The sequence below is a fragment of the Oryctolagus cuniculus genome, chromosome 14 (assembly GCF_964237555.1).
Source record: "Oryctolagus cuniculus chromosome 14, mOryCun1.1, whole genome shotgun sequence".
NCBI classification, from domain to species: Eukaryota; Metazoa; Chordata; class Mammalia; order Lagomorpha; family Leporidae; genus Oryctolagus; species Oryctolagus cuniculus.
The window spans coordinates 64,755,351-64,899,529 of record NC_091445.1 but is presented as its reverse complement, the minus strand read 5'-3'; the positions used below and the strand labels follow the sequence as shown (position 1 = coordinate 64,899,529).

Below are 144,179 nucleotides of genomic sequence, written 5' to 3'. Positions count from 1 at the left end.
TCACTCCTAAAAATTACATTATAGGTACTCTATTAGTTACCTCAGATCAGGGAAAACATATGGTATCCTTTTGGGACTGGCTTATTTCACTAAGTCTAATGGTTTCCAGTTGCATCAATTTGGTTGTGAAAGACAGATTATTTTTTTTTTATAGCTGAGTAGTATACAATAGTGTATATATCCACCATAATTACTTTATCCATTCAATGGTTGATGGACATCTGGGTTGATTTTACCTCTTGTGAATTGTGCTACAATGAACATGGGGGTACAGATAACTCTTTCATATGCTGATTTCTTCTGGTTTAGGTAAATTCCCAGGAGTAGGATGACTGGGTCATACAGTAGCTCCATATTCCGATTTCTGAGGTATCTCCAAATTGTCTTCCACAGTGACTATACCAGCTTACATTCCCACCAACAGTAGACTAAGGTACCTTTTCTCCCACATCCTCACCAGCATGTCTTGATTGTTGATTTCTGTATGGAAGCCACTCTAACAGGGGTGAGGTGAAACCTCATTATGGCTTTGATTTGCATTTCCCCGATGGCTGGTGATCATGAGAGTTTTTTCAAGTGTCTGTTGGCCATTAAAACTTCCTCTCTTGGAAAAATCCCTGTTTAAGTCCTTTGCCTATTTCTTACCTGGATTATTTTGTTGTTGTTATTGTTGAATTTCTTGAGCTCTTCATGGACTTTGTATGTTAGCCCTTTATCAGTTGTGTAGTTGGCAAACATTTTCTCCCATTCTGTCAGTTGCCTCTTCATTTTCCTGAGAGTTTCTGTTGCAGTGCAGAAGCTTCTCAGCTTGATGTAATCCCATTTGTCAATTCTGGCTTTGATTGCCTGTGCTTCTGGGGCCTTTTCCAAGAAGTATATGCTAAGGTCTTACAGAGTTTCCCCAGTAATACAAAGTTTCTCTAGTAATTTGATGATATCAGGTTGTAGATTTAGGACTCCACTCCATTTTGAGTGGATTTTTGTGTAAGGTTTAAGGTAGAGGTCTTGCTTCATACTTCCAAGTGCAGAGATATAGTTTTCCCAGCACCATTTGTTGAAGAGACTGTCCTTGCTCGAGGGATTGATTTTAGATCCTTTGTCAAAGATAATTTGGTTGTAGATGCATGAGTTGATTTCTAAAGTTTCTGTTCTGTTCCATTGGTCTACCCATCTGTTTTTGTGCCAATACAAGGCTGCTTTGCTTATAACTACCCTCTAGTATGTCTTAATATTTCATATTGTGATGCCTCTAGCTTTGTTTTTATTGTATAAGATTGCTTTAACTATTCAGGTCTCTTTTGTTTCCATATGGATTTTAAAATCATTTTTTCTAGATCTTTAAAGAATGTCATTGGTGCTTTTAATATAGATTGCATTGAATCTGTACATTGCTATTGGTACTATGGACAATTTGATGATGTTGATTCTTCCAATCCATGAACCTGAAATATTTTTAAATTTTTTAATGTCATCTTCTATTTCTTGCTTCAATGTTTTGTAATTCTCATCATAGAGATCTTTGACATCCTTGGTTAAATTTATTCCAAGTTATTTAATTCTTTTTGGAGGTATTGTGAATGGTACTGATCTTAAAAGCTCTTTCTCAGCCATGGCATTATCTGTGTATACAAAAGCTATTCATTTTTCTGTGTTGATTTTATATATTGCAAATATACCAAGTCTTTTATGCATTCCAATAATCTCTCAGTGGAGTCTTTGACAGCCTCTATATATAGAAAAATGTTATCTGCAAATAGGGATAGTTTGACTTCCTCCTTTCCAACTTGTATACCTTTGATTTCCTTTTTTGTCTAATGGCTCTGGCTAAAACTTCCAGGACTATATTGAATAGCCATGGTGAGAGTAGGCATCCTTGCTTAGTTCTGGATCTTAGAGGGAATGCTTTGAGCTTCTCCCCATTCTGTAGAATGCTGGTGGTGGATTTATCATAAATTGCCCTGATTGTGTTGAGCAATGTTCCTTCTATACTCAATTTGCTTAAGGTTTTTATCATGGAAGAATGCTCTATTTTATCAAATGTTTTCTCTGCAGCTATTGAGATAACTTTATGGGTTTTGTTCTTCAGTTCATTAATGGGATGTATCACATTTATTGATTTGAGAATATTGAACCATCTCTGCATACCAGGGATAAATCCCACTTGGTCCAGGAGAGTGACCTTTCAGATGTGTTGTTGCATTCGATTAGCTAATGTTTTGTTGAGGATTTTTGCATCTATGTTCTTCAGGAATATTGGTCTATAGTTCTCTGTCGTATATTTTTCTGGTTTAGGAATTAAGGTGATGTAGGCTTTATAGAAGGAGTTTGGGAGGATTCCCTCCTTTTCAGTTGTTTTGAATAGCTTGAGAAGAATTGGAATTAGTTATTTAAATATCTGGTAGAATTCAGCAGTGAAACTGTCTGGTCCTGGGCTTTTTGTTGTTGTTGTTGGGATGTCTTTATTACTGATTCAGGTTCCATCTTGGTTGTTGGTCTGTTTAGGTTTTCTATGTTTTCATGACTCAATTTTGGTATATTGTATGTGTCTAGGGATCTATCCATTTCTTCTAGTTTTCCCAGTATGTTGGCATTCAGCTCCTTGTAGTAGTTCCTTATGATTCCTTTTATTTCTGTGATAGCTGTTGTTACATTTCCTTTTTCATCTCTGATTTTATTGATTCATGTCTTCTCCCTCTTTCTTTTTTTTTTGTTAGTAGTGCCAATGGTGTATCAAACTTCTTTATTTTTTCAAAAAGTTCACTCTTCATTTCACAGATTTTTTTTTTTTTGACAGACAGAGTGGACAGTGAGAGAGAGAGACAGAGAGAAAGGTCTTCCTTTGCCATTGGTTCACCCTCCAATGGCCACCACAGCTGGCGCGCTGCAACCAACACATTGCGCTGACCCAAAGGCAGGAGCCAGGTGCTTATCCTGGTCTCCCATGGGGTGCAGGACCCAAGGACTTGGGCCATCCTCCACTGCACTCCCTGGCCACAGCAGAGAGCTGGCCTGGAAGAGGGGCAACCAGGACAGAATCCGGCACCCCAACTGGGACTAGAACCCTGTGTGCCGGCGCCGCAAGGTGGAGGATTAGCCTAGTGAGCCGCGGCGCTGGCTTCACTGATCTTTTGTTTTTTATTTGTTTGTTTTTTTTTTTTTTTTGCTTTCATTGTTTATTCTCTAGTTTTAATTATTTCTTTCCTCCTACAATTTTGGGATTTGGTTTGTTGTTTAGCTAGGTCCTTGAGATGCATTGATAGCTCATTTATTTGATACCTTTCCAATTTCTACATGTAGGCACATATTGCTATGAACTTCCCTCTTAACACTGCTTTTGCTGCATCCAATAAGTTTTGATATGATGTATTGTCATCTTCATTCATTTCCAGAATTTTTTGATTTCTTTTTTTAATAGTTGTTTATTTATTTGAAAGTAGAGTTACAGAGAGGCATAGAGAGAGAGAGAAAGAAAGAGAGAGAGAGAAAGAGGCCTTCCATCTGCTGGTTCACTCCCCAAATGGCCTCAATGGCAGAGCTGGGCCAATCCAAAACCAGGAGCTTCCTCCAGGTCTCCCACATGGATACAGGGGCCCAAGGACTTGGGCCATCCTCCACTGCTTTTCCAGGACATATCAGAGAACTGGATTGGAAGTGGAGCAGCTGGGACTTGAACCAGTGCTCATATGGGATGCTAACACTGCAAGCAGTGGCTTTACACCACAACGCCAGCCACATTTTCCCTTTTGACTTCTTCTATGACCCACTGTTCATTCAGGAACATGTTGTTCAGTCTCCATGTGTTTGCATATGATCTAGAGATTCTTGAGTTGTTGATTTTCAGCTACATTCCACTGTGCCACTGTGGTCAAAGAAGATACATGGTATGATTTCAATTTTTTTGAATTTGCTGAAACTTGCTTTATAGCCTAGCCTATCCTAGAGAAGGTTCCATGCACTGATAGTAATGTGGATTCTGGGACGTTGGGGTGAAAAACTTTGTAACTATCAATTAGGTTCATTTGGTCCATAGTATCGATTAGCTGTTTTTTTCTTTGTTGATTTTCTGTCTATTGATAAAAGTGGGGTGTTGAAGTCCCCCGTTACTATTGTATGGAAATCTATGTCTCCCTTTTGATCTATTAATATTTCTTTTAAATAGCCAGGCACTCTGTAATTGGGTACTTATACATTACTTATAGTCACATGTCCCTGTTGAATTGATCCCTTAATCATTACATAGTACCCTTCTTCATCTCTTTCCACAGTTTTTCTGTTAAAGTCTATTTTGTCTGATATTAACTTGGCTACATCTGCCCTTTTTGCTTTCTGTTGCCATGGAATATCTTTTTCTATCCTTTCACTTTCATTCTGCATGTATCTTTGTTGGTGAGATATGCTTCTTGTAGGCAGCAAATAGTTGATTCTTATTCTTTAATCCATTCAGCCAGTCTGTATCTTTTAACTAGAGAGTTGAGGCCATTTACATTCAAGGTAACTATTTATAAGTAATGACTTAGCTCTGCCATTTTTCCATAAATTCCTATTGTTTACTTTGGATTTCTTGTGTACTTTTACTGGGGGATTTTCTGCCTTTACATTCTTTCATAATGATGGCTATCTTTCTATGTTTCTTTGTATAGTACATCCTTAAGCATCTTTTTTAAGGCTGGATGAGTGGCAAAAAATTCTTTCAATTTCTGTTTGTTATGAAAGATCTTTATTTCACCTTCATTCCTAAATGAGAGCTTTAGAGAGTACAGAATTATCAGTTGACAGTTTTTTTCCCTTAATACTTGCACTGTATCTCACCATTGTCTTCTAGACTGTGGAATTTCTGATGAGAAGTCCACTGTGAGTCTAATTGGAGATTCTCTGAAAGTAATGTGGCATTTCCCTCGTGCACAGTTTAGAATCTTTTCTTTATGTTTTACTGTGCAAAATCTGACTACAATGTGTCACGGTGAAGATCTTTTCTGGTCTATTAGGAGTTGTATGTGCTTCCTCTACTTGTATGTCCCTTTCTTTCTCCGAATTGGGGAAGTTTTCTCTAATTATTTCACTAAATAGGCCTTCTAATACATTCTCTCTTTCTACTCCTTCAGGAACTCCTAAGACCCATACATTGGGCCGTTTGGTAGTATTCCATAACTCTCCAACACTGATTTTAACTTTTCTAATTTCATTTCTTCTTCTTCTTCTTCTTCTTCTTTTTTTTTTTTTTTTTTTTTTTGGTCTAACTGAATGATTTCCAAAGATTTTTCTTTTAGTTCAGATATTCTTTCTTCTGCCTTGCCAAGTCTGCTGTTAAGGCTTTCCTCCATATTTTTTATTTGATCTATTGAATTTTTCATTTCTAATATTTCATTTTGATTTCTCTTTGAAGTCTCAACTTCATGGGAAAATTTTTCATTCATGTCATATATGGTTTTCTTTAATTTGTGGACTTGCTTCTGATTGCTTTTGAGTAATCCTATGATTAATTTTTGAATTCTGTTTCTGGCATTTCCTCAGTCTCTTTATCTTCACATTCTAGTACTGAAGTGTTGTTGTATTCCTTTTGGAGTGGGGAGGACCATGATGTCTTCCTTATTCTTTTTCTTGAATTTCTGCATTTATTTTCAGGCTTTTGTGGAATTTATTTTCTTTCCTCTGGTGGCTTTTATCTTTGAGCTAAACCTCTGTGGCTTAGTGGAATGTCTGTACTTTCAGTGACTATCAAGAGGTGTGTGGTGGGTGTGGCCAGGGAGTTCTGCTCAGTGTTCCAGGGTGGAACAAGTATCCAGGGTAATACCCACATTGTGAGTGGTACATCTCTTATTAACAGATTGCAGGGAATGGTCATCTCTGTTGGTGTGATCATCCCCTCACCTCCTCTTCTCCAAGCTGAGGAATGCTCAGGTGTTAGCCCCCAGTGTGTTCAACACTCATCTGTGCCACCCTAGGAGCCACACAGATGATTTGCGCAGTCCTCTCTGTGAGCACAATTCCTACTGCAATGACCTGCCCTAGATAACCAAGGAGCATGTGGAGCTGCACCCAGGGATTGCCCAGAGCTCCAGCTACACCCTGCACCTTCTCATGCAACCATGAGTCCCCGTCGTCTCAGCACACAAGGCTCCCACAGTTGCTGGTTGCAGAGGTTTCACTCTGCCCTGCCAGTCTGTCCACTCAACAGAGAGGCAGATGGTCCCGGAGCCAGCTCCACCTAGGTGTCTAGATCCTGGGACACTGGGTACATCTTACTATCCTACATGGGTTCCCAGCCACCTCCCATGCAGGTTCAAAGTCAGTGGGGACTGAGGATTTTTCCCTCTACTAGAATCTCTGGATCACACACATACACAAGAGCCACTGGCTGAATGTTGCTCTCTACCCGCCACTGCCACCAGTATTTCTGAGAAGATGGTGGCCTGACTCAGCCAGTTGCTGCATGTACTGTACACACACTCTACACAGGTCCAGAGTGTTCCTCTTCCTCTTGTAGAATTTCCAGCTCAGTTTTCTCTCCTAATCTCCCCTGAGAGTCCACTTCCTACACTTTTTTTTTTTTTTACACCATATCCCTAGCCTATTGAAGTATGTCGTTCCCTAATTTGCCATCTTGGAATCTCCTACCCGACTCAATTTTGAGGGGATCAGGAGAAAGCAAAAGTAGATGGAGCCAATAAGTCTCTCTCTAGGACTGGCTGGTGTGATGCCTGGCACATCACGTGTGTGTAATACACGTTAACTTCTTACTTAAAGTGTCTAAACATGTGATTCTAGGGTTTCATAAATATTCCTGGCTCACAGATCATTTCCATACGGCACAGAGTATCATAGACCACATATTCTGCACAAAACTATTGAGACTTGCTGTTTTTAAAGAGACATTAATGAGAGCTATAAACTGATTTATTTGAAACTACAAATAAAGTATAAATGTGGTCATGTTTAAATGCTAAAATTACAGGAGACCAGCCCATAGGCCACCTGGAGGATCTCAAAAACCTACCAGGGGTCATCAAACCACACTTTGGGGACTGCCGTTTTAAGTCTATTTATGTGTCCCAATAGAAAGCTTGCTTTTTGTAAATGACTCAGCTTTACCATTTTGTCATGATAAATTTTGACTTCACTTATTCTTGCCAGATCTTTTTCACACTCCAGAGAGATATAGCAACTTTAAAATTCATTTTATAATCCCATTTCACTCAACAGCAAACAAAAAAGTGTTTATAAAGACCCACATGCATAAGACACCAAGCATTATATCCAGGCCAGCATGAGAACAGAGTAACTACTGAAAGAATAAAATGAAATGGAAAAGGAAAAATTACAGTTTCTCCAAGCCTTCTCTCCCAAGTTCTGTTTTTTTTCCCTACTGATCTCCTCTGAGGCCCCGCTTTGAAATTGGCACTGAGCAGTTGGAATGGCCATTAAAGATTCCATTTCACTAAATATGCCGAGCAAACATAAATGCCAAAACCCTGAATAAATATACCACCCGGAGTGCTGGGATTGAGGAAGGAAAGATGCTTGCATGGATCGGGAGCACTTAGGTTCCCAGCAGCCATCAACCACAGATGGATTCTGGATCAGAGTGGCAATGTAGACTTCTGGATTTGAGACTCTCAGGCCTCTGGGCAGGAAGCGTGATCAGGAAAACTTGAAAAAAATAAAAACACTGTTCTGTCAGAAATAACTAAGGGACATTCTCTCCTTAAGTATTTCCTGTTTGAAGAAGTAGCACAACAGCTAAATGTGCTGCCATCTCCTTGAACCTCTGATTACTAACATTAAACACAGTTTCCAGGGGGATGGGCATTTGGCACAGTGGTTAAGCCACCACCTGGGACACCTGCATCTCATATTGGAGAGCCTGAGTTTGAGTCCTGGCTCCACTCCCGATTTCAGCTTCCTGCTAATGCACATGCTGGGTGGCAACAGGAGATGGCTCCAGTTATTTAGGAAACCAGCTTTGGCCATGCCTAACCCTAGCTGTTGCAGGCATTTGGGGAGCGAACCAGCAGATGGAAAATTAATCAATCAATCTCTCTCTCTCTCTCTTTCAAATAAATAAATAATTTTTAAAAAACCTTTCTGTGGAGCTGGACCCCAAGGAGAAACATGCACTACCTGGAACTGCGGGAGGAAATGTGTAGAGGGGAGGGGAAGACCTATGGTTCCCGGGAGTCCTTGGGCACCTGATGATCCACAGCTGAGTCACATTTATGATCTGTAAGATGGACTTTTGGATGGGCTGTATTTACTGTTTAGGATCCTTACTGGGTTTTCAATCTTCTTTTGTTCTGCTGAGGCTCAATATTCTTTTGCTAATGATTTCATATTACCTGAATTGGACAGTATGACAGTAAAAAAAAAAAAAAAGATGACACAATGTTAACAGCAAGCAGTTGTAAATCTTGACATTGTCTTGTCCTAGGCATTGTTTTATCCTATAAATTATATCAGTCATTATGCACTGTCCCTTTCCTAATCCTCACTGAAGAAAGGATTGATACACACATAAAAGACTTATAGGCTGGCACCACAGCTCACTAGGCTAATCCTCTGCCTGTGGCACTGGTACCCCGGGGTTCTAGTTCTGGTTGAGTTGCCAGATTCTGTCTTGGTTGCTCTTCTTCCAGTCCAGCTCTCTGCTGTGGCCCAGGAAGGCAGTGGAGGATGGCCCAGCTCCTTGGGTCCTGCACCCACATGGGAGACCAGGAGGAAGCACCTGGCTCCTGGCTTCGGATTGGCACAGCACGCTGACTGCAGCACATTGGCCATGGTGGCCATTTGAGGGGTGGACCAACGGAAGGAAGACCTTTCTCTCTGTCTCTCTCTCTCACTGTCTAACTCTGCCTGTCAAAAAAAAAAAAAAGACAATAGACTTCGGAACATGTAAAGTACATCTACATATCATCAAAGAAAAGAAGACAACCTTATAGAAAAATGGTGGAGAGACTTGAGGAGTCATATCACACATCAAAAAAGCACAACTGAATGGCCAATATAAAAAGATGCCCAACATCTTTGGTAATCTGGGAAATATAAATTGAAACCACAATGAAGCAATATGTAGATTAGCATAGCTGAAGGAAGAGTGTCACATTGTCAACCAATGGTAAGGAGACAGAGAAACATGGAAACATTCACACCCAATATGTAGGAAGCCAAATTTGTATAACAACTCTGAAAAATGGAGTAACATCAAATAGTAAAATTGAGGGGCGCAATGGGTTGGCCTGCACCCAATAAGAGCACTGCTGTGAGACCCAGCTGCTCCACTTCCAATCCAACTCCCTGCTAATGCACCTGGGAGACCACTGAAAATGATCTAACTGCTTGGGTCCCTGCACTCACAGGGGAGATCTGGATGGCATTTATGGTCCAGGTTTTGGCCTGGCCCAGCCCCGGTCATTGCAACATGATTCACTTACACTACAGGGGGTAAACCCCAGAGAAATGCATGACATGTATTCCAGAGCATATGAACAGGAATGCTCATAGCATGTTCTCGAGAGCCACCATGGAGAAACAACGCAAATGTCAATGGACTCCAGCATGAGTGTCTTTATACAATGGGATGCTATAAAACAAAGCAATTAAAAAGATACAGCTAACCAACAACGTGGATGAAATACAATATTGAAGCAAAGAAGACAGACACAAATGAATATTTGTAGTAGAATTCCCTTGATACATTTTGAAAATAGGAATACCATAAAAGTCATTACACTGGGAGAAAGATGTTGTGACAAGGGAAGAACACACGGGGGGCTCTGAGCTGGTTAGTATGTCATATTTCTTATCCTAAAAGTGACATGGACATTCTCCTTATAGCTGCTTGGTTAAGCACTAACTTTAGGTTGTCTTTGCTTTTCTGATTGTATATTCTATGTCATAATTGTTACGTGTCTAAAAGATTAACATGCTGATTTATGAAAATTAGAATCTATGTTGTGGAAGCAAAACCTTGCTTCCTAAAAAGAAAAAAGACATTTGGAAGTCAAGGATCTAATGTAAGAAAATTTCAAAATTAGGAAACCAACTACTAAGATTAGGAGAGTATTTATTTCCCAGAATAAGGCAAACTCTGAGCCAAAAATATTCATTTTGTTATACTTTTACTTTCTTTGGAAAGGAATTCAGAGGTTAAAAGTTGGAGCTGTTCACAACTACATTGACAATAACCCATTCACCCTGCTTAAGATGGTTTAAAAAAGTTATACAGTTTGATATTTAAAAAATTTCTCTGAAAATGTCTGTGAAGCCAGTAACAATGCAGGGAAACAGAACGGATCTTAGAAAAGTGAAAATCTCTTCCATTCCAATGTATGAATCACTGAAATGAATACTTATCTAAAACTCTCCTTTATGATTTATTTTTCTTATTTTATCAGCAGTTATTTTGCATAGTTTACAGTATCTTTTATGCTTCTATTTAATCTGATCTGTCTTCACAGAAGATGGAAATGGACAAGACTTAGATAACGTAGGATTATCTAAATAATGTAGTATCAAAATAATGCAGTAACCTCAGCCTAGGTTACTTGAGATTAAGTAGTTCCAGTTTTTGGCAGGTACTTAGTGAATCTCAATAGTCATAAGACATCTTGTATTTCTCCAATTGTTTTTTGTTCATTTTCTTCCAATTTTTATGTCTATAAATTAGTACAGATATTTCTTTTAGCCTAAAAAGGGTTGCATGTTAAATTTGTTAACTACTAAAAAAAAATAAATCCAGAGTTAGTTCTTTACTGAAACTAAGTTAAAAAAAAAAAAAAAAAAAGAGAGAGAGAGAGACAGTGATGCTCCCGTTGCATGGCCTGCTAGAATGTAACGTACATGTAGACACAAACACCTTTTCTTTTTCTTTTTTTTTAACTTTTATTTAATGAATATAAATTTCCAAAGTACAGCTTATGGATTACAATGGCTTCCCCCCCATAACGTCCCTCCCACCCGCAACCCTCCCCTTTCCCACTCCCTCTCCCCTTCCATTCACATTCACATTCGATTCACATTCGATTCTCTTTATATACAGAAGATCAGTTTAGCATACATTAAGTAAAGATTTCAACAGTTTGCACCCACACAGAAACATAAAGTGAAAAATACTGTTTGAGTACTAGTTATTGCATTAAATCTCAATGTACAGCACACTAAGGACAAAGATCCTACATGAGGAGTAAGTGCACAGTGACTCCTGTTGTTGACTTAACAAATTGACACTCTTGTTTATGGCCTCAGTAATCACCCTAGGCTCTTGTCATGAGCTGCCAAGGCTATGGAAGCCCCCTGAGTTCACCGACTCTGATCATATTTAGACAAGGCCATGATCAAAGTGGAAGTTCTCTCCTCCCTTCAGAGAAAGGTACCTCCTTCTTTGATGACCCATTCTTTCCACTGGGATCTCACTCGCGGAGATCTTTCATTTAGGTTTGTTTTTTTTTCCCCAGAGTGTCTTGGCTTTCCATGCCTGAAATACTCTCATGGGCTTTTCAGCCGGATCCGCATGCCTTAAGGGCTGATTCTGAGGCCAGAGTGCTGTTTAGGACATCTGCCATTCTATGGGTCTGCTGAAACACCTTTTCTTTAGGGGGATAAAGGGCAGAGGAATAGGAGGAAGAAACAAATAGTAGAACTTTGCTTCAGATGTTTGCCATTTAAAATGTTTATGTTTCCTAATAATTCATTGCAAAGTTATAGGGGTACTATTCTTCCTAATCCTAAATCTCACTTGTAAGTAATGTTTTTCGCTATCTGGTTTAAACTCTTCCATTCCTCTTTCTCAGTTGCATCCTGATATTTCAGTTTGACACTTCACAATCCAGCACCTGTTTGTTCAAACAGTTTTTAAAATGACATCATCATGAGTATTTTCTATACTTGGGGACAGACTGCCAGAAAAATTTATTTTGCTTAGACTCACAAAGAGAAGGAAATACACCAGACTTGTTATTCTTTTTTTTTTTTTTTTTTTTTTTTTTTTTTTTTTGACAGGCAGAGTGAACAGTGAGAGAGAGAGACAGATAGAAAGGTCTTCCTTTGCCGTTGGTTCACCCTCCAATGGCCGCCGCGGCCGGCGCGCTGCGGCCGGCGCACTGCGCTGATCCGATGGCAGGAGCCAGGAGCCAGGTGCTTTTCCTGGTCTCCCATGGGGTGCAGGGCCCAAGCACCTGGGCCATCCTCCACTGCACTCCCTAGCCGCAGCAGAGAGCTGGCCTGGAAGAGGGGCAACCGGGACAGAATCCGGCGCCCCGACCGGGACTAGAACCCGGTGTGCCGGCGCCGCTAGGCGGAGGATTAGCCTAGTGAGCCGCGGCGCCGGCCTCAGACTTGTTATTCTTAACCTGAAATCAGAACCCTGAGATCTGAAAATGCTTAGTGTTAAAGTAACCAAGATTCTAAAGCTTTGGTATCTCTAGCTGCTTCGCTGCAACTTGTCTTCCGCAGTTGGATGGGAGTTTCTGGGCCAGATGGATGAGATGCCAGGAGCCGAGAGGTGTGGGGTGGTAAGGAGGCCTGAAAGGGATATGTTCCGTTCCTGTCATTCTTTCAGTCCTTATGTGGTAACTTTGGTGGGCGCACACTGTTGCCATAACCTGGCAGGTAAAATAGAGCACAGAAATTATTCTCTTTTTCTTCTTTTTTTTTAACAAAATGTAAATATTTATTTGAGAACCAGAGAGATGGATATATAGACAGAACTCTTGCATCTTCTGGTTCATTGTCCAAAAACCTACAACAGCAGGGGCTGATCTGGGGCAAAGCCAAGAGCTAAGAACTCCATCCAGGCCTCCCTTGTAGGTGGCAGGAATTCAACTGCCTTAAGTCATCCCTGCCATCTCCCAATGTCTGCATGAACAGGAAGCTGGAGTCAGGAGCCGGAGCGAGGCATTGAGGTAGAATGCAGCATCATGACCAGCATCTTAACTGTTGGTCTAAACACCTGGCCTTCCTCTTTCTTCTATACACAAAGCCAACCCTTACCTGGCCTATTTCCTATATATAGGACACCTGAGTGTGTGGCACTCAGAGAAATGTATATATTCCATCCCGATTACTTATTCTTTTTAATACATAGAAGAAAAAAGATTGTAAGCATCTTTCCTAATGTCTCTGCATATCCTGGTCTGGTTTATTTGAGCAATTGCAATATAAAGTGATTTTTTTGCTCTGTGGCAATGACAGAAAGATAAATTGGCAACAAAACCCAGGTGAGTCCACAATTGCTGACATTCCCTGATCTCTCTGATGTGATTTGTGGCCACTGTGTAATCAAGAGCCCATTGTGATGTTTTTGAACAGGACTGGAAGGCCATCAGTTCCTATCCTGGTTGGGATCTCCAGCTCTTAACATTCACAGTCACTCACAGCGTTTTCTCTCAGAACATAAGCAGTGCTCACTCACTATGCATATTTTAGTTGCAGTTTCTGTCATGGGTTTCCCTATTAGGCTAAAGAGTTAACTTGCTTCAGAAAAACCTTTCTCTGAATCAGCTACAGCTCAGGAATCCCCAGTGCAATAATGGCACAGTACATGGGGCAGCATTTCGCAGCTGGCTCACTTGTGTTGGACTGGACTATGCTTTCTGAGCCTAAAGGAAAATTTCCTCTTGCATGTGCAGAATGGGGTTGCGGTTCTCCAGCGGCCAGCAATTGCATTTATGAGTTGTGATGTGCTAAAAGTAAAGGAATCAGAAATACATTCTGGAAGATGGACTGAAAGTCAGGTAAGGAGAGAGGGGAGTCAGGAAGAAGAAGGGTGAACCTTGGAGATCAAGATGTTGGAAGACAGAATCCCTGTAAGATTTTGGGCCGGACACCTTGCCAAGGAGACACAGGTTATGGGACTGACCCAATGGCCATGCATTTCTTCAGAGGGACACAAGCTGGGGCTTCGGAAGGGAGCTCTGCATTTGTGGCATTGCTCAAGACCACTGAAGATGCTTAGTAATTGTTCACAGCTGCTGCTCAGCCAGTTCCTTTGCATTCCATGACCCTGGAGACACAAAGAATAAATTCCTTTTGACAGTTTTTGTGGATCATAGTGTTAGCTGTAGATCTCCTCCATCATAGTTTATAAATTACAGTTTTTATATCATAGTTTCTACTTCATGCCAAACCATAAAATTAAATAAAGAGAAACAAACAAAAATAACAAAAAGGCTTTTTTTAAGCTCCAGAGTCTTTCCCTTCCTCTATAATAAAAACTCGGATCTGTCTATATTAGTGACAGGCCATGGAAGGTCAACATTGAAGTTTTCATCATATTTAGGAATCTGAGTGCAAGTCTGCATGAGAATTTTGTTTGCTTATTTGTTTGTTCAGTGGTTTTTTTTTTTTTTTTTTTTTTTTTTTTTTTTGAGGGTTGCACAGTGTGCTGGAAGAGCCCTGGATTTGAGACAGGGACTCCGGGGCCAGCTGACAGTCCACGGTGCCTAGGGCAATGTTCCTTGTATCAAGAGGCCAGGACTAGCATGGAATGTCAGGTCTGTTGTGTCCTCAGAGTCACTTTCTGTCCCATTCCACAGCTGATTTTGCTCATGTGTGCAGTGAGACCCAGAAGCAGCCTCAGAAGGCTTCTTAACACAGAGTTTCAAGAAACATCCATCAATCTGGCAACCTTGGCACACAATACTAAGCCTATTTATAGGACTACATGATTTCAACATTTCTTCTAGCGCTATAATTTCGATTTACTAATAAAGATCCTTAGGAAACCCCTTTACGGAATGCAAAAGTATAACCTTTGTATGTTTGGTTTTTTTTTTTTTAATTTTTTGACAGGCAGAGTGGACAGTGAGAGAGAGAGACAGAGAGAAAGGTCTTCCGTTGCCGTTGGTTCACCCTCCAATGGCCGCTGCGGCTGGTGCGCTACGGCCGGTGCACGGTGCTGATCCGAAGGCAGGAGCCAGGTACTTCTCCTGGTCTCCCATGGGGTACAGGGGCCATCCTCCACTGCACTCCCTGGCCACAGCAGAGAGCTGGCCTGGAAGAGGGGCAACCGGGACAGAATCCAGCGCCCCGACCGGGACTAGAACCTGGTGTGCCGGCGCCGCAAGGCGGATTAGCCTAGTGAGCCGCGGCGCCTGCCCTGTATGTTTTATAATATAGAAACCATTTGCAAGTTGCTTTGCAAGTACTTAAAACATCAGTTAGCTTCATCATATGGTAGTTCTCAGCAAACTGAGGGGAGAGAGAGCACAAGGAAGATGAGGCTAAGGGCTGAAGGCTTACACATTGGAATAAAAAAAGGGAGATTTTTTTTTTCCACACACAAACCTAGGAATCACATTTTCAATAATCTTTCTTTAAGTCTGTGATGGATCCAAGAGAATGCATTTGCTTAAAAATCTGGCAAATTCTAATCTAAAGATCCTCTGTATCCTAGTTTCTGTGATTTATTTCTTTAGATAGTCTGTTTTGACACATTCCAAATGAGCAGGGTGCAAATAAAATGATTTTACCACTGATTGAATTTGCAGCTTTATTTCTGGAACCTAGATATTGCATTATGGAGCCAACTGTATAGTGGTGGCCACTCAACTCTTCCCAGTTTCTCAGGCCAAAAACCCTGCAGTCATTCTGGGCTCTTTGCTTTCTCTCACAAACCTCATCCACTAGGTTCAGCCAATTCTGTTGGCGTTTGTGTCAACTCTTATACTTCTCACCACCAACTCTGCTGAAGCCGATTATTCCAAACACTCTCTAGCTGGCTTCCTGCTTCACTCCCATACCCCCACCTTTTCTCCAAACAGCGTGCAGTGGTCCCAATAACACTGAAGGCAGATCATCTCATTCCTCATTCCAGAAGCCTCCCACTACCCTCCTGATGTGCTCCCAGTCAATGCCAGAGTCATCACAAGGCCCATCTCCCGCAAGCTACATCTCCCACTCCTCAGTTATTCAACAAACCACAGACCCTCCTGCCAAGAGTCTTTGCAGGTGCTGTTCCCTCTGCCTCGGTAGTAAATCTCTCAGATTCCCACATAGCTGTCTCACCTTCTGGACTCAAAAGACACCTTATCAGTGAACACGTTCCCAACCTCCACCCTGCTAAAACTGTGACCCTACCTGCTCCCCATCTGCTTCTCTGCTCTAGTTGGTGCTATAGTACTTGTCAGCACAGAATATGACACATGGTTAGTTTGTTTTATTTATTGTTTATCTTTACCCACAGCACATTAGCTCCGCGGACAGGGTTGTATGTCTGCTTTGTTAACTGCTGAATCTCCAGCAGCTAGAACAGTGCTCAGCACATGGCAGGTGCTCAGACAGTATCTGTTGATGAACAAATGGTTGAAGTGGACAATAGACAGTGTGTCTCACTGACTGGACGAAGCAGCCCATGAGTGAGCAAGGAACAACTGGGCCAAGGTCCTGGGAATTTCCTACCCAAACTTCTGGAACTCAGTTTCCATTTCTCTGAAATGGACTGATCATTCTCCATTTTAATGGGTCACAGGCTTACAATTAAAGCAAGTGGGAATTCATTCCAATACTTTAAGTGCTCTGCTTTATCTGAATTAGTTGGGAAACCATTACACAATTTGCTATGGATGCCATTTGCTTCATCTTTCCTGTTCCTGCCCTGTTTCACTTAGAAATTTCACAAAACACTAACAACAAAAGTAGAAATAAAAGTGAATTTTAAATAAGTTTTGTGACCTATACATTTCTTTGTCAGTGAGAGGAAGAGAATTCAAAATACTAACTTATAACAGGCAAAGAGGCAGATATTTGCCATAACATTTAAGAAGCTACTTAGGATGCTCATTTGGGAAGCTAGCATGCTCCCGTATCAGAGTGCCTGGGTCTGAGTCCCAGCTCTGCTTCTAATTCCCACTTCCTGCTCAGGTACTCTCTGGGAGGCGACAGATGGTGAGTCAAGTGTTGGGGTCCTTGCTACCCTCATGGGAGGTGTGGATGATGTTTCAGACGTGGTTTCTGCCTGGCCCAGTTTGTGTGTGTGTGTGTCTCTCTCTCTTTCTCTCTCTCTCTCTCTCCCCCCTCCCTTTCTAACATAAGTAAAATAAATAAATGCAAACACTAATATATATATATATATAAGCATCATATTTTACTAATAAAACTATTGGATTTCATAAATAATTTCTAAGGAATTTCTCTGTATGAAAGGTAGTTTGGAATAAGCCACATGTCACAAAAATATCTGAATTAAATAGAATTACTGGCTACATTTTATGGATATTCTTTATATACAAGGCATCATGCTACAGATTAGCATGGATAATCTTATTTTCTCCTTTAAAGAGGAAGAATATATTTTTTAAAAATTGAGACTTCAAAATACAAACCATCTTGCCTAAAGCCACTCAACCTAGTAGGTGGCAGAGCTGTGATTCAAGTCTCAATCCAGCCAAATCCAAACATAGCATTTTTTGTCAGCGCCACTTTTCTAAGACAGTGGTTTATGGAGATGAGAGAGGGAAATATTTCAAATCACGATAGTTCCAGAAAAATTGGGTCATAAGTTGAGAGTGTTTCACATTATCCTGAATTTCTAAATGTTGACTATAAAAACAAAAGTTGTTATCATAACAAGTCAGAAGGAGAAAAACTGCTTATAGTACCACGGGGTGCCTTTCCCCCAGGAACCCACAAAGCACTTTCACAATGCATACTAACAAAAAAGGCATTCACAGTCTCAAATAAAATGGGGACTTGGCACTTGTCCAGTTAATTCGATCAATGAGAGATAAAAACGGGATGACTCAGCTCTCAGAGTGACTTTTTCTTCAATTTGAATTATTCAACTTATCTTCTCTAGAAATCAGTGAGCCAAAGCTGAGACCAGGAAGGCACCTCATGGCTTGCTACCTGGATAAGAGCTGCCTACCCAGGGAAGGCAATTTGCTCATATCCAAATCATGTAGAAGATTTCTTCAGTATGTCTGTCATTTAAAATTAAATGCCTGTTCTTCTACCCATTGCAGAGAGGAGAGGAGGTGGCTGGCTTCGTTAAAAAGCCAGGAGAGGGCAACTGAGACACATGTGTGTCTGAGGAGATGGGATTCCTGTCCCTCATGGTCTCTCAGCATTGGATGTGCATAGTGAGGGCTTCTTGGGCAGGATCCTCATTCCTCCCTCTCACTTCCCAGTGAGGTCTCAAGAGTTCTTGTGAGTTCCTTCTTTTCCTAGATTGTTTCTGTGACCATTTTCTGGATATTGTGGAACTGCTTGTTGTTATACAATGTGGGAAAGGAGTTCCTTCACTTTTAATCAATTTCTCTATAAGGACCTTTCCATCATTTGTTCAGCTCCCAGTGGGTCTCTAAGTCAAAAGCTAGAAATAGTCAATCACTATAATTTGATGGGGGTGGGGGGCATGATGAATCTTGGTGAATCCTAGAGAAATTCAATGGAAAATCAGGAAAGTGTCAAAAAGGAAATAAGAGGTAATGACGAATGACTCATGTGTCACTGGATGCTGGCCATCCACCATCTTTGGGTTATGAACTGAACAACATGACTCCTGCCAAAAGGGGAGCTATCTACCCTAACTGCACTGTGTCCCTGAAGGCTTCTACCTTTAATTAAAACTTTGCCCCTTTTCATCTGCAAATAATTATGCTAAGCATTAGCCAAGAAAAATCAAGTCCACAGAAAGACCTCATTTTAAAAAACACTTGACACTAGAGAAACAAACAATCTTAGAATTAACTAGGATGAGAATATATGATATCTCTACACTGAAGAAGACATAGTCTCTATTTGAGGAAAAGCAAGTGCTCTAACACTATTAAGAAAAAAAAATTAGCAATGTAAAAAAATCAATAAAAATTTTCCTGTAAGAACTGTCTTTAAAACTAAGGCTAAAATTTTGCTATAGACAAGTCTTGAAATCTGAATGTTTTTTCTGAGTCCTTTCTGAGAGTATGGAATGAACCAGATGGGAGCACTTCTGAGAAGTGCTAGGTCAAAGCAAAGATCAGAGACCTGCCCTCTAGTGGGAAGTTTATAGACATAACCAGAGATACCATGCTAATTAGTAATATGACCTCTGGTGCCAGAGTTCCTAGGTTCAAATTCAAATTCCACCACTCACTAGCTGTGTTATACTCAGAGAAACTATTGGGTATTTATCTGCTACACTGGACCTCAGATCACTCCTCTAGAAGATAGGGATAAAAATGAGACCTTCTTCATGGGGTTCTCTTAAGGATCAAAAATTCATATATCTATGTAAAACACTTGGAACAGTGTCTTGCCCAAGGTAAATACCATTGAGTATATTTTAGCTATTATTTGTATGGTGCTAGGCAAACAGAAGCAAAATGGAAGCTGGAGACAGCACTATTGTATAGGTCTGAGTCATCCCTATGCATGAAGTGACATCAAGCCAAAACAATAGAACAGCCAGTGGTGGCTTAAGATAAAGGATTAATGTATGTTGAGTGAATACATTAATAAGTGACCATCTGAGTTGAAGATTATAAGGATCAATCGGAAGTAGATGTGTGTAGGCAAAGAATATTGAAGCATGATAAGAAGCCCAAGATTTGGTTTTATTGTCAGCCATCCACCCTTGGAGTAAACCAAATAGCTTAGAGGAACAGTGCTGGACTTCCTGCCAACGACAAAAGCAACAAAACAACTAAATACAAATTATTGGCCCCAGTCCCTCACTGCTAGGAAGTCTTGTGCTTTGGTTTTGATTGTATTTGTTGTTCTACTCCATTTGCAGACACAGTTTGAATTTAAGAAGTCTCAATAGCAACACAAATAAAATTGCATTTCACTGGATAATTTTGGTATAATAATAGCTAAGGAAATGTGACTAATATGCCCCATCTTATCTTCTTCCTGTAGCCATAAACCAGCTATTCTGGGATAGTTTAATACTGTCTTCCCTTCCCATACCCTCCCTTTCCTAAAACACTTTTGAAGGTTGTGCTTGCCAAAAGGTGTGCATCTGAGCTGTTCCATTCACAGCATGCTTTCCACAAGCTTCTGATGAGGAACACCCTCACGCACTATAAAACGCTATGTCCACTGGCCAGTGCTACAAGCAGGTTATGCTCTTCAGGTCATCAACATCAGTTCTGTAGAGATAAATGGTGAGGGATTCGGTACTCATGAAAGTGGCAACATCTGGCAACCCAAGGACTCAGATGTGATACAGAAAATGCAAACACTTTATGTACAGAGGCTGAGATAGTGTCTGGACGGTAACAGAGTAGCACAGAGGGCTTCCATCAAATGAGTCAGCCAACACACAATGGTTAGGACGGTAGGACATGTTTTGCTCCAGTCATTATTGTGCTACAATTTCTAGAAGTCTTCTGTTGCTTTTGTCTTAGGATAATTGCATAATCTTCTAACTCCTAGAATAGCCTTTTGGTTGTAGAGGATTTCCCATCCATCTGTGGTCTTCTCATTGTATCTACCATTTGACTGGTGCATTCTCTTAAAGAACATGTAAGAAAATGTTAAACATTTGGGGAAATGGGGCTTGTGTGTCAAAGATTCTCCCACTGTTGTTGCTACTGCAGCTAAACGATTATTACCCAAGGAAGAACAACAGTCATAAAAACAAAATCAATTTTAATGTTAAAATATAAGTGCATACTTTGTGGAAGTTTGGGATTTTTTTATCAAATCAAGAATAACAATATATGAACATTTTAAAAGCGATATGTTACTATTTCAAAAGTCAAATGTTCCAGGTCAGAAAAACTCAGAAAGGACATTTTGGGCCTGATTTGGCTTAAGTTAGTAGTTCTTCATCTTGGTTCCATGTTAGAACTGAGTAGAGAACTTTTTAGAAATTCATACAACAAATGAATTAAATGAGATTCTCTGGGAGGAGACCCTCCAACACTAGTCCTCAGCAAGTGATCCATCAAGCCATCAACGTGGAGACCCACCAGCTGAATTATCCTGATTGGTTCCCTTCACCAAGGTTCCCAAAATGCTGCTGACAACATAGATTCTTAAGCAAAGAGGGACTGAATGGAGGAGGGTGTTGATGGTAGTGATATGGAGCAGAAATCTGTATTTTTTAAGAGCACCTGTGTAAAAGCATTTCTTATGACCATCTGTTTCCAAAGAACAGTCCGGACCCTTCGTGTTCTGATTTGCTAAAGTGAGTCATCAACCAGCTCAGATACTGGATTCCAGAGTGCTGTCATCCCTGTTGACCATATTACCTACTTGATGTGAAACAACTCAAGTTTTTTTTTTTAAATATCTATTTATTTATTTGAAAGGTAGAGTTAGAGAGAGAGAGAAAGAGAGAGACAGAGAGATCTTCCATCGCTGGTTCACTCTCCAAGTGGCCATAACGGCCTGAGCTAGGCTCATCTGAAGCCAGGAATTTTTTCCAGGTCTCCCACATGGTTGCAGGGGCATGAGTTCTTGGGCCATCTTCTGCTGCTTTCCCAGGCACATTAGCAGGGCACTGGATCAGAAGTGGGGGCGCACCCCATACCACCACCACATCTTGCCCATATGGGATGCCCATGCAAGCAGCCCTTTACCTGCTCCACAGCTCTGCCTCCTCAAGTTAGTTTTACAAATGGCTTTTTGCTGTTAAATTTACAAGACAATGAGACTGCTTTGATAAAGATTCGACTTTGTTGGGATGTTGGAATTCTTCCCTAGACATGCCTGATGAATGCTCACACATGGGTCTTCGCCAACCAGGAAGACTGCCAAGGGCACTCAATATTTAAACTGAGCTCCGTGATAGATGGAATCGTCAAGCCTTACCATTATTTACCACCCCCCTTTCCATGGACCAACTCTAAAGAACATCCCATTGGCAGGTATTGGAGACTACCTTTCTCTCCAAACAGACGTCCACAGTTGGGGCACCACTCACTGACACCACTGCTGGAATAGTGGGTTGATTTCCTGATTTCCAGATGTACTGGTTGTAGATGTCTTGATGCATGCTTCTTACACAGTGATAAAAGACACTGCCCCTGCATTTTTCTCTAGAACATTCCAAGACAGAGCTCGCTTCCTGGTGAGTGGGAGTTTCTCCCCCAACAACAAAAAACTCCCATTTCCACCCACCACTGACTCCTCTGCCTGGAGCTGAGAGATTTTAAACTCTAGGATTTGGTACTGATTCATACTGCCTTGTTTTGTTTTGGGACTCTTCCAAAATGGAATTGCATCCATCAGCCAATCTACCAGTACTGAAAGTAGTTGAAGTATAAGACTTTATAAAGCACTTTTGGTGGTACACAGTTCAATACTCCGAGATCTGCCTCTCTCTGGGCTGGTAGAAAGTAGGTATTCTAAAAATACACTTCAATCAATATCTTTAATTTGATCTCAGTTTTATCAGATAGCAACAAGATAATTTGGTATCAGGAGTTCTTAGGGCTGTGGTGCAGTGGTGCAGTGGTGCAGTGGGTTAACGCCCTGGCCTGAAGCGCTGGCATCCCATATGGGCACTGATTCTAGGCCTGGCTGCTCCACTTCCGATCCAGCTCTCTGCTATGGCCTGGGAAAGCAGTAGAAGATGTCCCAAGTCCTTGGGCCCCTGCGCCCACTTAGGAGACCGGAAAGAAGCTCCCGGCTCCTGGCTTTGGATCGTTGCAGCTCCAGCCGTTGCAGCCAATTGGGGAGTGAACCATGAGATGGAAGATCTCTCTCTCTGCCTCTCCTCTCTCTGTGTACCTCTGACTTTCAAATAGATAAATAAATAAATATTTTTAAAAAAAAAGAAACAAAGTAGCTCGTGAACAAACCTGAGCTTTAGTGTCAGATTCCCTATATTTGAACCCTGGATCTGCCACCAGTGAGATGTGCTGCTTTGGATAATTTGCTTAGATACTCCATCTGTGTGAGCCTCAGACACTCCATCTGGCAACAGGGATAATGTGTAATATACAAGTGTATTATAAAGGCTATATTATCTAGTAGAGTCTCAATAAAAAGTTATAATTTCGACATTATCCCTAATGTTTACTTGTATTATTATTTCCAATGGGATTCTTGATGAATGATTCATTAACTCTTTCCAAGCTTCAGCCGCCCTGACCATGCCTACATGGGAACTTATGAAATCTCAACACTTCCTTCCAGGTCCGAGATATTTGTGACGGAAATCGCATCTGCCACCAATATAAACCACAAGCACCAGTTATGAATTTCTGCTGAACAGTAGTTCTACTTCTGCATTAGTGGAAATTTCGTAACTCACCTCGAGAAGCCAGGGTGGTGGAGGCAGACGGTTTTCCATCTGTGTATTCTCCAAAACAGTCTGCAACTGGGTTCTGGGTGGAAACCCAGTTTGGGGAAGGAAAAGAATACCATCTGTGTGAAACAGCAAACAACCCTGATGATTGCTGCAGGATTTTTACTCCTATTTATTTATGTAATATTCACATTGCTTTTAATGAATTTCTCACCCAAGATGGTATGTGAGTCATGGATCGCACACTTTAGCTCTCCCACCTGCTGTGTGATCTCTGAGCATGACCTTGAACATCCTTGTCTTCTCACCACGTGGAGGTGCTGTGTGGAGCGTTGGGCCAGGCCAGGAACATTATAGGGACTAAGGATCAAGCATCTTCTCTTCCCCACTTCTCAGAACTGGGGACTACGTTATAGTACTCCTTGACAAGAAAACTGCCGCACTAGAGGGTTATAGAATCCTCTTGGATAACCATTTGCTGAGTTGGGTTTGACACATGCTGTCTCTGAGTTCTAGAGAAAACCTTAACAGTTTGTCTTTAAAAATAACTAGAATAGAGAACGATGGTTACTTTATCCCACACCTAGAATCAGGCTGATATAAAAGTAACACTTCCCAAAGTATCTGGACAAGTGACCTTGGAAAATAGTGTTCCACTATCAAATGTGTTTGAAACCCTGTGATTATGTAATTTCCCTCCACACTTGGACAGTCACAGTGTGAAATAAGAGTTAGAAGACTAAGAATACTGCAACAAGAAACCTCTTTTGCTGTGTCTGAGCCAGTGTTTCCCAGTAGGATTTGACTACAGATCCTTTGAACACAAATTGAGAAATACATTTTTTTCCCAAGGAAATGGGGGAAGGGAATAACAAGCATGAGTAATATATTTAGAATTTTAAAGCTATTATCAAATCTGTTTTAGAACTTTAATCACTGAGAGATTAAGAGCAGTATTTAGATGTGAATAAGAAATTCTGAATGAGGTTTAAAAATAGAAAACTCAATGTGATTAATAAGTGGGTCAGGCCCTCCAAACAGTTCTCATTTAATAGCTAGAGAAATTATAGAAAGGAGTGAGAGAGCATTGATCAATGAGCAATACATAAATATTGTGGAATAAATTTTAAAAATCTAAATTTGTGACTATGATGTATGAAGTGACTAGACTAGAAGAAAATAAGCATTTTAATATCTAATGAGTTTATATGTGGCAGATAAATTTTAATAAGGATATTTAGGTTGAAATATGTAAAATCCTTTCAGCTAATATATATTTATTATTTATTACATTGCCAGTTATGGTTTTGGCTTCTAGAAACAAAAGAGTAGAAAAAAGCCATTATCTTCATGGAACTTGATGTCTATATGGAAGATAGATATTAATATAATAATAATAAAAATGAGTGTCAAATTGTGCATAGAATAAATCCTGGGAAAGGGGAGAGACTTGTGATTTGACAGTGAGGTCAGGAACCATGCATACTTTGTTCACTGTTGTAGCCCAAGTGTTTGGCATGGAGCCTGGCACAAAGTTACTCAATGAATATTTGTTGAACTAGTTCAATGATTGCATAAATAAATGAATGAATGGATGAGAGTGTAGGGTAGGAGGATCTGACATAGAGATATAAGTGGAGAAGATCCCTAAATAAAGCTGACTTCTGAAGGATCCTTATCATTTGAAGAAGGAAAGAAAGATTATGCCAAGGGATGCGTTACCAGGGGAATCGTGGCGTATCTAGGGAAAAGCAAGAAGGCTGGAGGTGGCAGGGTTGTCATAGGGAGGCAATGGAGTCATCAGTGCAGCATCAGGTGGGGAGCCAAGCAGAGGCAAGACTGGTCCTGTGAGACCTGACCAGGGGTCTTATTTTCATCTTAAAGGGAAGCCACTGAGTACTTTAAGCCGAACAGAAGAATAACATAATCCAATTTGTGTTTAAAGTTAGAGCTGAGGTAGAGGAGAAGCAAAAGGAAATACAAAGGCACTCCTGGGAAGCTGCTGCCACAGTGTAAGTCAGAGCTGGTGAAGCTGACCTGCACCGTTGTGGTCGAGGTAAAGTGGAGACAAGGTAGTGAACAGAAAAAGAGAATCAAGGCCAGATCCTAGATTTCCATTGCATAACTGGACAGATGGTATGCTACCACTTTATAAGCAGTGACCCCTTGGGGTCTGGATAGAACAGCAATTTGGAATTCAGTTTTATATATATATGTATATAATATACATATACTATATGTATATACATGTATATATTATATATACTATATGTGTATATTATATATTCTAAAATATAATTTATATATATTACATATATATGTAAATGATGGTTAAGGACAAATTAGGGCTTGGGAAAAAGCATCAGAAACTATTCATTTGGGGCCAGCACTGTGGCGTAGTAGGTTAAGCCTCTACCTGCAGCACCAGCATCCCACATGGGTGGTGGTTCATGTCCCAACTGCTCCACTTCCAATCCAGCTCCCTGCTATGGCCTGGGAAAAGTAGCTGAAGATGATCCAAGTCCTTGGGGCCCTGCACCCAGGTGGGAGACCCAGAAGGAGTTCCTGACTTCGAGTCAGCGCAGCTCCAGCTGTTGCAGCCCTTTGGGGAGTGAACCAGCAGATGGAAGCTCTCTCTCTGTTCTCTCCTTCTCTGTAACTCTGCCTTTCAAATATAAATAAATATTTTTAAAAAGAGTTTTAAAAACACTATTCATTTGCATTCATTCTTTCTAACTTCAGATATGACTAGTAAGCATGATGTGATATGATTAGCCAAGAACATGGTAGCCATTGCTCCATAACCACTCTATAAATTGTTCCTGCAGGAGAGGGGTAGAGGATAGAAAGCCAACACAGTGCTAGGCATATGAGAAACAATTTAATTATATCTCTATCTAGAAGATACAAAGGATCTACAAAAAGCTTGTGGAAATGGAATTATAGACCTACACTGTGGCATAACAGGGAAAACTGCCACCTGCAATGCCAGCAACCCATATGGGTGCTGGTTTGGGTCCCAGCTGCTCCACTGTGATCTGGTTCCCACTAATGGCCTGGGGAAAGCAGTGGACAATGGCCCAAATGCTCAGGCCCCTACCACACACATGAGAGACCTGGAAGAAGTCCCTGGCTCCTGCCTCATGCCTGGCCCAGCCCTGACCATTGCAGCCATCTGGGGAGTGAATCAGCAGATTGAAGATCTCTGTGTGTGTGTCTTTATCTCTTTCTCTGTAGCTCAGACTTGCAAATAAATCTTTAAAAAATAGTTCATAGAAAACACGTTTTTAAGAAAAGTAAAATGGAATTAAAAGATAAGTTTATTACAATGCGAAAAATTTTGAAACCCATGCATAGCATTTCATAAAACACATTTGTTTTTTGTGAACTTTTTGAAGACCCTTCATAATGTGGTTTGGTACCATTCCTTTTAAAAAGAAGCCCATAAGGCCCTGTAGAATAACCAAGCCATGCACTATTGAGTATTAAAAGAGAGCCTCTACAATTACACTAAGAAAACTGAAAGCCAAGGAAAGAAAAAATCAGTCCAAAGAATCACCAAAAGTATATTTACAAGTTGGTCTGTGACACCTATCTGAAGGTTGAAGAGGTAAATTCATAACAAATAATAAAGGAAATAGAATCTGGATGGAAAGAGTGAAGAAAAGAGGCAGAATTATCTGCTGGTTCAACGTGGTGTTTCTCAAACTTTAATGTGGGTATGAATCACCTGAAGAAATTATGGAAATGCAGATTATAGTTCAGTAGTTCTGGGGTGGACCCTGAAATTCTGTATCTTTAATAAGCTGCTAGTGATGCTGGCCATGGTGAAGGCTTAGATTAGCCTGCCTGTGGGGTCAGAAGAGCACTGACCTCTAGTTCCCCCACTTACGATCTGTGTCCACTTGACCAAGCAACTTAACCTCAGTGAGCCTCAATTTCCTCATTTCCGTAATTACGGTACCATCTCCACAGGTTGTCGTGAGGATTCATTGCGATAATTATGGACACGTCAGAAGTATTTGCTAAATACTAGTAGCTAATCTTATTAGAGTTATTGAAGTCAGCATTCCAGGTGGTAGCCAAAACTGAAAGAATAAGCCGCCTAAGATTTTAAGTAATTCCATAGCTGGCGAATCCAAAAGTATTGAAGTTATCAAGATAGATTACAGTGATTGAAGCTGCCTATCTTAATGTTTAACATATATTGGTGAAGTTGACATCTGTTCAATTGGTTGTTTATGGTACCTGCCTGTATTCCTGTTGAACCATGGTCTTTTTGCTTTTTGGTTGTTGAACTCTTTATGTATTGGAGCATTAAGCCTTTTGCTATACTGTGAAATGAAAATATGTCATCTTTTAAAGAATGATTGAAGTTTAGGCCTGTCACCATGTTGTATGATTGCTGGGTTTAGCTCATTATTTAGATTTTGTATTTTATGAACATAATTTCTCCTTAGTCCCTTTAATAGCTGCCTACCCAAATGGCAATGGCAATAGAGCTGAATTGTACCATTTTCTGGACACAGAGTGCTTAAATTGATATAGAAAATCAACTCCATTGAAAAACTTCAGTTGCTAGACTATCATAAATTCTGTTTAAACAACTTGAATTATTGTATGCTCCCATAAAAGGATTCTTCTCTTCTATTTCCCTCCCAAAGAGATGTTTTTTTGTCAAACATTAGCGATGCATACATTAGCCAAATTAAAATACACAATTATTCTTAAGTGCTGAAACTTAACTGAAAAGTGATCACTGTTAAATATAAGAGTGGGAATAAGAGAGGGAAGAGATGTGTAATTTGGGACATGCTCAAGCTGACTTACCTCAAACGGTAGAGTTAGAAACATACCAGGGGATTCTAATTCAATCCCATCAAGGTGGCATGTACCAATGCCATCTCACTAGTCCCAGTGATCAATTTCTGTTCACAATTGATCATAATGATAGGACTAAGAAGCAAAGGGATCACATAAACAAGACTAGTGTCTGCAAATACTAGCTGATAGAATAAAAAAGGGAGTGAACAATCCAACATGGGAAGTGAGATACACAGGAGACCCATAGAATGGCAGATGTCCTAAACAGCACTCTGGCCTCAGAATCAGCCCTTAAGGCATGCGGATCCGGCTGAAAAGCCCATGAGAGTATTTCAGGCATGGAAAGCCAAGACACTCTGAGGGGAAAAAAAAAACACCTAAATGAAAGATCTCTACGATTGAGATCCCAGTGGAAAGAACAGGTCATCAAAGAAGGAGGTACCTTTCTCTGAAGGGAGGAGAGAACTTCCACTTTGACCATGGCCTTGTCTAAATATGATCAGAGTCGGTGAACTCAGAGGGCTTCCATAGCCTTGGCAGCTCATGACAAGAGCCTAGGGTGATTACTGATGCCATAAACAAGAGTGTCAATTTGTTAAGTCAACAATAGGAGTCACTGTGCACTTACTCCTCATGTAGGATCTTTGTCCTTAGTGTGCTGTACATTGAGATTTAATGCTATAACTAGTACTCAAACAGTATTTTTCACTTTATGTTTCTGTGTGGGAGCAAACTGTTGAAATCTTTACTTAATATATGCTAAACTGATCTTCTGTATATAAAGAGAATCGAAAATGAATCTTGATGTGAATGGAAGGGGAGAGGGAGTGGGAAAGGGGAGGGTTGCGGGTGGGAGGGACTTTATTGGGGGGAAGCCATTGTAATCCATAAGCTGTACTTTGGAAATTTATATTCATTAAATAAAAGTTTAAAAAAAAAAGAAAACTGTAACCTAAAAAAAAAAAAAAAAGCACATGAAGGCAAGAGGATATACTCAGTTGCCCTCACTGAACATTCAGGGGAGCCCTGACTCTGATATGCAGTGTACCAATGGATGCTTCTGGAACCCAAGGGAAAAGAATCCTTCAAAAATAATGCAGTGATTGACATCAAAGTCTGAAGTAAAACAATTAAGTGCTTTTAACTCATGTTATTCCAAATGATTGTTCATTAAAAGCCAACTATGTGTTTCTACATTATCCTGGGCATTGTACAAGTTGTACAAGAAGTTTAAGAGTCAGTTCCTAGCCCTGAGAAGTCTATAACTGACTTTTCAGACAAGCCGTATACACATGAAACACAGCAATGTGCAGGGCAGCACGTGACTGACTGCCAAAGTGGCGTGAGCAGGAAGTGTCAAGGGCGGATAAAGATGGGAGTGATCGGGGCATGGTGGAGCAAGCACATCAGCTGAGGAAGCTGCACTTGCTGTGGGCCTCGAAGAGTAACCCACTAGATTTGGATAAATCAAGAAATGCAGGAATTTAATTCCTTGCAGAAGCAACAAAGGCAACAGGCTTGGAGGGGAGAAAGGACTTGGAATTATTTTTTTTTTTTTGTCTACAGAAAGTAATAGAGAATTGGAAAATAATACCCATCATTATGATAGGGCAGGATTATTGGGAGATTTTGAAAATCAACTAGAAATACTGAAAGAGGAAAGGGCAATATTTTCAAGGAATAAGTATGCAAATGTATCTATGGCTAGATGTGTAACTATACGTGCATTTATTTGTTAGCTGAGAAAATTATTAGCATTTCCATTTTTAATGATACGAGGTGACATGTAAGTATTTGCAGCACGTAGCTCCCAAATCTTTTAAAAACTAAAAGAATTCTGGAATCAGGATACATGTTCACCCACTCTTCCACCCATGAATTCATAGTGAGCAAACTATAGAAGGATTTCTTTGACTTCAGAAATGTTCAGAAGATGATGAAAGGGTTTATTAACAATAACTACATCCACACTCTTGAAAGAGAAGTTTAGGCACTTGATTTTGCTAGGTGTAAGCCATGATCTAGAAAAGATCCTTAACTAAGCAGTCATAATGTCTTATCTAGATGACCATGGGCTGTGGGAAAAGGTCTAACCTGTATGATGCTCTTCCACATGGCCACAGTGATGTGCACACCATGAGGCCTGACTTGGGCTACAGCATCCATTTCTTGTTTCAGAGTCTGGATCTCTGTTCCTGTCATTGCTGGCTCAGAGATTTTTCTTTATAGATTGAATTCTTCACCAACTTCTACTTTCCTCCCATAGGTCACTCAACTGCTGACCATGACTTTGCCATGTCTGTCCTTTTCCTTGGCAGCTGCATTTCCTCTGGGAGAGCAGTGGTCTTCTGTCTGCTGTAGCAAGCAACAGTCACTTCTTCTTGTAGTGAGAACTGAAACCAGAACCACATATGCCGCTTCCTGGACACTTCCTATTCAATATTAAAGTTCCCTTCCTCTCACCACAGAAGCTGCAATTTAGTGGTTAGGAGCACAGGTTCCGGGACTTGAACATCAGCATTGCAACTTACCAATTGCAGGCTCTTGGACAAATTACCTTGTCTGATTCAGCTTTCCTTTGTGTAGAATGGGATAATAATAGTACCAAACCCACAGCGTCTTCTTTTCACAGTTAATAGGTGTAAAGAGACTTAGAAGAGAGTGGCACATAGCATTGACTCATTAAAGTTTGGCCTATCGTTTTTAATTGTCTGTATGATGCAGATTTCGTGTGTATATCACTCACTGGTTAACTGAGTTTCTTTACTCTAAATGGATTCCAGGATTGTAAACTTTATCATCATCATTTGACTAGGTGCTTGAGTATTTCTACACATATGTATTTCTGTGTGTCATGTTAATGCAATCTGAAGCATGAAAAAATAGTGCATTACCACTTAGTCTTTCTAATTATCTGAAAATCGAGAAATTATAGATGTCTTCAGTCTTTGCTATTGGCAAATGTGAAGTTTCAAAGTGAAATAAAATCTGATGTTCTTTTGCAAAAGTTTTGCTTTTGCAAAACTTTGGAAATTTGTAAACTGCATTCTTCAGCTAGTTGAAGAATCCCTGAACCTGAAACAATGTAAAAGCAATGTAATTCTCCTAGATTATCTTGTAGAGACAGGATATTTTATATATGAAGAAATTAAAGGGCAATAGAAGATTGAGGGGATTATGGGAGGTCAGGAAGGAGTGAGATCAAATAGGCTTAAGTTGTAGTGTGAAAGATGTGGCATAAATATCAGGAAACATTTATGAACAGTAAATGCTACTGAAATGAGGCCATGACCGTCTCCTTTCCCAAGAGCATTCAACAAATACAGACTTAGTTATAATCCTTTTTACCTCAACAATTCAGTGAATACCTTGGAGGCAAAGGGAGTGGATTTTATTACCCTTCTAGGGTTCCTTGGGTCCTCTGATGCTGTAACTCCGAGAGACAGTTCTTGATATTCCTAAATCTCGTGTTTCTTCACTGAAATAGGAGAGAGACAACAATAAATCATACCTGCAGTGTTTTGAGATCTTTGTGCTGAAGGTAATATCAACAGCATTTGTCACTAGGTAGGGAAATTGATGACTTGAAAGTAAAGGAGGAACTCTGAAATATAATAAAATTAATTTTAAAATGGTTAATTTAAATCTTTAGATATTTAAATTATTCCTAACAGTTCTTGATTTGTAAAAGCTATATTTATCTATTTATTTGAAAATCAGAGTTACAGCAAGAGACAGAAAGAGAGAGAGATCTTCCATCTGCTGTTTCACTACCCAAATAGCTGCAACCGTGAGAGCTGGGCCAGGCCAAAGCCAGGAATCACAGGTTTCTTCCAGGTCTCCCATGTGGGTGCGGGGGCCCAAGCACTTGACCCTTCTGCTTTCCCAGGCACATTAACAGGGAGCTGGATTGGAAATGCAGTAGCCAGGACTTGAACCTGTGCCCATATGGGATGCTGGTGTCCCAGATGGTAGCTTAACTCACTATACCACAATACTGGGCCTGCTAACACTTCTTGACTTTAGAAATATTTACCTGTGACCAAAACCATTTTGTATCCTTAAGCATGGTACACTGTTTCAGTTAAGTTGTCATTACAGTGTAGTGTTGGCCAAAGAATTGAAAAGCAAATGTAAAACCAAATCAGCAAGTATTTATTTTGTTTTTTTTTAATATTTATTTATTTAAAAGACAGAGTTACAGAGAGAGGTAGAGACAAAGAGAGAGGTCTTCCATCTGTTGGTTCACTCCCTAGATGGCCGCAACAGCAGGAGCTGTGCCCATCCAAAGCCAGGAGCCAGGAGCTTCCTCCGGGTCTCCCATGTGGGTGCAGGGACCCAAGCACTTGGGCCATCTTCTACTGCTTTCCCAGGCCATAGCAGAGAGCTGGATCAGAAGAGGAGCAGCCGGGACTAAAACTGGAGCCCATATGGGATGCCGGTGCTTCAGGCCAGGGCTTTAACCTGCTGTGCCACAATGCTGGCCCCAACAGTATTTATTTTGAAAGTGTTATAGTCATCTCTTCAGAAAAAACAATATAATATACATGTCCTCCCACCCCTACCCTCTTGAGCCAGGCTAACTTTTATAAGGTAGAGGATCTATAAGAAATGTTTGTCTAGTACCGATTTAATGACTAACATAGGTTTTACTTCTAGTTATAATGTGCACAAACTTGGGAAATTATTAAAGGAATGCTTTATGTTTCTCCTCTACTGTGACATTAACAGAGAAAATTTCTTACTTCTCTACTCATTTGATAATCATTTATTGAGCAGCTGCTGTGTAGGTTGTGACCTTGAGAGAGACAAACAACAAAAAATAAGCAAACAAGAAGCCATGCAACGATGATACATGGTTTGGTAAAGGTCAAATTATGGGCTAGGATGTGTCTGGCCCATCCTTGGCCGGATTCCATGCAGGTTAGTTTCTCTCGCATGCCCTGTTCTCCTCTGCACCATAGTGGGGTTAACCTTTGCAGGTTCTCTCTCACAATCTGCTGTGTTCACTAAGTTAGGACTAACCTGAGGCTGGGGTGCACCAGTGGAATCACTGATGTGAGACTGGAGTTAGGGGCTGAGCTGGAGGGAGGGAGAAGCCATCTCTGTGCCTCAGATGGTGTCTCGAGCAGAGGTTGCAGTTCCTCCCTGGCTCACAACGGATAAGCCTGATGTGCTTCTAGCTTCTGCTCTGGTCTCTGAGCTCCAATAAACTTATCTTCATTTTTTGTCCCTCCAGCCTAAGGTTAGTGGTTTTCTGCTGTTGCAAAACTCTGGGTTATTTTATCGTCCTGTTTGGCTCCTTATTTTGAAAACCACATGCATAGCCAATACAATATATGACATTTCCTCTGCTTTAAATGCTTACGAGTGATTCCATTTTCCTGGTTGGACCCTGACTGAAACAGTAAGGCTTAACTATAAAAGTGAGATTTAAGATAAGAGCTGGAAAATAAATGGGTACAGTCATGAGATACCCTGAAAGGAAGACAGTCCAGGAAAATCAAGGTCAAAGTCCAGAATATAGGAATAACCTTGGGCTCTTCCAGGAGCATAAAGCAGGGCAGTGTGGCTACAGCATGGTGCAAGAAGGGGAGTGGTCAGAGTTAAAACCAGAGCCATAGATGCATATAGGGTCACATCTAGCTATGAGGGAAAGGGGCATGCTTTGCTTTAAGTTTTTCAATTACTATTCTGGTTGCTTTGTGAACAATGGATTTGATAACAGGCAAGAAGGTAGCCCAGGGTAGTAGTTCAGGAGATGAAAAGAACTGGGCAGATTCACAAAGAGTTTTATAGAGTTGACCCAACTTGCTTAGTAGTGTCAATGTCAGGGATGAGAAAAAGAAAACAATCAAGGATGACTCTTGAATTTTTGTCAAGCTAATAAGTGAATTCTGACATCATCAAGTGAAAGAAGAGGGAAGAATGAGGGGATAAGTTGATGGGAAACAGAGAAAATAACAAGTTCTGCTTGGGGCCTGTTAGCTGAAAGCCTCTTAGGTATCTCAGTAGGGATGTCTAAGACACATTGCGTATGAGTTTCAAGTTCAGGGGAGAGCTTAGGGCTAGCAATATAAATTAAGGAATTGTTGGCATATAAATGGTTTCTTAAACCATGGATTTTGCTAACATTACCTAAGAAAAGAGTGAAATTGAAAGTGGTTCATTATAAGCCATCAGTGATTGTTCTAAACACACAATCTTTAAAGCAGAAAAATCATTAGATAATAACCACAATTTTTAAGAAAGTCTTTTAAAAGAACAAGTAGAAACATTTTGCATGCCTGTATGTTAAAAAAAGAAAAATAGCCTGTGAACCCAAAGGCTAGCTCTATATAATTAATTTGATTAATGTAGACAGCTTTTCAAATAATGTAGGGTATGTGACAGATTGCCTGAATGGTCTTTACCATTTACATAGTCTAAGTGAAACAGATGCTAATTAGAAACTCTTTTCCTTGGGAGACAAATTTTCCCAGGAACTCAATCGTATTTGATGCACTATCTGAAATAAATGAACACATATCAATTTACCCTGAATATCACTAAGATTTACTGATTTATCTTCCATTTCCTATATCCCTACCTGAGCAAATCATGATAATTACTCTCAGAATAATCTCGCAGATATCCTGAGCATAGACATTGAGAAATCTTCAATCTCTTACTGTCTTTGATATCCCCTGCTCAGTGACATGGCCAACAGCACATGGGCTTCATGTGGCATGCATGCACTCTCTCTTTATTCCTACCATGGTGGTTCCAGCTCTGTGATACTCAGCTTCTCTCATCCAGACTCCCTCCCCCTGTGGCAACCCTTTTCCCAACACCATCCCCATCAAGTGTGCCCTCACCACTACTCACAAAGTAGCATCTTGTCCCATTACCTGGAAACACTACAGCGGCTTTCTGACTCATTCTAATACATTTCAAATGACATGTTTAGTCCTCCAGAAGAGCATCCCACACTGCCTTGTTTGGAATCCCATCTCTTCACCATCTCCAAACCTTCAACTAACTACTCCATCTAGGATACCACAGGTTCAGCTTAAAATAGATTCCCAGTGATTTTTCTAAATATGTTTTTAGAAATTCAGAGTTTTAGTTCTTTAAACACTAAAGTTAATTTTCAACATTTAGAATTACATAGGAGGCTTTATCACAAACTGAGTTTTGCAAAGAAAATGATAGGAAGTGGGAAGTAAACTGAATGAGAGAGTCTGTTTATCAGCTCCTGCCTCCTAACGGGAAAGAAAGCATCTCAGGATTGGAGGATGACTCTTGCTAAAACTGAGAAGGGGATTATTTTAATTAATTTATTTTTATTTATTTCAAAGGCAGCAAGACACAGAGACAGAGACAGACACACACAGACATATCTTCCATCCACCAGTTAACTCCCCAAATGTCCACAACAACCAGGTCTGGGCCAGCCCAAAGCCAGTAACTATTTTGCACATGAGTGGCAGGGACCCAAGTACTTGAGCCATCAATGGCTGCCTCCTTGGTGTGCATTAGCAGGAAACTGGAATCAGAAGCAGAGCTGAGACTTGTACCTTTGTACTCCAATATGAGATGAAGGCATCCTAAGTAGTGTCTTAACACTGAGCCAATCCCCTTACCTGAATCTGGAATTTGTTGCCTCTACTCTTCTGATCATGAAATGAAAGAGAAAATACTAAGGCTTAGTAAGTGTGGAGAAGAGATAAATACAAGACTTCAGAGCTGATGCTGTGGCGTAGTGGGTTAAGCATATGCCTGTGGTGCCAGCATCCCATATGCACACTGGTTGAGTCCCGGCTGCTCCACTTCCTATCTGCTATGGCTTGAAAGCTGAGTGCTTGGAACCCTGCACCCACGTGGGAGACCTGGAAGAAGCTCCCAGCTCCTGGCTTCAGATTGGCCGAGCTCCAGCCATTTTGGCTATTTGGGAAGTGAACCAGTGTTGCTGTTGATTTCTCAACAATGTTGCAGTGGATTCCTTTCTGAGAGGAGCAGCGTGGTGGGGGCAAGAGGCACAGAGTCACCACACAGACCCTGGGAGTCGGGTGAAAGCAGGCTTGAGGCGAGCAGCCCGCAGACTCCTTTATTAGAGTTGGAACAACATCTTATATAGCCAAGACCAGCCAATCTGGTCAAGGGGCGGTCTATGCCCCAACCAATCACAGCCTGTTGCCAGGCAGGCTCTGTTGCCAGGTGGGTTTCAAAGCCATTCCTGAGTAACTGACACTCGCTTGCCAGTAGCCACCTTGGCATGGCCTTCTCATTCCACCACAAACCAGCAGATGGAAGATGCCTCTCTGTATCTCGATCTCCTCTCTCTCTCTCTCTCTCTCTCTCTCTCAGAAACTCTGACTCTCAAGTCAATAAATAATAAATCTTAAAAAAAAAAATACAAGCTTCCCAAAGACCATAAAGCAACTCTACTTCTGAATGGGAAATATCAATTTTGAGAACTGGAAAATAACAGGGAAAAATCACAAAGAGATCGCAAAACAAACATCAGATAAAACCAAGGGTGGAGTACAACATGGGTGCATTGCAGCTGAATACTCACCACCGGGTGAGACTAAGTGTCTCCAGCCCTGCAGAGGAGAGTTAAGTGTAGCATGATGGAAAAAAAAAAAAGATACATTATTTTAATGTTCCGCAGGCACCAGTGTTTCTCTTAAAGATACAAACCCCCTTTGTTTAGGAAAATAACTTGAAAGACTGCTTTCAGCAGAAAAAAAAAAAAAGATGCCCTTCCAAAGCAGTGTGTATAAAATGAATTTTTTAAAGGATTAGGTAAGCTGTTCTCACACAAAACTAAGAATTATTCGGTGTTTAGGATAAGGACAGAGAGAAAGGAAAGAAAGAAGTGGGAGCGGTAAGAAGGAAAGAGGGAGCCGTGGCAAGCAGCAGAGCTCCCAGCAGCAGGGCGCAGCAGAGTCCAGCGGCGGGTGGCCAGGGTCATCTGGGAGCAGCAGCGTGCACCCTCAGTGCGTCGTAGTTTGTGTAGTGCTGCGATAGAAATCACCAGTGCAAAGCTGTCTGCTTGTGTAGTGCTGCCATAGGAACTCCTCGCATTGCCCAGCTTTGGCCAAGGTTGGCCATGCAACGATGTCTTTATTCAAGCTTAGAACAGCCTAGAGCAGATAAAAAGGAGGAACTTCAAGAGATGAGACAGGAGGAAAAACAAAGAGTCTCCCAGCCACACTGAATTCCTGGATGTATTTGGAAGAACAATGAGTATGGGATGACTGAGGGAGAGATTCACTGTTTATTCAAATCTTAGAGATGACCTCACTGCCATTCAGATTACATAGACACTGATTCATAATAAATTCATTGGGAGAAATTAGTTTCCAATGCAAGTATTCTCATGTCTGGTATTTCACGTGTGTTTTTAGCTTGCAAAGTTTATAATTATCCTTATTGAAATATTTATTTTTGACAACATGCTACAATCATTGTAGGGGAAAGAACAAAGCATCGAGTGGCTCATGGATACCTATTCGAGGCCCAGTGACCAACCTGACAGTAGTGGCTTCCTATTGTTGGCCTACTCCAGCAAGCAGAGAATGCTAGCCCTAGTGCCCAGGAGGAATAATTAATGATTCCTAACTGCTCCTAGTTTCATGAAATTTTGAGACTCTTATTAAAATTGTAGATCTTCTGTCTAATACAAAGACACACGCATGCACTTAAATGAAGATCTTCACATAGGGTTTCAAGGGTTTCATTTATCTCCTGTGCCAAGAATTCCAGTTGTATTGTACGTGCTTTGGGAAACGTGCTGTATTTTGGGAAACAGAGCACCCTGGAATTCAGTCCTTAAAACTATGCCTCCAATGCATGTTGTTCTTACCAATTAATTCTTAAAGTGCTACCTCATTTATATTGTGATTTTTAGAAAAAAATACTGCATTTTTAATCCTTTTGCTACAGGTTCCAGATTTTAATTTAAACATGTGTATTATTTAACAGCAATAATGGTTGAATTCTGACCTGTGATTCAGAAAAATGTGGAATTTATCCTTTCCCTCAACCTGAGGCTGGTACCACAGTGGATAGCCTATTCTTAAGTTCAAGATTCTTAGGACCTACCACTCACAGTTCTACTACTAATATGGAATCTGAAGCACATCGTTCATCCTCCCCAATCCTATCTTATTTATGTCAGGAGGAAACTCAACAATTAACTTCAGGAGTTCTTCCAGATCTAACATTTCATGTCATATATCACAAAATGGTGCTAGAATAGGTAGATTTTCCTTTTTGTGACCAGAAGATGCTAATAGCAGAAGCTGTGCCTGGAATCTCAGTGGCTCCAACGTTTGAAGTATGTAGTGAAATATGCTCTAGTGACTTACTCATTATGGCAAATGGACATTCAAATCTACCCCTTCCCCAATACAGTATAATCTTTGATCACATCACACTTTGGAAAAGGAGATCAGGTGAACACACTAAAAGACGAGCAGTGAATTATTAGGATGACTCTGCTCCCACCTAAATATATTTTGTACCTTGCTGGTGCCACAAAAGGAGTTCAGGTTATTTCTCTGCAAATCAATGATTGCGAGGTGTAATGAGGAATGATACTGAAACTAACGGCTCAGATCCCCAACATATGTCATTTTCAGTCCCATAAAATATGAAATAAAATCCCTAGGGCTTTTTAAAAGGTAATGTAACCTATTTTCTACTGATGGACATTTAGATTTTTTCCAGTCTTTTAAATACAAGCCATGTTGCAATGGGCATTCTTTTTTTTTTTTTTTAAGATTTATTTATTTTGCTTGAAAGAGTTACACAGAGAAGTAGAGACAGAGGGAGAGGTCTTCCATCCCGAGATGGCCTCAATGGCCAGAGCTGTGCTGATCCAAAGCCAGGAGCCAGGGATGTGAGGGCGATGTGGCTGTGACATCTGTCACCCCATGGATCGCCAGGGTTGATTCGGCTGATCTGGCTGGCTAGGTGGGTGTCCCCCTCCTTCCTCACCGCTCCATGTGCATCCCTCCCGAAGCTGGGCGCTCAGTCGAAGAGGATGAACTTCCCTGCTAGAGAAGGACTAGTCTTCCGTCAAGGGTATACAAGTAGCTGCGCTTCCCGGCTAGAACTTCCAAACACTCCCTCAAGGTCCAAAGCCAGGAGCCAGGAGCTTCTTCCAGGTCTCCCATGTGTGTGCAGGGGCCCAAGGACTTGAGCCATCTTCTGCTATCCCAGGCCATAGCAGAGAGCTGGATTGGAAGAGGAGCAGCCAGGACTAGAACCGGTGCCCATAAAGGATGCCAGTGCATCAGGTCAGGGCTTTAACCGGCTGTGCCACAGCGCCGGCCCCCACAATGGGCATTCTTAAAAATAACGTGTTCATGCATACATTTGAGTATGTGTCTATGAGATGGCCTTCAGTTGTTGGACATATCCTCAAGGTATATGAGGCCTTTCATTCCAATCATAAGTGATTAGCCAGAGGTTCTCAGGATATATAGGGACTAAGACCAATGTGAGCCATTCTTGTTGACAGAGTGTCCTTTGAAGTTACAACTAAATACTAATGGAAAGCTGGGAGAAAATATGCACATTTGACTGATTTGATATCTAACAGCATTAAGTTTGAAAGTACCATCTATTTAAAGTTTGAAGGATGTCATCAAGTTTGACCTTTGAAGTTAGATGGAAAAAAATTTTTCCATCCTAAAGGAAAAGCTCAACTTGGCAGGTGATTGAACTGGATGGGGGACACAAAATATGGCAGCAGGTCTTGGACTTTGGTTACTTGGGATAAGAGAACTAACAGACCAGCCTTCAAATTCTGATGTCCCTGTTACAAACCCATAAACAGGGCTCACTACATTCTATCAGAATCCAGTGAATTCCTTGACCTAAATTTTTAGTTATTATAGAACCTCAAGAAAGCCGAGAAAGCAACTCCAAAAACGAAGTTAGATGACATAATTTCTTTAGTAGCTAATCACCATTCAATCCTAGAAAAGAAATTGAATTTAGTGTAAAAATGCTTAAGAGAATCAAAATAACTTTATTAATGGTTCTGGGCAAGTGATATATCCATGTTTTTTCATTGTAAACATTAGTGGTGTTTGGGAATTAGGAAAAATAAAATGAGGGATGAGCAAAGTCATTCCAATGCAAAATGCTTAATGGAAATAACCGACATGGGTTTGTGATTTTAACTCATAGGCAATGTTTACAAAATCTCTGGAATTTGAAAGAAGATTATGCTACACTATGCTTATGGGCTTATTCCTTTAAAGTTATAAAAAACATTTAGTACTTGGAAAAGCTTTGTAGTTAGACAGTTGGTTGCTCAAATTATTTAAGATAACAAATAGAATAAGATTGGTAAGCTGAGTTTTACAATCTTAAGTAACAATAGGTTTTCTACTTTTTCTATTTGATTGATTTGTTGTGAGAGAGAGAGAGAGGGAGAGAGAGAGAGAGAGAAATCCCTTTTGCTGATTCACTCTCCAAATGCCTGTAAAGGCTGGAGCTGAGTGAGGCCAAAGCCCAGAGCCAGGAACTCAGCCTACCTCCACCTTCACACAGCGTTCTCTGTCTCTGTGTCTTCACAGAGCTGTCTTTTTATAAGTACAGCAATCATAAAGAATTAGGAGCCCACCGTGCTCCGTATGACTTCATCTTAATTAATTATGTCTACAACAACCCGATTCCAAATGCTGTCACATTCCTAGGTACTTAGGGATACAACAACATCTCTTTGGGGAGGTGGGGTAAGATCCACAGTCCACCTTTTAACAAAAGGATACAGCTATTCTGGTTTTGGAAAAAAAAAAAACTAAAAATTAGTTAATAAACTATGAATTAAGTAATCCAGGCATGACTAAATGTTATTTATGGTCCTTATCCCTTGGAATATAAACATTTGGAGAACAAATCCATGCTGTATAAACTGATTTCCAAATCTCAACATTTGGCGTTCAATTAATTTTAACGATGTTTCTCTCCCCAACTCAGAAGACTTCCTTTTGGTTCAAAATAGCATGGAGTTAAAACCCAATTTCTCTTAAATGGTATTTTTATTCCATGGAGCCCTTTATTTGATAGGGCCCTTAGAGACCATTTTTAGTCTATGCCTTCAACATTGTAAGAGTACCTCCAACAAGAGGCTAGTTACTACTTAAAAACCTCTAAGAATGAAAAGGCCACAGCTCCCTGAATCAATGCTTTCCACAGCAGGGCTATGCTGATGCTTGGAAAGCAGACCCTGAACCAAATTTGGTCTCCCTGAAAGTTCTACCAATATGTCTTTGGTCAACTGCCTGAGCCCCATAGATATAAGTAAATGTATATACATGCATGTGTATTTACACACACGCACACACACACACATAAACAAACATGATGGTATTTCAAACCATACATGGACAAATGGAATAAAGGCTAAATTTATTTTGGTGCAAAAAAATTGAAATCCCATATACAAATATGTACTTTCCATGAACATCTTGAAGATCATTTATATATATATATATATTTATATTATTTATATATATTTTTATATATATTTAACTTTCCAATGGCTGAAACATTTGGGGACACCTTTCAGATTCTATATCTTACATGAGCAGCAGGAGAATCTGACCTATGATAGATGTAAGTACCAAAAATTCAAATTGATGGGATAATAACTAAATAAGGGGAAAGTAGTGAAGCCAGCAGAAGCCAAAATGAAAGCACTATTTGATGCATTTGTTCTGCAAGAGTAGTCAACTGTCTGACAAAAGGCACAAGCGGCCACATTCTCATCAATATTGATTTTTTAATATACATTTGTCACCAGAAAATGCTCATCATGTAATTAATTAACATTCTTAGGGAGCCAGCTTGTGGCACAGCTGGTTCGGCTGCTACCTGCAACAATGGCATCCCCTATGGGAACTGGTTTTGAGTCCCAGCTGCTCCATTTCCAACCCAGCTCCCTGCTAAAGCTCCTGGAAAATCAGCAGAAGATGCCTTGAGTGCTTGGGCCCCTGCCACCCATGTGGGAGACCCAGATGGATTTCCAGGCTCCTGGCCTCCATTTGGCCCAACCCCAGACATCACATCCTTTTGGAGTGAACCAGGGGATAGAAGACATTTTCTCTGTCTCTCTCTCTTTCTCTCCCTCTCTCTTTCTCCTTTTCCTTCTCCTTTCATAACTACACCTTTCAAATAAATAAATCAATCTTAACATTTTTCTATAAGAAAATATTCAATATAAATTTAAGTTCTACAATTTTTATTTGAAAACTCAAGCCTTCTTTCCAGAAAGTTCCAAAAGATATATTCTCCTGGGGAAAATGTTTTAGCAGGGAAAGATGTTTCATTTCTGTAAAGAAGAACTCAAAGCCTTGAAAATAACAGGGGAAATTTTGTGGGAATTTTGCCCAAAAAATCTTTCAGAAAACTTAAGTGCTCTGAGGAGCTTGAATAAGGACATGGATTCTGTATGTGAAAGGGTTCCATAAAATTGTGACAAATTGTTCCATTCACAGTTACTCTGCAAGATTTTACACACAGTATGAGAGGCATTCATTAATATGTGTCAGCCTGTCATTCCCTCACAAAACACTCCCTTCACCCAAACAAACAGGCTTGCACTGGGCTACAATGGCCATCTTTGTCTAAGAAACATTCAATTTGTAGATATGTGTTGCTTGCTTGCAGCACCAATTCACAAAAACTCTTTATACCTGGGCAAAAACAACAACAATGCCTCTTTGGAAATATGAGCATCTCTAGGTCTCTCAGAATTGTAGCTTTCAGTGTGCTCATGAGTCTCTTGGACTGTTAGCAGCTGTCAGAGAAACCAAGCCAAATGTATTGCAAGGATGAAGTTCTAATAGACAGACTGAGGGCAGCATCAAAGTACTTTGCCACCCAACTGTGTAGTGAGGGGGATCAGAAAAGAGAAGGTCCAAATTTCTCTTATTTCCTTCTTTCAGGTTGTAAAGGAGAATATTCCTTTATTATCTCTATGATTTGAATAAAATCTCCCATGATATTTAAGTCCTAGAAATAGTTCACAGAAAGGGCAAAAATAATTACTTGAAATTTAAAAATACGACTTTTATAACAATATCCATGACTGATGTGATAAAAATGAGTGATAGACAATCCGAGCGCACCTTAATGATGTGTTGCTCTGGACAAACCATACTCAGTCATGGACTTCTTCTGGTATACTTAAACGGGATTTTCTTACCAGGAAACACTTGAATCAGTTCCTGGAGATGAGCAGTTTATTGCTAAAGATCAGTTTACTCAACATTGGTAGGAGATATTATTACTTAGTCCTTTCTAGAATTCACATTTTAAAATGGTTTGTTGATTACTTCTCTGATTTTATGATGATTTTACAAAGTTTCCTCATGGCTGTTCATGTTAACGAAACCTAGAGAAAATGAAGACTAGAAATTTTAATGAAAGAAAGATGAAAGTGGGCGCATGAAAGTACTTCAAAAAGTTTGTGGCAAAAATATAATTTAAAAAAATTTGTTGCAAAAAGATTTTTTAAATCATATATAAGAGTTGCCTTCAAAAAGTTTGTTGAAAATGTACATTATGAAAATACTATACATGGATTTTAATCTTTTGTACCACCTTATAAATAATCGGTAAACTTGTAGCTCCATTTTCAGCGAACTCTATGAAGTCCCTGCAATAAGCAATCAGGCTATCAATTAAATTCCACTGTGGGTTGAGCCTTCTGTTTATCCATGTGTCCCATTTAGTGCAATGCAAGAGGTCACTGACAGAAATGCACTTACCTGGAAATATTTCCTATCAATTTGCTCATAAGTTGCCAAAACAATATTGTTTAGCATAATCAGGTCTCTAATCTTATGACAACCTGCTCTCCCTAATGTTCACTAGTGATTTCAAGAGTAAGGTTTTCTTCTCTTTGGATTGAATACTCTGCTATTCTTCTAAAAACTACTTTCTAAATATTGTCCCTTGCTTGATTGTACCCAACTAGAGTTGGTTTCAAGACTGGGTTTTGCAAAATCAGGGGTTTTGCCCAACAATGGTTCATTTGGGTTTGGGTTTTGGCGCCATGGCCTATAAGAACATCGAAAGGCTCCACTTTCCAAGTTTTCTTAACTGACTGGTGACGCATCCTGAAACAAGAGTCCATGTTTTTCTTTTCAATAATTTTTTCCTCTTTCTGGCAGGGTGGCCTGTGAGATCTAGCTAAAACATGTTATTTTAACACTACCAATGAGTCAAACTAACCTTTGCCTTTACAACTAACTTTGCCATAAACTTTGGTAAATGTATTGCGGTGAGGAGCTTTATCAATCTGAAGCCTCTCTTATTAATTTGGAAAAGAAACCATGATATCCATGCACTGCTGCTATTTGTCTTGGTGCTGTTCCCTCCTTTCCCTTCCAACCAAGAAACTCATTCCCCAAATATTCACAATGGCCAGGACCAGAAGCTGGACACCCAATCCAGATCTCCCACAGAGACAATAGGGACCCAACTACTTGAACCATCACTACTGCCTACTGAAGCCCTCATTAACAGGAAGCTGGGTCAGGAACCAAGGACTTCAACTCAGGTACTCTTATATGGGACAGAGGCCTCCTGACCAGCAGCTTAACTGCTTAGCCAGTGCTTGCCCTGTTTCCCATTTTGATTTATAGTTTATCTACAGTCCTGCCTATCTCTTCCTTCACTTAATATCTTCATTCAAACAAAATGATGCCTACAGTGTATTAGGTCCCACATATGCTAGGGATACACACCAAGCAAGGGACTGTCTTTGTGCTGGAGGAACTTTTTTTAAAAAAAAATTTGATAGAGTTAGCAGTGAGAGAGAGACAGAGAGAAAGGTCTTCCTTCTGTTGGTTCACCCCCCAAATGGCCACTGTGGCTGGAACTACGCCAATCCAAAGCCAGGAGCCAGGTGCTTCCTCCTGGTCTCCCATGCAGGTGCAGGGCCCAAGCACTTGGGCCATCTTCCACTGCCTTCCTGGGTCACAGCAGAAAGCTGGACTAGAAGAGGAGCAACCAGGACTAGAACCTGGCGCTCACATGGGATATCAGCGCCACAGGTGGAGGATTAACCAAGTGAGCCATGGCACCGGCCCCTAGAGGAAGTTTCATTTGGGGTGTGTTGAATATAATAATTGACTAGAAAATTACAATAGCATGACTATCCATGGATGAGGCAGAAGAGAACTCCATAGAAGCACAATGAACCGTGACCTAGCTCAGTCCGCAGGGTTTGTGGAGAGCTGCCCAGAAGGCAGTGTCTAAATCAAGATCTCAAAGACTAGTGGGAAGGATTAACCACTCACAGGGACAAGGCAGATCACTCTTGTTCTTGAGTGATAAATACACGAGGTAAAGGAAATAGGAGGTAGCAGGAGAAATGTTAGCACTATTTTCTGGCAAATGCAAAGACATGCGCCCTACTGCAGAACAGGAGGACGTGAAGTCAACTTGCACTGGTTCATGAGTGGTCTTGTACACTGTGCAGAGGAATCCAAAATTGAGTCTGTGGACACTGGTGGATGAGTTAAAAGTCTTCAACACAAAGTGACAAGATCAATTCAGCCCTTAATTATAAGTTGGTTTACCTTGGTTTTGTAAGAATCAAATTAATCACATATATTAAAAATTTGAATAGTAAGAAAAAGCTTATCATGAAAAACATTAATTTCCTGCTCAGACCACTTCACTTTCCATCTCTGATCCTGATAGGAAACTGTCATTAAAACTTTCAGTTGTTTTTTCTTGGAGTCTTCTCATTAATCTTTAAGCAATGCTGCTGATTCTTTTTGACCCAATAAAGTCTTGGAACTTCTTCTTTGAGCATTTTAGTACTAATTAGGGCAATGGAGCCAATAGTAACAAAAAATGCATTCAAAAAGAAAGCAAAAAATTGAAGAGAACTTGGAACTTTAGCAGTATGTTTTTCATCCTGTTTACTACTTTTACTATTATTGTAATTCCAAGTGATAGAATCGAGTCATGCTGCTGCTTTCTAATGCACGGTTTTAGGTATTATCCAGTGATTTAGGCTTTCTTCCTTTGTACCACCTTTACACCACCTTCACTTCTCCCCATTGATGCTCTTAGGATTGTGAAAGTACCGTCTCTGGCTAGATCACCATCTCCAGCTACATCACCATCTCTGGCTACATCACCATCTCTGGCCACATCAGTAGTGTTCTTTATTGTACAGAAATGCTCCATTGGATGCACCATCTTCTTTTCACTTCCTCCCTTGGCCAGTTATCTCACCAGGAATACTTTGTGGGAGTGAGTATCCCGCCTAGTAGATAACACAACTCATGTCTCACTTTAGAGTCCCTAGGTCCCATTTCTGGGTCCAGCTCCTGACACCAACTTCCTACCATTTAATAAAGACTCTGGGAGGTAGCAGTGATGGCTCAAGGTATTGGGTTTTTGCCTCCCATGTGGGATCTCTGGCTCAGTCTCAGACACAGAGGCCATTTGGGGAGCGAACCAGCAGATGGGAGCTCTCTCCACCTGCATGTCTCTCCCTGTCTCTCTGCCTCTCAAATATATACCCCTATAATATGTATTTTTGTAAAATAAGTAAATGAATGACTATTTTGCTGCAATCCCCTCTCCATGTGTTTCCTGACTGTCCTCCTCAGAGACCCCTTCTTCCTTGTTCTCAATCATGTGAGAGCTGATCTCAAGACCTTACACAGGCCTCCGTCCTGGGATTTCCCTTTGTCCCTCTCCTACACTGAAAACACTCCTTCTTGAATCCTGGGTACCTTTTTCTTTTTTCTTTTCTTTTCTCTTCTTTTTTTTCCTCCTGAAGTATATTTTCTAATACCTTCCTAAATTAACAGACATAAATTTTCTGAAAATTTCTTTATTCTAGTCATTTCAATTAGTCTCCATGTGTCTGAGTTTGGCCAACTAGTTCCAATTTGGCTTGGTTACAAAACTCTAGGTTGCAATAATTTTCTTTCACAATATTGAGAGTATCTCCTCATTTTCTAACATCTGGTTTTAATGTTTGGGAGTGTGATTTCATTTCTAAATTTTATTCTTTGAGTGTTAATCTCTCTCTCTCTGGAAGTGTATCGGATCTTTCCCACGGTCACAGTTTTTGATGAATTTTAGTGCGAGTCTTTTTCATTCATTGTACTGAATACTCTGTTTCATCTTTTCCATCTAGAAGCCTATCCATCAATTTGGGTAAATTTTCTTGAGCACTCTATGATTTTCTCCCTCTACTTCTGTTCCTGAAACTCTCCTTAATAAGGCATTGGGTTTCCTAGACTGATCCTTTAAGATTTGTAACATTCAAATTTTCCATCTCCACTTCTAGGGGCATTCCTAGAATTTATAGTCCATCCCTACTTTCTGTTTTTTATGGGAGAAGTAGATCTATATTATTTGTAACTTCTAAGAAACCTATTTTTTGTCACAGCAATTTATCACTAGTGATGGGTTTATGTGCTTTTCAAATCTCCCCAGGAATATTAGTATTCATTATCCTTGCATCATCTCCAATTTCTTCTCATTCCTTGCTTTTACCTTGTCTACTCTGGCCCCTCTCTTCCATGGCAAGAATGTCCCTTTTCTGATGATCCAAAGTTGTTCCTTTATATTCAAGCATGACACTTGAGAAACTGGTTGAAAGCTCAGTGCCCATGGCCAGGGTTAGCTGACTCCCTGTCCTGGAGATCCTGCAGGAACCTGGCCACTCCATCCAAAGCCCCCCAGTTACAGGTAAGTAGGAGTCTTCCTTCTGAGTGATTCAGTTTTTTTCTAGATAAATAGCCTTCTTTCCTTGTTACCAGCTTCCTTGTTACAGTGTTCTGTGCCTGGGATGGCAAGAGGAACCATGAGCATTAAACTCTTCTAACAGTATCTTTTTTTTTTTTTTTTTTTTTTTTGACAGGCAGAGTGGACAGTGAGAGAGAGAGACAGAGAGAAAGGTCTTCCTTTGCCGTTGGTTCACCCTCCAATGGCCGCCGCGGCTGGCGCGCTGCGGCCGGCACACCGCGCTGATCCGATGGCAGGAGCCAGGAGCCAGGTGCTTTTCCTGGTCTCCCATGGGGTGCAGGGCCCAAGCACCTGGGCCATCCTCCACTGTACTCCCTGGCCACAGCAGAGAGCTGGCCTGGAAGAGGGGCAACCGGGACAGAATCCGGTGCCCCAACCGGGACTAGAACCCGGTGTGCCGGCGCCGCTAGGTGGAGGATTAGCCTAGTGAGCCGCGGCGCCGGCCTCTTCTAACAGTATCTAATAAAAGCAGACTTGTATTGGTTTCCTCGAATTGAGCTGAGTCTCACCTTCACCCTGCACTACAATGAGTGTTTTTTAATCCCCAGCTACTCTCATTCAATTTCTTCAGTGAATAAACTGAAGCTCTGGCCTCCTGTAATAGCAATGGGGAAAGAAGAGTGTGTTAGAGACATTGATGTTCTGTTCGCAGTGGGCTTTAGGGAGTTGGAAGGGCCTGGTTAACAGTGCTCCACTCCTTGGAGAGAGGGTAAGCTTTTATAACTTTGCCATTCACTCTCTGTTATAGCCACTTTCCTCACCTGTTTCATCTACTCAACCAGCTACTTCTGTGGCTCAGCAGAACAAACTGCCTGGCTACAGTTGGTACACTCCCTGCGTGGGCATGAGCTTGGATCCTCTGCACACTCACAACCCAGAGTCTGCACTTGCATCCACATTCCATCATTCAGTATTTATACAAAGAGACTCAAATAATTTGCCCACTGAAGCCTCTCCTGTGTTCTCTCTGTCCTTCTGCGTTTAGTCTTTTACTTACTTACTAACACTTTTGGGGTTCAGAAGAGAGAGAAAGAAGGTAAACATGTGAGCTCAGTCTGTATTCTTGAACTGAGCACTATATATTTGCAATTTAGATTTGCAGTTTTAGCTCAAGTAATTCCTTAGGCTCATGAATGGGATAAAGATATTGTCTGAACCATAAATTAATACACATGATATGAACAGTATGAGAGACATAAAAACAGAACATTTGAAGTTGGAATTATCCTGAAAAAAAAAAAACTGGACTATATGGCCATAATTCCTACCCAACGTCTATTGTCTGCTTTCCATTATTTTATATTTGTGACCTTAAATTTTCCAAAGTCATAAGCTGACATGGAATGCTAATGTCAGAAATGTTGAACCCATGAAACTCTCACTCCTGATTCCAGCTTCCTCATTTGGTCTCTCCAAAGTACTTCCATCAATACTTCAAGGGGTTTCTTTGTAAAATTTCCAATTCAATCAAAAGTTTTAGTCTACATAAAGGTGAAATTTTCACTCTTACCTCAGAAGGACATTTCTTTTTACTTTTTGCATATTTACCACTGCACAAAGTTTTCACTTGTGTTTGTCTCAGTTCTTTAAACCCAGTGCCCACTATTTCTTTCCTCAGTTATTGGTATTCTTCCTTTTCCCTGTAAATTTTCACAAGTGTTCTACCAATGGGGTAAGCGGAAAAGATTGTCAAACACCAAAAGTGTTTATATATATATATATATATATATATATATATATACACACCATATATCCTCCCCAAAGAAGAAACAGGTTTTATTTTAAATCTCTTGGTCAGCCACTGGGGTGGATGGTAAGAACCTGAGGGCATGAAGAGGCCTCAGGTGAAAGTGAGAGGAGATATAAGCAGGTCACCACAAGGATGTGACATCTGGCAAATACAGGGAGAGGAGAGAAAACAGACTTTTAGATTACTTTATATAGGAAGAGAATAGGAATCTGAGAATAGGAAAAGAGTATGGCCAGGCAAGGAAGCAAAGAAGAAGATGTTTACAACCATATGTTGCTTAATGACAACAGTATGTTCTGATAAATGCACCCTTAGGGGATTTCGAGGTTGTTGGATTATCAGCAAGTGCACACACACACACAAATCTCAATGGTAGAGGCTGGTGTGCACGAAGGCTAGATGGTGCAGCCTGGAGCTCTTAGAGCCAAACTGAACAAAACAAGACAAGATTCAATCAAGTACAGGAGAGATGATGCAATCAAAAGCGATGTGTAGAGCACAAGATGTATGTGTATGAGGCCACTGCTGGGATAGCATTGCGCAAGTTTTATGCTAACCGTATTTCTCTTATAAGTAGAAGAAATACTCTCTAAAATAAGGATTAAAGTAGAATACATCCACAAACCAGAAAAACAGCCATTTACTAACAATAGGCGGTGTTATGTGTTGTGCGTAGTTCTGGGTGCTACACTTTCACATAGCTGGCAGTGCAGTAGATTGCTTTACACCAGCATCACCATAAGCACATGAGCTATGCATTGCACCAGGATGTACAGCAGCTCCCACGTCTCTGAACAAATAGAAAATGTTCAGTTCCATTGTAATTTTATGGGACCCCTGTCACAAAGCACATGACTGTGATTATAGGAATGTCTGATATTTAAACTAACATCAAAATAAACATATGTGTTTTGGTGCTAATGTTGTGGCTCAGCAGGTTAAGCTTCAGCTCACAAGGCCAATAATGCATATTGGAACACTGGTTCAAGTCCCACCACTTCTGATCCAGCTTCCTGCTAATCCTCCTGGGAAAGCAGCAAAATGTGGTCCAAGTACTTGGGTCCCTGCCATCAATGTGGGAGACCAGGATGGAGTTCCTGGCTCTTGGCTTCAGCCTGGTCCAGACTGTCTGTTGTGGTCTTTTGGGGAATAAAATAAATATATGCATTTTTAATATAAAATATACAATATAAATATAATAAATACATATGAATGTCTAGAGCAAGGTCAAAATAAATCCTGTTCATTTCCACACACACAAGACTGCTTCAGTCATAAAGGTCTTGGGTTCAGTGGGTTTCATGTGGGTGTGGAGTGAACTGATTAAGGAAGGATGTAGAGCTCAACACAGTACAAAACAGAGATGACAAAGGAGCAAACCATAAGCTGGAAAAAAAAAAATAATCAGCAGAAACGAAAGCCCCAAGCAAGCATTGCCCAGGAAAACTGTAAATCTTCTCTTCTTGAGAATCCTCAGAGGCAGGAAGGAACTCCGGGTTCCCACTCTGAGTTCCGAGTACATCGGCTGACATCTGGGTTAGTTTTATGCAATGTCTCTGAGCCTTCAAAAAATGCAAGCAAAACCTGTAGCTGGCTGAAGGAGGCGGAATTTTATGGCGTAGAGGCTTTTGAAGAGGACCCAACAGAAAAGGCGCTCAACCAAGTGAGGACGCAGTCTATGCCTCGGACAGCCCCCTTTGCTGAGTGTCTTCTGGGGTAAGTTGAACAGCCCTTGGGGACAGGGAAAAATATGGATAAAGCAGTGTAAGGCCTGGAGGGGAGGCTGGACAAGTTGCCCCCTGAGTTCTAGGAAATCCCAAGAGGCCTTGCTTCTAGGAGCACAGCCAACCCAGAACATTTCAGTTTTGCACAAATGTGACTGAAACAAAGCTGATTGAGAATAGAATGCCTCAAAGCTCTGGTCAACACCACATGGTGGTTCCCTATGCCAGTTCAAGCCAGTGACCAGGGAATGGAAGTCTTGCAAAATCTATTCCAGTATTTCCTGTTGGATCAACGCTGTCACTCTCTAAAATACCAGAAAGAGACGTGAACAGAATCCAACGTGGAGAAGCTTCGCACACCAGGACAGAGAGGCCAAGCTGGGAGAGTGGGGTCTGTCAGTAGGGCCTGACTTTTTTCTTTTCTGTGGAGACGGTCTCCTTGCTAAGTTATTCTTTGCACTTAGGATGCTTTTTCATATACAACCTCTAGGGACTTGCATTTCAATTCAAGATGCAGACTTTATTTTAGGAATAAATCAGTAAAAAGGGTCCATACTAACCTGTCATTTTCTTCTATTTTGAAGCTCTCCGTATGGGAGTTAACTTCTCCCAAAAAAAGCGCTTGGAAAAGAATTCCTGGTTAGGCCACGTGCTTTGTCAATGACGTCTGTGGTCAGATATAACATATATAGCCAGCTTTCTTCTTATTGCTTCCTTTTTCACGCATGTTTTTGCTATTTTGGCATCTTTATGGAAGTAATTAAATACTATTTAGTTTCAAGCTGGTGTAGAAACTATGGAGATGGAGAAAATAGGCTCTCACTGAAATCTAACATACACGCACACCCATGCAAACATCAACACAAACACATACGCGGTCAACATTTCTCAGAATAAGTCCAGATAGGTTTTGCTCGAAGGGAGGGAAATGAAAGTCAATATGATTTCTCTTTCATCTGAGCCTTGCTTTCTAATAGAGGCAGCATTCTTGGGAAGCCCAAGTTTCCAGCTTTTACACAGAGTTAAATATTGCAGGGACGTTGTTTCGAGTGTTTTTCAGAATGACTGAAATATTTTCACAGAGTGTCACCTTCCAAGCCATAATTAATGTTTAGAGCTTTAATAGCATGTTGTATTGCTTTAGTAACTTTTATAGGGATCATTTTTCCCCACCCTACCCTCCTCCCAAAATTATAAAGCTGAAAGTAAATCCTGGTATTTAGAACAAAAATTCCTGAAACACTTGATAGTATTTAATTAGTTCCCAAAAGTATTCCCAAGAAGCAGAATGTTTTTTTTTTTTCATAGTAAGTCAGGATTTTAAAAATATTTATTTATTCATTTATTTAATTTGAAAGGCAGAAAGGAAAGAGATATGAGAGTGAGAGAAAGCGAGAGACAGAGACAGAGAGGTCCCCAATCCACTGGTTCACTCCCACAAATGCCCACAACAGCTGGGACTGGACCAGCCTGAAGGCAGGAACTCAATCCTGGTCTCCTATGTGGGAGGAAGGGATCCAAATCCTTGAGCCAGCACTGCTGCCTCCCAGGGTACACATTATTAGGAAGCTAGAATTGGGAGCAGAGTCAGAACTTGAACCTAGACACTCTAATATGGGATGCAGGCATCCCAATGGCATCTTAACATACATTATTATAATTATTATTTAGTAAAGTCATATTTAGAACACTCTCTTACCTACCCATTTTATTTGTTTCAAGACCTAAATGAATCTTCTAACATGCTTGCTAAACAGGTGATACTCTATTTTCAATGGTAGTTGCTTTAAGGGGAGGCATTTGTTCCACCTCTACAGACATACTGTATCACTGATGCAATGATGACATCTTACTCTACCTGGTCTTGCATTTGTGATTTTCAGTAGGATTAAGAAACATGAACTGTTCTAAGCAACCTGAAAATTAAGATCTGTAACCCAGTACATTATCAAAGCATGTCTAGCTTAAAATGATTTATGATTTATGTAATCAATTGGGAGCAAACATGTATTCCATAACAAAAATGTATAGTGATAGCTCTTTCAGATATGGAAGTATTTTATATAACATCTCTGTCATGGTTGATTTTACCACCTTTATAATGATATGCAGGACAGGTATTTTTTAAATGTAAAGAATGCCATTCTTCTAACATGTCATAAAATTAAACATTCAGCAAACTACACCCCAGTCTGGGTACACCCTCTCTCTTTTCTAATAAACTTTAGCCTCCCTCATTATGATTGTATTTTCTTATTAGCTTTTATGTTCTTTAGAGTAAGTATCTCCTATTGTACATATTTTAAGGAGATCCATTTAAAGGACCAGCACTGCGGCATAGTGGCTAAAAAGCCTCTACCTGCAATACCAGCATCCCATACGGCCACCAGTTCAAGTCCCAGCTACTCCGCTCCTGATCCAGCTTCCTGCTAATGTGCCTGGAAAAGCAGTGGAGGATGGCCCAAGTGCTTGGACCCTTACACTCACATGGGAGACCTGAAAGAAGCTCCTGGCTCCTGGTTTTGGTCTGGCCCAGCCCTGGCTATTGCAGTCATTTAGGGAGTGAACCAGAGGCTAAAAGATCTCTCTCTCTTTCTCTCCCACTCTGTCTTTCCCTCTCTCTGTAACTCTACCTTTCAAATAAATAAAATATAAATCTTAAAAAAAAAAAAAAGAACAACCATTTAAGTAAAAGACAAGTCTCTACTTCCTTAGTTAATATACTTCGTATTTCCAAGATTCCTTTTCAAAACTTTTTATTTATTTATTTTCAATTTATTTGAAATGCAGAGAGACACAGGGAAAGGAGAGAGAGAGAGACAGAGAGAAAGAGATCTTCCATCCACTGGTTCACTCCCCAAATGCCCACAACAGGCCAGGACAGGGCCAGGCTGAAGTCAGGAGCCCAAACCTGAATTCAGCCCTGCTGCCTGGGTTGCAGGAACTCCAACACTTGAGCCACCATCTGCTGCCTCCCAGTGTACACACTGCCAGGCAGCTGGGTGAGAAGTGGAGGAGCCAGGACTCAAACCAGGTACTGTGATCAGGGAAACCAGCACCCCAATGGGTGTCTTAACCCCTGTGTCGAACACTCACCTCCCCAAATCCTTGAATGTATGCCATGTTCTGACTTACGTGGAAATTCAGCCTGGAGACTCTAATAAAAACGAACAGTACGAATTCTCCAAAAACACTGTTTCAGCCCACAATGTTTTCCAATCTAAAGGGCAAGTTTTGCACTAGATTCCTATCAGGTTTTAACCTTTCTGTAAGCAGCATTCCTTACCATCCCTGTTCTGTTCCCTCACATTTTTTCCATGCTTGGGTGGAAGGCTGTGTCTCCACGAGTCTTGCTCAGAACTGCTGTGACCGGTGGGCCTTCCTCAGCTAAGAAAAACCAGATGGTCACTTGGACTCTAATCTTCCCCGTCACATCTCTTCTGGGTGATCCTGCTTCACATTGCACGAGGATGCTCACTCAGGGCTGCTTTGGGACTTTCCACCAATGGGAACAAAGGGCAGTTGTCCAGTCTTGCTGGCAGGCATACGTCAGAGGGATCCTACTTTTATGGCTCAAGAAATCAACTTTTTTGGGCAGGGAAGACACCCTAAAGCAAAAGATGAAGACAAAGGGCTGAGTTGTACTGTGTGCTACATAGGGTACCAAATATTTTCCGGCCCCATTAAAATATTTTAGGCAAAAGACAAACAGAAAGCATTATGATTTTACATTTTCATCCTCAAAGATACTTAGATATTTTTAAAAATATATACATCTAGGGAAAAAAACTAAATTGAAAGCAGCTGTGCCAATGGAGACATCATTGATAATTTTAAAACTCTAATATCTGTATCTTTCCTCTTTATCCTTCATCAAATATTTAAGAGATTGTGTCACACAGAATAGTTGAAAAGTCCTTGGCCAGAGTAATAAAAGTTAAGAGAATTCCTGGCCTGCACCCCCTATCAGAGTGCCTGGGTTCACGTCCTGGCTGCGCTTCAGGTACCAGCTTCCTGTCCAGCATACCCTGGAAGGCAGAGGGGGATGACCCAAGTAGTTGCATTCCTGCTTCTCACAGGAGAGACCTGGATATTGATTTCCTGGCTCTCTGCTTTGGTCTGGCCCCGCTCCAGCTGTTGTAGATACTGGGGGAGAGTGAGCCAGGATAGGAAAGATTCTCTCTCTCTGTCTCTCTCTCTCTCTCTCTGTGTGTGTGTGTGTGTGTATCTGCCTTTCAAATAAATAAAAAGTAAACAAAAATATTTTTAAAAATAATAAAACATGCAAATAACACACACTCAGCACCATCTTCATCAAGATGAAAGTTGTTTCCAAACTATCCCCTTTCTGGTTCTGCTCCCTGTTGAAGGTGCTACTCCCACAGGAAGATACAAGACTCTCAATTACACGCAGTGCCTGCGTCAATGTAGAATTGCCTTTTGCGGCCCTGTCCTGAGATACCAAATCTACTCTGAAAGAAAACCTCCTCAGAGCTCTGTAGGTTGGTTTCCCAACTTCCTGAAGCCAGGAGAAAGAAAAGCAGGCTCCGGACATCTCATTAGAAGAGCACATGACAGCAATGCAGGCCTCTTTCTAGGGCTCTGAAGCCAAACAGACTTTGTACCTATTTGTTCTCCTGGCTCCCGCGGTGTGAAGCAGACAGGAAAGATGAGGGGTCATTTTGTAAATCATCTGACTGCAGCCCTGAATCAGTAACCCAAGAGGGGCAAGCACTCGGAGAGCTCGGGAGCATGGCGAGGGGCCCTGGCTGGGCCTTCTGATAAGGCCTGGTGTGCAGGGTCATTAATATGGCTCAGTGGGTCCTTGACCCCAGGAGGCACCTCTCTGGCACACACAGATGTTCGGCTCCACCTGTGGAGGGGAACTGGGAAAATAAAGCTAAACAGTGTCTTAGCCATGGGATGCTATATGATACCTGGAATCTGAATTCTGAGTTTCCAAATGCTGAACAAATATTGAGATTTTCTATTAAAAAAAAAAAAAGAAAGAAATTTCAGTGTAGGAAATTGTCAGAGAGGGAACAGCACAGAAATCCCAGAGTGAAGCTGTGACTGAAGTCCAGCACCGGAGTAACAGGCGCACAGAAGACGCGGAGTGAAGAGATAAAGGGATGAACTCCATGGTAGCACTGATCTTCGGTGATTCATGATGGAGACTTCCATACACTCACAAAAACAGACAGAATTGTATATGGAGCCTACATATACCCGTCACTGCTTGCCTGAAGTTTTGTCTACTTCCCGTCAGTTTCAGGGGTAGGATGCGGTCATTGTGAAGACCTGGACATTTCTGACCAGGGTCTCAGGGACTTGAGGCATGAGAAAGGCCGGGTTGTTCTCGCTGCCCCTGCGGATGTGAGCTTGTTTGTTTGGGGGAGGGGGGAGCAGACGCGGGGGCGAGGAGACCTTGGAAGCCAAGGTGGCTGCTCCCTGAGGGACAGGATGGCGCTGGCCAACACAATCTCCCAGAGGAAGCAAATAAAGCAGCAGGCTCCCCACAGCTTCCTAAGTCGCGTAAGCCTCGCCTTCCTTGGCTGGTGACTTGCTGGTTCATCTGAACTGCGTCTTGTTTACCCATGGATTAGCAGGAGAGCCCAGGACACATGCTGATGTGAAGGCATGTGCAGCCGTTAACAAGGATCCCGTCCTGGCTGCTGCAAAGGTCACTCTGCAGAAGAGCAGAGGTTAGAAGCCGCTTGTTGAACATTACCGTTAGTGGGGCATTGAGCCTTGATCCTAGAGTGGACTGAAATTATGTTTAAAGGAAGGAAGGCGATGGAGGGAGGGAGAGGGGAAGGAAAACATGATTATCTTAGAATTGCACCTAGGAAATACATGAACTCTGTTCTCTTTATACTAATAAATTTTTTAAAAAGTTGAAGAACTTTCTTTAAATACAGTCCCTTATTTTAAGTGGTAACAGGTCATAAAATCACTTTTTATGGATCATTTTATATTCTGAATTAATATTGGGACCGGCACTGTGGCATAGCAGGTAAAGCTGCTGCCTACAGTGCTAGCATCCCATATGGGTGCCAATTGGAGTCCTGGCTGCTCCACTTCCGATCCAGCTCTCTGCTTAGGCCTGGGAGAGCAGTAGAAGATGGCCCAAGTGCTTGGGCCCCTGCACCTGTACGGGAGACCCAAAAGAAGCTCCTGGCTGCTAGCTTTGAATTGGCCCAAGTCCAGCCACTGAGGCCACTTGGGGAGTGAACCAGCAGAGAGACAATCTCTCTCTCTCTCTCGCTCTCCCTCTCTCCCCCTCGCTTGCTCTCTCGTTCTTTGCCTCTGCCGTTCTATAACTCTGCCTTTCAAATAATAATATTTTGAAGATCCTAGTTACAAAGAGTGAGGGAGAGACACAAAGAGAGAGATCCTCCCTCTGGTGGTTCACTCCTTAGACAGCCACAATAGCCAGCACTGGACCAGGCCAAAGCCAGGAGCCAGGAGTTTCATCCGGGTCTCCCACGTGGGTACAGGGACGCAAACACTTGAGCCATCTTCTGCTACTTTCCCTGGTGCATTAGCAGGGAGCTGGACTGAACGCAGGGCAGTCTGGTCTCAAACCAGCGATCGTATGGGATGCCTGTATCACAGGTGGCACCTTTACCCTCTACACCACAACACCGACCCCTGCGTTCTTATTCTGTATTGTTGCTGTTGCAGTATATTTTATATATCTAAAATGAAATGTTACAGAACAAAGCTTGAAGACATGTACTTCTTAGAATTAAGTTAATGGCCGGCGCCGCGGCTCACTACGCTAATCCTCTGCCTGCGGCACCAGCACCCTGGGTTCTAGTCCTGGTTGGGGCACCGGTTCTGTCCCGGTTGCTCTTCCAGTCCAGCTCTCTGCTGTGGCCTGGGAGTGCAGTGGAGGATGGCCCAGGTACTTGGGCCCTACACCTGCTTGGGAGACCAGGAGGAAGCTCCTGGCTCCTGGATTCAGATCCACACAGCGCGCCGGCTGTAGCAGCCACTGGAAGGGTGAACCAATGGAAAAAGGAAGACCTTTCTCTCTTATCTCTCTCTCTCTCTCTAACTCTGCCTGTCCAAAAAAAAAAAAAAAAAAAGAAAAAAGAGTTAAGTTTATGTGTGTTTGGATTTAGCCTGAGTTAACTACAGAACTAATTCAATCTCTGAAGAAAAATGAAATTCAGTCAAATCTAGATGCACCTTGAATACTAATTTTAACTTTTAAATTCCTTCTCAAAGCAACACAATCTACTTTCAGTGTAATGCCAGTGGTCATGATACAATTTTTCAACTGGAAAATGTAAACATCAGCTAGGTATTTTCAAAACCCATCTCCTTCCCTAAACCAAAAAAGAGAAATTACAGAGAAAACTTTCAAGTCACGTGTATCTAACAGATGAATCTCTCCCTGAAAGATTTATTTAAAAGTTTATTGTGTATTATCTAATAAATATTAACTTTTTGTTTTGAATTAATTATAGATTATAACATGAGGTCGCAAGGACAGTCTAAAATTGTCCTGTGTATCGGTTTCCCCTAATGGTTGCATCCTATGTAATTATACTACAGTGTCAAACCCTGCATAATTATAATACAAAATCAATAGGAAACACTATCACACACGGAATGATGCTTGTGCATTTCTATGCCATTTTACCACATGTGTAGAATCATGTTACTACTACTAAAATCAGTATGTACCACTATTTCTTTTTTAAAGATTCATTTATTTATTTGAAAAGCATAGTTACAGAGAGGCAGAGAGGAAAGAGAGAAAGAGAGAGAGAGAGAGAGAGAGAAAGAAAGAGAGAAAGAGAGAGTGTGTGTCTTTTATCTGCTGGTTCACTCCCCAGATGGCTGCAATAGCTGAGTGGAGCTGATCTGAAGCCAGGAGCCAGGAGCCTCTTCTGGGTCTCCCATACAGGTGCAGGGGTCCAAGAACTTGGGCCATCCTCCATTGCTTTCCCAGGCCATGGCAGAGAGCAGGGTCAGAAGCAGAGCAGCCGGGTCTTGAACTGGCACACATACAGGATGTGAGCACCGCAGGCAGCAGCTTTAGCCACTACACTACAGTGGTGGCCCCATCACTATTTCTTTAAAAAAAAAATTTACTTATTTATTAGAAAGGTAGAGTCAGAGAGAGGGAGAGAGCAAAATCCTCTCTGCTGGTTCACCCCCAAAGGCCACAATGGCCAGGACTGAGCAAAGCCAAAGTCAGCAGCCTGGAACTTCATCTGATTCTCCCACATGGGTTGCATGGGTCTAAGCACTTGGGCCACCTTCTGCTGCTTTCCCAGGCATATTAGCAGGAAGCTGGATAGGAAGTGGAGCAGCTGAAACTCAAACCAGCACCTATGTGAGATGGCGACATCACAGGCATTGGCTTAAACCACTGAGCCACAGTGCTGTCTCTTAGAACTATTTCATCCCCACAAAATTCTCCCTCATGCTATACCTTTATAGTTATGCCTCCCCCACCATGGCACCCACCCTGTCCACAACCCCTAACCCCTGGCAACCACATCATCTTTATTGTTTCACCACTCAAGTTAATGTTCTTGTGTTCCATTCAAATTGTTGTATTTATCAGTAGTTTGTTTCTTTGTATTAATGAGTGGTATCCTGTTATGAGAATATACCACAGTTTGTCTAACTATTCACTTAGCAAAGCACATTTGTGTATTTCTAATTTGGGGTTATTACAAATAAAATTGTTATGAATAGTTGTGGAGGGGCTGGTGCTGTGTTGTAGCAGGTAAGGCCTCCACCTACAGTGCCGGCATCCCTTGGGGCGCCCGTTTGAGATCCAGCTGCTCCACTTCCAATCTAGCTCTCTACTATGGACTGGGAAAGCATTAGAACATGGCCCGGATTCTTGGATCCCTGCACCCACGTGAAAGACCCAGAAGAAACTTTTGGCTCCTAGCTCTGGATTGGCTCAGCTCCGGCCACTTGGGGAGTGAACTAGTGGATGGAAGACCTCTCTCTCTCACTCTCTGCCTCTGCCTCTGCCTCTCTGTGACTCTACCTTTCAAATAAATAAATAAGTCTTTTTAAAAAAAAGTTGTAGAAAGGAAAAGTCCAAGATATCATATAATTTCACCCATAATTCATGATACTTCTGTAACATATATATAATGAATTCACACCCTTGACAAAACAAAAAATAATTCCTTAATGTCTTCCAAAATTCTAATTTCTGTCTCAAAGAAATCTCTTCACAACTGATTTGTTGGAATCTGTATCCTCAAGGCTCACAAATTTGCATATCAGAACCTTTCCCACCACACCCCACTGCATTTTCCTAAGGCCGCTCAGTTGTTGGCGTTAGCAGGTCATCTGTGCTATAAAATATGCCAGGTTCTGAATTTGCTGACATCCCTGGTAGTGTCATTTGATTTGATTCTCAACTGTGTATTTTCTCTAAACTGGCAGGTGTATCTCGGGGGTTTCATCAGATGTGGCATACTTCAAGTTGACTTCATAGTTTGCTTCCTACTGCGTTCCACAGAAGTGATCTTTTAAAAAAGCACTGAATCAGGGCAGGTGTTTGACATAGCAGTTAGGGTGCTGCCTGGGATGCCCATATCCTGTATCAGAGTGATGAGGTTCGGGTCCTGGAGATGCCTCCAATTCCAGCCACCTGTTAATGTGCCCCTGGGAAGGTACTGACTGAGCACCCAGCTCCTGACTCTGACCTGGCCTATTGCCAGCTGTTGTAGAGACTTGGCCTCTGAACCAGTGGCTGGGAGATCTCTCGCTCTTGCTGTCACTCTCCCAAATAAAAATAAATATATAAATAAATATTTTTTAAAGTATCGAGTAACCAGAATCAATTTGGTCTCTCTCTATGCCAGTATGGAATATAACAGTATGGAATATAACTCTAGACCTACTAGAAATCAGGTCTTCAAATTAAACAATATGTACTCTTTGTGGTGGGGGGAGTTGTTGTTTTAATGGATCTATATTAGTACAATAACAGACCATGTGTTACTATTATCAAACCAAGGACAAGAGGGACAGCAATAGTTGGGCCAGTTCAGTTGATATTGCCTTCAACAGAGGAGGAATGCCACCCATTGTAGATAAACATTTCTGACCTAGAAGAGTAAGTGAGTAGAGAAGGTTAAGTTGTAATGTTTGAGGACTAGAGTGATTTGCTGACAGTCGTGGGCAGTAAAACCTTAGGGATTCTCTGCTTTGTCAGTGATAGATGCAATGGAGAAAATGCAGGTCAGAGAAGAGGAATGAGCTACTAGGGCAGCAACTTAAATATGATGGTTGGATTAGCCTTCTAGGGCTGCCATACTAAATGACCAAACCCCAAGTGGTTTAAAACAAACTTCTTGTCTAGAGACAAGAAGCTCAAAATCAAGATACAACCAAGGCCAAACTCCCTCCAAAGGGTCTAGGGAAGCATCTGTTCTATGATTCTCCCTTCATGCCTGGGGGCTTCCAACAATCCTAGGTGTTCTTTGGGTCATAGCTACCTCACTCCAATCTCTACCTCCATCATATCACCTTCTTCCCTGTGTGTCTATGTCCAAATTTTCTTTTTTCTTATAAAGACACTGGTGATAGAATTTAGGGCCTGTCCAAATCCATTATGGCCTCATCTTAACTTGATTCCATCTGCAAGCATCCCATTTCCAAATAAAGCCACCTTCACTGGTCTGGGTAGAAAATTTGGAGGCCATCACTTGACCCAGTACAATGATCAAAAAGATACTCTCCTTGAGAAGGTGACATTTAAGCAAATATCTACTTATCTAAAGTAGCTAAGGGACCTAGCCTGTCATGAGTCTGAAGGAAGGCAGTCCAGACAAAGATCAAGTGTAAGGGTCAGAGATATGAATGGTCAGGTGCTCAAAAAACTGCAAGAAGGCCATGTGTCTGGAGGGAGGCAAGTGATGAGATCAGTATGAGCAGATGTTAAAGAGTTCGGGTTGGGGCCAGCATTGTGGCACAGCAGTATCCCATATGGGTGTCAGTTCCATTCCAGCTGCTCCACTTCTGGTCAACCTCCCTGTTAATGTGCCTAGGAAAGCAGCAGAGGATGGCCCAAGTGCTTGGGCCCCTGTCATCCATGTAGGAGGCCAGGATGAAGCTCCTGGCTCCTGGCTTTGGCCTGGCCCAGCCCTAGTCATTGAGACCACTTGGGGAGTGAACCAGTAGATGGAGGATCTCTCTCTCTCTCTCTCCCTCCCCCTCCCATTCTCCCCACCCCCTTTCTCTCTCCCTTTCTCCCCTTCTTTCTCTCTCCCTCTATCTATATCTCTTTCAAATAAATAAATAATTTTTTTTGGTAAAAGAGCATTTATTTTATTTGAAAGGCAGAGTTACATAAAGGCAGAGGCAGAGAGAGAGAGAGAGAGAGAGAGAGAGAGAGAGAAGTCTTCCCTCCACTGGTTCACTCCCCAAATGGCCACAACGGCCAGAACTGAGTCAATCCAAAGCCAGGAGCCAGGAGCTTCTTCCAGGTCTCCCACGTGGGTGACAGAGGCCTAAACACTTGGGCCATCTTCTACTGCTTTCCCAGGCCATAGCAGAGAGTGGGATCAGAAATGGAGCAGTTGGGACTTGAACCAGCACCCATATGGGATGCCAGCACTGCAGGCAGCGGTTTTACCCACTATGCCACAGTGCTGGCCCCAATAAATACATCTTTAAAAACAGAGAAGTTAGAGTAGGGGCTGAAGAGCTTATCAGTACGGCCTTGGAGGCCATTGGTAAGGACTTAGACTCTAATGGAGATGGGTATTGGGAAGAGTTCTGAACACAAGTGTGATGTTATTAGGAATATTCATGAGGCTCACTGTCCATGCTGTCGACTGTCGACCGTGGGAAGGGCAAGAGCACAAGCCAGCACAGGCTATTTCAGTAACCATGTGAGAGACAGTAATTCGCTCATGTCACATGATAGCTTGAAATAAACCGCAGTGGAAGATTTTTGCCACAAAGAAATCAGCATACACAGCAAATGAGGGTTTTTTTTTTTTTTAATTCAGAAATCTAGTTGACCAGACTGCCTATAACTCAACTGAATCACAATAAAATATAAAGGTACTAGAGGAGGTGGAGAGACAAGGGGCATGGGGAGAGACAGGAAGAGGAGACAAAGATTATTAGCAACATGCTGGGCGTGGCTGATGTGGAATGTCAGTTTCTAAACTGCAGGATATTTGCTTGAAGCCATAACAACACAACTTCTCTCCTTGTCAGATAAAGACATCTCAAAGGTCGGCTTAAACCTTTTCTGGATGCTCAGGAAAGAACTGCACTCCAAGTAAGAAAGAGCTTACAGTCCAAGTAAGCATTTTCAGCAGTGGCTTGGAGAATTCTAGACTCACTTTACCCCCTCCCAAACCCACCTCTACCACAGCTTCCCAGGTGGTTTCTTCAGCAGAGACAAGTTTGGGGAGCTCAACTCTTCCCCCAGAAGACTGAGGGACAGCAAGGCAGCAGAGACTCAGCCTGTGGTTCTTGGGAGTGGTGAGGTCTCATTCCCTGGGCTGGCCTGGGATAACATCCTTCCACCAAGAGAAGCTCGGCGGAGAACTGTCTGAAGCTCCACCGTATCAGTATGATTTCCTGTTGTTAGGAAAAGTCAGAGTGGCTCCCTGGAGGTGGTGTTATGTCTGCAAGTTAGGTAGACAGTGGTTAAAGATCAAGGGTTATTTTGGATTACCCCCACAACTAGTGTCTTCTACCAGTATTTCTTCCCAATAGAAGCTTATCTCTTGAACTACCACAAGCACACATGCACAACATATCTGCTACCACCTCCACTTCCGCCAAAATTCTCTTAAACCCTTTCTCGGGTAAACACTTCTCTCTCAGTGGCCGTGCTCAGCTGTAACATGTAACTGTTTTTTCTTCTCTCCCACAACAACCATTGGTCCAATCAGGGCCAGAACCAGGCACACAGACAGAACATGTTTTCCTTACAGTCCAAGTCCAGATGCCAGCCATGGCTGCACAAGGGTGCTGGGGTCACCTTCAAAGCCAGACAAATGGATCCAAACAAAACCACTGATGCAGGGAGAAGGGAAGAACAACAGGAGCTGAAATTCAAGCCAAAGTGGAAAGAGGAGGACAGGGAGCCTGGAAAGCCGAGGGCTCAGGGCAGCAGTGGGAACAAGCGAATCTAAGCAGCAGGCAGCCAAGTGGGGTGGGGAGTCCATGCCTTTCTACTTGTAAAATTATTCTCTAAAGATTTATTTATTTATTTGAAAGGCAGAGATACAGAGAAAGAAATGGGGGGGGGGGGGGTGATCGAGAGGGAGGGAGAGGTCCTCCATCTTCTGGTTCCCTCCCCAAATGGCTGCAACAGTCAGAGCCAAGCCAATCTGAAGCCAGGAACCAGGAGCTTCCTCCGGTCTCCCACGTGGATGCAGGGGCCAAAGGACTCAGGCCATCCTCTGATACTTTCCCAGGAGCATGAGCAGGGAGCTAGATTGGAAGTGGAGCAGCCAGGAATCAAACCCTCACCCATGTGGGATGCCAGTGCTGCAGGCCGGGGCTTTAACCAGCTGTGTCACAGCACCAGCCCTGCATATACCATTTTATTTCAATGCATATGTGTGAACTATGGCTGTCAATAGCCTTTTCACTTTAGCATGGCTCTCTGACCCTTTCTCTCCTCTTGTCTCTCTCATCTCTACCAGGCCCCTGGTAATACATATTACAGCCTAGTCTGGAGTCTCCTTTATCATCATGAACATACACCTCCCCCTAGCCCCAACAAACATGAGTAGGCAGTGTTTTTATATTCTTAAAATAAACATACCGTCCTTCTTTTCTGTATCTTGCTTTTCTCACTCAACAAAACCTAATAAAATACTTCTTATTATGAGGTTTAATTCCAGTTTTTTCTTTAAATGGTTGCATATGATTTATCAGTGCACCTGAATCGTAATTTATTCGATCCTTGCCCACTATTGGGCATACTATGCTCCCAGATCCCTGTTGTTATGAGCAGTGGAGCAGTTAACATTCTTGCATATTATGATATGTGCTTTATTTCTAAGGGATAGATTCTTATAGGTTACAGAACTGTATAGGTGTTTGCTGTAATAACACATAATATATTTGCAGGGTTGTATGTACTTTCATTTTTGATAACTCTTGCCAGTTGCTTTTCCAAATAAGACAATATTTACTTACTAAATATTTATTTTATTTATTTGAAAGGCTGAGTTACAGAAAGAGAAAAGGAGAAACAGAGAGAAAGAGTTATTCCATCTGCTGGTTCACTCCCCAAATGGCTACAACAGCTGGGGTTGGGCCAGGTTGAAGCCAGGAGCCAGGAACAGGGCTATCCTCCACTGCTTTCCAGGTACATTAGCAGGGAACTGGATTAGAAGTGGAACAGTTGGGAGCTGAACCAGTGCCTATATGGCATGTCAGCACTGCAGGCAGTGGGCTCAACCCACTATGCCACAGCAGTGGCCCCGACAAATTTATTTTGACAATAATTTATATATGAACACTTTTTCCCTTTATAGCTCTCCTCATTATAAAAATTTATATTTTCAGGAAAGTGTAATTAGTTGCATAAATTTATAATATTGACCCTCAAAAGTCCTCTGTTTCACAATGTTCCAATTTGTCCAGGAACTATGTTTCTGTACCATCTGAGTTTCACTAAAATTGCACATCACAAGCGAAAACGCGCGGCACTGCAAGGGGCCAAAGGGGTGGAAGCAGGAAAACCACCAAGAGTGAGACTAACCTCTTAATATTTTAGATTTAATAGGTAGGTAGATAGATACAGATATGGGGGGGGGGGCGTCCAGTTTTTGGTCTTGCCAGCAACCAAACCTGATAGTTTTTCTGTGATGTTAAATATACAAGACCAGTCAAGGTCAAAGAACATATTCTGGGAACAATAGCCATTCTCTTCATTTTTTTAAATAATGATACAGAGGAGGGGCAAAAAGGAGAGGACCGCGCTAAAGTCACTTCAGCCAGTCTTTGATTTGATTTGAACATCTCTGGCTGTTCAGCAAGGCGTCAAGGTACGCTTACCTTATGGCCAAGGAACTGGCCAGGTTCAAAATGGAAAATTTAAGGAGGACAAGAGCAGTGGAGAAGAGGACGGAAGAACTGGAGAAGGAGAGAGGCTGTTAGGTCTGTGAGCAGAAGAAGGAAAAACAGTTTAATTATGGAAGAAAAGACACACACATAGGATCGCTCGCCCAGGCAGAGTTGCTGCGGAAGCACATTCCAGGAACATCTTAAGAGATTACTTTAATAATAAACCATGCATTCTTCAGCAAGCCATCGCGGGATTAACTACCCCTTTCCTAGGCTAGGAGCACAGGCGTCGGTTTTATTTATTTTTTCCTTCTCCCTCACAGGCAGGTTTTGTGCAAGGGACAATTGTAATGTAAGGACTACAGTTGTTCAGGCATTGCATTGAATTTTCTTTACTGAAAATTTCCTAAACATAAATTTTGGTAGTGATTAAAAAAAATGATTTAGGCCAAGGTGAACATGTGGGTGGACTTGAATGTGATTCTTAAGACGCAAGGTTGTTCCTTGTAGACCTACTGAAAACAAGCAGTTCAGCTGTGACAGCACACAGTATTGTGTGGGATAAAAAGAGTTAAATCCATTTTCATTCCTTTTTTTTGTTAACGTGAGCAGGACATTGAATTACTGCCAGAAGCAATATCAGAGCCCCAGAGATATAAAAATATACTTGAAACCAGAATTCTCGGCTGTCAACTCTTAAGATTTCTGTGTAAAACAAGCACTGCCCGTTTTCAGCTGTATGTGGGAGCCCACCACTCATAGCCCAACTGTTTTCACCCAATTCTGCTCTTCAAGCTACAGCTCCTAGCACATGAAATCACTTTCCACCCTTCGTTTCTTAGACAAATCCTTCCCATTTGGTGGGCAAGCCAAGTGTCACAGAGCACTTCTTGGTTAGAATCTTCCCGTTCTGAAGTCCTTACTGGAAACAGCTGCTCTCTAGGTGTTTAAAAGTAACACCCGTTTACGTAGTTCGTTGTTTCATAGGAGTGGTTACATTTGGGGAATGGCCTTAAAACTGAGGTCTAGGACAGAAAGCTGAAGTCACTGGGTGGTGGTGGTGGGGTGGGTTGTGAGGAAGTATGCACAGAAGGGTTACCTTCCTGTTATATTGTTCCGATTGTCTATCCATTGTTATATACGTGCATTTTAGTTAATATTGCTGTGTATTAAAGATAAATAAGTCCTAATGCCCAAAGTATGTTAAAAAGTAGAGATAATAGGGCTGGTGCCCTGGCTCACTTGGTTAATCCTCCGCCTGCGGCGCTGGCATCCCATATGGGTGCCGGGTTCTAGTCCTGGTTGCTCCTCTTCCAGTCCAGCCCTCTGCTGTGGCCCGGGAGGGCAGTGGAGGATGGCCCAAGTGCTTGGGCCCCTGCACCCGCATGGCAGACCAGGAGAAGCACCTGGCTCCTGGCTTCGGATAGGCGTAGTTCCAGCCATAGCGGCCATTTTGGGGGTGAACCAACAGAAGGAAGACCTTTCTCTCTGTCTCTCTCACAGCCTGTCAAATTAAAAAAAAAAAAAAAAGTAGAGGTAATAAGATAATCCCTATATAAACGCCCCTTTTGGTAGTTTTTAGGAAGGCCTGTCTGCTGGGAGTAACCCTTGCTAGCCCTCCTGGGAGGGAGATGTCCCGGTCCTGGGCTTGGTCACTGAAATGGTGAAAGGGGAGGGTGAAGGGAAGGGCTCATTACTAGTATTTCCATAGCTAGAAAATGCTTTTAGATTAGACCAGTAGGTGTATATGTGTGTTTTTGGTAAATATCCATGTTTGTGGTGGAGAAAGTTCATTCTTTACAACAGCTATGCTTTATAGATGTCTTGGGTGGCAATGTAGGATAAAAAGCAGAGCTGGTGAATTAGGTAGTTTGTTATCTTTTTTGCTAGAGTTGAAAGAAAAAATGCATCCTGGACCTGGAATCCTTAAATCACCTGTGAGCAGTCAGCCTGTATCAGAACTTCCTCACTGGGCTGGCAGCAGAGGGGCAGAGGAAGTACAAAGCGAGATCTCTCCTATCTACACGTTGATGCTAGCCATTGGTGGATGTGCATTTCTTTTGGCTGGGCTGTAGAAGAACCTTAAGTAAGTGAATGCAAACACGCCTTCTTGCTAATATTTTGATAACCCCAATCTGATCATGAATTCTCATAGAAACAGAACACTTAGTACGCACCGTTGCTGTGTGTCACTGTAAGGGAATACAGAATATTAATTGTAACTCAGCCAAAATTTGTATTTAGAGGCCTGCTGCCATTTTTGTCTTTTACAAAATTTTTATTCCCAAGAAAATCAATTACATTTTTTTCTAACAGATTGAGTTGATGTAGTATATTTTTGGTTATCAAAGTACTCAGACAGCTTTGGGATTTTGAATTGGCAAATATTCATGAAGTGTGAAAAAGTGTGATCCATACATTCCCTAGCTCAGGCACATAAAAGCAGATGTTGTGTGTGCACGCAGGGACCCAGAAGGACACGTTGAACTTAACTGCTCGTGATTGCGGATGACTTTGTTCTTTGCTTCTTGTGTTTTTAAGTTTCCTGCAATGCACTTATTAGCTTTGAGAAAATAAAGGTTATTTAAAAAAAAAATCTTCCAGTTTCAAAGCATAGGCTTGAGTGGGCCCTTCTGAGTTGCCACAGTAAGACATGGCGAGACGCGTGTTTCTTTGCCTCCATGCGCCTCACATCGGCCGCCCTTTTTGCAGCTGCTTAACCTTTAGAAGTGAAACTATCCCCTCGGGACTTGCGGATTTTAGAAGCCAAGCACCACATCCTCAAATGTGCCAGAATTCAAGTCCTCTGCTTCAATGCATAAACACCAATCTAGGACTAACATTTTGTGACGCCTCTTGTCATTCACATAAAGTCTTCATTTTTTTTTCTCAAATAATAACAAATTACCTCAGAGCAACTCTGAAAGCTGTCAGCAGCCCCAGGTGTGGGGGCATGAGCCTGGCAGAAACACTAGAGGCTGGCAGAGGCGGTGTCCCGCCGGCGCCCCCCAGGGTCCCCTGCACGCTGCCTGTTCCAAGCCTGACCTACTTGAGAGCAGTGACTGCCACTCACGTTGCGCTCCCCTAAATTACACAGTGGCTTCGCAGTGAGGGCTAGGCAGGGACCACAAAATGCATCCTCGGTGTCCCATAAGCCGGATTTGAACCCTCAGTTTCCAGAGAGAAAACGCAAATCCCTTGTGTCCCTTCCTCGATAAAATCAGTAACCCTCCTCCCAGCACTGGAGTCACAAGTTCGCATTTTCACATTTAGTGCACCTTGCCTCCGACTTTAATAAAAGAAGAAGCATGCCTTTCAAAAGAGTAACAACTTCATAATTCTTAAAAAGCGGCAGAACTTCTCCGGATGTTTTCCAATTGTTGCTGTTTTTAAAATATGGAGACAATGAAGTCCCGGTTTGGTCATGGTCTCTAGGACATGCAGAGTGGCTTCCAGGGAGCAATGCATGTGAATATTTTAAGCTATTTCATTGTACCCATCTCATGTTTCCCATAGAGATACAGGAAGCGCTAAGGAGAGTAGGACGGATTAAATGGACGCAAGAACACACCGGGAGGGAAGCCAATACACAATCTCTGTCTAACTCGGAAACAGGGCTCATTAACAGGCGTGATTGAGGCGTGAACCTGTTTTCCTTCTATTGGTTGCACAGAGATGCTGCTTTTATATCCGTCTACGCAGGGTGACATTTCATACACAAACACCTAGACACACAACTCCCGCCAGCTGAAGCGCGCATCCGCATCCGCAACGAAGGCGCCTGGCTTCCTCGCAGGGGCATCGCCGTCCTACTTTGCAGGACAGCAGCTCGGCGCTCAGCCCCGCCGCGGTGAAGGCTGCCCTTTGTTCGCAGGCCCCCACGGGTGCCACATCACCCCAAGTGGCAGTCCAGGGAACGAGGCTCGGCGGGGCCCTCCCCTTTCCTGCAGAGTTTCCCTTTCCTGTCCTGATGTGCACCCTTCCCGGCCCCCACCCCCACCCCGTCATCCGCGTCCCCTGCCCCGCGCCGCCCGGGGCTTGGCCTCCGCCCCTCGCCCGCGGCGCCCAGCGATCGCCCCCCGCTGGCCGGGCGCGCCTAGCCCAGGGAGCCGGGCGCTCTGCGCGGCTGCGGCGCGAGTTAATAAACAGTTAAGTTTGGAAGACTCAGCAGACACGTTGAGGGGGAGTTACCAAGCCCAGGCAGCAAAAACATCCCGGCACATTCCTGGGGAGTCCTCAGCTGCCAGCATCTGATTAGAACCATATCTCTCGCCGGGAGTGGCCGCGCGGCTCCGAGGCTCCCGGCCCGCGGCTATTTAAGCCGGTCCCGCCGAGTCGGCTGCGCTGCCGCCTGGAGGCTCTGGGCACGGGGGAGGCATGCTGGCTTCGCGGAGGCGCTAGCTCCTAGCCCGTGAGTAGCTTCGCGAGCCTTCTCCCCTTTGGCTTTGGCTTCATTTTTCTTTTTTTGGCGACCTCCTTCCCTCCTTTGCTCCCCACCACCCTCCCCTTCCACCCGCCCGACCCCTCCTCTTTTTGGGTTCAGACCTTGGGCTGCGGGAAATCTTAGAAATGAGACAGGGTGCTTGGGGGGAGACCCGCGTTTGTGTGGCCTGACATCTGTGGAATGCCTTCTCGGAATGCAGTTACTTTTGGGGGTCGGACTCCAGATGCCCGGCTTGTGACATTTAACAGCCGTCTCCGTCTCTCTCTGTGTGTGTGTGTGTGTGTGTGTGTGTGGTGCTCCCTTAAGGACTCTGCGGACAGCCCTGGTGGGGCTCTGTTGTGGCTGCCGACCCACCGCCTAATTAACTCCTCAAATGATGTTTATTTTTTCCCTGTGACAAAGCCGGGGGACCTGGTTTGTGCCCACAAGACAGAAGACTTTTCCTGGTGGCTGACAACATATGGCATTGAAATGTGAACTTTGTGTTACACCAGCATTCCTCACTGAGGTGTCTGCCCAAGGGACTTAACAAACTTGTTTTCTATCCCCAAAGCAAGGAGTGGTGTGTAAATAATAGTTGCTCGCCTGCCTGCCCTTAGCCGGCTAGAAAAGATCGAGTCAGAATCCTAGAGAAGCAAGGGGAAAATGAATGGGTTAAATCCAGGGAGCCCCGGTCAACATAGCGGTTTTCATAGCATAGAGCTGACTCTGTTACTTGTCTGTGCCTTCTTTCCTTTTTGACTTAATTCTTAGCCTGGAATTCAGGTCGGCTGTCGATTTCAGCAGGGAGCTGTTTGAATCCAAAGGGAAATTTAACTGGATTAGAAACACTTAGAAGAATCTGGAGGCTATCTCCGGCACATGCACCCCCTCCGCCTTCCCTCTTTCTTTTGAGCTTGTGTTTGGAAGGAAGAGAGACGCTCTGTAAAACGAGAACAGAAACAAGCTTCCAGACACATGGAAAGACTTAAACATCACGGAGGGGCGGCTTCATGAATAGTAAATGTTGCTATTGCTCTATAAAGCGACTTAATGAAAATACTTCTGGCTCTAATCAGGGCAAGCAAGGGAGTGGGGGAGAAGGAGGAAGGAGGTACTGCCGCTCCAACAGGAGCCAAGGCAGAGGAAAGCAGGGAACTGCAGAAAAGCCTTGGCGATGTCTGATAAGGGCTCCCGGAATGGCTTTGAGGAGATGCAAGCTTGATCGTTCTTACAATCTTCGCTTGGCTGCCCACACAGAAGCATCTGCTAGCTGTGTGTTGGGAAGTGGGGAACTAGCAGCGGACAGGAGACTAACCACAGGAGCTACCAAATGACTGGGTCCCTCTGCTTGCCTGATCCCAGCAGTCAGCCTTAGTTAGCCTGCGCTTCTCTGGGCTGGTGGTGTCCTCGTCACCCTCTCTCCCATTGCTCCTCTCAAATAAGGGAGGTGGGCCTCCGTGATACCTGTAAGAAAGGACTATTGCCTTGAGAATTCAGGAGCTTTGAGGTTATGAGCTCTTCTTAATCTTGGGGAAGCATCTATTCTGCTACAGTGCTGGTTACATAAATAATAGCACAACACAACGTGAGAGCGCGGTGTGGAAAGCCTCTGAGAGCTAGCACAGAAGGGGTCTTGGTGGGCTTTTCCGACGACGTGTATTTCTGGGACAGAGCGCTTCTTCCAAATTCCTCATCAGTTTCTTCCTAAGGCTGACTGTATTCATTCTCCTGTTGTTGGTGAATGACTTGACTTCTCCTTTCCCTTCCCACTCCCAGCTCACTCCTCTCTGATCCAAATGACTGCCCCAGAACCCAGTGCGTCCTAAGCCTAGTCTCCTGCAGTTTACCATGTGAACCCAGTAAGCGGACGGTAGAGAGCTGTCTCCCTTCTCTGAGCCCCAACACGCGTGCATGTCTTGGCCATTCTGGTGATCTCGGCCATGGCTGATCCTCACTGGAGGATGAGTGAGGGAAGGGAGCCCCAGCACTTGTGAAAAGCCTTACCTACTTTATGAGGTACAAAAGCTGGAGTTTGTGTTTCTACTACAGGCTTCATGATTTTAGATTAAACTGCAAGTCTGAATTCCTGTGCGCAAGGCCTCTTTGGGCTCTAGCTCCAAAGGTTGCATGGATTTCAGGCACCTTGTTGAGGTTGAAGACTATTGCTTTTAAGGCACTTGTTGGCATGATTGTGGGACAGGGACTTCTGGTTATTGGTTATGGGGGGGCGGAGAGGGGGGCAAATGGAGAGATATTTATTGTGCTCAGCCAGATCTCTATTACCTGAAGATTAACAGGAAGACATATGCCATGCTGAGTGGCTCCTGGCCACCCAGAGGCTTTGGAGAGACAGGGGCTTCTGGTGGTATCCTGAATAAAAGAGGGCAACAAGTTTGTGAAAAGAAAAAAAAAGGATTAAAAAATACATTTGCTTTTGTGCACAAAAATTTTTTGAAATCCATGCATAGTTTTTTAAATTTTGAGCATTTTCCATGAACTTATGGATGATCCCATGTATACTTGGATTTCAAAGTTTTTTTTTAACATCAAGATAAACTCTTACTTCCATTTCCAATGGACCTTTTGAAGTAGTGTCATGCATGCTGCTTCGTTTCCATTTCTACCCCTGTGCTCGTGAGCCTGATTTTTCTGTCACTCTGTCTTTACTGGGATAATTGTAAAGGCTCCATGTGTTACTCTTCCTCATTCTCTTGACTTGGGCATTGAATCATCACCTTAGGCCAAAGCTAAGATACTGAAATACTTGGGAAAGCAGCTGACGACTGAGGGCTTGTCTGGCCTTCAAGTGCCCTGATACCCGTCCTGCTGGAAGGCTTGAAAGCCGGCCGGCCAGGAAAGGTTAGCTAACTGGTCAAACACACAAGATTTTCTACCCTTCGGACAGAACCAGAGTGGAACCAGATTGGCAACATGAAACACCTGGGTGACAGGAGCGGGTATTTACAATTCTGCCTGCTGTCTTGGTATGTTCATTCTGAAGCTGAAGCTGCCCCACGGATTTGCACAGAGGTTGGCCCAAATCACATTGAGATGAAATGGCTTTAACATCGGATAGGTACAGTGAAGGCAACCTAACTCCTAATAATGTATCCTGACTGGATTAATCCTGTGAGTCAGAAGCAAAGCAGGCTAGCAGGTCTCCTAGAGAAAGGAAACAGGCCCGTTCCTGACCGAGGGGGCCCAGTGATGCTGGGTGTGGACATAGCTCACATCTCCTTGCTGCCTCCCACCTAGCACATATGGGGTAGCAGTTAAAGAGGGTGGGTTCTGCAGTCCCATTGCTTAAGCTCAAGTCCCAGCTACCTAAACGCTGGCTGCATGACCTTGGGCAGTTGCATAATCGCTCTGGACTGCAGCTGTCTTATCTGGGGAGAATAATAGTACCTAGCCTAGGGTTGTTGAGAAGACAGTTAATCTCATATATTTAGAAAGCTTTATCTGATTAGGGAAGTTTTGCTTCTCTTTTGAGCCTTGTGTTTTTGTCAAAACTCAAGGCAAATGGAGAATTTCTTCATCAAAATTGGATAGCATTCACCTACCTGAAAAATGCTAATCATTCAAGCACTTAATAATAACAAAGCCGGTGTGTTTGCTTGTTTTCATGCTAGAACAGACAGGGAGTTACTCGCTGTTCCCAGCCTGGAAGCCGGCTGTTTGGTTTGGTCAGAATGACCTCCGCTGGTCTGGTGGAAGTCTTCCCCACACCCTCTGAGACGCCCTGCAGAGAAGGAGCACTGGTTCTCCCTGAAGTCAGCATTCTAGCAGGAGGAAGTGGGAAGGGAGGGACCACCCAGACTACACTGAGCGGCCAGGCTGGAAATACAAACTCTTCAAAGTGCGTGTGTGCAGGTGCGGGTACGGGCCCCCTACTATCCTTGCCCACAAAGTTGGGCGTGTTGCCATGGCTACTTCCCTCCCCGCATCCTTCTCCTACCCTGGAAGGAAGCCTGCCACTCTGGGACAGGCAGAATTGGAACAAAGTGCTTTCTGGTTTAAAAATGGAAGTTACTAGCCAAAAAGAACCTTTTCTCTACTTACGTTGCCCTTTTCATGTCCTCCAAACCTGTTTTAACCCCAATATTTAATTTTCTCGTCCTTGCTAGTTTTTGCATCAGGTAGATAGCAAAACCTCAAGGCATATAAAATCTCAGGAACATAAAAGTACCTGCCACAGTCTAGAAGCAGCTTGGGAGTTTTTATCTACGATCACTGCTTCTACAAGCTAACTAGAGGCAAGTGACCTTCAACTGCCTTCAACTGCGTTCAGCTGGCAAGAAGTCTGATTCCTGGGGCACGCTGAGGATGGCGTGTGTGGAGTTGCTAGGGAGCAGCATGGATGAGGGCTGTGCAGCTGGGTTTTCAGGTAACCGCAGAGCAAAGGGAAGAGGTAAATCAGGAGGTAGCAATCCCAGAAAACTGAGTCTGAAGCACTGTTCAACTTGTAAAAATATCCAAATGATATAGGGTGAACGCTTTCTCTTAGCAAAAACACCTCCCTGTTTCTTCCTGCAAAGTGTTACTCAGAAACAGATTTAGGTCTCTGTGTGATACATGAACTGCTTCAGGTAGGTTTGCACTGCATGAATTCAGTCCTTCATGACTGGGCATTTGTTACTGTGCTGTGTCCTTCAAGGCTGGCAAGAACTCCAGGCGGACAGTGGTTCTCGGAGTGCAGTCCCCAGAGCAGCACATGATGTCACCTGGGGGCTTGTCAGATCACCAAGTCCTCTTCCCCATCTCACACCTGCTGTACCCAACGTTAGCAGGAGGGCCTAGGCATCTGCATTTCAACAAGCCCTCCACTGACCCAAGAGCAGCGTTCCCAGTTCAGCTGCTTTTTTAACTCAGTTGTTCATTGGAAAACACAACTAGATTTTTTAATCCCTGTAGTCATAGAAACAGTAGGGCAAGCACACTTAAATACAGTTCAATTGATGATGCATAGACCTCGGACATTTCTCCCATTATTTTGAGTATTGCTTTCTCTACCCCAGGAATACCAGTGCTCTCTTTCCTTTTATCTTTTCACCTCCCTCCCAAATCATTTTCCCTCTACTGGGATTTTTACAGAGTCTAAGTAATCTCCACTTACTAGGAGACTGTCTCAGTTACTTCAGAAAAACAGTTTCCAGTAAAATTGATCATTATCCTTGAACCAGATGGTTTCCTCTTACCTATAAAACCTTTTATTTTGTCTTTCATGCCATGTCCAGAGGTACAGATGAAGGTCTTTCCATACATGAATCTACTGCACTTAGTTTTTATTGAGCTTTATGTCTTATGAAGCACTGTTCTAGTCTCCCATTTGACTTTCATGTTCAGCAATTTGTGATAGAAAAGATATCTATTCCTTAGTCCCCATAAGATCAGGAGTTATTAGCTTACTCGAGGTCATATCACAAAGTGGGAGAGCCAGGTTCATGCAGGAATCTTTATGATTTGAAGCTTGATGTTTATCTGAATATGTACTAAGTATCTATAGGTGAATTGTGGTGCTAAGTTGGCAATGGAAAAACTCCCAGTAAGTAGAAACCAATTCAAAGTCTACGTCATGTGAGGCAAGAACATAGAATGTAGAGTTAACCTGACCTGCATTGGAATGGCTGCTCTGCCGTATCTTAGGCATGCTATTCAATGTCTCTGATCCAAAGTTACTACACCCACTTTGCAAACAATCCTAGGAATGGCTGGTGTGTAGCATGGATCACACATTAAAAAAAAAAAAAAAAAAAAGATTTATTTATTTGAAAGGCAAAAAGAGAGGGAGAAACAGAGAAACAGAGCTAGAGAGATCAACTCTCTACTGGTTCACTCCCTAGGTGGCTGTAACAGCCAGTTCTGGTTCAGGCCAAAGCCGGGAACTCCATCTGGGTCTTCCATGTGGGTGGAAGGGGCACAAGCACTTGGGCCATACTCTGCTGCCCTGGGAGACACGTTAGCAAGAAGCTGGATCAGAAGTGGGGCAGCTGGGAGTTAAACTGGCACTCCAACATGGGATGCCAGCATTGCAAGTTGTGACTTAACCTACTACACCATAGCGCCAGCTCCAGAAATCACATCTCAGGCTGAAAACTGCAAGGGTTTGATGTAGGAAGAAGCAACATAGGATGGTAGATAAGAGCCTGGAGTCTAAATTACACATGACTGTGTCCACAACCCAGCTTTGTCATACAAGAAAAGATGGATAACATCTGAGCCTCATTTTCCCCATCACTAAAAAGTTAAAGGAGAAGGCAAAAACAAACAAACAAACAAACAAACAAACAAAAAAAAAACAAACCTTTCTCAGTGCAGCACCTACTTAAGCAGTGTAGCTGTTTTAGAACTATAATTCTCAGTGTAGTAGCTAAGCTGACATTTGCTAAAGGGTCATGCTCTCATTGTGTGTGAGCTTTAGGCAAGCTGAAGTATAGAGGTGAACACGTTCAGGCTGAAAAGTAGAAGACTGGCATCCTTGGATACCTTGAAACTATCAAATGTGAGGATCAAAGAGAAAACTGTGACAGTAGAGAGACACAAATGTTAACTTTTAAACAAGATTTATTTATTTGAAAGACCTAGTTACAGAGAGAGAGGGAGAGACAGAGAGAGATCGTCCCTCTGCTAGTTCACTCCCCAAATGGCAACAACAGTGGGGTCTGGGCCAGGCCAAAGCCAAGAGCTTCATCTGGGTTTCCCATGGGTGCAGAGGGCCCAAGTATCTGGACTATCCTCCATTGTCTTGCCAGGAGCATCGCAGGGAACTGGATCAGAAACGGAGCAACTAAGGCTTGCAGCGGCACTTCTGTGGGATTGGCATCGTGGGCAGCGGCTGTCGCGGCTTCATCGGCTGTACCCAATGCTGGTCCCAAATGTTAATTGTTAAGGTACCGCTTACTTATCTGAATAGGACAGTGGAGTCCTCTTAAGGTCTAAAGTTAACTCCTGTGCAAAGAACTAGGAAGTAAAAGTAATTTATTCCCTAAATATGTCCATACTGAACACAACAGCCCTCCCTGCTCTAAGTATGTCATCCAAATGACTTCACTTATTTTTCATATTTTAAATATCTGCTTAGGGGATCAAATCTGTTCTGTTCTTCTGTAATAAGTAACTTACACGCCAAAGTGCCTTTTTTGTTACCATTTAGTAGAGCAGCAATAAACCAAAAGTGCTTGAACATATGTAACATGAAGAAGCCTGAATCTGTTTGGCTGTGCAGTGTAGTTCATCTCCCAGGGAAATGTACAAGGAAAGTTCATGGAAAGTACATTTTATGGAAAAATGCGATTTAAAGGTTTTTTGCACCAAATTATAGTTATCTCTGTTTTTTTTTTTTTTTTTTTTTTTTTTTTTTTTTTTGACAGGCAGAGTGGACAGTGAGAGAGAGAGACAGAGACAGAGAGAAAGGTCTTCCTTTACCGTTGGTTCACTCTCTAATGGCCGCTGCGGCCAGGTGCTTCTCCTGGTCTCCCATGCGGGTACAGGGCCCAAGCACTCGGGCCATCCTCCATTGCACTCCCTGGCCACAGCAGAGAGCTGGCCTGGAAGAGGGGCAACCGGGACAGAATCCGGTGCCCCGACCAGGACTAGAACCCAGTGTGCCGGCACTGCAAGGCGGAGGATTAGCCTATTGAGCCGCGGCGCCGGCCTTAGTTATCTCTTCATTCCATTTTCCACGAATTTTTGAAGTGCCCATGTAAAATCGTCCTGTATGTCAGAGGATCAGAATTACAGTGGTTAGGCCTGAAAGATGCTCAAATGTTTATTCTTTACAGGAAATTCTAAACTATATTTTAGTTTCACCGGCATTAGGTTATGTTGTTATTTGGTTTTGAGTGTCACCATTTTCCTTAACGCTAAAGTGAAATATCTTAAACGCAATTCTAGTTTGAAAATAGAAAACAAATATTTAGTTGATAGAACAGGCTATTCCATTAATGGTTAATGAGGATAAGAACAATATTGATTTCTGCCTACAAGTTTCAACTATAGCTAACGCTCGTTCAGCAAGCATTTTTGTATATGCATTCAAATGACAGATAATTTTATTTAATGTGCAAGTTGTCTTCTTAAGCCTATCTTGATACAGGGATACTTGCTTAATTGCCTGATCACTTGTTCTTTGAGATCTGATTTGGCTGTCTAAAGTTCCCAGTGATTAAAAGTTGTAATTGAAAGTTGCATGGAAGTAGATACTGACCACCTGCTAGGAGATAGATGTCAATCACTGCATATAAGAAATTTAGAGGGGCTGGCGCTGTGGCAGAGCAGGTAAAGCCACTGCCTGCAGCGCCGGCATCCCTTATGGGCGCCAGTTTGAGTCCTGGCTGCTCTACTTCCAATCCAGCTCTCTGCTATGGCCTGGGAAAGCAGTAGAAGATGGCCCAAGTCCTTGGGCCCCTGCACCTGTGTGAGAGACCAGGAAGAAGCTCCTGGCTCCTAGCTTTGGATCAGTGCAGCTCTGGCCTTTGAGGCCAGTTGGGGAGTAAACCAGCGGATGGAAGACCTCTCTCTCTCTCCCTATTTCTGCCTCTCCTTTCTGTGTAACTCTGACTTTCAAATAAATAAATAAATCTTTTCTTTAAAAAAAAAGGAATTTAGAGAAAAGGACAACTATCAACTAATATACCATTTTATTATAATAGTTCCAGAGAAAGAATAAGATACTAGGATGATAATGGAATAGGTCTTTATATATTATATTATTATATATTATAATACATATTATATAACATATATTTTATATATAATTTATATATAATATATTTATATAATTATATTTATATGTATATGCATTTATATATAAATATATATTTATATATATATATGTACTTGAAAGGCAGAGTTACAGAGAGTGGGAGGGAGGGAAAGACAGAGAGAAAGAGAGAGAAATTTCCATTTCCACTTGTTCTCTCCCCAGTTGGCCATAACGGTAGGAGCTGGGACGGTCTGAAGCCAGGAACCAGGGGCTTCCTCAGGGTCTCCCATGTGCATGCAGGGGCTCAAGCACGTGGGTCATCCTCTGCTGCTTTCCCAGGAGCATTAGCAGGGAGCTGGATTGGAATTGGAGCAGCTGGGACTTTTATGATCAATGTGCATATGCACTGCCAGTGCCCCTTTACCTGCCTCACCACAGCACTGGCCCCTGGAGTTGGTCTGTAAAGAACAGTGGAAGTCAGATAAGCAAAAGCAGGAAGAGAAATACATCCTAAGTAGAAGCTCACAAGCAAATCATGCACATGGCTAAGTATAAGACATGCCAAAGAATACAGTAGCCAGTTTGTTCAAGAAGGGGGTGCAGGTGGCAGAGAGCTAAGAGGTGAGAGTTTGGAGAGGTGGATAGCATGTCAAGAACTTAGATGTTTATTTGCTAAGTAAATCTCTTCCTTAAAGCAGGAAAACAAAACAAAATCTTCACTCAGATAAGTTAACTTGTCCATACTGGCAGGATGAATTTGAGTAGAGATTGAATGGCAGTTGAAGAAAATCTGTACTTCATTAAAAATGACCAAAGTAGAAGTGAGTGCTTAGCCTAGTGATTGCAATACCCACACCCCACAAGAGAGTACCTGGATTTGATTCCCAGCTCCAGCTCCTGACTCCAGCTTCCTGCAAATGCAAACCCTGGGAGGCAATGCTGATGGCTCACTTAATTGGGCTCCTACAACCCATGTCAGAGACAAAATGTGTTCCAGGCCAGCTCTGGCCATTTCTAGTATTTGAGGAGTGAATTAGTGTGTGAGAGTGCACTCTGTTTCTCTCCCTCTTTAACTCTTTCTCTGTCAATCAATAGAAAAATAAATAAAATTTTTAGAAATCATTAATGAATAGAGTAACATTTCTCTAGCCTAACATGAAGAAGCAGAGGGGAAATATCTATTATCCCTAATGTTTTAAGTACAGTGCTTTTTTTTAGCAGACAATATAGAGCCTTGAAATGTCAGGCAAAATTTCCTGACCTCAGAGCTTTATTAAGCTGAGCAGAGTTCTGTACAGATCACAGGACAACAGTCATTCATGGCAAATGTGGGGAAATGGTCTGACTGGGTGTGAGGCTGGTGGCAACTTCCTCGAGGACACACCTGTTGAGTGCATTTTGAATGAGAGGTAGGAATGCAAGTAGGAGACCATAGTAGGTACTGCAGGCTAGGGTGACAACACCCGGAAGACATGGTGCGTCCATGCATCTGACCAACTCCTCTGCAGCTTAAGTGGTGGACATGTGTTTGTAGAGTCTGCAGCCTGCTTAGGAAGGGCTTTGAAACTCAGCTTGAGTGTGGATGCAGGAATTGGACACTGATGCCTGATTTTATTCAAAATTATGAATGCTGGGAAGGGGCCAGTGCTGTGGTGTAATGAGTAAAGCCACTGCGTACAGTGCTGGCATCTCATATGGAAGCCAGTTCAAGTCCCAGCTGCTCCACTTCCAATCCAGCTATCTGCTATGGCCTGGGAAAGCAGTAGAAGATGGCCCAAATCCTTGGGCCCCTGCATCTGTGTGGGAGACCCAGAAGAAGCTCCTGGCTTTGGATTGGTGCAACTCTGGCATTGCAGCCATCTGGGGAGTGAACCAGCAGATGGAGGACCTCTCTCTCTCTCTCTCTCTCTGCCTCTCCTATCTGTGTAACTCTGACTTTCAAATACATAAATAAATCTTAAAAAAAAGAATGCTGGGAGGCCAGTAAGAAAATTTTATAAAAAAAATCAGCCATAATATTTACCTGGCAGGGGAGATACCTTGATCATGAAAAATTGAGCCATCATGGCAGGTCAGTTACATTGTATGATGCAGTGCCTCACAGATTATATTCTCCCTGGACTGTTTCAAGAAGATGGGAGGAAGAATTTTTCCCACAAACAAGTTTTTTTTTCTAATATTTACTTATTTATTTACTTGAAAGGAAAAGAGATGGGGAGGTGGAGACAGAGCAGAGAGAATCTTCTGTCTGCTAGTTTACTTCCCAAATGGCACAACAGCCAGGGCTGGGCCAGGCTGAAGCCAAGAGCCAGGAGCTCCATCTTGGTCTCCTGTATGAGTGACAGGTCCTCCAACACTTGGGATGTCTTACTCTGCCTTTCCAGGCACATTAGCAGGAAGCTAGATGGAAAGCGGAGTAGCCAGGACTCTGATACGGAAATGCCGACATAGCATGCAGTGGCTTAACCCACTGAGCCACAATGCTAGCCCCCACCCTCCAAAAAAAGATTTTTCACTGCAAGCATTTTAACTATATTAAAGAGTACCTGTGGTATGTGTGTAGACAAGATCCAAAAACCACTATAATATGGGTGGGCATATTGTGAGGGACAGTGTATATGAGGTTGGTATAGCTTTCTGCAGAGGGGAGGAATGTGGGGCCGCAATGAGGCTAGGCTGGGAGAAATGCTGGAACTCAGTCAGAATATGGAGGGGAGGGAGGAGAGGCCTGAAAATAAAGGGTAGTTATGAAAAAAATAGAGGTTTGGCCAGATTCGGCAGACTTGTGAATAAACTAGGAGGAAACCTTAGCTTCAAGCTAAGCTACAGACAGTACTATTGTGGGTCTTTTAGGCATATCCATTACAAAATAAATTCTCTAATTCTTTTCCGAGTTACTGTATAGCAAGCAGATGTCTAGCTTTCTACACAAGAACTCTTTCATAGAAACAATGGACACAACCGTGGTCTGTTAAAGGATCTGAACTCATGCTTCCTGCAGCCAACAGTGGTGGAGGGCTGTAACTATGTGGGATGATGATCAAGTCCATTTTCTTGATGAAGGTTGACATTAACCAAGTGCTACCTGGTATTCCCCTGTTAATACTCTTGTTACTAGGTAGTGCTCTTTAACCAAAGCCAGCTGTGGGGGCCCCTGGTTGCATTTTCATAAGATTGTTTCATTGAAATCTGAGATTCAGTAGTTTGGCCTGATCTGAAAGTGATCTTATTGTATTCGTATAAAATCGGGTAATTTAGAGCACACCAGACCTTGTTTGGTTCCAGAATATAGACATCCATGTCCCCTTGGAATTGCTTGCTGTTCTGCAAGGGCGAAACTAGACACCAAATGAGCCTAGTGTTTCCTTCTGGTGTTTATGAAGAGAGTGTTGATTCAGAACTTTGGATTTTAAGATAGCCTTGCAGGAAACATCAGTGATCCTCTTTAATGACTTCATGTGTTACACAATTCTTCCCTTCCCTGGAACAGTCACGAAAATGCTCTTCCACATTGCAATGTGGTTACAAGAGACTTGGAAACATTAAACATAAACATCCCTCATCCCACTAATAGTGTAAGTGTATGTCATCATTTTAAACTGTTGAAGAGGGTCCCACTCTGTGGCTCAGCAGGTTAAAGCTGGGACCTGCAGCACCGGCATCCCATATGGGTGCCAGTTGGAGATCCAACTGCTGCACTTCTGATCGAGCTCCCTGCTAATGTGCCTGGGAAAGCAGCAGAGGGTGAGCCAAGTGCTTAAGCCCCTGGCACCCACATGAGAGACCCTGGCTCCTGGCTTCGGCCTGGCCGTTGCAGCCATTTGGGGAGTAAACCAGCAAATGGAAGATCTGTCTCTCCTTTCTCTCTCGGTAACTCTGCCTTTCAAATAAGTAAATTGTTTATAAAAAATGTTGAAATCCTAATCATTCCTTTAAAACAAAATTTGCGTTGTTCTATGCGTGGTACTCAAAGCAATTTATATAGAATTTCTTAAAATAGTACTAACTGTGCTTTCTCTTACTAAATATTATCAGTGACGATGAAGCTTTCTACCCTAATAGAAATATTTCCTTCAAGACATTAGCGGCAGTTCTATTACCTGCTTCTTCTTTTTCCCTGGCTAGACTGTTTACCCCCTGAGAGTAGAGATCATGACTCTTTCATCATTGTAGACATAGCCTAATTCAGTGTGTGGTACATAGTAGGTGTTCAATAAGCAATAACCAGATGGCCAGGTGAATGAGTAGCACAAGCCACCCTCATTTACAATATTAATTGTAATTTATTATAGAGAGAACAGAACGGAAAACTTCAGCTTGCATTATCAAATGTTGCTGTAAGTAAAACAGTTCTGAGTCCCTGCCCTACCTCCCCCTTTTAGCTTTAAGTTTCTATATAATGAGCCATATCCATATGTTCTTAGAGTTTATATCTGCTCGGGGCCTGAGAATGGCAGACAAGCTGTTACTGAAATTCTCCAGATGGTGTGGTCTATCCAAGTCATTGGTTTAACTTCTACCACTCAAGAAGCTGTTGCTCATACATCTATCTAACTGAGAGCTGTAATCAACTAGCTAACTATAATTAGTTTCAGCCTACTATTTCAGCATCGTTTTCAACCTAATATTTCATCCAAGGATAACTTCCTGTTTTTCTTCTGTTTCTCCTTGTGGAAGTATTCACCAAACTGTTTCTTAAGTAACTAATAAAATTTGGGAAAATAGATGAGATCTTTTGGCTCAGGCTGGATAGTCAAACTTAACTGCCCAAATCGAAGACACCTGCTTGTTAAGTTTGACTGTGATGCTATGTTATGGATTCAAATGTGATATCCGGGACCAGTGTTGTGGCATAGAGGGTGAAGCTATTACTCGTGATACCGGCATCCCATGTGGGCACCGATTTGAGTCCCAGCTGCTCTATTTCTGATCCAGCTCCCTGCTAATGCACCTGGGAAAGCAGTGAAAGATGGCCCAAGTGCTTGGGTCCTTGCACCCACATGAGGGACTTGAATGAAGTGCCTGGCTTCCGTTCGGCCCAACTCTGTTCATTGCAGCCATTTGGGGAGTGAATGATTGGATAGATCTCCCTCTCTCTCTCTCTTTCTCTCTCTCTCTCTCTTTCTCTCTCTCAACACTGTCTTTCAAGTAAGTAGAGCTTAAAAATATGTGATATCCTTTGCACTCTTTAAAATACTGAAATCAGGTTGTTAATTCATTACTGTGTATGCAGACCCCAGCATGGCACTGAACCCCAGGCTGGAAGATGGGTCATACCCTGACCAACTTTCAAAATGTAACATAAAAGTTCTTTCCAATCCTAGCTGTCATTCATTTTTAAAGCTTACTATTGAATTTTTTATAAAAAGACTTATGTGCTTGTTTATTTGAAAGGCAGAGTTGCAGAGAGAAGGAGAGAGAGAATCTTCCATCCTCAGGTTACTCCCCAGACGGCTGCAGTGGCTGGAGCTGGGCTGATCCAAAGCCAGGAGCCAGGAGCTTCTTCTGGATCTCCCACATGGGTGCAGGGGTCCAGGGACTTGTGCAACTTTCTGCTGCTTTCCCAGATCTTTTAGCGGGGAGCTGGATCAGAATTGGAGCAACTGAGACTTGAAGTGATGCTGGTGCTACAGGTCATGGCTTAACCCACTGAGCCACGGCACCAGCACAACTATTGGGTGTTTAGTAAGAGCTTCTTTTGACAACACCGGATGGTTAAGTATGTTAATGATGTCTAAGAGAGTTGTGCTGAAGACTCTTATCCCAAACTTAACTCCTAACACCAACTCCAACTCTATACATGCCTGCTCTCCTTGTAGGTTCCCTTAACTGTTGAGTTTAAATGAACTTGAATGAATCTGAGTATTTTCATGATTCTATCTTTAGCCCAAGTTAGACTATAGATTTACCTATACTTTAAATAGTTACTGATAAACTAGCAGGTCTCTAAGGAATTTAATTGTTACTGTTAATTAACTAACTTACTTGAAAGGCAGAGAGACTGCTATGGCCAGGGAGTGCAGTGGAGGATGGCCCAGGTGCTTGGGCCCTGCACCCCATGGGAGACCAGGAAAAGCACCTGGCTCCTGGCTCCTGCCATCGGATCAGCGCGGTGCGCAGGCTGCAGCGCGCTGGCCGCGGCGGCCATTGGAGGGTGAACCAACGGCAAAGGAAGACCTTTCTCTCTGTCTCTCTCTCTCACTGTCCACTCTGCCTGTCAAAAAAATTAAAAAAAAAAAAAAAAAAAAAAAAAAAAAAAAAAAAAAAAAAAAAAGAAAGGCAGAGAGAGAGAGAGATCCATCTTCTGTCTGCTGGTTTACTTCCTAAATGCTCTCAACAGCTGGGACTGGACCAGGCTGAAGCCAGGTGCCTGGAAATCCAGACAGGTGTTCCATGTGAATGGCAAGGAATCAAGTACTTGGACCATCACCTGCTGCCTCCCAAGGTGCATTAACAAGAAGCTGGACCAGAAGCTGGGGCATACCATGTTGTGACTTAACCAGCTGTGCCACAATTCCACTTAAATCTGATAATTTATTTTTTAGAATAAAGCAAGGCACGTGTCACCCTACTGTCAGTTATTCTAAATGTATAAGAAGCAGAAATTGGTCTCTCACCCTGCCACCACCCTCTTAACCAGCATTTCCTTGGCATTGATCTTTCTAGATTCTAAGTATGTGAGGAAACATAAAATGGGAAACTGCTATCTATTCGGCTTCAAAAAAGAAACTGTGTCGACATTACTAAAGTCCATAGTTAGCTGCTGGGGATGACTCTGGTGAGCAGGTAAAGCTGCCCTCTGCAATGCCAGCATTCCGTTTAGGTGCCAGTTCATGTCCTGGCTGCTCCACTTCTGATCCAGCGCCCTTCTGATGCACCTGGAAAAGCAGTGGAAGGTGGTCTAAGTGCTTGGGCCCCTGCACCCACCTCGGAGACCCAGAAGAAGCTTCTGGCTCCTGGTTTCAGCCTGGCCCAGCACTGGCCCTTGTGACCATTTAGGAAGTGAACCACCAGATGGCAGATATCTCTCCCTGTCTCACCCTCTCTCTCCCTGTAACTCTGTCTTTCAAATAAATAAAATAAATCTTTAAAAAAAAGTTACCTGCCTTTTACAAAAGATTTTTGCCAGTATTATTTTAAGGTACTTGTACTTTAAAATATCATTTTATTTATAAAATAATTATGTAAATTATTTATGTAACATATTATGAATTATTTATTATAATACATTACAATTATGTTTGCATAATATTATAAATTGTTTACATTATTTTATATAGTTATATAAATTATTTATATATCACTTATATAAATTATATAATATATTATAAATTATTTATATAAATATTTATGAAACTGATATTAGAATAATCTTTTTCCTTTAGGATGAAGTGGATCTAATGGTCTTTGATTTTTTTTTTAAAGATGTATAAAACACTTTGTTTACTTGAAGTTTGAGGGTCATTGAGCATCCTAGCTTGGCAAGATGGGAAAACCTTGGATCTGATATTTGATTTGAGATTGTTAGACCTTAACCTTTCAGTTAAAAGGCTGCATTTCCAGAAGATTAGCCAAGTATTTAGATGACAGAAACCAGTTGGTGTTGAGTCACTCAATGTGGCAAGTCCCTGTAACTACAAGCTCTGTGACTCCCGGATGCCATGTCCCTGTGCCCAGGCTTGCCACCACCCCAGCCTCCACACCATGGCCTGAAACCTCCCACTCTCCCTCCCAGGGCTGGCTAGCCTCAAGGCAGCACTATGAACACACCCTAGTCCACCCTGACCCACCTTTCAACACTTTCCCTGGTCTAACCCACCACAGCCTCTGTATTCTAGCCAAACTGACACGAATAACCTTTATACATTGCTAGGACTTCCTGTTTCCCAAATATATTTTCTGGCTAGCGTCTATCCCTCCCTTCTCTTAAAAACTAGCTCATTTTTGGTTTGGCCTGTGTTGTTATAAAGCAGCGAGGGCAGGCACAGACCTTGGACCCATGTGAGATGCAGAAGGGTGCTTGACTTCAGCTTCTGCCACAGCAATGATGTCACCTTCCCCTGAGAACTACGTGAGAGTCTTCTCATCTTACCTGGGAACGATACATGTTCAGCAAATTTACCTTTTACAAATATCATCTAAGGACGATCTCTCGGGAGTCTGTCCAAGCCTGCACTTCCAAATCTACCTGACTCTGCTCCCCTCTTCCCCCCGCAGAGATTTCTCATCTTCCAGAAGACTATGGTCCATTTATGTTTTTCTCCCTGCACGAATTTAAACCATGTAAGAAAATTGATCTTGCTTTTATCAGTGATACATCCCAAGCTCTGGAAGGATGACAGGCACATAGCAGGAACCCAGGTTTATTACATGATTTCATTTGCTGGTACAGATCACTGGCACTCAAGGACAAAATTTGTATTCCATCTTTAATCATAATGGCTTCGAGCAGGAATCAATCGCAAGACCCTATGTGCACTGAACCAAAAAAGACCATCAGTAATTGAAGACCTGTTTAACTCTCTGATACTCATAGGCTTGGAACAAACAGGGTAGCTTGCTAATGACTTACCCAGTGAGTTTAAGCTAATGACTTAATGCAGAGTCATTCTGGCTAGACACAGTATAAAGTAGATGATACGCTCTTAAAAGAATGTCTTAGATAGAGGTGCAAATAGAGAATGAAAATAGGGGTTTGGGTTGGGGTGGGGGCAGATGTTTGGCGCAGCATTTAAGACGCCACTCGAGATGCCTGCACCCCATGTTGAAGTGCCTGGGTTCGAATCCTGACTCCACTTCCAACTCCAGCTTTCTATTAATGAGCACCATGGAAGCAGCAGGTGATGGCTCAGGGACTTGAATCCCTGCCACCCACGTGGATTGAGTTCCTGGCACCTGGCTGCACTCTGGCCTGGCCTCAGCTGTTGCAGGCATTAGGGGAGTGAATCAGCTCTGTCTCTGTCTCTCTCCCTCTGTCTCTCTGCCTTCCAAACAAATAAATTAAATTTAAGAAAAAAAGAATGGAAATTATGGTAGGGACTCTCGATGCCTCTGAGAAAAGAACTTTATTCACATCTCACATCTAATAATTAGACTTAAAAGTAGGTCTTTGCTTGTTTTAAAGGGACTAAGTAAACTTATATTGTTTTTCTTGGTGAAACTAATTATTTACATATTTTTATTGTGTATGAGTTAAGGAAAACATTGCTAAGTTTAAAAAAAAAAAAAACACTGCAACTGTCAATATTTTCCCGGCTTCAAGTTTTGCTGTAGTGTAATGCCTCTGTGTGGTGTGGAAGAGCTTGATCACTACTTTTTGGGGATTAGTCTTAACCTCCTTGTCTGCAATATTGAGTCTTTTTAATAAAGATTGGATTAGGAACTTAATAGTGGCTTTCAAAGAAGACTTGTCTCTGTATAGGGCTATAGAGTTCAGTTAAGGAAACAAATGATCTAACTGCATTTTCTAATGCTAAAAATCCCTACATAATAGAACTGGAAAAAAGTAGAGCCACCCTGGAGTGAATCCTTCTAAAGCTTCAGGAACAAATTCAAGCTACTTTTATTCAATGACTGGAACAGGGATCATAAAGACAGGCTACAAATAATGCCCCTATCTAATCACTTACATCCATCCCTGTTTTCCTTAAGTGTTAGGGTGCCTGTTGCTTAGCAGAGACAGAATTTTGCAACAGGTCATTAGTGGTCCAGAGTAGAGGAGATTTCTCTGAAAGAACATAAAATCTAATGAAACAAATTGCTTAAATATTACGTTTTTATGAACCAAGGAAACATCCTTTGTAGGGAGTCACCAATGTTGACATTCCTGTGCAATCTAACCAGAAGCCTTTTGTGGTACAGTGTGAATAGGACTATGTGGTAAAGGCCAAGAAATCTCAGTTGAAGCCCAGCAAAGTGGCATTCAGTAAGGATCAGTTCTCATTAGTTTATCGCGTGCTAGAACCTTATAGATCCCAGAGTGGCACCCCCATCATCAGTCATCTTACAAAGACAATGAAATGTAATGGAAAAAGTGCTATGTATTCCACAGTCCTAGAGAAGAGAGGACCCTCATCCTTTCTATTCTACTTCCTCTAGGAAAGCCTTCCAGGGTTAAGACATGTTTTTGACCAAACCCTTGACCTGGAGTCAAGCCTTGACCATTTAAATGCTTTGTGTAAACTCTGAGTGCCAGACAAGTCAGGTGTATACAGGGTAACTTAGGAAAATTAGCTAGTATTCTAGAACAAGAAAATAGAATATAAATCATAAGTGTTTTTGAAAAACTTTTATTTATTTATTTGAGAGGCAGAGAGAGAGAGAGAGAGCACAAAGATCTCATGTGCTGGGTCACTTCTCAAAGGCCCATTACTCAATCCAGGTCTCGCATCTGGATGCCCAGAATCCAACTACTTGGGCCAGCACCTGCCACCTCCCAGGGTTTGCATTAAAAAGAAGCTGAAATCAGGAGCAGAGCGGGGAGTCAAGTCCAGGCTCCTCACTATTAGTTGTGAGTGTTCCAACCAGCCTTACTGCAGGGTCAAACACCTACCCCATTTTCGTTTTGTTTTGTTTAGAGTTTACCCAATATTATATTCACATGATTATTTTTTTCAAGATTTATTTATTTATTGGAATGTCAAAGTTTCAGAGAGAGAGAGGGAGAGACAGAGACAGATAGAACTTCCATCTGCTGGTTCACTCCCCAGTTGGCCTCAAAAGCCAGTACTGGGCCAGGCTGAAGCCAGGAGATTTTTCCAGGTTTCTCACATGGGTAACAGGGACCCAAACTTGGGCCTTCTTTCACTGCTTTCCACAGGCCATCAGCAGGGAGCTGTATCAGAAGTGGAGCAGCCGGGACACAAACTGGCACCCATGTAGCATACTGGCATCCCAGGTGGCAACTTTCCCTGCTATGCCACAATGCTGGCCCTAGATTTACTTTACGAATGTCTGCAACCTAGAAGAAGCTAATGGCTCCTGGCTTTGTGGCCATTTACAGACTGAACCAGCTGATGGAAAACCTCTCTCTCACACTCTCTCTCTCACTCTCTCTCTCTCTCTCTCCCTCTCTGTCACTCTTTCACATAAATAAAATAAATAAATCTTTGGGAAAAAAATTAAAGACTGTAACTTGAGATGATTCTGAATAACACATTTAAAAGACTCCTAGACCCAATAATTATATCTTTATAGTCTAGAAAGCCAGAAAAAACAGATTGTCTTAGTATATAAATTTATCATATCAAGTGAGATTAGTCAGTTCACTTGATGTGACGATTTGTTTAGTTAATGCATCACCTTTTAAAATATCCAAACTGACTTACATGGCTAGTAGTTAAAAGGTTTATAAGAAGAAACGTGTTTCATGGAATATTATTTAATATTAATATAAACTGAAAGCACTAATTACTTCAGTCTTATAGAAATGGTATCTAGGTCAAAAGTTAACATTATGTTGCAATTGAGGAAGAAAACTAGTATTTTTCTAGGATCCTCAAAGTTGTTGGTTAATACTCTCAGATGCTTATCTTAAAAAGGGAGGGGCATATGAAACAGTCAAGACTCGAGCTTCAAATGCTTCTAAGAACATAGCCAGGACTGTTTTCCTGGACATCTTGTTTTTAATGCAGCTAGTAACATTTCTATCTTTCTCTTCCCAACCCTGGAATACTTATAATGCTGAAAGAGTTGACTTACAAAAGCAATCCAGTGGAAGCCATATCTTAGAAGATCTACAAAGCCACTCTTTAAATTCTGCAATAAACTTTTCACAATCTGTCCAGATTAAGGTGATACCTGAGATCTTTTGTTCTTAGTTTATTACAATCAAGAAAAGTCTGACGAGCTGTATATTCCAAAGAAGTCACAATGCTCAGAAGCACCATCCTCCATGTGAATCCTCCTAGAAGAGGTCACAAATGCCTTGCCAAAAGCGACATAGAAATTGACTTTCTGAAAACTTCTTTAGATTAGGAGCAATGTTTGGTGTTTGGGATCGAATAGGAGTGGCTCTTTTCTGAAATCTCTACTATCTGCCAGATTTCTTGAATTACTCCTCCTTGATTGTGTGTGTCTGCCAGCATTGCTCATCTTGCACTTACCACTGCAGGAACTTCTTCAGAGTTTATTTCATAATTATAAACACAATTTCAAAGCAAGTAGGATAATATTTCAGGATCTTTTTGGAATCTTCTAAATTTTTCAGACTTAGACAACATTAATATTTTACCTTAAGAAGCAAGATAAGGCCAGCGCTGCAGCTCAACAGGCTAATCCTCCACCTGCGGCGCCAGCACACCAGGTTCTAGTCCCGGTCGGGGCGCCGGATTCTGTCCCGGTTGCCCCTCTTCCAGGCCAGCTCTCTGCTGTGGCCAGGGAGTGCAGTGGAGGATGGCCCAAGCACCCCATGGGAGACCAGGAGAAGCACCTGGCTCCTGACTTCGGATCAGCATGGTGCGCCGGCTGCAGCGCACCAGCTGCTGCAGCCATTGGAGGGTGAACCAACAGCAAAGGAAGAGCTTTTTCTCTGTCTCTCTCTCTCTCTCACTGTCCACTCTGCCTGTTAAAAAAAAAAAAAAAAAGTGGGGGGCAAGATAAGTGTGCAGAGTCACTGTTTTCCCTTGTATATCAAAATCTGAAATTTGTCTCATCCTCGCTAGAGATTTCTTACCTATCAACCTATCTAATTTGGCCCAAGACCAGAGTAGGCAAATGAGCTTTATATTCTTATTTCTTCTAGAAAGGCTGTCCTAGCCTTTTAGATAGCATTCTGGAAACTTCCTAAGTTTCAACATTCCAGAACATTGGTATTGGAAAGAGAGAGGGCTGGTCCACTGATTTTCTATAAAGCTAACTTCAACAAATAAATAGAATGCCCCTTGATATTTTTAAATGATTCCTTTTTCTCTATCTTATTTGAAAGCATTTCCTAGGGAAAAGCAGCTAAATCATGAAGAACCATCCATTAATCATCAGTTATCCATGATAATTGATATACTGAGCATACAAGATAACAGGAAACATCAAGTAAGTTTTAAAATAATAATTTTTAACTATTGGGGTCAGTAGGGTCACAAAGTATTCTTGGAGATGAAGCCTAAATGTTCTCTTGGCTGTGTATGCCTTGCCCAACTAGAATAGATCATATCAGACACGGAAATGTGAACCAATAGCAAGTCTCTCATGGATGGTTAATGCCAACCCTAAAGGGTAGATTGAACACCAAAACAAAGGGTGTATTCTACCAAAAGGCCAGCTAGGACGTAGAGACAATATATTACAATCAGGTAACTTCAACCTATCTTGTGCTAAGTCTGTGTAAGTATAATAATTTTTTTGGTTTTGGTCTATATATAGACATGAAATAAAAAATAAGTTCCACCTGTCTGTAATACACTTGCCATCTACACCCCAGTTTGACTTTCCTGTGCTGATGTTACAAGGCAGCTGGGTTCTTCCTTCTTTAAATTCTTTGAAACACATTGTGTCTCTGAAACATGAGTTGCAGAAAGGTACAGCAACACTCAAGCAATGGCTTTGAGGATTATATAAACGTGGGGCTCTGCCCAGGAAGGAAAACCACACTGGGATTTTGTATAATTCAGCCAGGCTATTAAAGAAGAAACCAAATATGAGGCAGTATTTCTTGCACTGGCTTTTGGAGGAGCAAAAGTTTAAAGTTACCTGCCTGCTTTTAAAGCAACCTGATGTGGTATCATAAAATACTTCTCCTGGTATATGTAGCTCTTCACTCATAGCAGATGTTCAAAATGCACATGTTTCTAAATGATGTGCTTTCTTTAATACCTCTAACATCACATAGACTTACACAATAACTGCTGTAATGGTGCTTGAGCAGAAAGTGGGAAGTCTTTAACAATTAGGTGTATGTGCCTTCACATCAGAGGTGAAGCCACAGAGAGACTCAGATGAATAAATGATTGTATCCTGAAGTTCAATGGTAGATACGCTGCATATCCATGTTGACTCAACTCAATGTTATTTCATAGGGGGATGAGAAAGCACAATGTGATGTATATTTTAGGAAACAAATAACTAAGATTTATTTATGTGACCATATTAATACTAGCTTGGTACTTAGAAAAGGAGTTGGTTTTGGTGGAAGTGGCCAACTTAATGTAGGAAGGATAGACTTGAAAGTGATAAACTACTCGCTAGTCAATTTGATAAGTATACAAAAAGATGTGGGAGGATTCTTGGGAAATGAAGAATAAGGTCAGTATATTGGCCTAGGAAGTAAATGGAAACATAATGAAGCCATTTTTTTTACCATCACTCCTTAGCTTTTGACGATCTTTTCCTTCAATGATCATGTATTTTTACACACTGTACATTTAGAGGCCAAATTTAAGGCAAACTCTGTGTTCACTGTGTTTTTGTATGAGTACCATAACGCTTCTCCTTAAATAACTGCTCCAAAGACTTTGCACTAGAAAAATTTTAGAGGCTTCTATGTCATTAAAAATATTTTCAAAAGCTGTAAGTATTAGGTATTAATTATTCATCCTTTAGAATACTTTCTTCTCTGGAATTTAGGATGGGGGGGGAACAGAAACAAATCCAGATCTTGTTTGACTTACGATGGGAATATGTCCAGATGAACCCATAATAAACTGAAAATTGTAAATCCAAAATGCATGTAATATAAGCAGTCTTGAAAAAGTTCATTGAAATGTGTATTATAAAAAACTATGCATGGATTTCAAAATCATTTTGCAAAAAAATAAACAAACTCTTAATTCCATTTTAACATAAACTTTTTGAAGTAGTCGTGGATGCCCAGCCTACCAAACATCATAGCTTAGCGACACAATACACTGTAGAGTTTTCATTGTTTCCACTCATATGGCAGAATGGGAGCTGTGAGTTGCTGTTATTTCCCAGGACCAAAGGAGTATGTCATACTGCATGTGGCTAGCTCAGCTGAAGTTCTGTTCTTTGTGTTGCTTTCATGCCATAAAGTTGAACAATTTTAAGTCAAACGATCATAAGTCAAGGCTCATCTTTATGGAAACCTCCATACAGTTCAATTTAGAGTTCATCTAAATTCACATTTTAAAACTGGTTTATTACGTTCACTAATTCCAGTTACTGATGGACATTTTAGCTTTTTAAAATCCAGTCTTCCTTCCATGTGCTTTTCTGTTATACTTTCTGGCTGCTATCACTTCAAAACTAGAAACACCAGACCCTATGCACGTCACCTTCTGACACTCACACTGTGGCATGGCGTCTCCTGCTTTGTCACGGCTGCCCAGTGCAGGTGACTGCTGCCGCTAAAACTGGAGAGCTTCACCCACTGAAGAAAGTGCTCAGGTGATCAAGGCAGCCGCCACCCTCACTGGTCCTGCAGTTGTGTCCTGGAGTCAGGGAGAAGTGCTCTTCTTGACTGGGCTAGATGGCAGCACTGGCATATGAGCCCAGTTGATGTTTGGTCTACATTGCTCAACTTCTGCCCATGAGGGGTTTTCCCTGGATCCCCACTCCCATATCAGACGCTTCAGCCTCTTGGCCATTTCCCAGAACTGCCTTGGCTCACTATACGAACCGGCTCACTAGGTTTCCAGCCACCTTTGAACTATGAGACCTAAAATATAAAAGGAAAGGCAGACTTTCTCAAGCACCTCCTGGGGTAGATGACCCAAAAAAAAAAATGATAGCTGTACTATTTTTTCTCCCCAAATTGTGTGTTCCTAATAGCTTTTGCTCAAAATGAATAGCAACCACCCATGGCTGCTTTCATAGGTAATTTGATTTCTCTGTAAATAGAAAAAGAAACCATTGAGATGATGGTTCAAGATGGCACTTAATATTATGACCTTGGGCTCAAGGGTGCAGTCGATCTGTCTTCCCAACGTGGCACAAAAGAGACAACAGCAGACAAGGAAACAAACATCAGCATTAGGAGGATCAGTGCCCAGTAACTCTTGCATGCAGAGCTCTGGCAAAGCTGTGTTGAAACATACAGTAGAACACTAGGTCAGAAATTCCTCCTTCTCCCTTCCATGTTGACTTGCACCTGCTACATTACTCTGCCCAGCTCACTAAGCACTTGCTGCATAGCCTTGTGGGGCCATAACCAGATGGGCCCTGGTATAAGGGTAACCGTGGCAGAGTGTAACACAGATGATCCCATACCAGCAGTGTAAAGCAATGACAGAAGCGTGATTTTTGAACTTGCATAGTTCCCATAAGTCAAAGTTTGAAAGTTACTTGCTTCCCCTTGTAGAAGTGTTAAATAAGAAATTTGGATTCCAGTTTTCCTCTTCTGTTTACTACTCAAGAACTCAGGAGAAATACAAGGTTCTTCTCCCACAAATGGTTGGCTGCAGTGTGAAAGCTGAGTCTCATGTGTCCACATGCACAAAAATTTCCTATGATCAAAAGACTACTGGGATATCGCAGCACTACCCTGTTCATGGAATCCGTGTCAGCATAGGGAAGGATTCTAGAATCAGTCTTCCATGTGTATCTGTGTTCACACAAATGTATTTACTTTTATGCAATTTTGCCCAGAAGCTAGAACATACTTTGATTATGAAGACCATACTCTCTATTTTCTTACTCTAGTGGCGTAAAGTGTTGAAACTAATAGCCATTGCCCTGAAGCAATTGAGTAAAAATATGATTACAAAACTGATTAGAGGCGGGCGCCATGGTTCAATAGGCTAATCCTCTGCCTGCGGCGCCACACCCTGGGGTTCTAATCCTGGTTGGGGCGCCAGATTCTGTTCCAGTTGCTCCTCTTCCAGTCCAGCTCTCTGCTGTGGCCTGGGAGTGCAGTGGAGGATGACCCAAGTGCTTGGGCCCTGCACCCGCATGGGAGACCAGGAGAAGCACCTGGCTCCTGCCTTCAGATCAGTGCGGTGTGCCAGCCGCAGCGTGCCAGCCGCAGCGGCCATTGAGGGGTGAACCAATGGAAAAAGGAAGACCTTTCTCTCTGTCTCTCTCTCTCACTGTCCACTCTGCCTGTCAAAAAAAAAAAAAAAACAACAACACTGATCAGAAACTTAGTATTCCAGTTCAGCTTGTGACACTTTCAGGGAACTGGGTAACGCTGAGCTGTGTGAAGAGTGGGCCCTTATTTGGGTGCATAAAGCTTCTTTAAAACTTAGTCTGTTACTACTCCATGATGATGACTGTTTCTGAAGCTGTAATGGGAGATATTCTTAATAAAAAATTATTTTAGAAACAAAGTAGGTGGGGGTGGACACAAAACTACAAGAGGTCATAATGAGTTTGGAATATTGACAGTTTCTAACTCAAGAACTCAGACTTCAACCAAAACTAAAAGGTCAAGCACTGAATAGTAGAGAATGTACTGAAATAAATTCAAATTCTTTGATCTGTGAGTTGAATCTCAGATCTAGCCAAAGCAGCCCAATTAACATTAATAAGCCAGTTAGGCCAGATATGGCTCCTGCTGCACAGGCAAAAAGAGAATCCAATGATGATGTATACATAGACCATGTTAAATCATTTTTTTCCGCTTTGGTACAGAAAATATCTATAAATAACCAGGTTCAAATTTCTCTGATAGACTATTTTCTTACCCTTTTGCTTGCTCTTTCTACTAAATGGAGAAAATACTCTGTTCATATAATACTTTGTGCATGGGGCTGGCGCTGTGTCACAGTGGGTTAATCCTCCACCTGCAGTGCTGGCATCCCATATGGGTGCCTGTTCTAGTCCGGCCGCCACTCTTCCAATCCAGCTCTCTGCTATGGCCTGGGAAAGCAGTAGAAGATGGTCCAAGTCCTTGGGCTGCTGCACCTGTGTGGGAGACCGGGAAGAAGCTCCTGGCTCTGGCTTCGGATTGTCGCAGCTCCGGCTGTTGCAGCCATTTGGGGAGTGAACCAACGGAAGGAAGACCTTTCTCTCTGTCTCTCCCTCTCACTATCTCTACGTCTCAAATGAATAAAAAAAACTTTAAAAATATATTTTGTGTATGTAATGGGCTTTGTACAGCTTGTTTAAAAAGTAATTTAAAGATCTAATGTGGAGGGGCCGGCGCCATGGCTCACTTGGTTAATCCTCCGCCTGCGGCGCCGGCATCCCATATGGGCGCAGGGTCCTAGTCCCGGCTGCTCCTCTTCCAGTTCAGCTCTCTGCTGTGGCCCGGGAAGGCAGTGGAGGATGGCCCAACTGCTTGGGCCCCTGCACCTGAATGGGAGACCAGGAGGAAGCACCTGGCTCCTGGCTTCAGACCGGTGTAGCACCAGCTGTGGCGGCCATTTGGGGAGTGAACCAATGGAAGGAAGACCTTTCTGTCTGTCTCCCTCTCACTGTCTGTAACTCTACCTTTCAAATAAATAAATAAAATCTTAAAAAAAAAAAAAAAAAAAAAAAGATCTAATGTGGAATCTCCAGGACTAGGGAGGTAGAGTCTCATTCTTGTGTCTAGAACTTTCCTGGCACCAGTGCTGCCTCAACCAGATATTGAACAGTTACACATACTATGCACTCTTTCTTGACCTCACTTTCCTAATCTTTGTAGTGAAAGGATATGGCCAAGTAATTCCCTTGATTTCTTCCATCTCAGTAGTCTAACCCACTTGGCATTTGTCCACAGGGATGAAGGGCTGCTATTAAGGTAGACCACTGGGCCTTAGACTTTGTCGGTATATTAGAATCATCTGGAAATCTTTCAAGCATACTGGAGCCTGAGCCTGTTCCCTCAGAAGTTCTGATTTAATGGATCTGAGTGTGCGTGGACATTATTGCTAAAAGAGCCCTTCAGTAAAAGTCCCCCACGTGATCTTCTAGACTGTCCATGGTAATGATGTTTGTGTGGATTTGATTCAGGATCCATTACAGCATGCCTCTCTGGGTAGCTTAGAGTAGATTTGGTCCCCAGAGTCCTGTTCCCATCAGCACCTGCCCTCTGTAGGCTCAGAAGCCAGAGTTGGGGAGGATGTGGCTCCACATTGCAAACCCTCTCATGTTTTCACCTGGGCTTTACTAAGGAAATGACTGTCTCTCCAGGTTTCTGCTTTCTGGTCATATAGTCATCGCTCTTTGTTGTTCTGAAAGTGCTTTAAAAACTTGCTTGGAATGCATGACTGTACGCCACTTATGACAGTCATTCAAAAAGCCCTTGGGAATTGAAAATAAGTTTCTTTTGGTGTAAAATATTTTGGCATTCATGTAGAATACACATAAGTCTTCACTGATTTTTTCCCAACAGATCAGCAAACTGTAGTTTCATTTTTCCAACAAAGAAGTGAACATTGGATCTGAATTCCAACAAGTCATAGAGGCATTAAATGGCCAGTCCCGTGTGTCTGGGACTTCCAGGTCTATACTCATAGCTGTTCTTTACCTTCTACCCTAAATAATTTGGGAACTCTTAACTCTGTGCATGGGGCTGGTGCTGTCGCAATGGGTTAAGAAATAGGGGAAAGAACCTTGAGTCAGGGTTTGATTTGTCCTCTGGGTCCTGCAGCATCTATCCCAATGGGTAAAGCGGTGTACGTGCGTGCTGTCAATGCCTAACTTGTGTATAGTGATTGACTTGGGTATGTTCTGTTACTATGGTCCCTCGTGCAGTGTCAGCACTTACAAGAAAATTGTCTAGCAACCCTTTTCCAGGATGTATTTGCAGTCTCATTCCCCAGTTAACCAGGCTGCGCAGATCTTACTGTATTCTCAGGTTGACCTTTGCAGGGTCGAATAGCCTTCCTAAAAGTGCAGGAATCCAAACACTTGAGGGAGCAGGGCTTTGCATATGGTCTCAGAAATAGCCTGAATTCACTGCAGCATCTCTTGTAATGTCCTTGATTCTCCAAAGGCTACTTTGAAAATAGTGGTGAAGGCTGCTTGCTGCCCTCTTGGACCTGAAGTCTGTCTTAAAGGTTAATATTTCACATGTCCTGATTCAGTGCTTCAGCTGAGTCAGGCATAAAATTTCAAAGGACAAGGAAGCACATTCTCTGTCCGGGACAAAGTCCTGGACCCTCTGAGCAAAGACGTTTATATCGCTGTGTTCTTGCAGCTCCTTAATTCTTCCCCTGTGTCTATCTTATATGGCTTTTTCTGAAAAATTAACTGCTATGGCAAAGTCAATGGAAGTGGCTTTTCTGAAAACAGCTTTTTAAATGCAAGTTTAGTCAGTGAGATTTAACGCAAGAAAAAAGAGAACATCTAATAGAAATAGGAATCCACACTAGCCCAGTTTAGAACTCAGTAGCCTGTTAGAGGTTGCACTGGTGTTGCTGAGGCCATTTTATTCATAAAATAGACACATCTGTTTACTTAAGGCATACAGGATAAATGTTTTAAGTACTTGATATACAGTTGTCCCTCTGTATCCACAAAGGATTGGTTTCGGGACACCATTGCAAATAACCAAATTCTGAGGATACTCAAGTTCCTTATACTAAATGGCACAGTATTGCACTTAACCTTCAAATATCTCTCCATCTATCTTAAATCATGTCTAGATCACTTATAATACCTTGTTCAATGTGAACGCTATGTAAATATATCATATTTCCTTATTTTTCCCTCTCTCCATTTCCTTTTAGAAATCCTTGTTCCAAGGGCTGATTTTCAATATATTATACACTATATTGAACAACAAAAAAGTCTGTACATGTTGTATGTAGATACAATTTCTTTTTCAAGCTTCTCATCTGTAGTTGGTTGGGAGTATGGCAGCAGATCCCTTGACTATAGAGGGCCAAATATATCACTTGCTTGTCCCCTCTCCCATACCATTAAAATCAGGTTCTCTGCCATTTGTGCAATGGTGCTCCTGTTAAGTCCTTAATCCAGATTATTCCTTTACCAATATTTTGAGACTGAGCATACAAATATCTACCTGTTGTGTATATTTAGGTAAGAAGGTAATCTTGGGAGCTGGGGGCAAGAGGTTGGCTGCATGCTTGTCCCAGCACTGCTGCAGTACCCTGGAATTCTTTCCTATTGGTGGAAAGTGTCAGCAGGCATAGGAAGGTACCAGGCAGTTGTTGGTGTTTTTCCTGTAGAGCCTAGACTGATCACTGTCCACCATGCTGGCTTTTCCAGGGTTCAAAATACCAGATAACATTCACGAATCACTTTAAGAATTAAACAGTTATAGCTGACTTTGTTAGTACGGAGGACTTGGTCATTCTGGGATGACTCATGCACTCTTCCCGTATGTGAGTCCATCTCCCAGACCCTTCTCAGAAACCAAGAAAGATGTTGCAAGCTCCAGAATCTCTCCTAGTCATCTGATGCTAGCACCACGGAATGGGGAACTCCCCACATTCTTTCAGAGAGGTTTCTTATTAAGTCCAAAGTCCAGGTTAGATATCTTCACTCAAATGGAAGCTGATTTTCCTTGATTTAGCCAAGTTTCATTTATGATTTGCTGTTCTACCTGAGGGAGGAAGGAGGAAAGAGGACCATAAGAAAACTTGAGATTCTTTTATGTTTCCAGATGTGACATCTTATTTTTCTTTTCATTTTTTTTGTTTTTAAAGATTTATTTTATATATTTGAAAGGCAAAATGACAGAGAGAGGGAGAGAAAAGGTATCTTCCATCCACTGGCTCACTCCCTAGAGAGCCAAATGGACGGGGGATGGTCCAAGCTGAAGCCAGGAGCCTGGAGCTCTATGCAGGTCTCCCATGTGGGTGCAGGGGCCCAAGCACTTGGGCCATCCTCCACTGCCTTCCCAGGTGCATATACAGGAGGCTGGATTGGAAGTGGAGCAGCCAGGACCCGAACTGGCACTCATTTACAGGATTCTGGCTTTGTAGGCAGTGGCTTAACCCACTGACTCCTCTTTCCTGGTTCTTGAGAACCGGAATAACAAACCAGCTGTGATTAGATGAGGGACTATGGGATATGTGACCCATATTTTGAGCTTTAATTTATAATCTTCTCATGATAACACATAGCTCTTATGCATGTTTCCTAATGAATTCTGTGCTCCATGACTAGAAGCGTCCCAGGACTAAACCCATCAAAGAGAAGGTGTATACTTCCTCCTGATCTTCCATGCACTGTTCCCTTGGTAAGAAACTTACCATGCCAGAGCTTTGCAGCAGAGCCCATAGCTGAACAAACTCTAGTCACTTTCTTCACCAATGCCCTAGTTTGTAAAGGCCCTCAGATCTCTTTCTAGGCCCAACTGCTTTCTGAAAATCAATGTATTATAAGAACTTCTAAAGGTTTAATGGGTACAAGTGACAATTGTGTGACCTCGCTGGTAGGATTGGGCGTCTCTTGACTGTTGGCTGTTGGATTTGTGTTGCTTGTTCTCTACAGAGGGCTAGGTCTGGAGGAAAGCTTCCTCCATCCACTGCCTGGCCAGTGGTGACTTGAGCATTTGAGAGTCTGTGGTGAGGGACTTGTTCTTTGAACCCTGAGACACAGCAAATGTTTACCACTTTGGTATATACATAACTGATGTAGGTGTTTGTTAAAAACTTTCAGTAAGTCTTAAACATTTCTTTTGTGAAGAATTTTTCCTTTGAGTCTTGTGATCCATGGGCATACTCAAATCTTTTTGATCATTTTAGGAAATCACAGTTTCTTTCTTTCTTTCTTTCGTTTTTTTTTTTTTTTTTTTTTTTTTTTGTAAGATTTGTTTATTTGAAAGATGAAGTTATAGGGAGGGAGAGGCAGAGGCAGAGAGAGAGCATGAGGGAGATCTTTCACCCTCTGGTTCACTCCCTAAATGGCCACAACAGCTAGAGTTGGGCCAGGCTGAAGCCAGGAGCCATAAGCTTCATCCCAGTCTCCCATGTGTGTGCAGGAGCCCAGTGCTTGGGCCATCCTCTGCTGTTTTCCCAGCCATTAACAGGGTGCTGGGTTGAAAGTAGAACAGCTGAGAATTAAACCAGCACCATTATGGGATGCCAGCAGTATAGGCAGTAGCTTTACCACTTATGCCATAGTGGCGGCCCCAGAAATCACATTTTCAATAGATACATTTTCAGTTGAAAGGCCTGCAATGGAGACCTGCACTTGAGCATTGCAGTTCAATATGCATCCATTTTCTTCAGAAAATTTATGCTAAAGAAATTTTTTCTTCTTTGTTCTCCCTTGTCCCTTGTAGCTGCTCATTCCCCAATAGTTTAAGGATATAGTCAAGAAAAACTAAATATCTTTAAAACAGTTCTAATGCTGTGAAAAGTTGTAGTTAGGTGTCTGGAGAGAGTTTTTTTTTTTTTCTTATAAAATCTTATAGCATGGTAATACCTCTTACCTTAGAACCCTTCCATTGGGCTCTCCCTCCCAACTTGAGATTGAATATCTGGACTTGAGTTGTGAGGTTGTAAGGAATTATTTTACTTTCATGACTAAACCTACCAGCATTCTCTCCCCAAGCACCTCAAAATGCTTGCTGGCATTCTCACATTCCTTTAAAATATTCTCACATTAGAATAAGAATTGCCAAATTTTAATGAGGTAGGTCTTTTCTTGCCAGAAATAATAACTTGGAGGAAAGCTGGTTGTCAGGCTTCCAAGCTGGGCAGGTGTTGGGATGCAACAGGTTAAGCCACTGCTTGTGACACCCACATTCCATATCAAAGCATTGGTTCAAGTCTTGGCTACTGTATTTCCAGTCTGGTTTCCAGCTTATGCATCCTGGGAAGCAGCAGATGATCGAATCATTGTGAGCCCCTGCTCCACACGGGAGAACAGATTGTGTTCTGGGCTCCTTACTTTGGCCTGTCCCAGCCCTAGCTGTGGTGGATATATGAGGACTGAACCAGCTGATGGAAGGTCTCTCTCTTACTCATGTTCTCACTCTGCCTTTCAAATAGATGAAAATAAATAAATAAATACTTAAAAAAAAAAAGATGGGCAATGAACTCCTCTGTCCAGGTTACTTTTTTCAGCCAATCACCGCACCCAATTCTGCATCATCTTGCTAAAACTATCAGTACATGCATTATTGAACTTGATCTCATGCTGATCTCGGCAATGGCTTGCAGGTATAGCCACACAAACACTCTGGGCGCCTCCCATAAAACATATTCGAGTTTAGAATACATTCTTAATGTGCTCGGAGGAAGAAATTAACGGTGGATATATGAAGGTACATAAATTTAACTTTGAAAGCCAAAACAATATAGTTTTAATTAATTAATCCGAGACAGGGGTCTCTCATCTGCTGAGTCACTCCCCAAATGCCTGTGAAAGCTCTGGTTAGGCTTTCCTGAAGCCAGGAGCAGGGAATTCAATCTGGGTCTTCCACATGAGTGGCAGGACCCCAGTTGTCAAGCCACTACTCGCTGCCTCTCAGGTGCACACTAGCAAGAAGTTGGAATTGGGAACCAAGCTAGGACAAGAACATGGGCAGTCAGATATGGGGTGCAGATATTCCATGCATTGTATTTACCACTGTACGGAATGCCCAACCCAGCAGTATAATTTTAAAAGACATGAGGATACATGTTTAAATGAAACTTATGAGTGTTACATTTCAGGTATGCCTAAAGGACAGTTCTTTAAACCATGAAATTGCAACAGAGTAGTGTTATTGGTTGGCATTCAGTCCACATCAGTTATTTTAAAAGTCCATAATATTTGGCTTTAAAGAAATATAAATTTTCTGGCTTGAAAACTGGGAGGGTAAAGAGAAAAGAACAAGCCATCACGGGGGAAGCACCTCTAGAAGGGCTACTTCTCTGAGGGCTGAGGGGCCAAAGAGAAGGAATTGGGATCATCAGCGCCCGTGAACTTGGAGGACGGGGCCCCGGGGGCTCAGACCTCTGAGAAAGGGGTGCTGCTCCGTTCAGGCTGGTTCCCCTGTGTTTCGGGGACCTGGGACTTGAGAAGGAGCACCAGGGCTGGCATCTCCAAAGGGAACACGGTGAAGCTGGCTCAGCAAGTGCAGAAAACACTGACAACAGGATTCAGCTGCTGTTGTAGGAAGGCACTCTTGCTGCTGGGGTGAAGAAGCGCTGGTGAGTCACGCTCACGTGGAAGCGCACGTGAGGCAAACAGCCCCTTCTGCAACTTGGCAGGCTCCCTCTAGCACCCCCTGTTGGCGGACCAAATGTACAGCCAACCCGAAGTGCAGAAATGTTCCCTGAGTCCCACGCAGCATCGCAAGCCAGACATAGGAGGGTGGTGTTGAAGCTGACGGCCCGACCACTGGCACAGACAGTCCCATTAGCTATTCACCACCCACGTACCCCTCTATGCATTTTGCCGTTCCTGTACCACAAAGCAAGTGTTTCCAGCTTCTGAGATGCAACCGTTCTTCATTCAAAGGAAGATGTTCTCACTCTCTCCCAGCTGGAAAGCTGCGAAGCCCCGATAGGTATAGCACCCATTGCAGGAAAACAGTGTCTTTGGGTTCTGTTAGCTGCCCTAGAATGCAGTCGCAGTCCCACATAAATCATATCCTGCCTAAACACAAAATTGCATAGAGGCAGGCAATGTGGTGCAGTGGGTTAGGCTGTGCTTGGGATACCTGCATCCCAAATTCAGACCCAGCTACTCCACGCTTTCAATTCAACTTCCTGCTAACGTACCTTGGAAGGCAATAGATAATGGCTTAAGTATTTGGGTCCATGCCATTCACATGTGAGACCTGGATGTAGTTGGTGACTCCGACTTTGGCCAGGCCCAACCTCAGCTGTTGAGGGCAACTGGGTGATGAACCAGTGGATGGAAGATCTCTCTCTCTCTCTGTCTCTGTCTCTGTCTCTGTCTCTCCTCCTTCTCTGCCACTCTGCATTTTAAATTAATGCACACATCTTTTTAGAAATTGTATATTTAAATTCCAGTTAAAAGGGACGATAGAGAGGTAAGAAAATTGGTAATGTATACAAAGTTATACACAAAACATGCGAGGATGAAACTATGCAACAGCCTTCATTACCATTCACATGAATGACTTCCTTAGGCTGCACACCGGGAAGTCTCCTACTTTCCAGGGTGTAGGTCTATCCAGTCGGTGCACAGACAGTAAAGGGGCTTGTGTGAAGACCATGCGGTGGCCCTGGGTATTCTGAAGGGTAGAAGGGAAAGGTGCAGGGAGAGGTCTTACTTCAGGGACAAACAAGTAACTGGAGTGCAACAGATTATCACAACCAAGGTGGATTAAAGCAAGAAGAATTTATTCTCTCACAGTCCTGAAGGCAAGAAGTCCAAAATTGGGATGTCACAGGGTTGGTTCCTTCTGGAAGCCTGTCTCCTGCCTCTCTTGCAGGTGTTGGCTTTCTTTGGTTTACAGGTGCGTCAATGCAGTCTATCCTGCCTTCGTCTTCATATCACTTTACTTCTGTGTATCTATCTCTGTCTCTCATGTCATTCTGCTTTCTTTTTATCAGGACATCTGTCATCTGTCCCTAAATTCATGATGATCTTGTCTCACAATCCTTAGCTTGATTGTAACCACAAAGACCCTTTCCCCACAGAAGGTTACATTCAAAAGTTCAAGGGGTTGGGACTGGAGCATAGTTGGGGGTGGAGAACGGAGACATCACTACAGGTGTATAATAAAACATCTTTATAGCTGTGATGTACCTTTTTAGGTGAGACTGATTCTTGAGCTGTTGAGGAGCTCTGGCTTTGAGCCAGATATTCTGGGTTAGAAACCTGGTTCTGCACTTTTATAAGTGGTAAAACCTCTGCCTTGGCTTTTTCTCTGGAAAATGAAATATTGCTGTATCATAGTACTCACAGGGCTACTATGAATTTTGTTACATTGAATATAAGTGCAAGACTAATAGTGCCTGATCCCAGCTAAGTCCTGAGTTTAGTATGGTTTAGAAACTTCTGTGGTGCAAGACTTCCTCCTGTAAACAGACTGTCTCCCTGGCTGCCTACAGTCAGGTGTCTTTGAGCAAAATTTACTCCTAAGTCTCTCTTGAAACAATTCAAGTAACATTAATCAGACATAGATTGCACATACATATGGATGTATTTAAAGGCTGTTAAGACAATAAAAGGACTATTAAGACTGTTTAAAAATTCATAGTGGGAGGCATTAAGGACTGGCCTCCAGGAAATCATGTCCATGTTGATGAAGCAAGCTAAATGCAATTTTAGCTGACAGTAAAATCTTAAAAGATTTCAGACCGGCATTGTGGCATAGCAGGTAAAGCCACCACCTGCAACCCCGGCACCCCATGTGAGCACAGGTTCAAGTCCCAGCTGCTTCACTTCTGATACAGCTCCCTGCTAATGGCATGGGAAAAGAAGTGGAAGACAGCCTGGGTTGTTTGGCCCCCATCACCTGTGTGGGAGTCTTGGAAAAAGCTCCTGGGTCCTGACTCCTGGCTCTTGGCTTCGGCCTGGCCTAGCCCTGCCCTGGCTATTGAGGCCATCTAGGGAATGAACTAGTAGATGGTTCTCTCTGTCTCTCCATAACTCTTGAAAGAAAATAAATAAATCTTTTTTATTGTTTTTTTTTTTTTAATATTTGTTTATTTATTTGAAAGGCAGAGTTACAGAGAGACAGAGACAGAGATAGAGAGGTCTTCCATTCACTGGTTTACTCCCCAATGGCCACAACGGCTGGTGCTACGCCGATCTGAAGCCAGGAGCCAGGAGCTTCTTCCACACAGGTGCAGGGGCCATCTTCTGCATTCCCAAGCCATAGCAGAGAGCTGGACTGGAAGTGTAGCAACCAGGACTTGAACTGGTGCCCAAATGGGATGCCAGCACTATAGGCAGTGACCTTACCTGCTATGCCACAGCACTGGCCCCATAAATCTTAAAAAATAAAATATAAAAAATTGATACTTATAATACCCAATTTCAGAGGCCAGTTGCAATCTTACAATGTTCAGCATTCAATTTATAACTATTTTGCAATGAAACCTAGCAAGATTTTGATCCCTATCTTAAATACTAGATTTTTATGCCAAAGTGCCAATAATTAAACTACCTAGCTAGATAATCATAACATGTTATCAGATAGCAAGTGCTTAAAGAAAAATCTATTAAGCACACTCTTTCCATTTTGGAAACTACAAAGGAAATAGTCCTACCCACTCCCTGCTTTAAGAGTTCAATTTAATAGAGGAGAAGGAACAAAATGAGTCGCAGGAACTACACAAGACAATCACTAGTGGTAGGCTGTTATGGTACAAAGTTTGGCTTTGCTATGTTCTCATCCCATTATGCCTCTAAACTCTGCCTGCAGGTGTCTGTCCCAGGTTATGTTCATTTGAGAACTTCTCCATCGGGGATCGCCTGGTGTCACAAGTGTCTCTGGTGCTGGGGTTTCCTGTCTGCCCTCCTGCCATGTCTAACGAAGTAGAAACAAGTACAAGCAATGGTCAGCCCGACCAGCAGGCTGCTCCAAAAGCACCGTCAAAGAAGGAGAAGAAGAAAGGTATGGAGAAATCCCCTGGGGACCAGTGAAGAGAGCCAGGCGTAGATACCTCTGCAGAAATGTGAGGTCTGGGTGCAGGTAAAGTCAGAGCTGGCTCCTGCCCGCCTTCCAGCTCAGCTCAGCCCCGAGCTCCATGTGGCAACAGAACCATCAATTCCTACAAGGTTGTCTTCCAGTAATCTGTGTACCACTTTACTTCACTGAAGTCGGTGATTTTTAAAAGTCAAGATTGTATTTTTTTTAAAGATTTATTTATTTTACTTGAAAGTCAGAGCTACACAGAGAGAGAAGGAGAGGCGGGGGGAGGGGCCTTCCAGCTGCTGGTTCACTCCCCAGTTGGCCGTGATGGCCAGAGCTGTGTTGATCTGACCCAGGAGTTTCTTCCGGGTCTCCCATACGGGTTCAGCAGCCCAAGGACTTGGGCTGTCTTCCACTGCTATCCCAGACCATCGCAGAGAGCTGGATCGAAAGTGGAACAGCCAGGTCTAGAACCTGCACCCATAAGAGATGCCGGCACTGCAGGCAGTGGCCTTACCCACTACGCCACAGCGCCGGCCCCCAAGATTGTATGTTATTAGAACCTCCTGTGAAGTTGCACGAGGAGGAACCACTGGAAGGGTCCTTTGTTATTCATAGTTTGAGAATATGCTGTGATTTTCTTGCCTTTTACTATCACACTCATAAGAAGTTATAAAGATTAGTCATGTTAGTGATTTTCAAGGAAATGTACTTGGCCTGTAATTCCCTTCTGCTTTATTGATAGTAAATTGTATAGTCACTTATGATGAAGAATCTCCCCAGCTCTCACTTCCTACAGCCCATAAATTTGCCATAATTCAGTCAAATTTTCACTTCTAAGAGTTTTATTTTCTCTTCACCCCAGTCCCATACACACTGTTATGGAGTGTGATTTTCTCAAAGGAAGCAAGAATAGAGAGGGTAGAATATTACATATATGATAATTATAGTATATTGACATTTGTGTTTCTCAAATGGGGATTCTGGAGCATGTGTTGTCATACGTCGATCTGGTACTGAATACAAAGTTTATCCTCTGTTTCTCTTCTCAGGCTCCGAAAAGACAGATGAGTATCTCTTGGCCAGGTTCAAAGGTGACGGTGTAAAATACAAGGCCAAGCTGATTGGTATTGATGATGTGCCAGACGCAAGAGGGGATAAAATGAGCCAGGATTCTATGATGAAACTAAAGGTAAAAGGGAGAAGAATGCTCTCTCTGTCTCTGATTCTAACGTCTAATGCCATTGTATTAGGAGCACTTACTCACCTCTTAGTCATTTAAAAAATGGATCTAATCATGGGGTTCATCCAGTAGAGGCTCATTTCTGAGTAGCCAGGGTTTTGCTTCCCTCCAGGAGTGTTCTGGAGACCTCATTTAATCAGCACAGCAGGACTCCGGAATCCTTTTTCATCTGACAGACTCAGCATTTGAATGAACCAAGCCTCATTCAGTGATTATAAAAGCTATGCACAGATATGTGCATTTTTATCCTTCTTTGTACCCTATTTTAGATCTGGGTAGTATTCAGATAAAATTCACAATCCTAGGCTGGCGCGCCCCGCAGCTCACTAGACTAATCCTCCACCTGTGGCGCCGGCACACCGGGTTCTAGTCCTGGTCGGGGCACCGGATTCTGTCCCGGTTGCTCCTCTTCCAGTCCAGCTCTCTGCTCTGGCCCGGGAGTGCAGTGGAGGATGGCCCAAGTCATTGGGCCCTGCACCCGCATGGAAGACCAGGAAAAGCACCTGGCTCCTGGCTTTGGATCGGCGCAATGCACCAGCCACAGCAGCCATTTGGGGGGGTGAACCAATGGCAAAGGAAGACCTTTCTCTCTGTCTCTCTCTCACTGTCCACTCTGCCTGTCCAAAATAATAAAATAAAATTAAATTAAATTAAAAAAATTCACAACCCTAGTTGTAAATTTATGTTAAGTGTGTTAGCTCTTCATTATTTTTTTAAATGTTTAAAGTTTAGTACTATGTTAGTACAGGAAGCTAATTAAATACGTAATAATTGTTAAGTAATACAAAGCTTAGAAGAACCTCTTTAAAGATCTTCTCATCCAGTCCTTTTGTCTTTACTAGTGACTGTTCAGAGGCCAGCAGAATTACAGTGACTTGTCCAGCTTGGTATAGTTACAGTTAGCACAACTGCAAGATGTCCCCAGCCAGTGTCTTCTAGACCATCCTACTGTCGCCTTGTGAAAGGGGTCCAATCTTTTCATAAATGCTAAATCAAGCTGAAAGCACAGTTAACTGTCTTTGAAAACTGTTAAGTCTTACAAGCATATAGGGTACTTTTTAAAATTAAGATTTTTTTTTCTGCCTCTTCAACCTCTCAGGGAATGGCAGCAGCGGGCCGGTCTCAGGGACAACACAAACAAAGGATCTGGGTCAACATTTCACTTTCTGGGATAAAAATAATTGATGAGAAAACCGGGGTAAGAATTCACATTCGCTGACACCTATTTGACTACCTGAGTCTGACCGACAATTTGCTATTCCAATTTCACTTTCCTTTATTCCTTCTTGAAGTTCTGTGTGAAAGCCAAACAGAAATAGCACATGCAGGCATTACTTCTCCAGAAGTAATAGGGAGAAGAGAAGGTAAGGAATCAAGAGATTTTGTTTTGAAGTTCTTTTCCTGTAATAGATGTGAGTCTGAGACTAAACACAGGTATGTTATACATTTCACTTGGTATTTCTTTATTGGACCTTGAATATACAAAACTATGTTTATCCTTGCTCTTTGTTGTGATGCTCTCATAGCTTTATGGGTTGCTTTTATCTTAACATATTTATATGTGAACTTACCAGTTAACCTCAAGCTAAAACATTACCCATAGCATCTAGCATTTTTTTTTCCATTTCTTTTCCCTGCCCCCTCACCCTGTAGAAGTATCCTTATTCATATTTGTGCAGTTGCTGTTTTCTATCATATATGAACACCCTTCCTTTTTTTGTTGTTTTTGAGCCTTCTCCAAAAGTTAGCATATTTTGAATCTTTTGGCCCTTTCTTTATCTACCCAATACATCATAAGATTTATCCATTTAATGTTGATTGTGGCTCTTTTTCATTGCTGTGAAACAATCTAATCAAAGAGCTATGGGGAGACCGCCAGTTGGTATCCATCATTTTCTAGAGATACCCATTATCTTAGGATGCAGGCACCTCAGTGCAAACTTGCTCAGCCTACTGGTTCTCAAATCCACAGACACCACTGGCGCCGTCTTCCTCCCTCATCTATGAACTTCACTTGCCCAAGTCTGTCGGCGAATAGTGGCAGGTTTCTCCAATTAGCATTCTCACTCAGCAAATCTTTTAACATACTCAATATAAACTTTTTGGCAAAGTTAGGCATTGGGGAACAAAAGTCCAAGACACTTTCTGCCACTAACAAATATTCCTGAAGAATTGAACACTGGGTCAGGCATTTGGCATTGAAGTTAAAGATGCCACTTGGGACACCCTGTATCCCATATCAAAGTGCCTAGGTTTGAGTCTCACCTCTGCTTCCAATCCACCTTCCTGCTAATGCACATCCCGCGAGACAACAGGTGATGGATCAAGTAGTTGGGTCTCTGCCACTCACTTGGGTGACCCAGGTTGAGATCTGTGCTACAGGCTTTAGCCTCACCCATCCTCAACTGTTGCAGGCATTTAGTGAGTGAACCAACATGGGAGATCCTTGATCTCTTGATCTCTCTGTCTCTTGTTCTCAATCTTGCTCTCTCTTTCTCTTTGTCTCTCTCTCTCTCTGCTTTTCAAATAAATAAATATAAAGAAATAAAACATAATTCTCAAAAAAAGTTGAATGTGTTCCTTGAAAGGATCAAAAGAAGGGGAGGAAAGTAGGAAGGGAGGCACTAGGAAGTTAGTAAGCTCTCTGCTCCATGTAACTGTTGATTAATGACATGATCACTGTATTGGTCAACTGTTTTGTTATTTTAAGGAAATACCTAAGACAAGCTCTAAAGGAGAGTGGTTTATTTCTACCAACAATTTTGGAGGTTCACAGTACAACATTGGGCCACTCTGTTGCTTTGGAAACTGATGGTCGTGTTCTTTCTGCCAGAGTCCCAAGTGGCACAGATCATCACACGGTGACAGGGAGCAGAGTGGGGATGAAGGACCACCTGGCAAAACAGGACACAGGGAGAATGACTGGGCTTGACCCAGCCTTTATTGTTGTTGTTGTTGTTGTTTTAAAGATTTATTTATTTATTTGAAAGTCAAAGTTCCAGAGAGAGGAGAGACAGAGGAGGAGAGAGAAATCTTCCATCCACTGGTTCACTTCCCAAATGGTCACAACAACTGGGGTTGGACCAAACCAAAGCCAGGAGCAGCAGGCTTCTTGTGGGTCTCCCACATGAGTGGCAAGGGCCCTGGGACTTAAGTCATCTTCTGTTGCTTTCCAAGGCACATTAGCAAGCAACTGGATCAGAAGTGGAGCAGCCAGGACCCAAACCCACTGCACCACAGCGACAGCCCCACTCAAGCCTTTATAACCAACCCTCTCCTAAGAAATATATTCCAAGGGCATGTCTCCAAAAACCTAATGGCTTCCCACTAGGCCCACATCTTGAAGACTATTATTGGATAGTTTCCAGTCTCTTGGTACCATCAATTTCCCATTCAAACTGCGGTAACCATCTTGGTAAAGTTGAGAAATGCTTGATGGCATCATTCGGTAACCTCCAGAATGTACTAGAACACCTGCTATAATAATGTAGAGAATGGTTCCTGGATCACTCTGAGCTATCATCAAAGGATTCCTAGGAATGCTTGCTCCCAAAGCTTAGCTACACTGTTCACTGAAGTGTGTCTCTAGCCAGGAAAGTAGGTCTACTTGGATCAATTTAGATTCCTTTGCTTTAGAAATCCTCATTCTCCTGATCCTCGGGCTTTCCTTGCTCTGTGACATCGTATCACTGGAGTAAGGAGAAGCAAATACCAACTTTTTAAGAAGGAACATTCTTTCATTTGCTTCTATTCTTCCTTTCCTATGGAGCTCTTTCTGGAGAGGATAAATATAGCTCTAGCTTTCAAACAGACTAGAAAAGTCTTCATTGAGATGCTTTACCTTCTTCAATATGCTTTCATACATGTGTCTGAAACTCACTTGTGATCATCTAAAATTGGTTCTAGTTTTCTCAATAAATCATTCACTGTGTTCCTTTTCCAGGTAATAGAGCATGAACATCCAGTAAATAAGATTTCTTTCATTGCCCGTGATGTGACTGACAACCGGGCCTTTGGTTACGTCTGTGGAGGAGAAGGCCAGCATCAGTTTTTTGCCATAAAAACAGGGCAACAGGTAAGCCCAAAGCCTCATGGTATACCCAGGGTCTTGTCCTCTGAGCATACAAGTGTCTGTCACTCAACTGGAAAATTTACTGAAAGAATTGAATGTAGGAGGGCTAAATGATTCCTAGAATAACTCTCGTCATCGGTCTAAGGAATCTTTTTCAATGTTAGTAGCACTTATAGAATGTGTGTGATGAAAGAACTGTGAGACAGACTTTCTTAGAAGGTCAGTGCTGAATTTAGACCAATAAGAAATTATTCCCAGGAACTCAAAGGGACTTCAAAAATAGTTGTGGTACCTCTTGTTTTGTCTAAATACTTATTAACCTGTTCTTACGTATCCTGAGATGTGGATAGGGATTAGGGTGATCCCCTACAAGCCAGGGGTGGGTAGTAAGAGAAAAAAAGAAACCAGTAGAATTCACAGGGTTGGGAGAGACAAAGGGTAGAAAATTTAAGATTAAAATTCTGACAATGCTGCTTTCTCTTGTTCAGGCTGAGCCATTAGTTGTTGATCTTAAAGATCTTTTTCAAGTGATATATAATGTAAAGAAAAAGGAAGAAGAAAAGAAAAAGGCAAGTACAGTCTAATAAAAGACCTGTTGAATGTAAACTCTATTCAGGACAATGTTTAATATTTTTATTTGTATGTGGCCTGCCTGGGGAGTTGGCTTCTATGTGGCTTTGCAAAGTATATAAAGTACAGAAATGTATTTATTGCCTGTTCCTCTCCATAGGGCAAAGGATGGATGTTATGATTAGAAACTTCTAATTTCCAGTCCCCTATATATTATCTTTTCTCCCTAAAAGCTTCATGGGAACTTTATAGGGCAACCAAGTTTAAATTCAGTAACTATTTAATCTGGTATTGATATGGAAAGGGGAGGTGAATGTGCAGCAGACATATATTTATGAACTAATAAATGTTTGTGTTATATTATTGAACTCCCTTTAACTACAAATACAAGATCATTGAATTTGTGTCTTTCTTTTTAGACAGAAGAAGCCAACAAAGCAGTAGAGGTAAAATTGCATCTATACTTCTTGTGAATTGTGTGTGAGATGTGTATATGCTCTTGTTTGTCACCAGCCCAAGCACTCTCCTCAACTAACTTGTTACGTGTATTTATGATCTCTCTGGTCATGGAAGATATGTAGCTAAAGGATCAATGCCAAAACCATAATGGTTTAGCAAACCAATAGTGTAGGAAAACAGATTGTGTAGACAAAATCCATCAACTAATCCTTTAAATATTTACCATCTTTTCAGAATGGGACTGAAACCCTACTGAATTTTGATGAGCAAGCTAACAAACTGAAATTGGTATGTGTGTGATATTTTATGATTCTTCCTTGCTTGACCATGTTCTCTACTTCCCGGAGATGTTGAGAATACCAAATTTGTGTAAAAATTTGATTGTGACAACTATTTTCCTAGTGTAACATGTCAATATACCAAGAAATCTTTTTTTTAGTAGACACAACAGAATCAAATACAAATACTTTTTAATGATAGTCTAGATGAATTTATCTGGGGACATGTCTACACTTCCTGACCGAAATAGTTTAATATCATATCTGTATTAGTTAATAATGAAAATCCAATTGTGACAACTATTTTCCTGAATATTAGAAATCAAACAATTACAACAAAATAATCTTTTAGTAGACCATCTGAATCTAATCCAAATACTTTTTTAAGGGTGTTGACCAGATGGATTTGTTTGGGGACATGTCTACACCTCCTGACCTAAATAGTCCAACAGTAAGTGTTTGTTTTTAAATTTGCAATGTAATGGAAATGACATCTGTAAATCAAATTGAAATTAACCAGAAGTCTTGAGCATTTCATTGAAACTTGGAAGGTGACTGCTGGTTTTTCCAGATAAAGTATAAATGGCAGCTAGAATAAAACTGAATTTTAAGCAGTTGGGAACCCAACTGCTATATTAATATTGCCTAGAAGTTTAACCTGAGCAACAGGTCAGGCATTGTAGTTTTTCTTGCTATTACTTAGATCCAGAAGAAGGGGCTGAATGATAATCTTTTCCATAAGTGTACTTGAAGAAAGTATAATTGTTAGGTGATTAATCAAATTTTCCTGACCTCTTCATTTTTTCCCTACCCTTTCCTTTGCAGTTTAGCAGATTGGCATGAAGTATGATTTCAAGTAGGAGGCTCAGTTATCTTCAATTAAAGCCTGCCCCTGTTGGCATATTGCTTATTTATACGAGCTATTGTAGTATATTGAGTATTCTCAATATCAATTGATCTGTAGCAACCCTGTGGAAATGGAGCAATATTTTCCTTTGTAGATAAGAAACTGATAGCTCAGAAAAACCCTTCACGTACCCTGGAAAAACATCTATACTCAAGGCTTGTGCCCAAGTCTTCATGCCTTTCTAAAACGGGCCTCAGATGGAAATAGCTGTGTAACTTTGAATGACTTCTTGCAACTTCTATTATTTACTTAACTGTCCCTATTTGCAAGGCACAGCATAAGGTGTATAATATCAATAATATCATGTTTATTGTCGAGAACACAAACCAGCATTAAATTTGGTCACAAAGGCTATCAATTGTCAATAATTACAGGGTGTTTTTCAAGTTTACAGATTCAGATAGTGTTTCTGAGGACCTGAGTTCCTATACTTGAAACATAAGAATGCAATAGCTAGACAAAAAAAAAAAATACTATAGTAATGGGAGAAATGTCTAGCTAGGAGTTTCTTGTATCATGGAATTCTGAAGCAAGTATACAAGACCAAGAAGGTCATAGGAATTCAAGCAGCAGGTCAAAGACAGGTTAGATTTTTACTTCCCAGGGGACTGCAGAGAATACAGGCCAGTAACACCTCCATGCATAGCACACCTCTGGATCAAAAGCAATGGGGAGAAGCAGTGGCTGCATGCACCTTTCCCCGCCCCCAACCACAGGCAAATCACAGGACCCAGGAGCATCTTCAAGACCTGCAATAGCCAGCGCCGCAGCTCAGTAGGCTAATCCTCCGCCTTGTGGCGCTGGCACACCGGGTTCTAGTGCCGGTCGGGGCACCGGATTCTGTCCCAGTTGCCTCTCTTCCAGGCCAGCTCTCTGCTATGGCCAGGGAGTGCAGTGGAGGATGGCCCAAGTCCTTGGGCCCTGCACCCCATGAGAGACCAGGATAAGCACCTGGCTCCTGCCTTCGGATAGGCGCGATGCGCCAGCCCCAGCGCGCCGGCCGCGGCGGCCATTGGAGGGTGAACCAATGGCAAAGGAAGACCTTTCTCTCTGTCTCTCTCTCTCACTGTCCACTCTGCCTGTCAAAAAAAAAAAAAAAAAAAAAAAAAAAAAAAAAAAAAACCTGCAATAGAGAAGCCTGTCCCCTAACTCATTTGTGTATAAGACTTTTCATTCTTCATTATGTTCATCACCTTTTTATAAAAAAAAAAGATAACTTGAAATACCAGATGACTCTGAAAATTTCATTCTGCTTGAGATCCTTTTTATTTCTAGACAACTTTGCCCTCCCTTCATTAGTAACCCTCTCACCAAAGTGAATTGATATCTGACTGACATTCAAGCAAATGCCTTGAAAGAGAGCAAAGCACTCAAGATATAAAGTGGGATTCCAGAGAAATGGACAAGAAAAACCATTTAATCTGCTTTTGTACACTTCAGAAAACTCTGAAAAAAGGAAATGAAAAATAACATGAATAATCTTGAGTCTCATTTTGATTACATTTCACATAGTCTAAGACATGACTTTGTAGAAATTCATGTTTTAGTTTAATACATTTAAAGTAGGAAATATCATCAAAATATGTATTATCTGATAAGAAAGAGAAAGCTAACAGGGCTAATTAGGTGGTCTTGAGACTTTGACAATATGTTACATATTGACTCCATATTCATGGGTCACAAGTAGATATTTATCTTTTCTTGGTAAAATCAGCATGTTCAGAAATATTCAACTCATAACAACTACTCTGGAAGATGTGATAAGAGAGAGAACTCTAAATCACCCAGGTGCTATTAGTAGTTCCAGATGGCTGTCACTCCCCTCACCTTTATACAGGAAAGTTTCACACCTTTTAAATAATGCTCATGTTGCAAATTAAGTGACATCCCTTAGAACATAACTTTTATTGGAAAAATGTTTGGGCATTATCCTTCCACACTGTATCAAGAATGAAAGAGAAGGAGAAGAAAGGAGGGAGGAAGAGAGGGAGACAGTCTAAGAAAAGAGGGAGGGGGAAGGGAGAAAAAGACATAATCTCTACGTATAAACTTTCACCATGTGAGAGCACAGTTACTATGAGAAAACGGTGTGATGCATGAGCCATCACTAAGGAGATTAAATCTGGTACAAGGGATGGGATCAGGGCACAAAGTTCAAACATTGTGTGTACACTCGTCTATACTCCATAAGATGCCATGGAATGGGAACAGGTGAAGTTGAAAGATCAATGAGAAAAGATTGTGTAAAGAATCTGAATTTGAGTTGGGTCTTTGAAGGGTGTACGAAATGAGACAGTAATTAAGCTATAAACAACTTGGATTCTATTGTGAATCATTTTGGAAGTTGCCCTAATGAAGCTTGTTTTAATGTAAGGAGAAGTAGGAAGCCATCAAAGGCTTTGAGAAGGGAAGAGTTAGATTTCGCAGGCTTTGAGTGGTTAGTAGAGACTGGCTACCCAGAGAAGAGCTAGCTGTGGAAGTCAGAGTGACACATGCTGTTGCCTCCTGTACCCCTTCGTAAAACTCCTCAAGAGTAGAGTCTTTCACTTTCCAGTCTCCAGTGCCTGTCTCTCAGGTGTCCAAATGGTGGCCAAGCAGATGCAAGGATTGACAGTCCAATAAGGAATCCATGAAGCTCTGGTCAAGGGGAAAGGTGCGGAGGGTCTCACATCTTGCAGTTGCAGCCTGTGAAGTAGACTCTTAGTCTTGACTACCAACAAACCCAACCTGAGGAGAGCCTTATACATTTTACTTATAGGGTGACTATTCAGAAGTCTAACATTGTGCCTCCTGTTTGGTGTCCTAAGAACTTCTTCTCAAGTGTTTGAAAAGGAGAACTCTACCAGCTGTGAACACCCAACGGTTCTAACCCAGAGGTGGCTCATAACAAAGGAATAAATATTGAAATCACAAGCTTTTGTAAGATTGTATAAAGATATATGCATTAAGAGGTCTTCCAATCCCTGCCTTTGATTTTAAAAAAAAAGTTTAAATTATAAAGTCTTTCTAGTGACAAATTCTTCCTGTTATAAAGAAAAACTGGCTTTTAAGAATGTGTTTCTATGCCTCACAATAAAGGAAGCACAAAAATGTAATACAATTAGGTCTGATTTTTGCTGTTTCTAAACAAAAAGCGTTATTTTCTCTAAAAGCTGAGGAGGCCTGTTTGAGCCCTTTGTTGTACTTACCCGTTTTGAGAATCTCCTCTTTTCTTGAGGTTCGTTTTCTCCCAGTGATCAAAATATGTGCTACTCTGCAAGGGGTAATGTCAAATGTCTAGTCTAGATACTACTTCCAGTAGGGAGTTTTTATTGTCTGTATTCTTCTATGCTGAGCTTAATTAAATAGTTAATGGATCAAAGTCAGAGGAGCATTTGTGAGTATGAGAACTCTCCCACAGTGAGTCATACTGAGTTACGTCATAATTAGGAATCATGACATGCCAGATTCATCATATTGGTTGCTTTTATGCTAAGGATTTTTTTATCTAACAGTTGAGAAGCCAATTGACACACCAAAAAAATACTAGAGATGAAACAGGACATTTGATTTATCTTTCTAATTCACTTTTACATCCACATTTCTAATATATATAAATTAAAGATTAGTGATTCTTCAACTTTAGCCACTAAGTAGATGATATTACTGTCAAAACACAGGCCATTCTAAGCTCTGTTATGAAGAAAGTGCACACATAGGAGAGGTTGATGTGTGCTGGATTAGATTAGTATTTTGTGTTGATCTGATAGAAGGACGTAGACAAAAAGGATGTGTCCAGAGGAGAGACTCAGGCGGTAAGAATGAGAGATCCAGCTTAGCTAACACATTCCCTTGGAGTCTGAAATCTTTAAAGAGGTATACCTGTAGGTATAAAAGGATAATCATACTATTTTTCTTGGAAGAACTGGAACAGTTATAGGGAAATGTACTTGATCTTAAACTTCATCACATACCAGAACTATAAAATATGAATGTCTTAACCAATGAATTCTCTCAATTAGTGAGGCAATAGTACACTAGACTGTGAGGTTACAATAGGAAGATGTATACATCAGACAGGAAACTAGGCCAGGCTGCTCAGGTTACTTGTGATTTTCAAGCTTACCATACCTAGAGCAACTCACAATCCAGTCCCTTTAAGACTTTAAAAGGCATGAATTAAAACAATGCTGATAACAAACTCAGCCAGTCTGTATATGTGGACCAGAATAAGCAGAGACATTGAAGGAAACAACAGTAAGATTTCACTTAATAAAGGGCCAGAAAGCTGAGATTTAATAAAAACGAGACTTAATCAAGCAAGAAAGGGGCTGGGGGAGACCTGGTCTATGGCTGGTAAATGCACTCAGCAGATTGATGGGAGGAGGTAATGGTCAACCAGTTTGTCACAACCAAATTCTGGGAATGTTGATAGCCCTGGTCATCTTAAGTAGTTTTCTTGTTTGAAGTCATAACATGGACTAACACTTTCTTTCTTTTTTTTTTTTTCTTTCCAAATGTGATAGGAAAGCAAAGATATCCTGTTAGTGGATCTAAACTCTGAAATCGACACCAATCAGAATTCTTTAAGAGAAAATCCATTCTTAACAAATGGCATCACCTCCTGCTCTCTTCCTCGACCAAAGCCTCAGGCAACCTTTTTGCCTGAAAATGCCTTTTCTGCCAATCTCAACTTCTTTCCCACCCCTAATCCTGATCCTTTCCGTGATGATCCTTTTGCACAGTCCGACCAATCGACACCCTCTTCGTTTGATTCTCTCAAACCTCCAGATCAGAAGAAAGAGAATTTGAGTAGCTTGCCTGCTCCCCTGAGTAACGGGCCCCTGAATGGCGATGTTGATTACTTTGGTCAGCAATTTGACCAGATCTCTAACCGGACTGGCAAACAGGAATCTCAGGCAGGCCCATGGCCCTTTTCCAGTACGCAAACCCAGCCAGCAGTGAGAACTCACAATGGGGTATCTGAAAAAGAACAGAACGGCTTCCATATCCAATCCTCCCCGAACCCTTTTGTGGGAAGCCCTCCCCAAGGACAATCCGTACAGAATGGCGTAAAGCAGGACTTGGAAAGCCCTGTCCAGTCCTCACCACATGACTCCATAGCCATTATCCCACCTCCACAAAGTACCAAACCAGGAAGAGGCAGAAGGACTGCTAAGGTGAATTGTCTTCTCCACATATCCGTTAGCAGAGTGCATGTGCGGTACCAAAGGGTTGTGTGATGCAAGCTCTCTTTGCTGCCGCTCTCGTTTGCTGTGTGGCTGTGAGCTAGACGGAGGGACGAGGCGCATCGGCTCTCCAGGAATAGTTTCCTCTGATCGCCACCCTTTTAAAGCTCTTCTGCTGTATTTATTGCACCCTGCTGCCCGTTTGCATGTCTTGTCGCTTATTATACTAAACACAAGTTTTTCCATTTTTAATGCTGCTATGCTTCTGTACCTCTCGGGTAAGTCTAATTGTCATGTCCGGGATGGGAGGGCCGGGGTTCTTGTGATTCCTTTGTACCTTCGCCACATTAACACACACCCTGCACACCCATCCTCCTGCCTTAATGTCCAAGATGGAGGTGTAAAATTCTCAAGCTTGTCTCCACTTGGAAGTGCTAACTTAATAACTCATTGTCTTAGAAGAAACTTACATATCACCGGCTTTATTCAGAAGCAATTTAAAATGCAGCTTCTAAAGGCATCTTTTAAAAACTCCAAGAGGAATATATGTGGGCTTGCTTAATGATTAAAAAGTTATGTCAACTATATGGAGACTGATTAAATGCAATGGGATGATTAAGAATTTCAGCATACTTATGTATAGTTGCCCTTTTTTTCTCAGCTTCAAGCTTTCAGCCAATAACTAGACAAGATGGATGCAAATGTGTAAATAAGCAAAATAAATGTCACTGTGCAAGTCTTAGGATGTATCAGTATCAGTCACTAAGACCCAATAGTCTGTTCATGGCAGAGATCTGTGTCTTTTTCTTATTTTTGCCATTTGGCTTTGTTTTGTTTGGGTTTTCTTAAAGTTATTATTATTGTTGTTATTGTTATTATTATTATTATTATTTACCAGTAATAGGAAAATGCTTTTCTTTCTGTGACTTTCTAATTCGGGGGAGGAGTAAGAGAGAGAGCGATGCCGTATTTCACTGCTGCTGAGTAACTCTTCTCCCTCGCTCCCTGTCCTGCCAGTCTTCAGCAAATGACTTGCTCGCATCAGACATCTTTGCTCCTCCCGCCTCAGAACCTCCCAGGCAGACGTCACCCACAGGACAATCTGCAACCCTACAAACCAACCCTCTGGATCTCTTCAAAGCAAGTGCGTCTCCCCCGGTGGGGCCCCTTGCGGGTCTAGGTAGGTGCCTGGAGACATGGCAGTGAATGGCTCTGCTACTTTTGCTGGTAAAATGATGATGCATAAGAGGGTTCCATGGGCATAAAACCTTAACATCCTAAGCATCCTTCCTCCACTTGTACTCCTGTACAACCCCACCCCATTAGGTACTCTTGGCTTGTAACTGAAATTTGGCTCCTTGAGTTGGCATGCAGTAAGAAATCTATGTTTAACATGGCACATACCTGAACCAGCTGGTGATGGATTCCTGGAAGACAGGTGTAAGGGATTCTGAAGCTCAGACCTGCTTCAGTGATGAAAAGGGTTTGAGATGGGAGAGCCTCGTCTGTCATCTGTGTTGCAAAAAGTCGCACCATGCATAGCTTCTATGCCATTTGCTATAACTAGGTTAAAGGCCTATCCCCTATCAACATTTACATCTCTCTTGGAAGGGAAATAAACTTCAAGAGGGCTATCAGTTAAGCCCAAGGAGCAAGTATAAATGGAGTGGAAGTCCGGGGTTCCAAGCCCAGCAATATTCCTAGGCTCATGGTGATGGTGGGGCAGGCGTGTGTCCTGATCCATCTCTGAACACTCATGCCTTAGCAGCTCCTTGACAATATTTTGGCTTGCTGAGTGTCTTGATGGAATTAGATGATAAGTACTAGGAAGCTGAAGTTAAAGAGGACACAGAGATATAAGAGACAGGATTTTTAGCAGATACCCAGGTGTGTCATTCACTCATGGGAGTCCCGGGTCTCCCATAGCTGGATGAAGGCTGCTGGACGGAGGCCTGCCTGCTGCTGCTGTGTATAGCCTCTCGTTCTCTTGGCCTCCATGGAACAGTTCTCAGAAACCATGACGATAAGTCTTTGCTGTCCTGCTGCGGACTCTCGTTGTTTCTCTGTTTCTTGGCCTCTCTATGGACTCCAAATAGATTTGGCCTGGGAGGGGTGGGATGACAGATAAAGGAGGACTCTCTTCCCTCTTTGCTAAAACTTGACCAGGAATCTTGGCTTTCTTGGCCTCCTGCAGACTCAGTCACCAGGATTCCATTTTTTTTCTCTCTTTTTCTGTTTTCTTGCAAAGGAAAATATTTTGGTTCTGTTATAATAAATCTATTCAATCATATCTTGAGTAGGGAGGCAAGGCAGGGGCGATGGACGTTAAATTCATGCAGTTGTGAGAAGCCAGTAAGTCCCAGGTCTCTGCTTGCATTGACACCACCAAGAAACTCGCCTAGACACTTCATGTCCCTTGTGGGCGTCTGCTTCCTCCATTGCTCTTTTTCCTGCACTGCCAAGTGGAGCTGGTGGGCGTCTTTCCCTCCCAGAAGGGCAGCGGACTTGCTACAGCATCTGTGACTAGATCACATCACAGGGCTTTGTAGTCTCATATCAATGCCCTGAGGAATTTTTGCAGCCAATATTTAACAAGTCAGCCTGAAAATACAGCTGGACCCTATAACTGTTAATTTATGCAGACGAAGTGAAGCTTGTTGGCTTCATGCCCCTGTTGAGGCCTTGGGGTATACAACTTCAGAATACTGATGATGCTTCCAACTTTGGACATGGAGCTCAAACGGAGCTCTACAGTATAGCTCCTGTCCACGAGCAGGGGCTTCAGCCAAACCATGGAAGGTGCTAGGTCTGGCTTCCGCCAGACCCAGCTGGGGCACTGTCTCCTCTGGAGCTGTGGTGTGGGCACAGGGGGTTGTAGAAAACAGCTTTGACCTGCTTCCCTGTATTTTGATCTAGCTTCTGAAGGTAATAAAATCACTGTTTTATACCCACATTGCCTTGTCCCTTAGTCCTTACCCCTACATTGTCCAGCTGGCTTGCAGTGTCTTAGAGACACAGTGAGCAGAATCTGGTGGGTGAGAATGAAAGCTGGCATCTGTACACACTGGGAAAGCTTTGAATTCCTGGCAAATAGATTATTTTTCTCTTCTACAAACACCACTCCCACTAATTGAATCTATGAGAAAAACCATGCATTTTCCTAAGGGAAGGCATGTCATCCCACATGAGTAATTATACAATTCTACCCTCTTTGTGCATATCCAATTGGTGTAAATTATTAGTGAGTGGCTCTGATTCAATAATATAATTTAAATATATTTGCTTTCATGCTAGCAATAATTTAGTCCAAATATTTTGTGAAGAGTCTTTAAAAAGTTCACAGGAAGTGCATGTTGTGAAAAAAACTCTGCATGGATTTTAATTTATTTTATTTTGCACTAAATTCTTTTTTTGAGATTTTATTTGTTTATTTGAGAGGTATAGCTACAGATAGAGAGAGGGAGAGACAGAGAGAGATCTTCCATGTGCTGGTTCACATCCCAAATGGCCACAATGGCCGGAGCTGACCTGATCCGAAGCCAGAAGCCAGAAGCTTCTTCCAGGTCTCATTTGCGGGTGTAAGAGCCCAAACATTTGAGCTATCTTCCACTGCTTTCCCAGGCCATAAACAGAGAGTTGGATCAGAAGAGGAGCAGCTGGGACATGAACTGGTGCTGCAGGCAGAGGATTAGCCCACTGTGCCACAGCACCGGCCCCACACCAGAGACTTTTAATTCCATCTCTCCATATACACTTTTTGAAGTAACCTCAGAGAATCTGAAAGAACTTTTCCCTCTATTTATTATGAAAAGAGAATATTTTAATGCAAATGGAATCTAATTTCTGTATCTGTGAAATAAGTATTCAAATCATCATACCGTGGAAAAGGCCTGTAGCTTGCTGCCAAGGAGGCAGAATGAAAGGACAGGTGCCAGGTGTAGAGCCGATGCAGCTGCGTTTCCATCTCTACTGTCGCAGACAGAAAGACAGCTCTTTCTGCAGCTCATACCCTCTGTGAGTGCCCTGTATGTATTCAGCTCAGACAGCTAGCATTCATGATAATGGATAGGACCAAATCACACCGAGCTCTCATTGTAAGAAGATCTAGGATAGAATATCTTGTCCTATCAGCCCCTCAGTGCACTCTGGAAACAAACACATTTCTAGCCTCAATTTGAAGACTTTTTTTTTTTTGGATTATAAAAATTCATCACTAAGGAATGCTGTGCCCCAAGACTCAAGACGAGTAGGTTTTGAGACAGAGCATCATCCCTGAATAAGTATGAAGAGGAATTTAGGCTTATTGTAGGTGGTGACAGTTTCACTGAATCATTGGTACACTTGGAAAGATGCAGGGCAGGGCATGCCCTGTGCATTAGACCAAGATGCTGGAAGGAACCACACAAGAGGCTGTTGGGGGCGTGGGGGCAGTCATTGGAGAGTCCTGGATTTTCATGCTTTGACTGCTGATGAACATAGCAAGGATGCACAAGGTAGAGCCATTCACTCACAAAGATTGGATGTCTGACATAGGCCATTAGTTACCTTGGAAGGTTGTTGTTTCCTGTTGTTTTCTTTCTATCCTTCCTCTTTTAAATCCTCTGTTCTTACTTCTGGCAAAGTTTAGTGAGTGACACATAGCAGGAAGCACTTTTATTTGAAATAGGTCTCACAGGACACAGCCTTCTTTCCATTTTTATATAGAAAAGTCTAAAACTATTTTGGCATTAGCCAAATTATATCTTCCCTTTATAGAGCTATGTCAACCTGGCAACATTAAAAAGCAAGAAAAATGAAATGATTCCTTTAGGATGCAAGCGTGTTGAGTCCTTATGCACACTTAAGATAGCTGTTTTCCAGTAAGTCTCCAGGCCTGAGCCAACTACCAAATGCAAAGATCAAATCATACAGAGAGTCCAGTGAATGATCTTAATTAGCTGCTTCATATTCTCTGTGGCTCATATATGTGAATATGCTCCCTTGGACAGCATTGTGGCACAAAAAGCTAAGCTGCCAACGTGATGTTGGCATCCCATTTTGAAGCACTGGTTCAAGTCCCACTGCTCTACTTATGATTCAGCTCTCTGCTAAAGTCGTTGGGAAAGCAGTAGAGGATGGCCCATGTTGGAAACCTGGATGGAGTTCCAGGCTCCTGGTTTAGCATGGCCAACCCTGGTTGGGTTGTTGTGGCCATTTGGGGAGTGACTCAGCAGACAGATGGAAGATTCTCTCTCTCTCTCTCTCTCTCTCTCTCGCTCTCGCTCTCGCTCTCTCCCCCTCCCCCTCCCCCTCCCCCTCTCCCTCTCCTCTCCCTCTCCCTCTCCCTCTCTCTACCTTTCACAAAAAAAAATAAATCATACAAATACACACACACACACGAAGAGCTCATATTTTTCATTAATGGTATTACCTTCTAATGAGGAAAATGTAATGGAAGGAAGAAGAGCTTCAGGATGCAGTGAGCCCCTGCACTACTGCTCTACTGTGTTTGATAATTAACCTTTGGAGTGATTTCATCTCACAGAGCCTTGATGTCTGTGTCAGCCTCAAGGCTTAATGAGTGTGTTTGCCCTGTGCATGCTCCTTGGAGAGTTGTACTTTCTCAAATTCAGGAATCCTGCTCAATCCTAGCTCCTGATAGGCACTTTCTCCCTCTTCCATCAGGTGGTGTGCCAGTTACACCCCCTCAGGCAGGACCATGGAACCCAACATGTGTGGTCTTCAATCAGTCCAGTTCAGTGGTCCCAGGAGCCATCATGGGTGCTCAACCTTCAGGTTTCTCTCATCCGATCATTTTTGGTACAAGCCCAGCTATTCCAAGTTGGAACCAGCCTTCAAATTTTGCAGTTTCAAATTCCCCTCCAGCCCCTGCGATTTGGGGTGCTTCTGCATCTGTGGCACCCAATACTTGGTCATCAACAAACCCTTTGGGGAACCCTTTTCAGAGCAATATTTTCCCAGCTCCTACCATGTCCACTCCATCCCCGCCTGTGCTGTCCTCTCTTGTGGTCACTCCTCCTCAACCACCTCCCAGAACTGGCCCTGCAAAGGACATCCCGAGTGATGCTTTTACTGCCTTAGATCCCCTTGGAGATACAGAAGTCAAGGAGGTGAAAGAAATGTTTAAGGACTTCCAACTGCGGCAGCCACCTGCTGTGCCCGCAAGGAAGGGAGAGCAGCCTGCTTCTGGGACTTCCAGTGCCTTCTCCAGTTACTTCAACAGCAAAGTTGGCATTCCTCAAGAGAATGCAGACCACGATGATTTTGATGCTAATCAACTGTTGAATAAGATCAACGGTAAGCTACTCTCTGCCTACTGTACCACTGTAATACAATAGTAATATTTCCACTGTCAGTTGGTCCCAGAGGGTCCCTCAGAAGAACCCTCTCCCATCCACCAATAGTTTTGCTCTTGCTTCTTTTAAATTGGCAGTGGTTGAGACTTCATTTACTTTTCACTGGTAACAAGCACTAACCCAATGCTGCCCTCTAGTGACAATTCTTAAAAGGGTTACCAAGAGCTATTGGAATATGCTGGGTGATGGCATTTGGGGGCTGTATACCAAAGCCTCATGGCTCTCAAGGAGGGATTTCTGAATCTCATCCACTTCAGATAAATACACATAATGACTTCTCTCCGGAGAAGGGATGGCTCTGTCCTAGTATTTGGTTGTGGTTTTTGTTCCACGAGGTAAATTTAGGAAATATGGAACTAAGTTTCAAAAATGAGCCAATTGAGGGACTTCTGCCTGTTTGGGAAAAGCCTGTCTACTGACTACTCGGGTTTTTCATCTTCTAGAACCACCAAAGCCAGTTCCCAGACAAGGTATCCGGCCAGGTACCAAATCTATTGACAGTGCATTTGAGAACCCTTTCTCTAAAGATTCCTTCAGTTCATCACAACCCCCTGTAAGTATCAACTGCTAGAAGCTGTTTCTGCAAAGTACATTCCACATAGAGCTCCCTCCTCCTGAGTTAGCCTTGCTTTTATAGTAATAGTTTGATGGTAAAATATGTTGGACAAAGATTTATCATTGAGAACCTTCACACTATAAACATTCCTTCAAACCGGGGAATGATTGCATTTGCAGGAACTATTATCTCCTGAATTAAAATGATATCAGATATAAAATGGGCTTATGAACCTATTTTGGGAGAAAATTGAGTTGAATACTATCTTAAAAAAATTCTTTCGAAGATTTAAGTTCTTAATTTCCCATTCATGGTTCTATAGCTAGTAAAAATAACACTTCCCATTTTAGGGAGGCAAATGTAATTTATCTGAATCTTGATTTTGATGTCAATGACATACCCACAATCTACTAATAGGTGGGCACAAATTATTAAAGACCCACACAGGTCTGATTGGTCTATGAACTAAGTGCTTCTTTTTTTTTTTTTTTAACTTTTATTTAATGAATATAAATTTCCAAAGTACAGCTTATGGATTACAGTGGCTTCCCCCCCCCCCATAACTTCCCTCCCATATGCAACCCTCCCCTTTCCCGCTCCCTCTCCCCTTCCATTCATATCAAGATTCATTTTCAATTATCTTTATATACAGAAGATCAGTTTAGTATATATTAAGTAAAGATTTCAACAGTTTGCACCCACATAGAAACACAAAGTGAAAAATACGGTTTGAGTACTAGTTATAGCATTAAATCACAATGTACAGCACATTAAGGACAGAGATCCTACATGAGGAGTAAGTGCACAGTGACTCCTGTTGTTGACTTTACAAATTGACACTCTTGTTTATGGCATCAGTAATCTCCCTATGCTCCAGTCATGAGTTTCCAAGGCTATGGAAGCCTTTTGAGTTTGCCAACTCTTATCTTATTTAGACAAGGTCATAGTCAAAGTAGAAGTTCTCTCCTCCCTTCAGAGAAAGGTACCTCCTTCTTTGATGACCTGTTCTTTCCACTGGGATCTCACTTGCAGAGATCTTTCATTTAGGTCATTTTTTTTTGCCAGAGTGTCTTGGCTTTCCATGCCTGAAATACTCTCATGGGCTTTTCAGCCGGATCCGAATGCCTTTAGGGCTGATTCTGAGGCCAGAGTGCTGTTTAGGACATCCACCATTCTATGAGTCTGCTATGTAACCCACTTCCCATGTTGGATCGTTCTCTCCCTTTTTTTTGTTCTATCGGTTAGTATTTTCAGACACTAGTCTTGATTATGTGATCTCTTTGATTCTTAGTCCTATCATTATGATCAATTGTGAATGGAAATTGATCAGAACTAAGTGCTCCTTAACAGAATGTAAGAAGTCTTCAATATAAATTGTTTGATGACTGTATATTTAACTGTATATTTGTTAACTTGATGGTTTTATCTCCTTAGATGACTTCTTCACAAGCTACATCTGATAAATATAGGGATCCTTTTGGAAATCCTTTTGCCTAATTTCGGTAAGTAGAGGATCCTATTTAGCTTACCTTGGGTGGTTTGGTGAAAAAGGGTGGCTCAACGGGTAAAAGGTGAAATTTTAATTTTAGAGTTGGGAAGAGGTTAAATTTCTCTAATTTAGGAGTAAAAGAAGTGAAAATCTATACTTAGCTAAAATAGTAATACCTCCATGGGGATATGGGCCTCTATCTTATCCCATGTTTTTTTTATGGGAATAAATGTCAATGTAATATATAACTGCTTTCTAGCTTTTTTTTTTATCTTCATAGTTAAATGATTGCAAATCACCCTATTTATTACTTGATTTCCTATAAAATTTCAAATTCTGAAAACCTCCAGCAGATACCAACAAATCAGTTAAACAGTTGTTGATCACAAGCCTTCTGCCATTTATTGCTTTGTGCACACTCTCATCAAATCTGATGGTTTTAAATCTAAAAGTGGTGGAAGCTATGAATAATATTGTCTTCATAAGTCTTAGAAGTTCAAAATCATTCTGAATATTGTTTCTTCTTTCTCTAATGGATAAATCCTAGATGAGTGGACCCTGTACGAACTCAGAGTAGCCTGTTCTTTCTCAAAAGTAAGTGGTAGCAACTCTGTTCCGATCTTAAAAGATTGAAATAAGGACAGGGAGATTTATCTCCATGTTAGAGAAAATGGAGCACAGTTGGTAGGGTGAGAACAACAGAAAGAATGAAAAGAACCCAAACCCAGTTTTTTCAGTCTTCCTTCATCCAAGCAGGACTATTAAGACTATTAAACTATGTCTTGACCCATCTATCATTTTAATTTTAAATAGATAAATATATTAATGTGACATAGACTGAATTGACAGTAATCCATCCTTAGCTGTGTGGGATACATTCCAGTACCACAGTGGGTATCTAAAAGTGCAACCCTCTGTATCCTGTGTTTTTTCTTTTTTTTCTTTTTAGAGATTTTATTTATTTGCTTGAGAGGTAGAGTTACAGACAGAGAGAAAGAGAGAGACAGAGAGAAAAAAACCTTCTATCCACTGATTCACTCCCCAAGTGGCCACAATAGCAAGAACTGGGCTGACCCCAAGCCAAGAGTCAGGAGATTCTTCCAAGTCTCCCTTGTGGGTGCAGGGGACCAGGCACTTGGGCCATCTTCCACTGCTTTCCCAGGCCATTAGCAGAGAGCTGGATTGGAAGAAGAGCATCCAGGACTTGAACCAGCATCCATATTGAATGCCTGTGGCACAGGCAGAGGCTTAGCCCACTACACCAAAGTGCCAGCCTCCCTGTTTTTTCTAATACATACATACATATGATAAATTTAAATACGTAAGTTAGGTAAGAGATTAACAACAAATAGAGTAATTATAATATACTATATAAAAGTTATGTGAGTGTGGTCTCACCCTTCTTGGAATGTGTGAAATGATACAGTCCCTACATTATGAGGTGACGTGAGGTGAGTGACATAGCAATCATGATGTAGTGCAAGTCCTTTTTCTACTATTAACAGAACCTCCTAGCCTTCTTCCGATTCCAACCCTCTGGTATTCCAAGCATTGTTTCACTTCTGGGATGCAGCTTTGGTGGAACCATTCCATCATGGCTGTCACCCATACTTTCTGGTTACGTTCTCAGAGCACAGGCAGACTATTTGTATTTTTGTTATTGGTGATGTGTGGGTTCTTCACACTACCCTGTGCCTGGCTTTATCATATGCCCTGCAGTGTTGCCACATCGTATCACTGGGAATCCATCCTTCCATATGTTGTGTTCTGGTGCCTCCTTTGAATTTTCATGAGCTCAGGTTCAACTGGGTGTCTTTTTCCAGAAGTGCCTAGTTTTATTAAAATTGAAATTGCTTGGAATAGTGGCCTTTTATTTTAACTTATAAACTCATCTAGAAATGTGGCAGCAACTTTTTCATAGGTAAAGTCAGCCTCTCTGGTAATTTTTATATTTGTTAGTCCAAACCTATTCCTGAATTTGTGTAACTGTCCTTTGCTTACAGTGACTGAATGCCATTGACCGGAGGGGATTTCTTGCTGAATTCTTTGTGTAGTCTCAGTGTGTTCTGATGCAATATGTTGCTGGAGTCAGAACATGTCTTCTCCTCTCTACCCTCGTTTCCATCTTCCCTGAGTACTCCTCACACACTGTAGCTGAAACTTTCGTGGTTTGAGGTGTAACAGCAAGACTAGCATGAATGTCTTTGTCCTTCTTCACAATTTCACAAATGGAAGATTTGTTTGTACCAAAGATCAGAGCACTTTAGCGCATGAATTTTTTTTTTCTTGTTGGGAATCTTTTTTCCTTAAAGGAGGCTCTTTAGGACTTCTTTGTGGCATAATCTGAATAGCCAACATTGTTATACTTGCACATTGTGGCCATTATTAGGTAAAAGAAGGGTTACTTAACACAAGTCTACCCTAGTTGATCTAATAACAGAGATGCCTTTTAAGTGACTAGCAGCCAGGGAGCATATACAATGCGGATGTTATACGAAAGGCTGACTTATGCCCTGGGGAGTTTAGCAGACCACAGCCCATGACGCCCTGAGATTTCATCCTGCTGCTCGGGATGACCTGCAACGCGCAATTGTTTGGATCATTCTCCTGCAACTCCATTCACAATGACAATATTTCTTACAAGTACCTTTTCCAGGGCCGGCGCCGCGGCTCACTAGGCTAATCCTCCACCTAGCGGCGCCGGCATACCGGGTTCTAGTCCCGGTCGGGGCGCCGGATTCTGTCCCAGTTGCTCCTCTTCCAGGCCAGCTCTCTGCTGTGGCCCGGGAGTGCAGTGGAGGATGGCCCAAGTGCTTGGGCCCTGCACCCTATGGGAGACCAGGAGAAGCACCTGGCTCCTGCCATCGGATCAGCGCAGTGCGCCGGCTGCAGCGCGCCGCCCGTGGCGGCCATTGAGGGACCTTTCTCTCTCTCTCTCACTGTCCACTCTGCCTGTAAAAAAAAAAAAAAAAAAGTACCTTTTCCATAAATTCTGCTTCAGAGAACTGGATGAAATCATTAAAAATACAAATTCCCCTCTGTGGCTGGGAAGAAGCATTCTTTAACAAGAATACGGGTGACTCTAATGGTAGTGAAGCAATGTAGTAGATACTACTAGAAATCCTAGCAAAGGCTCGTTCTCATTCGGGAGACATAACTGAACAGGAAAGAATGAACTACACTTGGAGTCCCGAAGGATTGCTCACACTAAGTTAACTGGACTTCTCTTTGGAGGCCTTTTCTTTTGTGGCTCATGAAGAAGGGATAGTTAGGTCAACTTGTTAAATTATTAGATGGAGTGTGAAGAATGATCATGGGAGAAAATGGCTAAAATTATTGAGCACTTTATTAATCACTTCATTACATGCCCTACTTTTATTGCTGATTCAATCCTCACGTCAGCAATAGGAAATACTGTTACAGACATGTTTGATAATGACTTGATATTCAATCTGGAAGTTCTAACATCAGATTTTTTCTTCTCCCCACTTTTCTAGGAACTTGATATGCTGACTATCCAGAGGAACAAAAGGGTTGGCCTTAGGAATCAAGGACACAGCTAATGGCCAGACATGTCCTGTCTGTCATTGTTCCAGCTTTGGCATATTATCTGTTGCCTTACTTCTTGTTGCCTCTTCCACTTGTAAAATGCCTTTCACTTTCTGTCTAGGTTAAAGATAAACTGAATCTATGGCTTTAAACAAATTAAGATCCTAAATGCTCTAGCTTAAAAGTAAATGAGGTAGTTTCCCTACTGAACCTTTGCCTCCTATATCCCTAGAACCTTCTAGAACACTTTACCTTCTATCTTCTAATTGGGAGATACAGTCATCACACCCTTACATCATGCTGTTTTGAGTAAATTTTCAAGTCTTTACTGTTCAAAGGTGTATGGTCACTCTATTTTAGAGCATAAACTTAAAGATTATAGTAAAACAAAGTACCTTTTTAAAAGAAATGTTGCAACAGACCATCATTTACAGAAAATTTTAAAACTAAAGCGAGTCCAACTTTTGGGACACTTTGGAATTGAATACAACTGCAAACCTTCTTAAAGGTGCTATTTCTCTTTCTGAAAGCCACCTCTCTTTCCCCCAACGCCACGATTATCCCCTCTCCAGCCTTTCTAGCTATTGCAAATGAGGCAAAAGCATTATTCGTTTCTCCTCTCCTTTTCCCTCTCTTTCAGTCAGTTTTGCTCCTGCACTCATATAGCCTTTAGACCCTTCCACAAGCAACAGACTTTCATGGGCAAAACTGTCTAAGGAGTCACAGATGTGTAGCTTCTTTCCATTTCAGTAACTGCTAGTCCCAGAAACCAGAATTACTAATGGGCACAACCTGAATCCTTCCTATGGAATAGGACACCATCTTTTTTTTTTAAGTTGAAGTTCTAGAAAAGCAGTTAATGTTGAAGAGAAATTGAACTCAACTCAGCAATGACGACTGTATTCCGAAGAGTAACTTGTCACACAGCCGAATGTGATTGTGCCAAACACAATGGGTGCTTATTTGGGGGTCATGTTAGACCTTTATCAAGTAACTGGAAAACTTTCTTGAAGCCACAATCTCATTGTTAACAGGAAGATAAATGGGGGGAGGGGAGCTAAAGAACAAAGATTTGGGGTTATCATTGAAAAATCTGATGACTGCAATTTTTTTTCCTTATAACCTTGGATTCCTTCCCAATTCATTTTTAGTTCTATTATTAGCACAGTTCTGAAGGGTTTGTTCTTGCCAAATTGAGTTTTGTTTTGTTTATGTTGGGTTTTTTTAGTGTTGCGTCTTGACCCTTAATGCTCAGGTTTCTTGTGGGTGTTAATCACATACAATGTTACCTTTAAGTGGAAGAAGAGGATGACTGCTCAGGACCTAAACAAAGATGGTGGCCTCACGAGCCTCTGTTGGTTAGCCCCAAGTAGTCCAAGCTAAAGTCCTGTGGTTTTGTGTTAGTCTATCACAGAGGGCATATTTTTCCATCTGATTTCCTCTTCAGTCATTACAAACACTTGAAATAATGCATTAAATGTCCAAATACCCAAATGTGCAAAACTGGAGGTAACTATTTTTAGGTAGCTGAATTTTTTAAAGCGATGATCAGCCACACAACTGTTTTGTAAATACCTATTTTCTTGTGCACTTTTCTGTATGCAAATAAAGCTATGAACTTACTCATTTCAATAAACTGGAATGGCATAATCTTACGTGTTTTTATCAGGTTATTCTAAGATTTGAACTCTGCTTTTGGTTGTCATTAAGGTCAAAGTATAAAACATACCAGGCTAAAGTGAACAAATGTTAGTTATAATTTATAATACATTCTGGATTGCCACAAGGGTGAAGAGAAAGTGGAAATGGAGACATGGGAAAATTCTTGGTTGATCTTTTTCCATTAGGAATGGTCTCAACTGATGTGCTAGTTCATGCCTTTTACTCTTTGCCTCACCTCATTCTTTATTCAGCTGTACATGGCCCCAGTAAAAGCTACAACTCTGGGGGCCAGACTAAGAGCTATTGCGTGAGGTGTGCAGACTGAAGATCAGATATTTTAGTGTTTGGATTGTCTTAGACATTCCTGTGTAAAACTTCAGGACTCCCATTTCTTTTCAGAATACCTGGAACTACAAGGAAGAGAATTCAAGGTAGGCCTTGCTTGGATGTGGAAATCCTGGCATTCCCCCTAACTTTTCTAAAGAGTGAGATAAAACTTGTGGCAGTGGGATCATCTTTTGGTGCATACAATTAACAGATGTTCCTTATCACTGCCTTACTTTTCCCTTAACAGAAATCTCCAATCTCTTTCTAAGGACAGTGAGGTGGACTATAAAAAGACAGATCCTACTCAAAAGCAGCTTCCAGGAGAACTGAAAGTAGGCCAAGGATGAACTGGAGAATGCTGCTGATAAGAACATGTTGTGCAAATGATCTGGTGTATTCAGGTGTTGGGCAGTGTGTCTAACCTGTTCTGCCTGTGTGTGGTTTGCCTATGGCTTCATTCAAAAGGTCTTGCCAGAGATTAACCCTTCCTAATGGGTTATCCATTTCAGTGCGTTTGGGGCTCTGTTGACCGGGGAGAAATGCTTACTAAAATGTCCCTGAAAAGTAGTAGCAGGTCTCCTTTTCCTCTAGTCTCCTTAGCAGCAATGGTGTTTATGTGCTAAAAGTTGTGTGCTTGTAGTTCCAGCACTGGAAGTTCGACTTTTCATGGTAACCTTATTATTTTTGGAAGAGGGTTTCATTTAACCATCAAATATATATGAGCTAAAAGATCAAGTTTAATAGCCAGCATTCCCCGTGTTTCTCACATAAAAATGATACGAAGGGAAGAGTTAATGGATTTTCTCAAGATAATCTTTGTATTTGTAATTGCTTTACTATTTGTACAAAATAGCTCACTCATTGATACTGTAGTCCCAAGCGGAGGGATGTGTTAATTGCTACATCTGTTGTTGGATTGATATCTGTGCCCTACAATAGTTGTAATCGGCTCCAATTCTTTTTTTTTTTATTAAGATTTAATTTTTTGAAAGACAAAGTTACGAAGGGAGAGACAGCAAGAGGGAGAGGAAGAGAGAGTGTGAGAGTGATCTTCCATCCACTGGTTTACTCCCCAAATGGTTGCAATGGCCAAGGCCAGACCAGGCCGAAGCCAGGAACCAAGAGCTTCCTTTAAAGGTCTCCCACATGGGTGCAGGGGCCCAAGCGCTTGAGCCATCTTCCACTGCGTTCCCAGGTGCATTAACAGGGAGTTGGGTCAGAAATGAAGCAGCTGGTACTCAAACCAGTGCCTATATGGGATCCCAGTGTTGTAGGCCATGGCTTAGCAAATTATGCCACAATGCTAGCCACTCCAACTCTTTAAAAAAAAAAAAAAAGATTTATTTATTTGAAAGTCAGAGTTACACAGAGAGAAGGAGGGGCAGAGAAAGAGAGAGGTCTTCCATCTGCAGGTTCACTCCCCAATTGGCCACAGTGGCTGGAGCTGCACAGATCCAAAGCCAGGAGCCAGGAGCTTCCTCTGGGTCTTCCCACATGGGTGCAGGGACCCAAAGACTTGGGCCATCTTCTACTGCTTTCCCAGGGCACAGCAGAGAGCTGGATTGGAGGTGGAACAGCCGGGACTTGAACCAGTGCCCATATGGGATGCCGGCACTGCAGGCGGTGGCCTTACCCACTACACCACAGCACCGGCCCCAACTCCAACTCTTAAGAAAGTGATTTCACTGGATATTTTGTTACAAAACTATTAGGGAGATTTCTTTCAACCAGTGATTTCTGACTCCACTATCAAAATATTAACCATGATGTCGCGGGCCATACAGCAGGTGGTCATGTGTCTTTCCTGTGCTGAAAGCAAAGAGGGAAAAGACAGAGGAGGCAGCTAACCCGCGAGTCTGGGGGACCTGGAACGACCTGGCGAGTGAGGACTCTGGCTGAATACTCCTGGAATCTCCTCCATACAGAATCTTCTAGTGAAACATAGGCACTGCCCCAAACCCTCTGGTAAATATTTAAACTAGTAACCGTTTGAGGAGATTGCTAAATAATGAAGCAGTTTATTCTCATTTGGAAATGGTGTGGCTTTAAATAATGCCCTTCTATTACAAACAATGAAAATGCACGTTCTAACCTGACGTGCCAGACACGCACATATGTGAGGCTGTGCGCCAGCAGCCGCTCTGGTAATACGACCCAATTACAGCCGTGCTGACGGACGAGGGCCAGCCATTTCTCATCTCATCTAATGAGTGACCGAGCCCCTCGTTTGTCCTTGCTTTGCTAGCACTATGACTTAATTACTAACCCTCTACCATGTACTGAAATCCTCTGAGTCCTGGTCTCCAAGGAGACCACAGTGTGGATGGCTCAGGGACAAAGAAACTGACCTTCTGCAGTGACCAAAATGAACTTGTTGTAGTGAAAAGAGAGGGGGGGGGGACAACTCTGAAAGTCTTCGTTGACTAAGTTTTTCTCACAATGTTGATTGTGGAGTTTTCTGCCAGTGCTGTTCTCATTTGGTGAACTTTAATTATTTGGTCTTGCTTATAAGAAGAGGTGTTCTTGCTGTTCTAAAAGTTAGCAGGAGGCCTGACTTGGCTGATCTGAGTTGCAGGTATTTCTAGATGTGACTAAAGCTACTTCCACCAGGTTCCTACCTAAAAGCATCAATTGATCACCATGGAGGCATTTGAGGGCAGCTGAGATGAGAGTATTGGACATAGGCACTAACAGGGAAAAGGAGAACAGAAAGGTTGATAGGACATGGATATCCTACTTTCTTCACTGGCCTTGAGATTGACTAAGGACCCTGATGGTAGGAAATGACAGGTCTAGGTGCTGAAAGAACTCTTTTCTGGTTTTTTGTTTTGATGGAAGACCCGGTGTGCAAGTAGGCAGTGCACAGGACACATGTCAATAAGCCAGGAATGCACTACAGTAATGAAAAGGTTCATAGTAGCTAAAACCGATAGATGTCTTAGATCAGGTTTGCTATAACAAGAATGCCATAGGCTGGGGGAACTTAAACAATTTTTTTTCTCATTATTCTGGAGGCGGAGAAATCCAAGACCTGGTGTTTGGGAAAGGCTGATGTTGCCTCAACAAAGACAAAAACTTTCTTACATTTTTGCTCCAACTTACAGCCTTTGGCTTTCTGTTTCTAGGTTTATTGCCTAATGATCACAAAATGGCTGCAGAGCTCCAAATATGTTAGTGTTGAAGGTGGACAGAAATGGAAAGGCAGTACAATCAATGTTGCCCTTGTACCAGGAGCTTCGCTTGTCTCCAGGAATTCCCAGTAGAGTTCCACTCTATCTCGTAGACCATAATTTGATCACACGATTTACACTAGAAACAAGGGAGGCTGGAAAATCAAGCTTTTGGTGTCACCAACTTCTTCAGTAAATGTGGTTAAGAAAAAGAACTGGCTGCATAATTTGTGGGGCTCAGGGAAAAATTAAAATGTGGGATCTGTTGAAAAGCAGAAAAAAAAGAGGCAGGCACTGTGATGCAGCAGGTCAAGCTGTCTCTTGGAATATCCAAATCCGACATCAGAGTGCCTGGATCAAGTCCCACTTCTGCTTCTGGTCCAGCTTTCCACTGATGTGCACCCTGGGAGGCAGCAGATGATGTTTCAAGGACTTAGGTACCCACATGAGAGACCCGGATTGAATTCTTGGTTTCCAGCACCAGTTGTTGTGGGCATTTGGGGAGTGAAGCTGAGGATAGAAGATCTCTCTTCTCTCTCTCTCTCTCTCTCTCTCTCTCTCACACACACACACACACAGAGAGAGAGAGAGAGAGAGAGAGAGAGAGAAAGACTCTGCGTTTCAAATAAGCCTTTTTAAAAAAATTTAAGTTGTCAAAGACACTAAAACACAGCATTCTGCTTTCTGCAATCATCTCTCAGCTTGTCTGTATTTTAAAGGAAAGTTGTTCTAAGAATAATTAAAATTTTGAAGCATTATCATGGCTTATACCACTAGTCTTTAATTCAGGGAAATCACTGCAATCCAAGATAATAGCACCCACAGATCTGGTAAAGGCTGTCTTCCTCGTTCACTGAAATGACACAATTTTTATTTCATAACTTATATAAGTATTCAAGTATTTGCCCATGTATTTCATTCTTACCTGAATAGAAGTACGGCACAAATCAACTCAGCTGTTTTTATTTCACCTCTTGACATGCATACATTCTACCAATACTTGCTACCTTTAGCTCACTGGTAAGTAAAGAAAGGCTGAAAAAAAAGGAACTATGGGTTTCTCCTTCCTTTTCTACCCTTGATCACCATTTGCAGTGTAACTGGTTGGCTAATGCAGAGAAGTAATACTAGGAAGAGAGATATGACTGTGTTTCCTGGTCATTTGTGTTTCTCTCTTTGTTGGAAGCAAGTCGTGGCTCAAACTGAAAGTGTCCTTTCAGGGCTGTTGGTTCCCACTCCCACTCATCCTCTACCCCCTCCCCACCCACCTACTCCGTCATGAACATAACACACTTACCTTATACTCTCTTTCACTTTGAGTCAGTAAATTCCCGCACAAAAGGGTTACAAGCTGGATTCTGTGTTCATGGAGCAATACAAATATTGTGAATGGGGGGAGGGGTCTGGAAGAGTGGATCCATTGTATTTCCTCTGTTCATGGGCATGGCCCATTTTTCCAATAGACATGGCTTCCAAAAATTAAAACATAAAATTATTAAAAATTACAGCAGAGTTAACAGCAGTGCATTCAACCAATGTGGAATCCTGCCAAGTGCCGAGCTCTGTGCTACTATCCAGGACACATGCCCGCGAAGGCAGCCATGGCAAGAGAGTTTGGAAATGGGTGATGTAAGCCGGGAAGTTTCCCACCTGACTGAATGATAGTTGAAGCCACTCTTGAGCCACCCTCAAATGCAGATCACCGCAGTCTTTGGACCTGCAGCCCCCTGAGGCATCAGAGAAGTGGAGAGCACGATCGGCAGGGTCAATGCCAAGGTGCCTCAACCAAAGGATAGAAGCTAAAACGTAGAGAGAACTAGTTAGGACCATGAGCATTACCAGGAATAATAAAGTCCGATGGGGTCCGGGAAGCCAAACCGTTGCATGTCAGGGTTTAGTGCTAACCCTGGAAACCGTGAGCTGTTTCCCTTCTGACGCAGCTGTGGGAGCAACCGTGAAACGCCCGAGCTGCTCATTGACCTAAGTGTTTTCACTTGCAAGCACAACACAGCCACATTTGAAAAACAATCATGGATTCAGAGATTTGGAAAAAGAGCAAAAAGCTACCCAGCCTTTACTTGCAGACACCTTGATGAGTGCATCACACAAGCAGGTTCATTTTTATCTCAGATCTCAGAGGTGGACTGCTACTGCTGCCATTTTATAGAATGGCACAGAGTAGCCAAAGTCACGGCCTCGGTCACACAGCCCTGGAGTCCTTGAAATGAAAGTCCAACCCAGGGCTAATGCGCATCCATGCGAGTACAGGTATCTCCCATCAGCATATTCAGGTGCTGTGGAGGTAAAGATCAGACAGGTCATGACAAAGGCAGGTTGTAGGTTATGTTTGATCAATTTTTCCTGTGTTACAAATGAGAAATCCTCCATCTGTTCATACTCAGGCGAGGTATGTGTTGCACAGTGAGTGGGGAAGACTACAAGTGTGCTTAAAGCAGTAACACTATTGCACAGTTTCATTAAAATCTAACATTCAACAGAATTGAGCTCTTGAAGAACTGGATCCAAACAATGTTCAATGAACAGAGAGTACATTATGAACAGTGCTTTTTGCATTCTCTCTTCCTACGTTCTTCAGGGTTTGGAAAGCTGATCACTAGTGACAATTGTCTTCATCATTTACTGTGACAAACACATCCTTCAACTGTAGAGAACGACAGCTAACCAGGTGAACACAGAAGGAGAGACTATAGCAGCCCACCCGTCACAAGCCCAGGAGCCTAGAAAGTTCAGCTCAATAAAGAGAAATAAATGCAGGAGAAAATGCAGGACCACAAACAGGATGGTTCCCGACTAAAACCACCAGTAATCATTTTGTTTCCATCATTGCCAAATCCAATGTCATGAAGACGTTCTCCTATATTTTCTTTCCCCTTTTAAAGAATTATTTATTTATTTGAAAGGCAGAATGACCAGAGATCTTCCTTCTGCTGGTTCACTCCCCGAACGCTGGCAATAGCCAAGGCTGGACCAGGCTGAATTCAGGGGCAGGAACTCCTTCCAGATCTCCCACATAGGTGGCAGGGACCCAAGGGTCTGGGCCATCACCTGCTGCCTCCCAATCACATTAGCAGGGAGCTGACTGGGAGGCACGCAGTAGCCAGGACTCAAACTAGGCACTCTGGTATGGGATGTGGGTGTCCCAAGCAGCAGCTTAACCATTGAGCCACAACACCCACCCCAACCTGTGATTACTGACTAGTCCAACGGGTAGAGAGGAAGGGTGAGCAGAAAGGTCTGGAGAAGCCAAAAGTGCCTCTGAAATAAGGTAAAAAATCCGCTTCCACCACACACAGGTGCAGTGAGGGAGCAATCCACACTCCTTTTCTCCCATGTTTCTTTAATATGTTCAGAAGCCTCCACTCTGCTGGGTGTGGGTATTAACTTTTTAACTCCAGTCCTGAAGCCTCAACACAGTGGTTAGGACTCCCGATTTCTTCTCCTTCTTCCTGTTCTCTCAGGTGATGTTCACCTTTATGACGAGTGTGGGGAGGGTTGTTGGTAAGGGACGTAGATCCTCGGCCAGGTCCTGGGCCTTCCAGTCTCTTTAGCATTTACTTCATCCACCTGGTCACTCCTTGTTGGTATTCAGCTAAAGCTTGTACAGCTTTTAGCGTTTGCTGCTCTCCATAAATTCAGAGGCCCTACAGTAGGTCTGACGGTTCTCCCGCTGCCTCAGTCCCCACCCTGGCCCTCACTAACACTGCAGACTCTGCGATCTAACGGTAAGTGTGTTTCCTTCCTGACCTTCGACCCCGGGGCCACATTGAGCTTTCCATAACAAATCTCCCAAGTGAGCCTGCCGCATACCCTCCCCAATCCTCCCCCAGGTGAAGGGGAGCAAGTTGACGTTTTCCACAAAGAACTCGACAGCAAGAGAAACCTAGGAGATAAAATTCAGTGCCTCCTTGGCTGCCCAATCGCATGGCACAACCACTTTATTTTCATTGGGCATCCAGCGCATTCAGATGAAACCCCCAGAGTTCTAGTCGGCAAGGAGAGAACCGTGTCCTTGTCCTCAGCCTTCCCAGCATGCTGGCCCCATTCTGGGGTTTGCCCCAAAAGGGTTTATCAGAGCACATGTGTCACAGCCTACCCCTCCCGTCTCCAGTCCTCCCCTCACAATCTCTGAGTCAGAGAGCGAGTCTTCTCACATCCCCTGCATCCTAATCGGAGTTGTCCCCACTGTCTCAGATTCTCCCCAGCTCCTTCCCTGGGCAGGAAGTCCTAGTATGGCTTGATCTTGAGGTCTCAAAGTGTCAAGTGAACAGTTCCGAAAGCAAAAAGTAGACAGAGCATAACATTTGCAAAATATTACCCCCTATTATATTATTTTTTTATATTTTATTTTATTTAATGAACATAAATTTCCAAAGTACAGCTTATGGATTACAATAGCTTCCTCCCCCATAACTTCCCTCCCACCCACAACACTCCCCTCTCCCACTCCCTCTCCCCTTCCATTCACATCAGATTAATTTTCAATTCTCTTTATATACAGAAGATCAATTTAGCATATATTAAGTAAAGATTTCCACAGTTTACACCCACACAGAAACACAAAATGTAAAATACTATTTGAGTATTAGTTATAGCATTAATTAAACACCTAAGAGTAATTGTGTATTAATTACAGAGTTCAATCAATAGTTTTAAGTAGAACATAAAAAATACTAAAAGGGTAAAGTATTAAGTTTTTCTTTTTTTTGTATGTTATATAGTTTTTTTATTTAATAATTGTGAATTTACAAAGTACAACTTGTGTATTGTTGTAGCTTCCCCCGCCAAACCTCACTCCCTCCCGTGGCCCTCCCCTCTCCCACTCCCTCTCCCATCCTGCCCTTCATTGAGTTTCATTTTCAATTACCTTCATATACTGAAGATCAACTTAGTATATACTAAGCAAGGATTTCAACAGGCTGCACTCACACAACCGCACAAGGTATAGGGTATTGTTTGACTAGTAGTGTTGTTCTTAAGTTTCATAGTAGAACACATTAAGGACAGAGATCCTATGTACCCCCTATTATATTTAGCTGGGTTTGTGTGTTAACTGTTTGGTAAATTTGAATGTAGTTTCATCTTCAAATATTTGTTTTTTCCTAACTGTTAGGCTAGAAGGTCAACTATGAGGATACCTCAGAAAGTTCATGGACAGTGTAATTAAAAGACAAGTTTATCTTTGGGCAAAAAATTTTGATATCTATGCATATGAGAGGCCTTTAGAAGTTCATGGACAATACATATTATAAAAAATATTATGCCTGGATTTCAAATTTTTACATCAAAATAAATGTCTTTTAATTCCATTTTTTTTCCAAGTACTTTTTGAAGTTATTTTATATACATTAATTGGAGCCAACTGATCACTAGAGAATAACCACAGAGTAGGTCTTGTGAGCCTACTAAACACTTTGTGTACTGTGGAAATATTAATATAATAAAAATCAAGGATGGTTCCCAGGTTTGGGAACCAGAAAGACAGGGCAGGTGGTGACCATTAACCAAAATGAGCACTAGAAGAAGAGCTACTTCCACAGGGCAAGACAGAAATGTGTTTGATTTTAGATATGGCAAGTTCAATTTATTTATTTATTTTTTGACAGGCAGAGTGGACAGAGAGAGAAAGGTCTTCCTTTGCCGTTGTTTCACCCTCCAATGGCTGCCGCTGCCAGCACACCGCGCTGATCCGATGGCAGGAGACAGGTACTTCTCCTGGTCTCCCATGGGGTGCAGGGCCCAAGCACTTGGGCCATCCTCCACTGCACTCCCGGGCCACAGCAGAGAGCTGGCCTGGAAGACGGGCAACCGGGACAGAATCCGGTGCCCTGACCGGGACTAGAACCTGGTGTGCCGGCGCCGCAAGGCGGAGGATTAGCCTAATGAGCCGCGGCGCCGGCCGGCAAGTTCAATTTAAAATCAAAGTGCAGCCAGTGCCGTGGCTCACTAGGCTAATCCTCCGCCTGTGGTGCTGGCACCCTGGGTTCTAGTCCTGGTCGGGGCGCCAGATTCTGTTCCGGTTGCCCCTCTTCCAGGCCAGCTCTCTGCTGTGGCCTGGGAGGGCAGTGGAGGATGGCCCAAGTGCTTGGGCCCTGCACCCGCATGGGAGACCAGGAGAAGCTCCTGGCTTCAGAACAGTGCAGTGCGCTGGCCGGAGCGCCAGCCGCAGCGGCCATTGGGGGGTGAACCAAAGGCAAAGGAAGACCTTTCTCTGTCTCTCTCTGTCCACTCTGCCTGTCAAAAAAATCAAAGTGCACCTGATGATTCGCTAGAAGCAGTTGAAGACACTTATGCTTGAAGGTAACACTGTAAACTTGGTAGGTTTCTTGGTGAACCTCTTTGAATCTGTGTTTTCGAAGCAGGAAAACAGGAGATTCTGGCAAAGAAACTTTGAGAGGCCACTCTCTGAGATAATTGGCTCTGAAGGTAGTTGGATTTTTTGTTTTTAAGATTTTATTTAGTTGAAAGGCAGAGTGAAAGAGAAGGACACATGCTCACACACACACACACACGCACGCACGCACACTCATGCATGCAGAGATCTTCTATCTAGTGGTTCACTTCCCAAATGGATACAACATCTAAGTCTGG

At 42.2% G+C, this 144,179-nt stretch overlaps 1 protein-coding gene, 1 long non-coding RNA gene and 1 pseudogene across 8 annotated transcripts; 2 read left to right on the top strand and 1 right to left on the bottom strand.

The window, feature by feature from the left end:
• Positions 1 to 50,997: 50,997 nt before the first annotated feature.
• Positions 50,998 to 134,061, top strand: DAB2 (DAB adaptor protein 2). Of its 7 annotated transcripts, XM_070056667.1 has the most exons (16): positions 51,046 to 51,254; positions 77,477 to 77,614; positions 107,555 to 107,746; positions 108,817 to 108,956; positions 110,107 to 110,205; positions 112,951 to 113,082; positions 113,568 to 113,648; positions 114,069 to 114,095; positions 114,343 to 114,396; positions 114,775 to 114,837; positions 119,799 to 120,452; positions 121,479 to 121,641; positions 126,126 to 126,758; positions 127,261 to 127,370; positions 128,808 to 128,875; positions 132,360 to 134,061. In XM_070056667.1, the coding sequence occupies exons 3-15, from the start codon at positions 107,656 to 107,658 to the stop codon at positions 128,868 to 128,870; spliced, it is 2,310 nt and encodes a 769-aa protein (XP_069912768.1). In that variant the 5' UTR covers positions 51,046 to 51,254; positions 77,477 to 77,614; positions 107,555 to 107,655; the 3' UTR covers positions 128,871 to 128,875; positions 132,360 to 134,061. The 7 variants fall into 7 exon arrangements, with proteins under 7 accessions (XP_069912767.1, XP_069912768.1, XP_069912766.1 ...); XM_070056666.1 differs by lacking the exon at positions 77,477 to 77,614 and having other exon boundaries at positions 50,998 to 51,254; XM_070056665.1 differs by lacking the exons at positions 51,046 to 51,254; positions 77,477 to 77,614 and adding an exon at positions 70,342 to 70,712.
• LOC138845183 (centromere protein W pseudogene) lies at positions 56,593 to 57,073 on the top strand (annotated as a pseudogene).
• Positions 117,897 to 118,617, bottom strand: LOC138845184 (uncharacterized). Its single transcript, XR_011382014.1, has 2 exons — positions 118,482 to 118,617; positions 117,897 to 117,978 (listed from the first exon to the last, which is right to left on the bottom strand). It is a non-coding gene; the product is annotated as an uncharacterized lncRNA (long non-coding RNA).
• Positions 134,062 to 144,179: the final 10,118 nt, after the last annotated feature.

What these genes read in the sequence shown, in the direction of transcription:
- DAB2 (XM_070056666.1), top strand. Translation starts at nt 107,656, where the DNA reads ATGTCTAACGAAGTAGAAACAAGTACAAGCAATGGTCAGCCCGACCAG. An exon ending in TAATTGATGAGAAAACCGGG is followed by an intron (nt 110,206 to 112,950) that starts GTAAGAATTCAC and finishes TTCCTTTTCCAG; the next exon opens with GTAATAGAGCATGAACATCC. An exon ending in GAGGCAGAAGGACTGCTAAG is followed by an intron (nt 120,453 to 121,478) that starts GTGAATTGTCTT and finishes CTGTCCTGCCAG; the next exon opens with TCTTCAGCAAATGACTTGCT.